Below are 140,234 nucleotides of genomic sequence, written 5' to 3'. Positions count from 1 at the left end.
ATTATGACAGCTTTAACCTCTTCTTATTGCTGTTTACGATGGATTTTTTATGTAATAGAGAATTCAATATACACTTTATGTCATCATTTCCATTTTTCGGAAAGATAATGCGTCTAATTGAAGTCTTAACCAGGGCGGGACATATTCTTCTTGCTCCTATGTACTGGACAGAGACATGGCGCACTCTGTTTTGATCCAAATTGAACATGGCGCACAGAGGCCCAAAATTGAAATATGAAACCACATTTTCTTTTTAGGGCATTCAGAATACATATTTTAGATGATGTATGTTTGGTTTTGGTTGTTCAAACAATACGCAGAAAACATTTAATTAGGTGTCCACATCTTAAATAGAATAATGAAAACGCGCACACACAGTTACTAGCTGTTGAAATTTTTCGCCATCTAGGGAATAATCTAGCTTTAAGTTTGTTTCTCCCATTCAAAGGTATAGTATGTGTTATATTTTTAAAATCAAGTGATTAAAACTAAAATTTAGAAGTAAACTAGGAAGTAGTGTATGTATTTGCTAACACAGAAAAAAAGAACACCCGGAATTTGTATGAAACATGTTCAATCTTAAAGTTGAATTGCATAAAATGTATTTTGTTTCGTATCGATGATATTAGGAATAGATCACACTAATTTGTTTTAAAAACGAAAAAGCCAGAAATCAGGTTGCGAAATCTTAATCGCACTGATTCTCACAAGAAATAACGAGAGGCAATATAGCTCGCTGATACAACAAAGTGGATAAAATGTGACAAATAGACAATAATAGGTATTTATTTCTAATTCACATATTAAAACACGATCACACATCAATTATAACTTTACACTGTGATATAGAATGCAGATGAATGTATCATATACTTAGAGAGAAAGATGGAAACATTAAAAATTGATCATTGAATAAACAATGTTTTTCACTATTTCTGCTGTGTTTTTACTACAAATAGATTCAAGTTACATAACTAGTTGTGTACTTTTGATACTACATGTCATTTTTATAGTCTAACACTTACATTGCTCGTCACATTATTAGTTATATGGGTAGTACAACCAGGGTATCACAATTTCTTCAGCAGTCGCATAACTACTAAGTATGGTTAATATTTCCGACACACGGTATTCGGTTGGTGACAGTAATCCAGAGTTGGATATGTTAATTCGACTCGGTAGTGTCTGCTTTGCTATGTAGATATTATTCATTTATTCACCTTGGAACGACAGAACGAGAAGACAAAGAATCTACGAATTATCTTTTCGCCTCGCGGACGACAAAACTAAGATAAGTGTTACCTCAGAGAGAAATAACGATTAACAGCTGGACAAAATTATCAATAACCCAACGTTAACATTTTTCGTTGATTCGTTTCGTCGCTACGGAAAGATGATGATGATGATGATGATGATGATGATGATAAACTGGTCGGAACATGTAAGCGATATCGTATGGTTGTCCTATCAATATTCAGAAGAAGAAAAAAAAAAAAAAAACCCACACGCATTTGAGATAATTAACCATTTCATTTGTTTTCGATCGTTTCGTGGGTATATCTCCTCGTCAACAACCGATGTCCTACGTTGTTTATTTTTAAGAGGAGTCGGGGGTCGGGGGCGGGGAAAGGGGGAGGAGGGGTGGAGACAGGTTGGAATATTATTTATTTTATTTTAATTTTGTTTCTAGATGATATGTCGAAAGAAGCGACGATGTCGTAACGGACGACTACGTAACAGGGATAGTCTCGACAGGCTGGATAGGCTGGATAGTCTCGACAGGCTGGATAGGCTAGACAGGAGGCTCGGCAGGGATAGGCTCGGCAGGTTATAGACGCACCTTGCAGACGAAAAAACAGGAACCAGAGAATCTTTAGTGTTGTATGATTAAATGATTAAATCAGCTGGAGGTCATTGAGGTGATTGTGTCGACATTAAAAAATATTTATCACACTTGTCTTGTCAACTGAATATCCAATGTACCTCAACGTAGAGAGAGAGAGAGAGAGAGAGAGAGAGAGAGAGAGAGAGAGAGAGAGATGTATTTTAAGCTACGAAGTCATGTCGGATAAAGAAAGAACCAAAGGAAGCAATCAAATTGAGAAGATATTGTAATATTTTGGTTTGATAGATTGATTCAGAAATATATGAAAATTTTAGTTCCCTCAAAAAGTTGAACGATGCGTTACGAAAACAGAAACACGATGGAAAGACGACATGTATTAACATTTCTGAGCATGATATCAATATAAACTTTCATATATTTCCAACTCTGATACATGTATTAACAAACACAACGAACGAATAGAATTGGATTTTGTGATGCAACTATTCGAATATACGTCTCAAGGTATGACATTTCTATTGCTCTATTCAGAAAATACCTAAATCGCTCAACTGGAAACAAACGTAAAACGCATGTTATGACAATAAGATGCGTCTACCCATTTGTACGCGAATTATTTTCCGTATGATATTTCAGTTTACAAATATCTTATTTAGTCCTTTCTCGAGTCTCTATCATTCATACTTAAAAAACAACCCAGCCAGGACAAGGATTGCTCGAGTTAACTCCCTTCAATCGCGTCCTATGATACTGCTTCCGAACACGTGAAGTACGAGTGTTAATTGCACGAAGTAACTAATAACGACTGAAGCACTTTAAACATTTAGATTTCAATTATTGGTGAAAACTCCGTATGTTATTTGTTATTATACATTTGATAATTGGTCTCAATAAGACTGTTCCCAGTGCTTTATAAAATGAAGCAACCCGTCCCCATCATGACTTAAGTTTCATAGAATAACAGAACTATGATACAACCAGAAGACGATATAAGTGTGACGTTTTGATGACTATACAGTCACCTTCATCAGACAAATGACCTGTGTGGAACAACATACTAGCACTTCCGATGTAGTATATAAGATGGTAAGGAATCGACTAATTTATTCGCTATACTATTATCCCATGTACGCTAAGGTAGAAATAGTGTAACTAAAGAGTAGATAGGTTTAGCACCTCTTTCTAAAAATTAAAATAGAACAAAGAATATCGTATGTTGTTAGGTAAAATATTATATGTGTAAACTTTGTTTTTCAAGAAAATTCCAGTTCCCTTTTGTTTGCACTGTCTAGATACTATTAAATACAGAATCCTTTCATAACTTCTGTTTTTGCAGCACATTCCAGTGTTACTAGTACTTTAAAGCTGAGTCTGTCTGTCTTTCCGTTTTTTGTTTTTTGTTTGTTGGGCCAACCGCACTTATACTTTATGCCAAACCTCTATAAAGAAAGTGCTTGCTTGGGTTATGAAGCATTTCATCTCTCAAGGTTAAAGGTCAAGATCCCTGTTGCTATGAATAAAAAAATCAGTTTCCATGTGAAAACCAGATTTTTCTTTGGCCAATTTAACCCAAACTTCATACATTACTTCCTTACTGAAAGTGTTCGCTTAGGATTGCTTTACAATTTTGAAGGTCAAAGATCAAGGTCACTGAAATAGAACAACCAGTTTCCCTGAAATAACTCAAGTTTGCTTCAGCCAATCAAACCTCGTTCAATGCTTCCTTACAAAATGGTTTGCTTTGAATTGCTTTGCAGTTCCCAGGGTCATTGGTCCTGACTACTGTTACTCTAAATAACAAAAATTGGTTTCCATTTCATAACTTGGGTTTCCTTGATCCAATCAAACTCAGACTTGATGCAATGCCTTATTACTGAAAATGCTTGATAGGGATTACTTTTCAGACTCAAAAGTCAAAAGGTTGAGGTTATTGTTGCTATAATGGCCAATCTAACTCAAACTTGATGCAATAATTCTTAACGATTAGTGCTTATTTGAAATAGATTGCCATTCAGGTCCGAAGGCCAAAGGTCACTATATAAGTTAAAATTAGTTTCTGTGTGATACCTTGTATTTGCTTTGCCAAGCCAAAATTCAAACTTCGTACAATTCTTTCTTACCAAAAGCGCTTACTTAGGATATTGCTTTTTATATTCCAAGTTCTAAGGCCAAGGTCACTTATTATATATACTTATGTACTTAAGTTCCTGCCAAAAATCTGTAAGTTAAGGGTGTTTGTCAAAGGATGGGGGCAAAGGGATTTCCAGCCCCATAGCAGGGCCTTTGCTGACATTTCAGTGTTCTAGATATTATGGCTATCCCCTTGGTCAATAGTTTTGCACGTTTGATTTTGGAACTAACCAGAAAAACTAAAATGGCCGACTGGTGGCCATCACTGATTTTGACTGTGAAAGATCTTATTGCTATTTCTTGAGAAGTACTGGATGATTGTTTCTTAAATATCATACATAGGCTAGTCTTAGTTTCTGGTTAGCCGGTTTGATTTTGAGACTGATTAAAAAACAAAAAAATTGACAGACATGCGGCCATCTTGGATTTGACAGTAATAGATTATCGCTATTTCTTAAGAAGATTTTTTTTACATTTCATATAAATCAAGAGGAATTTTGATTAAAGGGGTAAAGATGTCAGACTTTTAAAGACTAAATAAAGATCACACACGATGGTGGGCGCCAAGCTCCCTCTGGCATCTCCTGTTTCTGTAATTTCAACCAGTAGTATGACATGTGATAACGGTATCCACTATGTTCACTAGTACTTGTTTGTTCACCATTAACTAAACTTTCTAATTTATTTTCCTATGAAATATTCTATTTATTACGTCACTACAACCATTGGCTTTACTGACTATTTGAACTGTCAACTTGGCCATTGGTGTTATTAAATAAATACAAACATACATACAATAGGTAATGATAGTACCGAGCAGAATCAGTGTCGCATGAATAATCAGCATAAGTTTCACAATGATGTATTTGATGCCTCTCTTTGGAAGTGATATGAAAAGACATAAAACTGAATATCTAGACTTAATCGTTGTATATGAGGTTAAAATTGCAAACAAATTGTACGTCAAATTGTCAAATGTGTAGCCTTGCTGATTTCACTACGACAACATGGAGATGGAACACGTGCGTTTCCTTTGCATCGATTGGTTAAATGGTTAATGATCCAGAACATCTCCGGTAACCTACATTATACAGAAATGACGTAGTATTAACGGCGAAATAATGTCCTTGACCATCATGAATGCAGCTTGTGCACATTATCAACAAGCTGTACCGATAACAAATAGTGTTCGATCCGTGCTGATTGACAGTGTCGTCACGGTCTGTGACCGGCGTCATCCAGTCGTTACTAATCAGGCGTGGAGACTCATCTCTCTCTCTCTCTCCCTCACCTATCAGTGAAGATAAATTCTAGCAATCGATACATCTCCTTTGTGACGTTGATAGTTTAAGAGTTTTCAATCGCGGAAACAAATTCATTGTTCTATTTATAGCGACAAAGAACAAAATTTCATGTGGTTGGGTCGGTACTTTTAGGATATAGGTTATTTTTTTTTATTCTTGTGACAGAAACATAAGGTAAGACCATGGACATAAAATATATTAAAGTCCTTGGTAAAACACAAGATTTCATTTGTTTGCACAAAAGCCGTTATTTGCGAAGGGGAAATTTCGCCAACAAACAATTTTGACACAGTTCGTGAACCAATTATTATCACTACTAATGAGAGCATTCATAGAGGCAATTAGGACACTGCACTATTTTGAACATAAATATATTTTTAAAAATGCGAAATTGTTCTTTCTATTAGCGATTCGTTGCTAGGAAGTTGCCGCCTTACTTAATGTCCTCTTTAGATCAACGAGTGAATATCCATTTAACTATGTTGTTACATATAACCACGGAACTGTTTGTAAACAAACCCCCAACGTCCAATCATATAGGAATGATTTCCTCATCTACGACACAGAAGTGTGAAGAAAATTATGGCAATATTTTCGCACGCATTATTCTTAAGAGACAAACGCAACGTATTAAAAGATCCCTACTCCACCAAATCTTACATTTAAAATTCATGGTAATGTCTATTCACATTGTACATTTAAGTTAATGTCATACATATTCCATGGTATTCGATGTTTCTCCTGGTGCGTCACGGTGAATAAGTTTAGGCATGCTTATCAATCGTTACCATTACATGTGACGCTACCATGCACATCACCATTCTCAGCAGTTTCCTGCAGTGTCTAATACAGTCTATATTGTTTTACTAATTGGTGATTGTTTAGGGGAAGAACAATGGTTAATCGTTTAATGGTGATGGACGTCAATTATAAACAATATAAGATATACATTTAACACAAGAACAAGTGCACATTGTACATGATTTGGTCAATGTCGACTTTTTGTCTAGATTTTGTTTGGTTTAATTTTCCGATGTAGCGTAGCTTTCATGGTTACTGCGTTCTTGATGGAGAGTAGTGCTGATGGATGTCCGCCAATTGACGTCTATATAAGCCTTTATAAAACACCTAAACGGGATGTCTTTGCTACCTTTCAGTCGTCATGTGGGTTGTTTTAATTCTTGCATTGCTCGGACATGTGTCTGAAGGTGTTGTGATACCTGTACCCGAGCCCCATGGTCTTTCACTACCGACAGTATTGCCCATACACCAAAGTTCTCTGCTAAAGCCACCACCGATTGCGTTGTCCACAAGAAGAACCCTCCCTGCGCCTGTTGGAATCGGAAGTGGTTTGGTTTCAAGTCTATTAGAGGGCATCATAGGTGGTCGCCGGAGAGCTATCCATCATGATCACTTATTGGAGGAACCAATTGACAGGATATTGGGGGACACGGAAGGACTGGACCATGGTCACGTAGGAGACCGTTGTCAACACAGGTATTACTTCAAGCTAAGCTAAAGTGCCTACAATATATGTGAAAATGATGTATATGTAAACCCGAAATATCGCAATCACAATTCAATCAACTAGTCTGAAATCGTCATTGCAAGATAGTTTTATAGCCTTAATTTTTGTTTTTATTTAATTATTTATTTATTAAAATTTCCAACTTTTGAATATTTTGCTTCACGGTATATTTGATTAATTGATTGATTAAAACAATACTAAACACAAATTGGATTCAAGATTTAAATTACATTTAGATGTAGTTATTACCGTTTTTTCCCACAAAAGTAAAAAAAAAAAAAAAAAAACCCGAAAGTGTCGTTAAATACCTAAACAACAAATCGCAAAAGAACTGATCATCGATATTAAACTTGAAATCTTTCCAAAGTGAGAGAAAATGTTTGAGTTATGCTTAGTTCTATTGGAATTCCGTGGCGTTTAGTTAATATGATTGAAATGAACAACTCGAAATATTACACATTACTTGATTCATAATTATGGTAAATCGTCCATGGCCATAACAAACGTCAGTAAAGGAAGGGAGACAATCATTGTTTTACAACGTTTTACTTCTACACATGATTTTTGCCGAAGCCAAGCCAACATTAACTGCAATCCAGACGCGGATTCAGGATTAGGTGTTAAAGGGAGCGAACGTTTTTAAACTGAAAAAATCCCAATTTGTGTCTTCCCCTGGATCCGCCAGTGCAATGGTATAATGTATTCGCTACACCCCCGTTTGTATTTCTGTTTATAGAAAAGTCATACTGTTTAGTCTCTCTATAGGACCAATGGATGCGATGTCCCAGGCTACCACTGCGTATTGACTTCCGTATCTAGTTACATTCCTTGTTTTGAGGGACAGGCGGCTCACTGTCACTGCAAACTAGGTATGTACAAACAGATATATATCTGCTATAATATCATTTAACCAAAAGTGTTTACACGAACGGACATCTTTTTCAAAACAGGATATGTACTTGTATATGCAGTTACCAAAGATAAAGCAAATCTTTTCCCATAGTAAACAAACTCTGATTCAAACGTTCCTAACTTTTATGAAAAGATATATGATCGAATCAAATTAGTGACGTGGTCATCATTCTAATTCATTCTCTCTCCATCAAACACACGGTAACTTTTTATTGTTTCTATGACATTTTTTTTCGTCAGAATTTCATTGACCTTTCATATTGAAGTATTCTTATATGACGTCATTTTAGGACGTTTCGGAGAGGAGTAATTTAGGGTTAATAATATTATTAGTAATATCCTTTCAGGCTCTGTATTTAAATGTATTCAGACATTTTTAGATGACTATATCAGTAATGAAATGGTGTATTTTGTCTCAGCGACCTAGAATCCTAGACATCTCTACATGATTCTTATATTTCAGGCTGTCTTCACCGTGGTCGCTTCTACAGTCCCGAGGAGGGGAAGCATACCGCTTGTAGGAAATGTCGTTGTGTTGAAGGGGAGGTAAGTAGGATACACAACTCCGTCCGTCTATTCGTCAATTCCAGTTCTATTTCTGTACCATATCTCGACTTCTTTGAGATAGACTTCATCCAGTGCTTTCTTGACGGAAGTTTTTGCCAAGGATTGCTTATCAGGTCATGAGTTCTATTAATTGATTAATTCGTTCATTCATTCATTCATATCGCTCAGTCACGCGTAAAGCGTGAAAAAGAGGTCAGTTTATAAAGTAAGAAATGAAACATGGCTGGCAAATTAAGTTTTGGCTAACTACATAGTAATACATGTATGCTTACAAAAATGACCTTTTTCTGAATATCTAATACATGCAAGGACAGTGAAAACCGGAAGCAGATCATGGAGTAAATTAAGTTGTTGTAACCTATAATACGTGTTAACAATATTGATAGATCACTTTATAGTATGTTTAACATTCTAAGAATTTATAACCGTTTGAAATTAAACGCTTATTGAAAATGAAAAACAATCTTTTCATTTAATGAACCTTGGACATCTGCAATGATGATCTGGAATGAATTACCTTCTAGGAATGTATATGTTTCTAAGTTGTTGTATTTGTACATTATAACAGTTATACTGTTAATGCGTTCCATCACAGAGCATAGAGTAAATAAAGTTGTTGTAACTTGCAATACAGGTAAACAATATTCGTGAAATATCATAGATATATTTCAAATGATATACCAATGTTACAAGTACGAATGGATCTACATGTTTAAAGTGAACTGAGGATCAGGATCAGGTATGATTATGACAGCTTTAACCTTTCCTTATTGCTGTTTACGTTGGATTGTTTATGTAGAGAATTCAATATACTCTTTTTGTGATCATTTACATTTTGTGGAAAGATAATGCGGCTAATTGAAGTCTTAACCAGGGCAGGACATTCTTCTTGCTCCTATGTACTGGATCAGAGACATGGCGCATTCTGTTTTGATCCAGTTTGAACATGGCGCATAGAGGATGAAGCTTGAAATATGAAACCACATTTTCTTTTTAGGGCATTCAGAATACATATTTTAGATGATGTATTTTTGGTTTTTGTTGTTCAAATATGCCACGTTAAACAATATGCAGAAAACATTTAATTAGGTGTCCACATCTTAAATAGAACACGCGCACACACAGTTACTAGCTTTTGAAATATTGATTTTCATCTTTCATCATATTGGGAATGATCTAGCTTTAGGTTTGTTTCTCCCATTCAAAGGTATAGTATGTGTAATATTTTAAAATCAAGTGATTAAAACTAAAATTTAGAAGTAAAATAGGAAGTAGTGTATGTATTCGCTAATACAGAAAGAAAGAACACCTGAAATTTGTACCAAACATGTTCAATCTTAAAGATGAATTACATAAAATGTATTTTGTTTCGTATCGTTGATATTAGGAATACACCACACTCATTTGTTTAAACAACGAAAAAACTAGAAACAGGTTGCGAAATCTTAATTAAATTGATTATCACAAGAAATAACGAAAGACAACATAGCTCGCTGATACAACAAAGCGGATAAAATGTGACAAGGAGACAATAATAGGTATTTATTTCTAATTCACATATCAAAACACGATCAATTATAACTTTACATTGTGATATAGAATGCAGGTGACTGTATCATATCCTTAGAGAGAAAGATGGAAACATTAAAAATTGATAATTGAATAAACAATGTTTTTCACTATTTCTGCTGTGTTTTTACTACACATAGATTCAAGTTACATAACTAGTTGTGTACTTTTGATACTACATGTCATTTTTATAGTCTAATACTTACATTGCTCGTCACATTATTAGTTATATGGGTAGTACAACCAGGGTATCACAATTTCTTCAGCAGTCGCATAACTACTAAGTATGGTTAATACTTCCGACACACGGTATTCGGTTGGTGAAAGTAATCCAAAGTTGGACACGTTAATTCCACTCGGTTGTGTCTGCTTTGCTATGTTGATATTATTCATTTATTCACCTTGGAACGACAGAACGAGAAGACAAAGAATCTATGAATTGTCTTTTCACCTCACGGACGACAAAACTAAGATAAGTGTTACCTCAGAGAGAAATAACGATTAACAGCGGAACAAAATGATCAACAACCCAACTCTAACATTTTTCGTTGATTCGTTTCGTCGCTACGGAAAGATGATGATGATGATGATGGTGATGATAAACTGGTTGGAACATGTAAGCGATATCGTATGGTTGTCCTGTCAATATTCGGTCGTTTCGTGGGTGTTATTGATATTATTGTTTTTTTTAAATTTTGTTTCTAGATGATATGTCGCAAGAAGCGACGATGTTGGCGCGGACGACGACGTGACAGGCTGGAAAGGAGGCTCGACAGGAGGGATAGGCTGGATAGTCTCGACAGGCTGGATAGGCTCGACAGGAGGATCGACAGGAGGGATAGGCTGGATAATCTCGACATTCTGGAGAGTCTCGACAGGAGGGATAGGCTCGACAGAAGGCTCGACAGGAGATCCTTTAGTGTTTTATGATTAAATCATTAAATCATTTGGATGTCATTGAAGTGATTGTGTCGACATTAAAAAATCTTTATCACACTTGTCTTGTCAACTGAATATCCAACAGAGAGAGAGAGAGAGAGAGAGAGAGAGAGAGAGAGAGAGAGAGAGAGAGAGAGAGGTATATTAGGCTATGAAGTCATGTCGGATAAAGAAAGAACCAAAGGAAGCAATCAAATTTAGAAGCTATTGCGATATTTTGGTTTGATAGATTGATTCAGAAATATAAGAAAATTTTAGTTCCCTCAAAAAGTTGAACTATATTTACAAAAACAGACACACGATAGAAAGTCGACTTGTATTTACATTTTTGAGCATGATATCTATATAAACTTCTTATAAAATTCTTATACGTGTATTAACAAACACAACGAACGAATAGAATTGGATTTTGTGATGCAACTATTCGAATATACGTCTCCAGGCATGACATTTCCATTGCTCAGTTAAGAAAATACCTAAATCACTCAACTGGAAACAGACGTTAAACGCATGTTATGACAATAAGATGCGTCTACCCATTTGTACGCGAATTATGTTCCGTATAATATTTCAGTTTACAAATATCTTATTTAGTCCTTTCTACGAGTCACTATCATTCATATTAAAAAACAACCTAGCCAGGACAAGGATTGCTCGAGTTAACTCCCTTCAATCGCGTCCCATGACACTGCTTCGGAACACGGGGAAATACGAGTGTTAATTGCAAGAAGTAACTAATAACGACTGAAGCACTTTAAACATTTAGATTTCAATTAATGGTGAAAACTCCGTGTGTTATTCCATGTACCTTCCACATTTGATAATTCATCTTAATAAGACTGTTCCCAGTACTTTATGAAATGAAGCAGTCCGTCCCCATGCTGTTTGTCCTCGTACCCTTCACCCGCTAGCCTTCACAAGGAAGTTGCTTGTTCCTTTCACACGTACCTGATACAAATGAAAGATGGCGTTCATGATGTTCTGCCCTGCATGTGGAGCGGAAGAATAGTGTACCTGCTGCACATATGTATGGTCGCAAGAAGCACGCAAACTTGGAATCATTATATTTTCTCTCTTTTCTAAAGATCTGCGTTCCTGCTGTCTCCCCTGGCACTGTCTCATCTTTGGCCTTTAGGTGAACGTTCATCCCTTTGAGAAAGGCTTTGGGTTCTACACTTAGGCCAAGACATACTAGTGTCTTCACTTATCCAGTGTTCCAAATTTTGGTAGAGTAACAACTACTTTACCCAGTATAATGTAACCGGGTGAGATGTCCTGCTGGGGTCTTCGGCAGTATGCTTCAGTGTGGTATCACTATAAAGTCGTCCTTAGTTCCATTATATTACAATAAGGCTTTCTCGCATTTCGCAGTCTCCTGATAGGCCGACCTCCAATGACTATAGATGTTGATAGAACGTTAAAATAACAATGAAGCCTGTCCATACTGGTGTGTTTCCCGCACCTTTTGAAAAAATTAGCAGCTCGCCCTCATGATGTTGTTTCCCGTACCTCGTTTTGCATGGTGCTCTCTCTCTCTCTCTCTCTCTCTCTCTCTCTCTCTCTCTCTCTCTCTCTCTCTCTCTGAAATATTCTTTTCCATAACTTTTACAAATTCGGCAGCTGATCTTAACAAAATCGTCCCTGTGCCTTTCACATTATCTTGAAGCTAACCTTCAAAATATTGTTACCGAAGCTCTAACATATTTACTACCTCGCCTACACCAAGCATTCTATATGTTACCTACCTTTCACAATTTTGGAAAGCTAGCCTCAATGACATTGTTCCACGTACATTTTACAATTTTGGTAAGCTCGCCTCAGTGACATTGTTCCCCGTTCCCAGTACAAACTCGATAGCTCGCACTCATAATGTTGTTCCTCGTCCCTTGTACAAATTCGAAACCTCGCATTCATAATGTTTTTCCTCGTCCCTTGTATAAACTCGATAGCTCGCATTCATAATGTTTTTCCTCGTTCCTTGTACAAATTCGAAAGCTCGCACTCATAATGTTGTTCCTCGTCTCTTGTACAAACTCGATAACTCGCACTCATAATGTTGTTGACCGGCCCTAGTACAAACTCGATAGCTCGCACTTATAATGTTGTTCCTCGTCCCTTGAACAAACTCGATAACTCGCACTCATAATGTTGCTCCTCGTCCCTTGTACAAACTCAATAAATCGCACTCTTAATGTTGTTCCTCGTCCCTTGTACAAACTCGATAACTCGCACTCACAATGTTGCTCCTTGTCTCTTGTACAACTCGATAGCTCGCACTCTTAATGTTGTTCCTTGTCCCTTGTACAAAATCGATAGCTCGCACTCATAATGTTGTTCCTCGTCCCTTGAACAAACTCGATAACTCACACTCAGAATGTTGTTCCTCGTCTCTTGAACAAACTCGATAGCTCGCACTCATAATGTTGTTCCTCGTCCCTTGAACAAACTCGACAGCTCGATCTCTTGATGATGTTCCTCGTCAATTGAACAAACTCGATAGCTCGCACTCTTAATCTTGTTCCTTGTCCCTTGTACAAAATCGATAACTCGCACTCATAATGTTGCTCCTCGTCCCTTGTACAAACTCAATAAATCGCACTCTTAATGTTGTTCCTCGTCCCTTGTACAAACTCGATAGCTCGCACTTACAATGTTGGTCCTTGTCTCTTGTACATCTCGATAGCTCGCGCTCTTAATGTTGTTCCTTGTCCCTTGTACAAAATCGATAGCTCGCACTCATAATGTTGTTCCTCGTCCCTTGAACAAACTCGATAACTCACACTCAGAATGTTGTTCCTCGTCAATTGAACAAACTCGATAGCTCGCACTCATAATGTTGTTTCCTGTCCCTTGTACAAACTCGATAGCTCGCACTCATAATGTTGTTCCTCGTCCCTTGAACAAACTCGATAGCTCGCACTCATAATGTTGTTCCTCGTCCCTTGAACAAACTCGACAGCTCGATCTCTTGATGATGTTCCTCGTCAATTGAACAAACTCGATAGCTCGCACTCTTAATCTTGTTCCTTGTCCCTTGTACAAAATCGATAGCTCGCACTCATAATGTTGTTCCTCGTCCCTTGTACAAACTCGATAAATCGCGATCTTAATGTTGCTCCTCGGCCCTTGTACAAACTCGATAGATCGCACTCATAATATTGTTCCTCATCCCTTGTACAAACTCGATAGTTCGCACTCATAATGTTTTCCCCGTCCCTTGTACAAACTCGATGTTTCGCACTCATAATGTTGTTTCCTATCCCTTGTGCAAACTCGATAGCTCGCACTCATAATGCTTCCCCGTCCCCTGTACAAACCCGATGGCTCGCACTCAATGTTGTTTTCCGAACCTTTTCTTATGTTATAGCTCTTATTCATAACACTATTAACGTGATTTTACACATTTCCTTACCTGGCTTTCATATTGTCCCCTGGACAGATTTTTTTAGATAATGCTTATCCTACTAGAAACAATTTTGATGTCAATCCTTATAGTCGCTTCTCTGTCCCTGGCTTGTTTTTGCATTATCTTTTCTCCCTTTCTAAGGTCACTTCTCCCTCAGATGTTTATTTTTCTATATTTCAATCCTATCTTCCTTTTAACTCGTTCCTCTATTCCTGACTGGTTTTCCATTATCTCTTCTCCCTTTCCATCATCACACTTCCCTTAAAAGTTTATTTTGTTCATATTTCTCTCCAATCTTCCTTTTAAGTCGCTATTCTTTTCTATTTGTGTTTCCCTGTCCCCTCCCCCTACCCCTCCCTATGCACAGTTATTAGCTGAGGAAGTGAGTTTTTCTGTGTCATACGAGCTGACAAGAACAAAACGATATGAAATTCAGCTGAGGCAAAGGACAATTTTCTGACAATTACTAAGTCAAGCTGATTGTCTTGACGGAGCATTTATATGTGACTTTCACTGACGGTAGAGACAGTAAACATTTCTTGTGAACTACTAGGTCAATTTGTCGTTGGGATTACGATATTTTATTTCCGTTAATGCTTTTTTAACCAGGTCTCCAGACATAATACTCCCGACCGGATACACGATCATTATACCTTCACTAAACAGTGCCATTAATACCAGGAGTTCGGAATGTAAGATTTCAATTAATTGATTGTAGTGAATTTATGTCAATGTAATTCTATTTGTATGTTGTAAACGGTGATTACACGGCGAGTTGGAGAATATTAAAATGGAAATCTCCTGCAGTTTTAAGTACCTTCCTGGCCATCTTGAATTTGCCATCAACGTAATTATTTGTGCCGCACACTTACTTAACATTATATGGCCAAGACTACGTAATGGCGCTTTACTAAGTCTATACTCTTAATATGTTGAAAACATAAAGTACCGTAATAGGATTAGCTAACGAAAGTTTGATAAATAAAGTAGACAGACTGATAACCATTAACAGACACGTAACCATAAACCGTTATCTAAGTCGTGTCCTACTGAGTACATATACGGTATCCATCTTAACGTTTTCCGTAGGAGACAGATTTCAGCCCGGACCGGAAGTTATTAAGATTCCTAACGACAAGGCGACGTCACGAACGTGATAGGTATACGGTATCTCGAACCATCTAAATGGCGATACGGGTAATCAAGCAGACGGTAGGATTAACCAGGATGTACCGTCCATCAGTTTATTATACACAAGCCTGCCAATAAGTAATTTAAACCTTCGACCTTTGTTTAAAAGAAACGCAATCACGACTGTCCGTGTTTTCAATTTACCGAAATGAACGGAGAGACAATTTTCTAGTCTGAACTTCCTGTTGCCACGAAATGCAGTAAAAGAGCGAATGACAAAGTATACCGTCTCATTCAGGAGACACGCGTGAGAAGACTTCGGTATATTGTCAATATAGTTGTATTCGTTGATATTGTAATATATGTATATGTAATTATTGTATAAAAGGTTTATAGATTGAATGAAGATCGGTCAAAACATTAAAAAGATACCAACTGGCAGAAAAAGTTTATGTTAACTAAAACTCCATTAAACGACGGTGATATAGAAGACCTGCCACAAGCAGAACCGTTGAATAAGTATCAAAGGAAAATATGTTTCGTGCAAGCATTTTTTGCTTTGACGACGTTACATGCCGTGTAAGTCTTAGTAAAATATTGATAAATTAATGTAACTTTATCCTACCAAGAATCTGGGATATGGCTATGACGGACTTCGAATCTAATTTCAGTGACATGATGGATGTCGTGATTCTACAAAAGTCACTCACGCTCTTTTTGAACACCTGGTCCTTTCATCTTTGTACTTTACAATGTTATACCTATGTTCATTTTTTCCCTTTTTTCATAGATTTTTATTTTGAAGATTTTCATAAGCAACATTATAATATTTCGCAATAAGAGTGCAATGACAATCATAAAAATTCCGAAACAGTTTTGGTCCACATGCATCTATCCAATCACTGATTCTTTATCAATAGGGAAAATTTGTCATGGAAATCGTAATTCTGGGATACATGTGTATTAGAAAAAGTAGCACATCCTTCGTATAGTGGGAAGTAGGAGTACTACTATTAAGAAATGGACTATTTGCAACAGGGTTATTAAAATCACCTTTCTTATATACTTTAGTGATGACCCGTCCTGATGATTACGTTGTAAGCTAATATCAAGATAAACGGCTATGTCAATTAAGGTCTGAAGTATGCATGATTTTCAAGGCCGATACGTATCTTGTAATTATCAAAGACAGCACATTAGCGATAAATCTGGAAGTGACACTGAAGAACTTGGCAAGCTATTAGTTACCTTTTCTGATAAGTAACTCTGCCATGGAAAGAAAGCTGCTTTAAAACAAGAGTTTAAATGTTTCTGAAGTTTTTGAAAAAAGAAGTGGAGTGGAAAAGTCAAGTGTTTTCATGTATGAGACGTGTTCCGAGCGTTGAATGAGCTCTGCAAAATGCATATACTTCGTTTGTCCTACTTCTTACGTATGAATTCTAATTTATTTTTTTTTAAAATTATGATAATTGTAAAGATAATGTTGTCTCATTTTGATAATGATATAAAAGGAATTTCGATTTTTTTTCTTTGCGTAAGTGTAGGTGAGTGAAAAAACAGCCTGTGGTGACGGTGTGTTGGTAAAGATGTTTGGATGGCTCATAACCCAAAATGATATAGCACTTTGTATCAGATGACGCGGATGATACCAGAATTTAGAGCAACTAGAAATGAAAAAAGGGCTATAAACAATCATTTTAGCGCACCGTCATTACATGGTGGGCTGTTTAAAATTGCACTTCGCCGTGGCCCGTACGTTCATAGCGCATGCTCCATTCTTAAACGATTCTTCTTATCGCTATTTCTGAATGGATCCTTCTCAAATATCACATGAAGGTTCCCCCTTGGTCCCTAATTGTGCTCTCTTAATTTTTGGAACTGATCAGAAACGATAACTGGCTGTCGTGCGACAATCTTGAATTTTAACAATGATATTTGATAGAGATGGTCGGACTGATCTTCCTAAAATTTCATTTGTAGCTTCCACTTGGCCACTAGTTGTGACCTTTTGATTTCCGAAAAAAGAAATCGCCGTAAGGCGGCCATACTAAATTTTGACAATGAAAGTATGTTATCGCTATTTTGTGGGGAGGTCTGGTGGAGTTTTTCTTCAATTTCACAAATAGATTCTCCTTTCTTTAACTGTGCACTGTTGACTTCCGGATCAGAAAAACAAAACTGCAGAGAGCAAATGTGAGAGGAAGAAAGGAGAAAAGAAAGGAAAATGTCTAACTTTTAAAGAATAAATGAAGGTCAAAGAATAGTGAATGCCAATATCCCTCGAGAATCTCTTGTTTGATATGTTGTTGTCCTATTGTCGAAGAATTAGTGTTTAGTTCATTAGATTTGACCTCTGACCTCTGTAATCTTTGACGTAAACATTATGTTTTAGTCGTCCGTTGTAGTTCATACATGTACAAACATCTCACAACAACTGTCTGCACTAATTTCTGTGTGGACATAATGAATGTTACCGAACGCTCAACGCCTGTCTTTGAGAGAAGTACCCAGCATGAGATTACAGCTGAGTAGCCATCGATGTCGTTGTAGTGTAAACAATGACACGTGACGTGCCGGAATCTCGCGAGAGATCACACTTATCAGAGTCAGACTGTCAGACCAGTATCAACAAAGTCGTTAAAGAAATGGAGAACTATTATTATCAAGAATTTCGGAAATTGTACACGAGTTTTATTGAGTCTTGAGCGGCTACACAAGTACAGCTGACTGTTGAGGAAAGTTTCTGTAAAAAGATCGTAACAAAGTTAAGCTGAGCTGCGAGAGAGCTCACATGCACTCCGATTCCGCGGATGATAGAACAGGGAAGTCATAAGTTATATTAGATATTAAAATAGAATGTTCAAAAGTTATTTCCTTACACGCCCATAATAACCAATATCTTGTTGACAACGTAATCAGGAGTGGGTTTTACAGCTAAACATATCGATATCGGTGTATTGTGCATGTCAGTGAATGGTGTATGTTGGTGTATTGTGTATATCAGTGTATGGTGTATATCAGTGTATATCAGTGTATGGTGTATATCAGTGTATATCGGTGGACAGTGGATATCAGTGTATATCAATGTATGGTGTATATCACTGTATGATGTATATCAGTGTTTCATGTATATTAGTGTATGGTGTATATCAGTGTATATCAGTGTATGGTGTATATCAGTGTATGGTGTATATCAGTGTATGGTGTATATCAGTGTATGATGTATATCAGTGTATAGTGTATATCAGTGTATGGTATATATCAGTGTATGGTGTATATCAGTGTATATTAGTGTATGGTGTATATCAGTGTATATCAGTGTATGGTGTATATCAGTGTTTGAAGTATATCTGTGTGTGGTGTATAACGGTGTATAGTGTATATCAGTGTATATCAGTGTGTGATATATATTAATGTATGGTTTATAACAGTGTGTGATGTATACCATTGTGGGGTGTATATCAGTGTGTGGTGAATATCAGTATATGATGTATATCACTGTATAATGTATATCAGTGTATATTAGTGTATGGTGTATATCAGTGTATGGTGTATTTCAGTGTATGGTGTATATCAGTGTATATCAGTGTATATCAGTGTGTGATGTATGTTAATGTATGGTTTATAACAGTGTGTGGTGTATATCATTGTGGGGTCTATATCAGTGTGTTGTGTATATCAGTGTATGGTGTATATCAGTGTGTGGTGTATATCAGTGTATGGTGTATATCAGTGTGTGGTGTATATCAGTGTATGGTGTATATCAGGGTATGGTGTATATCAGTGTATATCAGTATATGGTGTATATCAGTTTCTGATGTATATTAGCCTATGGTGTATATCAGTGTGTGGTGTATATTAGTGTGTGGTGAATATCAGTGTATGTTGTATATCAGTGTGTGGTGTATATCATTGTATGGTGTATATCAGTGTTTATCAGTGTATGATGTATATAAGTGTGGTGTATATCAGTGTATATTAGTGTATGGTGTATATCAGTGTGGGGTGTATATCAGTGTGTGGTGAATATCTGTGTGTGGTGTATATCAGTGTATGGTGTAATCAGTGTGTGGTGTATATCAGTGTGTGATGTATATCAGTGTGTGGTGTATATCTGTGTGTGGTGTATATCAGTGTATATCAGTGTGTGATGTATATCAGTGTGTGGTGTATAGGTGTATATCAGTGTATATCAGTGTGTGTGGTATATCAGTGTGTGGTGTATATCTGTGTGTGGTATATATCAGTGTATATTGTATATCAGTGTGTGATATATATTAGTGTGTGGTGTATATCAGTATGTGGTGTATATCAGTGTATATCTGTGTATGGTGTATATCAGTGTATATCAGTGTATGGTGTATATCAGTGTATGGTGTATATCAGTAAATGATGTATATCAGTGTATATCAGTGTATGGTGTATATCAGTGGATATTAGTATATGGTGTATATCAATGTATGGTGTATATCAGTGTATATTAGTGTATGGTGTATATCAGTAAATGATGTATATCAGTGTATATCAGTGTATGGTGTATATCAGTGTTTGAAGTATATCTGTGTGTGGTGTATAACGGTGTATAGTGTATATCAGTGTATATCAGTAAATGATGTATATCAATGTATATCAGTGTATGATGTATATCAGTGTATATTAGTGTATGGTGTATATCAGTAAATGATGTATATCTGTGTATATCAGTGTATGGTGTATATCAGTGTTTGAAGTATATCTGTGTGTGGTGTATAACGGTGTATAGTGTATATCAGTGTATATCAGTGTGTGATGTATATTAATGTATGGTTTATAACAGTGTGTGGTGTATATCATTGTGGGGTGTATATCAGTGTGTGGTGAATATCTGTGTGTGGTGTATATCAGTGTATGGTGTACATCAGTGCGTGGTGTATATCCGTGTGTGATATATATCATAGTGTGGTGTGTATATGTGTGTGGTGTATATCAGTGTATATCAGTATGTGGTGTATATCAGTGTATATCAGTGTATTGTGTATATCAGTGGGTGGTGTATATCAGTGTATATCAGTGTGTGGTGTATATCAGTGGGTGGTGTATATCAGTATATGATGTATATCAGTGTATATCAGTGTGTGGTGTATATCAGTGTATATCAGTGTGTGGTGTATATCAATGTGTGGTGTATATCAGTGTGTGGTGAATATCTGTGTGTGGTGTATATCAGTGTATATCAAGATATGGTGTACATCAGTGTGTGGTGAATATCAGTGTGTGATGTATATCAGTGTGTGGTGAATATCTGTGTGTGGTGAATATCTGTGTGGTGTATATCAGTGTATAACTGTGTATAACAGTGTGTGGTGTATATCAGTGTATATCAGTGTGTGGTGTATATCAATGTGTGGTGTATATCAGTGTGTGGTGAATATCTGTGTGGTGTATAACAGTGTGTGGTGTATATCAGTGTGGGGTGTATATCAGTGTGTGGTGAATATCTGTGTGGTGTATATCAGTGTATGGTGTACATCAGTGTGTGGTGTATATTAGTGTGTGATGTATATCAGTGTGTGGTGTATATCTGTGTGTGGTGTATATCAGTTTATATCAGTGTGTGGTTTATATCAGCGTGTGGTGTATATCAGTGTATATCAGTGTATAACAGTGTGTGATGTATATTAGGGTATGGTGTATAACAGTGTGTGATGTATATCAGTGTGTGGTGAATATCTGTGTGTGGTGTATATCAGTGTATATCAGTGTATAACAGTGTGTGATGTATATTAGGGTATGGTGTATAACAGTGTGTGGTGTATATCAGTGTGGGGTGTACATCAGTGTGTGGTGAATATCTGTGTGGTGTATATCAGTGTATGGTGTACATCAGTGTGTGGTGTATATCAGTGTGTGATGTATATCAGTGTGTGGTGTATATCTGTGTGTGGTGTATATCAGTTTATATCAGTGTGTGGTTTATATCAGCGTGTGGTGTATATCAGTGTATAGTGTAAATCAGTGTGTGATGTATATAAGTGTATGGTGGATATCAGTGTATGGTGTATATCAGTGTATACCAGTGTATATCAATGTATGGTGTATATCAGTATGTGGTGTATATCAGGGTATGGTGTATATCAGTGTGGTGTATATCAGTGTATATCAGTGTTTGGTGTATATCAGTGTGTGGTGTATATCCCTGTATGGTGTATATCAGTGTATGGTGTATATCAGTGTGTGATATATATTAGTGTATGGTGTATATTAGTGTGTGGTGTATATCAGTGTGTGGTATATATCTGTGTGTGGTGTATAACTGTGTATATCATTGTGTGGTGTATATCAGTGTGTGGTGTATATCAGTGTATGGTGTATATTAGTGTATATCAATGTACAGTGTATATCAGTGTATATCAGTGTATGGTGTATATCAGTGTATAACAGTGTGTGATGTATATAAGGTATGGTGTATAACAGTGTGTAGTGTATATCAGTGTGGGGTGTATATCAGTGTGTGGTGAATATCTGTGTGTGGTGTATATCAGCATATATCAGTGTATGGTGTATATCAGTGTGTGGTGTATATCAGTGTATGGTGTATATCAGTGTGTGGTGTATATCAGTGTAAATCAGTGTATATCAGTGTATGGTGTATATCAGTGTATGGTGTATATCAGTGTATGGATTATATCAGTGTATATCAGTGTATGGTGTATATCAGTGTGTGGTGTATATCAGTGTATGGTGTATATCAGTGTATATCGGAGGACAGTGTATATCAGCATGTGGTGTAGATCAATGTTTGTTGTATATCAGTGTATATCAGTGTATATCAGTTTGTGGTGTATATCAGTGTATATCAGTGTATGGTGTATATCAGTGGATATTAGTGTATGGTGTATATCAATGTGTGGTGTATATCAGTGTATATTAGTGTATGGTGTATATCAGTGTATGGTGTATATCAGTGAATGATGTATATCAGTGTATATCAGTGTATGGTGTATATCAGTGTATATTAGTGTATGGTGTATATCAGTAAATGGTGTATATCAGTGTATATCAGTTTATGGTGTATATCAGTGTTTGAAGTATATCTGTGTGTGGTGTATATTAATGTATGGTTGATAACAGTGTGTGATGTATACCATTGTGGGGTGTATATCAGTGTGTGGTGAATATCTGTGTGTGGTGTATATCAGTGTATGGTGTACATCAGTGTGCGGTGTATATCAGTGTGTGATATATATCATAGTGTGGTGTATATCTGTGTGTGGTGTATATCAGTGTGTGGTGTATATCACTGTATGGTGTATATCAGTGTGTGGTGTATATCATTGTATGGTGTATATCAGTGTATATCAGTGTATGGTGTATATCAGTGTATGGTGTATATCAGTAAATGATGTATATCAGTGTATATCAGTGTATGGTGTATATCAGTGGATATTAGTGTATGGTGTATATCAATGTATGGTGTATATCAGTGTATATTAGTGTATGGTGTATATCAGTAAATGATGTATATCAGTGTATATCAGTGTATGGTGTATATCAGTGTTTGAAGTATATCTGTGTGTGGTGTATAACAGTGTATAGTGTATATCAGTGTATATCAGTGTATATCAGTGTGTGATGTATATTAATGTATGGTTTATAACAGTGTGTGGTGTATATCATTGTGGGGTGTATATCAGTGTGTGGTGTATATCAGTGTATGGTGTATGTCAGTGTGTGGTGTATATCAGGGTATGGTGTATATCAGTGTATATCAGTGTATGGTGTATATCAGGGTATATCAGTGTATGGTGTATATCAGTTTCTGATGTATATTAGCCTATGGTGTATATCAGTGTGTGGTGTATATTAGTGTGTGGTGAATATCAGTGTATGTTGTATATCAGTGTGTGGGGTATATCATTGTATGGTGTATATCAGTGTTTATCAGTGTATGATGTATATAAGTGTGTGTATATCAGTGTATATTAGTGTATGGTGTATATCAGTGTGGGGTGTATATCAGTGTGTGGTGAATATCTGTGTGTGGTGTATATCAGTGTATGGTGTAATCAGTGTGTGGTGTATATCAGTGTGTGATGTATATCAGTGTGTGGTGTATATCTGTGTGTGGTGTATATCAGTGTATATCAGTGTGTGATGTATATCAGTGTGTGGTGTATAGGTGTATATCAGTGTATATCAGTGTACGGTGTATATCAGTGTGTGGTGTATATCTGTGTGTGGTGTATAGGTGTATATCAGTGTACGGTGTATATCAGTGTGTGGTGTATATCAGTATGTGGTGTATATCAGTGTATATCAGTGTATGGTGTATATCAGTAAATGATGTATATCAGTGTATATCAGTGTATGGTGTATATCAGTGTTTGAAGTATATCTGTGTGTGGTGTATAACGGTATATAGTGTATATCAGTGTATATCAGTGTATATCAGTAAATGATGTATATCAGTGTATATCAGTGTATGGTGTATATCAGTGTATATTAGTGTATGGTGTATATCAGTAAATGATGTATATCAGTGTATGGTGTATATCAGTGTTTGAAGTATATCTGTGTGTGGTGTATAACGGTGTATAGTGTATATCAGTGTATATCAGTGTATGGTGTATATCAGTGTTTGAAGTATATCTGTGTGTGGTGTATAACGGTATATAGTGTATATCAGTGTATATCAGTGTATATCAGTAAATGATGTATATCAGTGTATATCAGTGTATGGTGTATATCAGTGTATATTAGTGTATGGTGTATATCAGTAAATGATGTATATCAGTGTATGGTGTATATCAGTGTTTGAAGTATATCTGTGTGTGGTGTATAACGGTGTATAGTGTATATCAGTGTATATCAGTGTGTGATGTATATTAATGTATGGTTTATGACAGTGTGTGGTGTATATCATTGTGGGGTGTATATCAGTGTGTGGTGTATATCAGTGTGTGGTGTATATCAGTGTGTGATGTATATCTGTGTGTGGTGTATATCAGTGTATATCAGTGTATAACAGTGTGTGATGTATATTAGGGTATGGTGTATAGCAGTGTGTGGTGTATATCAGTGTGGGGTGTACATTAGTCTGTGGTGAATATCTTTGTGGTGTATATCAGTGTATATCAGTGTATGGTGTACATCAGTGTGTGGTGTATATCAGTGTGTGATGTATATCAGTGTGTGGTGTATATCTGTGTGTGGTGTATATCAGTGTATGGTGTATATCAGTATATATCAGTGTAGTGTATATGAGTGGGTGGTGTATATCAGTGTATATCAGTTTGTGGTGTATATCAGTGTATATGAGTGTGTGGTGTATATGAGTGTGTGGTGTATATGAGTGTGTGATGTATATCAGTGTGTGATGTATATAAGTGTATGGTGTATATCAGGGTATGGTGTATATCAGTGTGGTGTATATCAGTGTATATCAGTGTTTGGTGTATATCAGTGTGTGGTGTATATCCCTGTATGGTGTATATCAGTGTGTGGTGTATATCAGTGTATGGTGTATATCAGTGTGTGGTGTATATCAGCATGTGGTGTATATCAGTGTGTGGTGTATATCAGTGTATATCAGTGTACGGTGTATTTCAGTGTATGTCATTGTGTGATGTATATCAGTGTGCGGTGTATATCAGTGTGTGGTGTATATCAGTGTGTGGTGTATATCAGTGTATATCAGTGTACGGTGTATATCAGTGTATATCAGTGTGTGGTTTATATCAGTGTATATCAGGATGTGGTGTATACCAATGTTTGGTGTATATCAGTGTATACCAGTGTATATCAGTATGTGATGTATATCAGGGTATGGTGTATATCAGTGTGGTGTATATCAGTGTATATCAGTGTTTGGTGTATATCAGTGTGTGGTGTATATCCCTGTATGGTGTATATCAGTGTATGGTGTATATCAGTGTGTGATGTATATTAGTGTATGGTGTATATTAGTGTGTGGTGTATATCAGTGTGTGGTATATATCTGTGTGTGGTGTATATCAGTGTATATCATTGTGTGGTTTATATCAGTGTGTGGTGTATATCAGTGTATATCAGTGTGTGGTGTATATCAGTGTATAACAGTGTGTGATGTATATCAGTGTATATCAGTGTGTGATGTATATCAGTGTATATCAGTGTGCGGTGTATATCAGTGTGTGGTGTATATCAGTGTGTGTTGTATATCAGTGTATATCAGTGTACGGTGTATATCAGTGTATATCAGTGTGTGGTGTATATCAGTGTATATCAGTGTACATTATATATCAGCATATATCAGTGTATGGTGTATATTAGTGTGTGGTGTATATCAGTGTGTGGTATATATCTGTGTGTGGTGTATAACAGTGTATATCATTGTGTGGTGTATATCAGTGTGTGGTGTATATCAGTGTATATCAGTGGGTGGTGTATATCAGTTTGTGGTGTATATCAGTGTGTGGTATATATCTGTGGGTGGTGTATATCAGTGTATATCATTGTGTGGTTTATATCAGTGTGTGGTGTATATCAGTGTATATCAGTGTGTGGTGTATATCAGTGTATATCATTGTGTGGTGTATATCTGTGTATATCAGTATGTGGTGTATATCAGTGTATATCAGTGTGTGGTGTATATCAGTGTGTGGTGTATATCAGTGTATATCAGTATGTGGTGTATATCAGTGTGTGGTGTATATCAGCATGTGGTGTATATCAGTGTGTGGTGTATATCAGTGTATATCAGTGTACGGTGTATTTCAGTGTATATCAGTATGTGGGGTATATATCTGTGTGTGGTGTATATCAGTGTATATCATTGTGTGGTGCATATCAGTGTGTGGTGTATATCAGTGTATATCAGTGTGTGGTGTATATGAGTGTGTGGTGTATATGAGTGTGTGATGTATATCAGTGTGTGATGTATATAAGTGTATGGTGTATATCAGGGTATGGTGTATATCAGTGTGGTGTATATCAGTGTTTGGTGTATATCAGTGTGTGGTGTATATCCCTGTATGGTGTATATCAGTGTGTGGTGTATATCAGTGTATGGTGTATATCAGTGTGTGGTGTATATCAGCATGTGGTGTATATCAGTGTGTGGTGTATATCAGTGTATATCAGTGTACGGTGTATTTCAGTGTATGTCATTGTGTGATGTATATCAGTGTGCGGTGTATATCAGTGTGTGGTGTATATCAGTGTGTGGTGTATATCAGTGTATATCAGTGTACGGTGTATATCAGTGTATATCAGTGTGTGGTGTATATCAGTGTATATCAGGATGTGGTGTATACCAATGTTTGGTGTATATCAGTGTATACCAGTGTATATCAATGTATGGTGTATATCAGTATGTGATGTATATCAGGGTATGGTGTATATCAGTGTGGTGTATATCAGTGTATATCAGTGTTTGGTGTATATCAGTGTGTGGTGTATATCCCTGTATGGTGTATATCAGTGTATGGTGTATATCAGTGTGTGATGTATATTAGTGTATGGTGTATATAAGTGTGTGGTGTATATCAGTGTGTGGTATATATCTGTGTGTGGTGTATATCAGTGTATATCATTGTGTGGTTTATATCAGTGTGTGGTGTATATCAGTGTATATCAGTGTGTGGTGTATATCAGTGTATAACAGTGTGTGATGTATATCAGTGTATATCAGTGTGTGATGTATATCAGTGTATATCAGTGTGCGGTGTATATCAGTGTGTGGTGTATATCAGTGTGTGTTGTATATCAGTGTATATCAGTGTGTGGTGTATATCAGTGTATATCAGTGTGTGGTGTATATCAGTGTATATCAGTGTACATTATATATCAGCATATATCAGTGTATGGTGTATATTAGTGTGTGGTGTATATCAGTGTGTGGTATATATCTGTGTGTGGTGTATAACAGTGTATATCATTGTGTGGTGTATATCAGTGTGTGGTGTATATCAGTGTATATCAGTGGGTGGTGTATATCAGTTTGTGGTGTATATCAGTGTGTGGTGTATATCAGTGTGTGGTGTATATCAGTGTGTCGTATATATCAGTGTGTGGTGTATATCAGTGTGTGATGTATATCAGTGTATATCAGTGTGTGGTGTATATCAGTGTAAATCAGTGTGTGGTGTATATCTGTGTGTGGTGTATATCAGTCTATATTAGTGTGTGGTATATATCAGTGTGTGGTGTATAGGTGTATATCAGTGTATATCAGTATGTGGTGTATATCAGTTTATAACAGTGTGTGGTGTATATCAGTGTATATCAGTGTACGGTGTATTTCAGTGTATATCAGTATGTGGGGTATATATCTGTGTGTGGTGTATATCAGTGTATATCATTGTGTGGTGCATATCAGTGTGTGGTGTATATCAGTGTATATCAGTGTGTGGTGTATATCAGTGTATATCAGTGTGATGTATATCAGTGTATATCAGTGTGTGATGTATATCAGTGTGCGGTGTATATCAGTGTGTGGTGTATATCAGTGTGTGGTGTATATCAGTGTATATCAGTGTACGGTGTATATCAGTGTATATCAGTGTGTGGTGTATATCAGTGTATATCAGGATGTGGTATATACCAATGTTTGGTGTATATCAGTGTATAGCAGTGTATATCAATGTATGGTGTATATCAGTATGTGATGTATATCAGGGTATATCAGTGTTTGGTGTATACCAGTGTGTGGTGTATATCCCTGTATGGTGTATATCAGTGTATGGTGTATATCAGTGTGTGATGTATATTAGTGTATGGTGTATATTAGTGTGTGGTGTATATCAGTGTGTGGTATATATCTGTGTGTGGTGTATAACAGTGTATATCATTGTGTGGTGTATATCAGTGTGTGGTGTATATCAGTGTATATCAGTGTGTGGTGTATATCAGTGTATATCAGTGTGTGGTGTATATCAGTGTGTGGTATATATCTGTGTGTGGTGTATATCAGTGTATATCAGTGTGTGGTGTATATCAGTGTATAACAGTGTGTGATGTATATCAGTGTATATCAGTGTGTGATGTATATCAGTGTATATCAGTGTGCGGTGTATATCAGTGTGTGGTGTATATCAGTGTATATCAGTGTACGGTGTATATCAGTGTATATCAGTGTGTGGTGTATATCAGTGTATATCAGTGTACATTATATATCAGCATATATCAGTGTGTGGTGTATATCAGTGTGTGGTGTATATCAGTGTATATCAGTGTGTGGTGTATATCAGTTTGTGGTGTATATCAGTGTGTGGTGTATATCAGTGTATATCAGTATGTGGTGTATATCAGTGTATATCATTGTGTGGTGTATATCAGTGTATATCAGTAGGTGGTGTATATCAGTGTATATCAGTGTGTGGTGTATATCAGTATGTGGTGTATATCAGTGTATATCAGTGTGTGGTGTATATCAGTGTATATCAGTGTGTGGTGTATATCAGCATGTGGTGTATATCAGTGTGTGGTGTATATCAGTGTATATCAGTGTACGGTGTATATCAGTGTATATGAGTGTGTGGTGTATATCAGTGTATATCAGTGTACATTATATATCAGCATATATCAGTGTGTGGTGTATATCAGTGTGTGATGTATATTAGTGTATGGTGTATATTAGTGTGTGGTGTATATCAGTGTGTGGTATATATCTGTGTGTGGTGTATAACAGTGTATATCATTGTGTGGTGTATATCAGTGTGTGGTGTATATCAGTGTATATCAGTGTGCGGTGTATATCAGTGTGTGGTGTATATCAGTGTGTGGTGTATATCAGTGTGTGGTGTATATCAGTGTATATCAGTGTACGGTGTATATCAGTGTATATCAGTGTGTGGTGTATATCAGTGTATATCAGTGTACATTATATATCAGCATATATCAGTGTGTGGTGTATATCAGTGTGTGATGTATATTAGTGTATGGTGTATATTAGTGTGTGGTGTATATCAGTGTGTGGTATATATCTGTGTGTGGTGTATAACAGTGTATATCATTGTGTGGTGTATATCAGTGTGTGGTGTATATCAGTGTATATCAGTGTGTGGTGTATATAAGTGTGTGGTGTATATCAGTGTGTGGTGTATATCAGTGTATATCAGTATGTGGTGTATATCAGTGTATATCATTGTGTGGTGTATATCAGTGTATATCAGTATGTGGTGTATATCAGTGTATATCAGTGTGTGTATCAGTGTGTGGTGTATATCAGTGTATATCAGTATGTGGTGTATATCAGTGTATATCAGTGTGTGGTGTATATCAGCATGTGGTGTATATCAGTGTGTGGTGTATATCCGTGTATATCAGTGTACGGTGTATTTCAGTGTATATCAGTATGTGGTGTATATCAGTGTGTGGTGTATATCAGTGTGTGGTATATCTCTGTGTGTGGTGTATATCAGTGTATATCATTGTGTGGTGCATATCAGTGTGTGGTGTACATCAGTGTATATCAGTGTGTGGTGTATATCAGTGTATATCAGGATGTGGTGTATACCAATGTTTGGTGTATATCAGTGTATACCAGTGTATATCAATGTATGGTGTATATCAGTATGTGATGTATATCAGGGTATGGTGTATATCAGTGTGGTGTATATCAGTGTATATCAGTGTTTGGTGTATATCAGTGTGTGGTGTATATCCCTGTATGGTGTATATCAGTGTATGGTGTATATCAGTTTGTGATGTATATTAGTGTATGGTGTATATTAGTGTGTGGTGTATATCAGTGTGTGGTATATATCTGTGTGTGGTGTATAACAGTGTATATCATTGTGTGGTGTATATCAGTGTGTGGTGTATATCAGTGTATATCAGTGTGTGGTGTATATCAGTGTATATCAGTGTGTGGTGTATATCAGTGTGTGGTATATATCTGTGTGTGGTGTATATCAGTGTATATCATTGTGTGTGTGTGTATATCAGTGTATATCAGTGTGTGGTGTATATCAGTGTATAACAGTGTGTGATGTATATCAGTGTATATCAGTGTGTGATGTATATCAGTGTTTATCAGTGTGCGGTGTATATCAGTATGTGGTGTATATCAGTGTGTGGTGTATATCAGTGTATATCAGTGTACGGTGCATATCAGTGTATATCAGTGTGTGGTGTATATCAGTGTATATCAGTGTACATTATATATCAGCATATATCAGTGTGTGGTGTATATCAGTGTGTGATGTATATTAGTGTATGGTGTATATTAGTGTGTGGTGTATATCAGTGTGTGGTATATATCTGTGTGTGGTGTATAACAGTGTATATCATTGTGTGGTGTATATCAGTGTGTGGTGTATATCAGTGTATATCAGTGTGTGGTGTATATCAGTTTGTGGTGTATATCAGTGTGTGGTGTATATCAGTGTATATCAGTATGTGGTGTATATCAGTGTATATCATTGTGTGGTGTATATCAGTGTATATCAGTATGTGGTGTATATCAGTGTATATCAGTGTGTGGTGTATATCAGTGTGTGGTGTATATCAGTGTATATCAGCATGTGGTGTATATGAGTGTGTGGTGTATATCAGTGTATATCAGTGTACGGTGTATATCAGTGTATATCAGTGTACATTATATATCAGCATATATCAGTGTGTGGTGTATATCAGTGTGTGATGTATATTAGTGTATGGTGTATATTAGTGTGTGGTGTATATCAGTGTGTGGTATATATCTGTGTGTGGTGTGTAACAGTGTATATCATTGTGTGGTGTATATCAGTGTGTGGTGTATATCAGTGTATATCAGTGTGTGGTGTATATCAGTTTGTGGTGTATATCAGTGTGTGGTGTATATCAGTGTATATCAGTATGTGGTGTATATCAGTGTATATCATTGTGTGGTGTATATCAGTGTATATCAGTATGTGGTGTATATCATTGTATATCAGTGTGTGGTGTATATCAGTGTGTGGTGTATATCAGTGTATATCAGTATGTGGTGTATATCAGTGTATATCAGTGTGTGGTGTATATCAGCATGTGGTGTATATCAGTGTGTTGTGTATATCAGTGTATATCAGTGTACGGTGTATTTCAGTGTATATCAGTATGTGGTGTATATCAGTGTGTGGTGTATATCAGTGTGTGGTATATATCTGTGTGTGGTGTATATCAGTGTATATCATTGTGTGGTGTATATCAGTGTGTGGTGTATATCAGTGTATATTAGTAGGTGATGTATATCAGTGTATATCAGTGTGTGATGTATATCAGTGTGCGGTGTATATCAGTGTGTGGTGTATATCAGTATGTGGTGTATATCAGTGTATATCAGTGTACGGTGTATATCAGTGTGTGGTGTATATCAGTGTACATTATATATCAGCATATATCAGTGTGTGGTGTATATCAGGGTATATCAGGGTGTGGCCTATATCAGTGTATGGTGTATATCGGTGTATGGTGTATATCAGTGTATATCAGTGTGTGGTGTATATCAGTGGATATCAGTGTGTGGTGTTTATCAGTGTATATCAGTGTATGGTGGATATAATTGTATATCAGTGTATGGTTTATATAATTGTATATCAGTTGTAAAGAAGTTGGTGTAAGAACGTTGTTTGGTGGTGTAAAGATGTGTTTTTGTTTGAAGACATTGTTTGTTGGTTTAAGGACGTTTTTTGGTGGATTAAGGATGTTTGTTGGTGTAAGGACGTTGCTTGTTGGTGTAAGGACATCGGTTGTTGGTGTAAGGACGTTGTTTTTTTGGTATAAGGACGTTGTTTGTTGGTGTAAGGACGTTGTTTGTTGGTCTAAGGATGTTGTTTGTTGGTGTAAGGACGTTATTTGCTGGTGTAAGGAAGTTGTGTGTTGGTGTAAAGATGTTTGTTGGTGTAAGGACGTTGTTTTTTGGTGTAAGGACGTTGGTTGTTGGTTTAAGGACGTTGTTTGTTGGTGTAAGGAACGTTGTTTGTTTGTTCACAGGCGTTGTTTATTAGTTCAAGTACGTTTGTTTGTGTAAGGACTTTGTTTGTTGGTGTAAGGATGTTGGCTGTTGGTGTAAGGACGTTGTATGTTGGTGTAAGGAGGGTGTTTGTTTGGGTAAGGACATTGCTTATTGGTTTTAGGACGTTGTTTGTTGGTGTACGGATCTTTTGCGTTGGTGTACAGACGTTGTTTGTTGGTGTGATGATGTTGTTTGTTGGTGTAAGAACGTTGTTTGTTGGTGTAAGGATATTCCTTGTTGGTATAAAGGAGTTGTTTTTTGGTGTTGTGACGTTGTTTTTTGGTGTAAGGACGTTGTTTAATGTAAGGACGTTTTTTGTCGGTGTTAGAACGTTGTTTGCTTGATGTAAGGATATTGTTTGTTGGTTTAGTGACTTTGTTGGTGTAAGGACGTTCTTTGTTGGTGTAATGATAATCTTTGTAGGTGTAAGGACGTTGGTTGTTGGTGTTAGGACGTTGTTTGATGGTGTAAGGACGTTGTTAATTGGTGTTAGGACGTTGGTTGTTGGTGAAAGGACGTTTGTTGGTATAAGGATGTTTTTTTGTTGGTGTAAGGACGTTATTGTTGGTGTAAGGACGTTGTTTGTTAGTGTACAGGCTTTGTTTGCTGGAGTAAGGACGTTGGTTGTGGGTGTAAGGACGTTGGTTGTGGGTGTAAGGACGTTGTTTGATGGTTTAAGGACGTTGGTTGTTGGTTTAAGGACGTTGTTTGTTGGTGTAAGAACGTTGTTTGTTCACAGGCGTTGTTTATTAGTTCAAGTACGTTGTTTGTTTGTGTAAAGACGTTGTTTGTTGACGTAAGGATGTTGTGTGTTGGTGTAAGGATGTTGTTTGTTGAAATGAGGACGTTGTTTGTTGGTGTAATGACATTGTTGGTTAAAAGACGTTGTTTGATGGTGTAAAGACGTTGTTTCCTGGTGTAAGGACTTTGTTGGTATCAAGACGTTGGTTGTTGGTGTAAGGACGTTTTTTGTTGGAGTAAGGACGTTTTTTGTTGGTGTAAGGACGTTGTTTGTTAGTTTATAGGCGTTGTTTGCTGGTGTAAGGACGTTGTTTGTTAGTGTAATAAAATTGTTTAGCGGTGTACAGGCTTTCTTGGTGTAAGGACGTTGTTTGTGTGTGTAATAACGTTGTTTGTTGGTGCTCGGACGTTGTTTGTTGGTGTAAGGGCGTTGTTTGTTGGTGTATGGTAGTAGTTTGTTGATGTAAGGACGTTTTTTGTCCATGTAGGTACGTTGTTTGTTTAATGTAATGACGTTGTTTGTCGGTGTAAGGACATTGTTTGGTGGTTTAAAGACTTTGTTGGTGTAAAGATGTTGTTTGCATGTGTATAGACGTTCTTTATTTGTGTTAGGACGTTGTTTGTTGGTTTACAACCGTTGTCTGCTGGTGTAAGGACGTTGTTTGTTGGTGTACAGGCTTTGTTTGTTGGTGTGAGAACATTGTTTGTTGCTGTACGGACGTTGGTTGCTGGCGTAAAGATGTTTTATGTTGGTTTAAGGACGTTATTTGTTGTTTTAAGGATGTTGTTTGTTGGTGTGAAGACGTTGTTTGTAAGTTTACAGGCGTTGTTTGTTGGTGTAAGGACATTGTTTGTTGGTGTAAGGACGTTATTTATTGTTTTAAGGATGTTGTTTGTTAGTGTACAGGCGTTGTTTGTTGGTGTAAGGACATTGTTTGTTGGTGTGGTGACTTTGTTGTGTAAAGACGTTGTTTGTTGTGTAAGGACATTGTTTGTTGGTGTAGAGTCAATCTTTGTTGGTTTAATCACGTTGTTTGTTGCTGTAAAGACGTTGTTTGTTGATGTAAAGACGTTATTTGTTTGTGTAAAGAAATTGTTGGTGTTAAGACGTTGTTTGTTGGTGTAAAGACGTTGTTGGTTTTTGTAAAGACGTTGTTTGTTGATGTAGAGACGTTCTTTTATTGGTGTAAAGACATTGTATGTTGGTGTAAAGACGTTGTTTGTTGATGTAAGGACATTCTTTGTTGGTTTAATCACGTTGTTTGTTGCTGTAAAGACGTTGTTTGTTGATGTTAAGACGTTATTTGTTTGTGTAAAGACATTGTATGTTGGTGTAAAGACGTTGTTTGTTGTTGTAGGGAATTTCTTTGCTGGTTTTATCACGTTTGTTGGTGTTAAGACGTTGTTTGTTGGTGTAAAGACATTGTTTGTGTTTGTAAAGACGTTGTTTGTTGATGTATAGACGTTCTTTTATTGGTGTAAAGACATTGTATGTTGGTGTAGAGACGTTGTTTGTTGATGTAAGGACGTTCTTTGTTGGTTCAAGGATGTTGTTTGTTGGTGAAAGGATATTGTTTGTTGGTGTAAGGACATTAGTTGTTGGTGTAAGGACGTTGTTTGTTGGTGTAAGGATGTCCTTTGTTGGTGTAAGGACGTTGTTTTTTGTGTAAAGACGTTGTTTGTTGGCTAAAGGACGTTGTTTGTTGGTGTAAGGATGTTTTGTGTAGGTTTAAGGACTTTTTTGTTGGTTTAAGGTTGTTTTTTGTTGGTGTAAGGACGTTGTTGGTTAGTGTATAGGCGTTGCTTGCTGGTGTAAGGACGTTGTTTGTTGGTGTAATGACATTGTTTGTTGGTGTACAGGCTTTGTTTGTTGGTGTAAAGATGTTGTTTGTTGGTGTAAGTAGGTTATTTGTTGGTGTAAGGACGTTGTTTGTTGGTGTAAGGACGTTCTTTGCTGGTGTAAGGATGTTGTTTGTTGGTGTAAGGACGTTGTTTGTTGGTGTATGGTAGTAGTTTGTTGATGTAAGGACGTTTTTTGTCCATGTAGGTACGTTGTTTGTTTAATGTAATGACGTTGTTTGTCGGTGTAAGGACATTGTTTGGTGGTTTAAAGACTTTGTTGGTGTAAAGATGTTGTTTGCATGTGTATAGACGTTCTTTATTTGTGTTAGGACGTTGTTTGTTGGTTTACAACCGTTGTCTGCTGGTGTAAGGACGTTGTTTGTTGGTGTACAGGCTTTGTTTGTTGGTGTGAGAACATTGTTTGTTGCTGTACGGACGTTGGTTGCTGGCGTAAAGATGTTTTATGTTGGTTTAAGGACGTTATTTGTTGTTTTAAGGATGTTGTTTGTTGGTGTGAAGACGTTGTTTGTAAGTTTACAGGCGTTGTTTGTTGGTGTAAGGACATTGTTTGTTGGTGTAAGGACGTTATTTTTGTTTTAAGGATGTTGTTTGTTAGTGTACAGGCGTTGTTTGTTGGTGTAAGGACATTGTTTGTTGGTGTGGTGACTTTGTTGTGTAAAGACGTTGTTTGTTGTGTAAGGACATTGTTTGTTGGTGTAGAGTCAATCTTTGTTGGTTTAATCACGTTGTTTGTTGCTGTAAAGACGTTGTTTGTTGATGTAAAGACGTTATTTGTTTGTGTAAAGAAATTGTTGGTGTTAAGACGTTGTTTGTTGGTGTAAAGACGTTGTTGGTTTTTGTAAAGACGTTGTTTGTTGATGTAGAGACGTTCTTTTATTGGTGTAAAGACATTGTATGTTGGTGTAAAGACGTTGTTTGTTGATGTAAGGACATTCTTTGTTGGTTTAATCACGTTGTTTGTTGCTGTAAAGACGTTGTTTGTTGATGTAAAGACGTTATTTGTTTGTGTAAAGACATTGTATGTTGGTGTAAAGACGTTGTTTGTTGTTGTAGGGAATTTCTTTGCTGGTTTTATCACGTTTGTTGGTGTTAAGACGTTGTTTGTTGGTGTAAAGACATTGTTTGTGTTTGTAAAGACGTTGTTTGTTGATGTATAGACGTTCTTTTATTGGTGTAAAGACATTGTATGTTGGTGTAGAGACGTTGTTTGTTGATGTAAGGACGTTCTTTGTTGGTTCAAGGATGTTGTTTGTTGGTGAAAGGATATTGTTTGTTGGTGTAAGGACATTAGTTGTTGGTGTAAGGACGTTGTTTGTTGGTGTAAGGATGTCCTTTGTTGGTGTAAGGACGTTGTTTTTTGTGTAAAGACGTTGTTTGTTGGCTAAAGGACGTTGTTTGTTGGTGTAAGGATGTTTTGTGTAGGTTTAAGGACTTTTTTGTTGGTTTAAGGTTGTTTTTTGTTGGTGTAAGGACGTTGTTGGTTAGTGTATAGGCGTTGCTTGCTGGTGTAAGGACGTTGTTTGTTGGTGTAATGACATTGTTTGTTGGTGTACAGGCTTTGTTTGTTGGTGTAAAGATGTTGTTTGTTGGTGTAAGTAGGTTATTTGTTGGTGTAAGGACGTTGTTTGTTGGTGTAAGGACGTTCTTTGCTGGTGTAAGGATGTTGTTTGTTGGTGTAAGGACGTTGTTTGTTGATGTTAGGACGTTGTTTGTTGGTGTAAGGACGTTCTTTGCTGGTGTAAGGATGTTGTGTGTTGGTGTAAGGATGTTGTTTGTTGGTGTAAGGGCGTTGTTTGTTGGTGTACAGGCGTTGTTTGTTTAATGTAAGGACATTGTTTGTTGGTGTAAAGACGTTGTTTGTTGGTGTAAGGACGTTGTTTGTTGGTGTAAGGACGTTGTTTGTTGTTGTAAGGACATTGTTGGTTAAAAGACGTTGTTTGATGGTGTAAAGACGTTGTTTCCTGGTGTAAGGACTTTGTTGGTGTCAAGATGTTGGTTGTTGGTGTAAGGACATTGGTTGTTGGTCTAAGGACGTTGTTTGTTGGAGTAAGGACGTTGTTTGTTAGTGTAAGAACATTTTAAGGATGTTTTCTGTTGGTGTAAGGATATTTTTTGGGTGTAAGGACGTTTGTTGGTGTATTGTTTGTTGGTGTAAAGGACGTTGTTTGTTGGTGTAAGGACGTTGTTGTTGGTGTAAACATTTGTTTGTTGGTGTAAGAGAACATTGTTGGTTGCTGGCGTAAAGATGTTTTATGTTGGTTTAAGGACGTTATTTATTGTTTTAAGGATGTTGTTTGTTGGTGTAAAGACGTTGTTTGTAGGTTTATAGGCGTTGTTTGTTGGTGTAAGGATGTTTTCTGTTGGTGTAAGGATATTTTTTGTTGGTGTAAGGACGTTGATTGTTAGTGTACAGGCGTTGTTTGTTGGTGTAAGGATGTTTTCTGTTGGTGTAAGGATATTTTTTGTTGGTGTAAGGACCTTGATTGTTAGTGTACAGGCGTTGTTTGTTGGTGTAAGTTTGTTGGTGTAAGGTTGTTTGTTGGTGTACACGTTGGTGGTTGTTTGTTGTTGTAAAGACGTTGTTTGTTGGTGTAAGGACGTTGTTTGTTGGTGTAATAAAAATGTTTATCGGTGTACAGGCTTTATTGGTGTAAGGACGTTGTTTTTTGGTGTAGGAACGTTGTGTATTGGTGTAAGGATGTTGTGTGTTGTTGTAAGGATGTTGTTTGTTGGTGTAAGGACGTTGTTTTTTGGTGTAGGAACGTTGTGTATTGGTGTAAGGATGTTGTTTGATGGTGTAAAGACGTTGTTTTTTGGTGTAAGGACGTTGGGTTTTGGTGTAAGGACGTTGTTTGATGGTGTAAGGACGTTGTTTGTTGGTGTAAGGACGTTCTTTGTTGATGTAAGGACATTGTTTGTTGGTGCAAGGACGTTGTTTGTTGGTGTAAGGACATAGTTTGTTGGTTAATAGACTTTGTTTGTTGGTGTAAAGACGTTATTTGGTGGTGTATCGACATTCTTCGTTGGTGTTAGGACGTTGTTTTTTGTTTACTGGCGTTGTTTGATGGTGTCGGGACGGTTGTTTGTTGGTGTAAGCACTTTGTGTTTTGGTGTAAGGACGTTGTTTGTTATGTAAGGACGTTGTTTGTTGTTGTAAGGACATTGTTGGTTAAAAGACGTTGTTTGATGGTGTAAAGACGTTGTTTCCTGATGTAAGGACTTTGTTGGTATCAAGACGTTGGTTGTTGGTGTAAGGACTTTTTTGCTGGAGTAAGGACGTTGTTTGTTGGAGTAAGGACGTTTTTTGTTGGTGTAAAGACGTTGTTTGTTGGTGTAAGGACGTTCTTTGCTGGTGTAAGGATGTTGTGTGTTGGTGTAAGGATGTTGTTTGTTAGTGTACAGGCGTTATTTGTTGGTGTGAGGACATTGTTTGTTGGTGTAAAGACGTTGTTTGTTGGTGTAAGGACGTTCTTTGCTGGTGTAAGGATGTTGTGTGTTGGTGTAAGGATGTTGTTTGTTGGTGTAAGGACGTTGTTTGTTGGTGTAATGATGTTGTTTGTTGGTGTAAGTACGTTATTTGTTGGTGTAAGGACGTTGTTTGTTGGTGTAAGGACGTTGTTTGTTGCTGTTAGGACGTTGATTGTTGGTGTAAGGACGTTGTTTGTTGTTGTAAGGACATTGTTAGTTAAAAGACGTTGTTTGATGGTGTAAAGACGTTGTTTCCTGGTGTAAGGACTTTGTTGGTGTCAAGACGTTGGTTGTTGGTGTAAGGACGTTGGTTGTTGGTGTAAGGACGTTGTTTGTTGGAGTAAGGACGTTTTTTGTTGGTGTAAGGACGTTGTTTGTTAGTGTAATAACATTGTTTATCGGTGTACAGGCTTTGTTGTTGTAAGGACGTTGTTTATCTTTGTAAAGGCGTAGTTTGTTGGTGTAAGGACGTTGTTGGTGTAAAGACGTTGTTTGTTGGTGTAAGGACGTTCTTTGCTGGTGTAAGGATGTTGTGTGTTGGTGTAAGGATGTTGTTTGTTGGTGTAAGGACATTGTTTGTTGGTGTAATGATGTTGTTTGTTGGTGTAAGTACGTTATTTGTTGGTGTAAGGACGTTGTTTGTTGTTGTAAGGACATTGTTGGTTAAAAGACGTTGTTTGATGGTGTAAAGACGTTGTTTCCTGGTGTAAGGACTTTGTTGGTGTCAAGACGTTGGTTGTTGGTGTAAGGACGTTGGTTGTTGGTGTAAGGACGTTGTTTGTTGGAGTAAGGACGTTTTTTGTTGGTGTAAGGACGTTGTTTGTTAGTGTAATAACATTGTTTATCGGTGTACAGGCTTTGTTGTTGTAAGGACGTTGTTTATCTTTGTAAAGGCGTAGTTTGTTGGTGTAAGGACGTTGTTGGTGTAAAGACGTTGTTTGTTGGTGTAAGGACGTTCTTTGCTGGTGTAAGGATGTTGTGTGTTGGTGTAAGGATGTTGTTTGTTGGTGTAAGGACGTTGTTTGTTGGTGTAATGATGTTGTTTGTTGGTGTAAGTACGTTATTTGTTGGTGTAAGGACGTTGTTTGTTGGTGTAATGACGTTGTTTGTTGGTGTGAGAACATTGTTTGTTGCTGTACGGACGTTGGTTGCTGGCGTAAAGATGTTTTATGTTGGTTTAAGGACGTTATTTGTTGTTTTAAGGATGTTGTTTGTTGGTGTAAAGACGTTGTTTGTAGGTTTATAGGCGTTGTTTGTTGGTGTAAGGACATTGTTTGTTGGTGTAAGGATGTTTTCTGTTGGTGTAAGGATATTTTTTGTTGGTGTAAGGACGTTGTTTGTTGGTGTAAGGACGTTCTTTGCTGGTGTAAGGATGTTGTGTGTTGGTGTAAGGATGTTGTTTGTTGGTGTAAGGACGTTGTTTTTTGGTGTAGGAACGTTGTGTATTGGTGTAAGGATGTTGTTTGATGGTGTAAAGACGTTGTTTTTTGGTGTAAGGACGTTGGGTTTTGGTGTAAGGACGTTGTTTGATGGTGTAAGGACGTTGTTTGTTGGTGCAAGGACGTTGTTTGTTGTTGTAAGGACATTGTTGGTTAAAAGACGTTGTTTGAAGGTGTAAAGACGTTGTTTCCTGGTGTAAGGACTTTGTTGGTGTCAAGACGTTGTTTGTTGGTGTAAGGACGTTGGTTGTTGGTGTAAGGACGTTGTTTGTTGGAGTAAGGACGTTTTTTGTTGGTGTAAGGACGTCGTTTGTTAGTGTAATAACATTGTTTATCGGTGTACAGGCTTTGTTGTTGTAAGGACGTTGTTTATCGGTGTAAAGGCGTAGTTTGTTGGTGTAAGGACGTTGTTGGTGTAATGACGTTGTTTGTTGGTGTGAGAACATTGTTGCTGTACGGACGTTGGTTGCTGGCGTAAAGATGTTTTATGTTGGTTTAAGGACGTTATTTGTTGTTTTAAGGATGTTGTTTGTTGGTGTAAAGACGTTGTTTGTAGGTTTATAGGCGTTGTTTGTTGGTGTAAGGACATTGTTTGTTGGTGTAAGGATGTTTTCTGTTGGTGTAAGGATGTTTTCTGTTGGTGTAAGGATATTTTTTGTTGGTGTAAGGATGTTGTTTGTTGGTGTAAGGATGTTGTTTGTTGGTGTAAGGGCATTGTTTGTTGGTGTACAGGCGTTGTTTGTTTAATGTAAGGACATTGTTTGTTGGTGTAAAGACGTTGTTTGTTGGTGTAAGGACGTTGTTTGTTGGTGTAAGGACGTTGTTTGTTGGTGTAAGGACGTTGTTTGTTGTTGTAAGGACATTGTTGGTTTTGTTTGATGGTGTAAAGACGTTGTTTCCTGGTGTAAGGACTTTGTTGTGTAAGATGTTGGTTGTTGGTGTAAGGACATTGGTTGTTGGTCTAAGGACGTTGTTTGTTGGAGTAAGGACGTTGTTTGTTAGTGTAAGAACATTGTTTATCGGTGTAAAGGCGTAGTTTGTTGGTGTAAGGACGTTGTTGGTGTAATGACGTTGTTTGTTGGTGTGAGAACATTGTTTGTTGCTGTACGGACGTTGGTTGCTGGCGTAAAGATGTTTTATGTTGGTTTAAGGACGTTATTTATTGTTTTAAGGATGTTGTTTGTTGGTGTAAAGACGTTGTTTGTTGTTGTAAGGACATTGTTTGTTGGTGTAAGGATGTTTTCTGTTGGTGTAAGGATATTTTTTGTTGGTGTAAGGACGTTGTTTGTTAGTGTACAGGCGTTGTTTGTTGGTGTAAGGACATTGTTTGTTGGTGTAAAGACGTTGTTTGTTGGTGTAAGGACGTTCTTTGCTGGTGTAAGGACGTTGTTTTTTGGTGTAGGAACGTTGTGTATTGGTGTAAGGATGTTGATTGATGGTGTAAAGACGTTGTTTTTTGGTGTAAGGACGTTGGGTTTTGGTATAAGGACGTTGTTTGATGGTGTAAGGACGTTGTTTGTTGGTGTAAAGACGTTATTTGGTGGTGTATCGACATTCTTCGTTGAGGTTAGGACGTTGTTTTTTGTTTACTGGCGTTGTTTGTTGGTGTCGGGACGGTTGTTTGTTGGTGTAAGCACTTTGTGTGTTGGTGTAAGGACGTTGTTTGTTGTGTAAGGACGTTGTTTGTTGGTGCAAAGACGTTGTTTGTAAGTGTATAGGCGTTGTTTGTTGGTTTGAGGACATTGTTTGTTGTTGTAAGGACGTTGTTTGTTGGTGTCGGGACGGTTGTTTGTTAGTGTAAGGACTTTGTGTGTTGGTGTAAGGACGTTGTTTGTTGGTGTAAGGACGTTCTTTGTTGGTTTACAGGCGTTGTTTGTTGTTGCAATGAAGTTGTTTGTTGGGGTTAGGACGTTGTTGGTGTAATGACGTTGTTTGTTGGTGTAAGAACGTTATTGGTGTAATGACGTTCTTTGTTGGTGTAAGGATATTGTTTTTTTTTCTGTTCGGACGTTGTTTGTTGATGTAACGACGTTGTTGGTATAAGGGGCTATGATTGTAAGTGCTTAAACGGTGAATGATATGGTTGGGAGATGATTGGAAGTGCTTCGATAGTGAATGGTATGGTTGGGTGATGTTTATAAGTGCTTGAATGGCGGTTGGTATGGTTAGACGATGATTGTTAGTGTTTGGACGGTGAATTGTATGGATGGGCGATAAATGTAAGTGTTAGAACGGTGAATGGTATGGTTGGGTGATTTTTGTATGTGATTGGACAGTGTAGTTTGATTTTTGTTAGACAGTGAATGGTGGTATTTTTGTATGTGATTGGACAGTGAATGGTATGGTTGGGTGATTTTTGTATGTGATTGGACAGTGAATGGTATGGTTGGGTGATTTTTGTATGTGATTGGACAGTGAATGGTATGGTTGTGTGATGTTTGTAAGTGCTTGGACGGTAGTTTGTTTGGTTAAATGGTTGTATGTGCTTGGATGTGTTATGTTTATAAGTGCTTGGACAGTGAATGGTATGGTTGGGTGATGTTTGTATGTGATTGGACAGTGAATGGTATGGTTGGGTGATTTTTGTATGTGATTGGACAGTGAATGGTATAGTTGTGTGATGTTTGTAAGTGCTTGGACGGTAGTTTGTTTGGTTAGACGATGGTTGTATGTGCTTGGATGGTGGGGTATGGTTGGGCGATGTTTGTAAGTGCTTGGACAGTGAATGGTATGGTTGGGTGATGTTTATAAGTGCTTGGACAGTGAATGGTATGGTTGGGTGATGTTTATAAGTGCTTGAATGGTGGTTGGTATAGTTAGACGATGGTTGTAAGTGCTTGGACAGTGAATGGTATGGTTGGACGATAATTGTAAGTGTTAGGACGGTGAATGGTATGGTTGGACGATGATTGTGAGTGCGTGGACTTTTTGTTTGGGATTTCTATGATAACATGGTATTGTTTTGAATGTTATAGTTAGAAACATAGTTTTTTGACGTTCGCGATACTCGAGTCAGATAGACTCGTATAAGCACATACCGCCAGGACAACTTGTACAACTTCCGTATTCGCATAGATGTACCTTTCATCGACTTCTCGTGCTATCCAACACGGATTGTATTCGCTGGAAACGAAAAACGGTCGTTATCAATCCGGATTACACATTAAAAAGCATTAATCTAAAGGGAGGATCAGGATGGGTACAAGGCAAGCCTCACATCTATATCTGGATGTACGATAATTACGTGATAAATGCGCGATGATTTGCCCGAGATCTGCAACGTTAGATAAAGACAGTTAAATCAATGTACACGTGCGGCGATAGCGATATGTCTGTACGTCTAAAAGTGGGCGTATCATTCGCGCGCACGCTTGAAAGAGAAAAGAGAGCAAAAACACCACAACCTATCGGACTGACAATATACCGCTGAGTAAAGTCGCCAGGAATGGTGGATGAAGCTTTTGGTACCACTGGTCGGGTATCAATACGATTTTTGTTTTCTTTTTTATTTTGTTTGTTTTTTTTTATTGTTTTACAAATATCTGTATCAAGCTGACTTTTTCTTTATAAGTTACGCTACTGAAACCACATTCATTCAACACTTCTCTTTATGGAGGTTGCCTTTTATGAGTTGAAGTCGTCTACAGCTTCATAGCAACAACGTGCCATATATAGCTGTTTTCTACGCACACAAATGAACGGAAGGAAAGACAATAGTTTAATAAAACACATTCCTCAAGATCAAAGGCGGGCAGATGCTTCTTCACGCACTAAATGAGAGAGGAAATGATGTCGGAAGTGAGAGTGTGTATCTAACTTAAAATCAAAGACGGGCTTACTAAAAACCGGAACGATAGGCAGTAAAATTGTAATTATAGAAAGAAATTCCCTCCTGGTAGCATATTGAAAATTAACAGCGTATAAAATGAATAATTGATGGTTGAAAGTAAGCTATGTCAGTATTCCAAACATCCTATCGTGTTTATATTTTGTCTCTTTTTTTACATTGTGATAATAGATCCCTGCGTTAAAATAGATGATCGTGTTTTTAGACAAAACCAAATGACTGGATGGCCCAAGAAACCTTCTTTAATCTTATGTAAGACAAAAAACGTCAATGAAAATATGATATTTCAAAATAAGATACTATTTAACAGTCAAAAATGTCAATCTTCACCATCGGCTATTTTTTTTTTAATCCCAACACTGTATGCACAATTGTAAAAGATGTGTTGATGGTAAGTAATTGCAGTCAATTTCTAAGTACATATACAGAGGTGATGTTGGTCGTGTTACCATGGCGACAAGCTAACAAGACTTCCGGTGACTTGGATTCTGCGTCAGTTGGTCTGTTGATTCTTTCTCAAACCTAGCGTGATGATGTCATCACAATCCTGTTAGGGAATGGGGATAAACTCTCCATACTCTAATACCAATTACGGACCCATTAGTGGCAAGAGATTGGAAATTTGACAGTGTACACAATAATATTATCTCTAACACGGCAGACAGAGTGTGAAATGGCTTTCATCACAATACATGATGGTGGCTCTTTCCACCCAACTCAATAAACGTCTTGATTGAAGTTTCAAGGGTTTGGTCTAGGGGACAGATATACGGACAGTAAAATCACAATGGCGGCCAGTCACGTGATCTTCACAAATCAAAGCGTCAACCACTTGACTACACTTAATATGTTGAGGATTGCCTCCTAACTGTTCCTAATATGAATTTGAAGATGATTAATCCCCATGCTTTTATGGCGACTTAATGTCAAATTCATAAAGCTTTTTAAAAACGTGTGATTGTAGCGAATGGGATGTATTACTGGGCACGTTTTGGTATGGGGAAGTGAACAAAACCCCAATTAGAGAAGATTCTATAGACCTGCTTGCTAACGACCATGGAATCCTCTATATAATTAACATCTGGGATGGAATAGGCTATTCGTGAATATGTGAAACGAGCCATGCAGACGTATATTACATCACGTCTGATTGGTCAGTAATATACTCTATGGCGGAAATGGTCACGTACGATCCACCAGGTGGCCTTACAATACAATATCCATTTAGATACAATATCCCAAACCCTGCCAATTCTCAAGTAGTTTTCACGTAGATGCCTTTTAGTCTTATAAATATGAGAAATATTTCCACCTCAATCTCTTTTGACGAGAACGTATTAATGTCGATTCATAAAAAACAACTACATCGACTTGCAAATGAGGTTCAGTCGATAAGGCACGGTGAGAAATTTTAGATGTACAACAAAAGCGACGCTCGGTGAGAAGGTTTATATATACAACAAAAGCGATGCTCGGTGAGAAGGTTTATATGTATAACTAAGGCGAGTCTCGGTGAGAAGGTTTATAAATACAACTAAGGCAAGGCTCGGTGAGAAGGTTTATAAATACAACAAAGGCTCGGCTCGGTGAGGTTTATATGTATAGCTGAGGCGAGTCTCGGTGAGAAGGTTTATATGTATAGCTCAGGCGAGTCTCGGTGAGAAGGTTTATAAATACAACAAAGGCGAGGCTCGGTGAGAAGGTTTATATATATATAGCTAAGGCAAGGCTCGGTGAGAAGGTTAATAAGTATAGCTTAGGCGAGGCTCGTTGAGAAGGTTTATAAATACAACAAAGGCGAGGCTCGTTGAGAAGGTTTATATGTACAACTAAAGCGAGGCTCGGTGAGAAGGTTTATAAAGACAACAAAGGCGAGGCTCGGTGAGAAGGTTTATAAAGACAACAAAGGCGAGGCTCGGTGAGAAGGTTTATATGTATAACTAAGGCGAGTCTCGGTGAGAAGGTTTATAAATACAACAAAGGCGAGGCTCGGTGAGAAGGTTTATATATACAACTAAGGCAAGGCTCGGTGAGAAGGTTTATAAATACAACAAAGGCTCGGCTCGGTGAGAAGGTTTATATGTATAGCTGAGGCGAGTCTCGGTGAGAAGGTTTATATGTATAGCTCAGGCGAGTCTCGGTGAGAAGGTTTATAAATACAACAAAGGCGAGGCTCGGTGAGAAGGTTTATATGTATAACTAAGGCGAATCTCAGTGAGAAGGTTTATAAATACAACAAAGGCGAGGCTCAGTGAGAAGGTTTATAAATACAACAAAGGCGAGGCTCGGTGAGAAGGTTTATATATACAACTAAGGCAAGGCTCGGTGAGAAGGTTTATAAATACAACAAAGGCGAGGCTCGGTGAGAAGGTTTATATATATAGCTAAGGCGAGACTCGGTGAGAAGGTTTATATGTACAACAAAGGCGAGGCTCGGTGAGAAGGTTTATATGTATAACTAAGGCGAGGCTCGGTGAGAAGGTTTATATGTACAACTATGGCGAGGCTCGGTGAGAAGGTTTATATGTACAACTAAGGCCAGGCTCGGTGAGAAGGTTTATATGTATAGCTAAGGCGAGGCTCGGTGAGAAGGTTTATAAATACAACAAAGGCGAGGCTCGGTGAGAAGGTTTATATGTATAGCTAAGGCGAGACTCGGTGAGAAGGTTTATATGTACAACTATGGCGAGGCTCGGTGAGAAGGTTTATAAATACAACAAAGGCGAGGCTCGGTGAGAAGGTTTATATGTATAGCTAAGGCGAGGCTCGGTGAGAAGGTTTATATGAATAGCTAAGGCGAGGCTCGGTGAGAAGGTTTATATGTATAACTAAGGTGAGTCTCTGTGAGAAGGTTTATAAATACAACTAAGGCAAGGCTCGGTGAGAAGGTTGATATTGATGTATCAGGCGAGAGTGTTGAAAAGATTGATATGTATGTATAAGGCGAGACTCAGTGAGAAGGTTGATGTATATGTAAGGCGATACTCAGTGAGAGGGTTGATGTGCATGTATAAGGCGAGACTCAGTGAGAAGGTTGGTATGTATGTATAAGGCGAGACTCAGTAAGAAGGTTAATGTGTATATGTAAGGCGAAACTTAGTGAGAAGGTTGATGTGTATGTATAAGGCGAGACTCAGTGAGAAGGTTGATATGTATGTATAAGGCGAGACTCAGTGAGAAGGTTGGTATGTATGTATAAGGCGAGACTCAGTGAGAAGGTTGGTATGTATGTATAAGGCGAGACTCAGTGAGAAGGTTGGTATGTATGTATAAGGCGAGTCTCAGTGAGAAGGTTGGTGTGTATGTATAAGGCGAGACTCAGTGAGAAGGTTGATGTGTATGTATAAGGCGAGACTCAGTGAGAAGGTTGATGTGTATGTATAAGGCGAGACTCCGTGAGAAGGTTGGTATGTATGTATAAGGCGAGACGCAGTGAGAAGGTTGGTATGTATGTATAAGGCGAGACTCAGTGAGAAGGTTGGTATGTATGTATAAGGCGAGTCTCAGTGAGAAGGTTGATGTGTATGTATAAGGCGAGACTCAGTGAGAAGGTTGGTATGTATGTATAAGGCGAGACTCAGTGAGAAGGTTGGTGTGTATGTATAAGGCGAGACTCAGTGAGAAGGTTGATGTGTATGTATAAGGCGAGACTCAGTGAGAAGGTTGATGTGTATGTATAAGGCGAGAGAAGGTTGATCAGTGAGAAGGTTGATGTGTATGTATAAGGCGAGACTCAGTGAGAAGGTTGGTATGTATGTATAAGGCGAGACTCAGTGAGAAGGTTGGTATGTATGTATAAGGCGAGACTCAGTGAGAAGGTTGATGTGTATGTATAAGGCGAGTCTCAGTGAGAAGGTTGGTGTGTATGTATAAGGCGAGACTCGGTGAGAAGGTTGATGTGTATGTATAAGGCGAGACTCGGTGAGAAGGTTGATGTGTATGTATAAGGCGAGACTCAGTGAGAAGGTTGGTATGTATGTATAAGGCGAGACTCAGTGAGAAGGTTGGTATGTATGTATAAGGCGAGACTCAGTGGTGAGAAGGTTGATATGTATGTATAAGGCGAGACTCAGTGAGAAGGTTGGTATGTATGTATAAGGCGAGACTCAGTGAGAAGGTTGATGTGTATGTATAAGGCGAGACTCAGTGAGAAGGTTGATGTGTATGTATAAGGCGAGACTCAGTGAGAAGGTTGATGTGTATGTATAAGGCGAGACTCAGTGAGAAGGTTGATATGTATGTATAAGGCGAGACTCAGTGAGAAGGTTGGTATGTATGTATAAGGCGAGACTCAGTGAGAAGGTTGGTATGTATGTATAAGGCGAGACTCAGTGAGAAGGTTGGTGTGTATGTATAAGGCGAGTCTCAGTGAGAAGGTTGGTGTGTATGTATAAGGCGAGACTCAGTGAGAAGGTTGATGTGTATGTATAAGGCGAGACTCAGTGAGAAGGTTGATGTGTATGTATAAGGCGAGACTCAGTGAGAAGGTTGGTATGTATGTATAAGGCGAGACGCAGTGAGAAGGTTGGTATGTATGTATAAGGCGAGACTCAGTGAGAAGGTTGGTATGTATGTATAAGGCGAGACTCAGTGAGAAGGTTGATATGTATGTATAAGGCGAGACTCAGTGAGAAGGTTGGTATGTATGTATAAGGCGAGACTCAGTGAGAAGGTTGGTGTGTATGTATAAGGCGAGACTCAGTGAGAAGGTTGATGTGTATGTATAAGGCGAGACTCAGTGAGAAGGTTGATGTGTATGTATAAGGCGAGACTCAGTGAGAAGGTTGATGTGTATGTATAAGGCGAGACTCAGTGAGAAGGTTGGTATGTATGTATAAGGCGAGACTCAGTGAGAAGGTTGATGTGTATGTATAAGGCGAGACTCAGTGAGAAGGTTGGTATGTATGTATAAGGCGAGACTCAGTGAGAAGGTTGGTATGTATGTATAAGGCGAGACTCAGTGAGAAGGTTGATGTGTATGTATAAGGCGAGACTCAGTGAGAAGGTTGGTATGTATGTATAAGGCGAGACTCAGTGAGAAGGTTGATGTGTATGTATAAGGCGAGACTCAGTGAGAAGGTTGATGTGTATGTATAAGGCGAGACTCAGTGAGAAGGTTGATGTGTATGTATAAGGCGAGACTCAGTGAGAAGGTTGGTATGAATGTATAAGGCGAGACTCAGTGAGAAGGTTGATGTGTATGTATAAGGCGAGACTCAGTGAGAAGGTTGGTATGTATGTATAAGGCGAGACTCAGTGAGAAGGTTGGTATGAATGTATAAGGCGAGACTCAGTGAGAAGGTTGATGTGTATATATGGTGACGACGTTTGATTTGCAGTACGATTGTATCCATAGAGACTGAAATATTAATCAACAAATCTAATGAAAGTGATATGATATCTTGAACTGCATCAGACGTTCAATGGTACTTTAGAATAAACGTTTTCGTAAATCTTGGATGAGAAATAAAATGCACCGATTGATTCCATGACGTCACTTAAAGAAAATGTTTAAACATAAGAAAGGGGGCAAAATGTTTTGTATACTTAGCATAGAATCTTAACAGAAATTGCCAATTAGTCGGACCTTGTGACCGGGTCTGACGGGACTGACAGAGGTGTACACCGCTAAGGAGGGGGAGTGATGGGGGCCTGTGCCAAAAACAGCCTTATTAGCCTAGCGAGAACAATGCCAGCTCTCCTCAATGGCATAGTTTGGCTGGTCCTGGCCAGCTGGGGAAGTGTTCAACAACACATTAGGAGTCCTCTCTGGCATCTGGTGATCCGGAATATACTTCGTTTTCACGTAAAAATGATTGATAATGTTGCCTAAAGCGTGAAGTACACAGGTTTCAGTCAGTGTTTCTCCAAACAGGGCTTTTCAACTAGCGTCCTGTTTTTATAAGTAAAGAAATAACAAAAAACACCTGTTAAAAATACGTGAGCACAACACGATTTCTCTTCAGTGTAGGTAATAACGAATGTCGATGATAGACTTAGATTGCTGACGATAGACGAAGAAATGGCGCATATAAAATTGACATGATAACGTAAGTTCTTGGCTCATGTCTTGCCAAAAAGCATATTTCAATTTCATTAAAGTTTATTTTTACTTTCATTTTCTTGAATCAGAAATTCTTATAAATAGTGTTTCATGACATTTGTGTAAGCAGCATTATCTCCACAGACAATAACAGCAGAGTTAGGATGAGATTAATTTAATGCGTTATTTAAGAACACATATCTTCACGCTCGTAACTTTGTCTATTTGTAATAAGCTTATTGCTTTACCGCAATTGCGCAAGGTAGCAAGCGACGGGCCTTCCACATGGTGATCTGTGAAAAAGTCGCCAACTACTATATGGGACAACTGTGGCTGTTCACTGGACGAAAACCCTAGTATACAAATGATAAAATGATATAAAATATAAAACATTATCAACCTACTGAAATCATCTGTAAGAAGTTGTACTATACAAAGACCTTAAATACACTAACAGGAGTCTGTAATAAGTTGTTTATATTACAAAGACATCGTACTTAATTTACTTATACCAGAACCAATATCTATAACTTGAACCTTATCAACTCGTAGGCAAATACATTGACAGGAGTAGGAGGTAAAACACCTTACGAAGACCTCGTCCTTCCATTCAAACTTGAGGTTGAATGTGTGTGTACCTTATAAAGTCATCGTCCACAAACTTGATATACAAACACAAATATATTATACGTTTCACTTGTGTGTCTTCATACAGTCTTTTATATTGCAGGTTGTAGACACTGTTTGTGCATTGCAAGTCGTCGAGGTTTGCCGTAACAGGCATAATACGTATTAATTCATTCGAACATTGGCACACGTACTTGACGTTCTTCTAAAAAGATTTTATATATGGAATTAAAATTTTTATGAAATAATGTGGCTTGTGTCAATCCCAATCGACATTTTGATTTTAGATATGACGCCGCGAAAAAAAAAGTTGAGACGATGTTGGCGAAGCAAAATATGTATTATATGATCGAAACATTCAATGGAATTTTGAAGATGCCACGTTTATATAAAGAAATCAAATGTATTATGTATTTACTTGATGTACTAAGTACACAGCTAAAGATTGTGATCTTTTCAAACTATATGTTATATACTGACGTAGCTTGATAAACCCCATAACGTCGTTTAAAAACAGTAATGACTAGCCATCAGAACTGTCTCCCACTGACCACCTACAAAACACACATTCCATTTAATTAAGAAACCTTAGCTGATTTCTTATCCATCTTCAATACCTGACACGTCCAATTCTACACAAACATCATACGGGGAATGTGTTACATTTTTCAATTTCCTTCGCTCTGACGTCAGCAGACATGTCTCCTGTTCTCGTGCCGCTTTCTCTTCCAGCTATTGGCCAGTCCTTCATGCCGATGAACCTTCGGAAGACACAGAACACGATACCGGCTGGAAATCTTTATGTTAGCTGTCAGGGCCTCCGTGCCTCTCTTCAATGTGTTTTACACAACCCGTGCTGACATGCCGGGCCCGAGCTTTTCAGCGCCTCTCTAACTGACACGCGAACTGTTCTAAAAACGTGCGCGGTGACACGGGAGACTGGAAATATCGAGAGGGTGTGGCGACACGGGGGCAAGACGAAGGGGTAGGAAGCATTTCAGTTGTCTCAAAATGGGGTGACTTTACGAGGGACAGGGAACGGCAATGGTGTGACGGATCAGGTATCGATGAAAGAATAATAATAAAAGTAAAGTGTTTATTTTTAACCGACATTTAACATGGGGAGGGGGGTGGGGGTGTGCAAGGGAAGCTTGAGTATACATATACACGTTGGTCGGAGTGAAGATGGGCCGGCGGCGTGACGACGTGAAGGAAGGGGAGTTATTCTACTTTACACGAAATGTCGAATTACATGGCTGAAATTTTCTTATCGACACTGCTAAAACCGTACTCGATATCACGACACCAAAAATAACCCTGTCCTTATTATACAATAGTGGTCAGTTCGAACTATTTACACCTGATGATAGAGAGGTCAAGAGGGTCTGAATGTCCGTAATCCACTTTCCTGACCGACGTGTGGTCTGTGTAATGGTGTCAGAGATCGGAATTACTGTTAATCCACACTGGTTTACTGATGGCTACTTGAAATAGCTTATATTACCAAAGAATGGGATGGAGACCCCAGGGTAATATCCATAGAATCCATGTCCGCCCACTGGTCAGTTGATGGTCAGTCCCATTAAAGTCTGACACGACTGAGGGGCAACACACTCTGTGTCCGATATGTACAAGTCATGTATACGGCGTACATAATATGCTTTTTTGCACCTGTTGCAATTTCAACTAACATTTATTTTTTATTTTTCAATCAATCATATTTCAGACAAAACACGCGTTAATCATTCTGACAGGTGGGTGGCAAGTTCATCATCGTCAGCTGTCGGAGGCAACTCTGAAATACAAAGTAACTCTCCAGTTTAATATGTTTGTCTCCTGCGGTCGGACTGTGACAGTGGAGGCAGGTTCTCAACTGATTAATCACACCAGAGTGAATATTACAATTACAAGTCTTTTTATTAGTAACCTGAGGTATTTTAAAATAAAATGCGAAAAAAGATTATAACTTTTTCTTTTTATCCTCTGTTATAGCTGGCGTGTTTGTAGTCACACATTGATGATATTTCCCCAATATAAACTGTTTACCCTTGATCCTACCGGTCTTGTGTAACACTGATTGATAAAGACTTCTACACTTTAGAATGCCACCTGGTGGCGGCCAATATTCGACTTACCTGTAAAATTGGAGTGTGTGTCAATTATTTTGATAACAAAACGTGTTTACAATAAACGGGACCCCTGGTATTGATTGCAAGAAATAAAGACCTTGCTCGAATTAATCAAATTTGGAATTCCTTCACAGAGCCCTTGAAGACTTGTATACTGAGCCCGTAATCATCGCCAGACAATGGGGATCATTGTTGAGAAGGTGTAAGGTCCTGAATAGATTCCCATTGGAGAGCGTTACACAGGTTAAAGTAGAACAAGCAGTCCTCTCACTAAGTCTGACATGGAGAACGACACATTCGCACCTTCCTGTCACACAAATCTTTACTCTCGGACATCTTAATCACGGATTTGTGGGAGGAGGTCCTCGACACTCCCAACCTCGAGCCTTTGTAGCGGCCCCTTGCTGTCCTACAAACAACATGAACCCTTGAACTGGTAATCTGCTTCGATTTGGTGTTTGTTTTGCTGGGTACCTTTATCAAGCATACACCACTCACCTCTACTCAACTCTCACACAAGTCTGTCAAATCTACACAAAACCTTGTCTTAACTGTCACTCTATAGGGAACACATACAATACAGTATATTATTGACGATAAGCATGTGCCGTATTTGAGCAGGAGACGGTTGCCCTGTATGCCAGACTCCCCTAGCTTCTCATTCTAACTTCCGGCTACACATTCATGACACATTTTGGTGTCTAACGGTGATATACGTTATAGTAAATATGTCCTCCAGTACTCTATAATGCCCACGCCCTGGGTTCTCTTCTGGGTTTTGTGAACAATAATTCATATTTTTACTCGCTTTTGTCTGTTACATTTGACAGAAAATGGTGGCAAACGAGAACTTAAACAGTTCAGAAAAGTCCTAATAAACAAGATTTAGCGGTAGAACATTGATGGAGTCACTGAACCTGTTAGTACCTGCTGGAATGTGACCCGGAAACAAGACCTAGGGAGTTAGAAGTAGGAAGCAATAACCTCGTTACCTCAGAGCTTCACGGGTATCCCTTGATGACTACTTTGATTCGAATTAGTAGGACCATATCCCGGTAACAGGAGATATAGACTTTCTATACAGAGATAAGAAAGGAGCACTTAGGGACCTAGAGGATCTCAAGATATTTCACAAGAGATCAAATAAATAAAAATGTGTTTCTTGCTCTCAGAAATGTTGTAGTCAATTTTTCCGTCACTGATCTATATAATTTCAGAACATTAATAAACAGGATTTAAAGCGTTATTATTAGCATGCAAAGAACTTTCAAAATGTCAGACTGATTTACATGTGATATTTTAAGTAGCATATGGAACAAAACAATTCACATTTCACTAAGGTGAAGGATAAAGAATACAAAAAACCAAGATTTGCACATGTGTTAAAAGAGGCATTTTTATTTGCAATAAACGTATTTTTGCTATTTCCAAAACATCATCGCATTATTTTAAACCGCAATTAAGAACTACGCCCCACAATAGCTACTGAGTAGTGTATTTGTTAGATGTTCCTAGTAAAGCTGTCTCCATCAACAGTGCCGACACTCTTCTGAGGAGAGGCAGATCTGCCGGCAGCCATATGGCTATCACTTCGTCTAGAGATCATTACAAAGAAAGAAAATTAGTTGATATTAAATACAACACGTCTGAAAACTGGTAAAAGCATTGACACTTAATCAAGTCCAGTAATTGGAAACAATTTCTGTTGTCTTCGACCTCTGGACAAAGTTCAATTTCAAAAATTAACAAAGGACCATAACTCTGAAAATAAAAGGGAGCAATGCCGTAGTTACGGTGATGGACTACGTATTCATAGTCATCTATTCAAACTTCCTCACAAGAACACTGATAGACGATACAAGTTCTCCATTATTATTACCTCGAGACAACTTGTGATAACAGGTAATGACGTTGTGTTGACATTGTGTTGTGATTGCAATTATTTTTAATGACGTCATCATGCCTTGTTAATGGTAATTAGGGCGGCTGTTACGCACAAGTTGTGAATAATATTTGGCAAGCGTGAAGTTTTTGTTGTTTTCTAAGCAGCACCACATGTTACTGTGGAAGCACAATATGACTTGTTTACGGAAATCAATCTAGTAATAATGAGTTTTTACGGAAATTATTCAGGTGAATAGGGACATTCACGGAAATTACATTCAAGGAAATCAATGAGAGAGACAAAAGTATTCACGGAAATGAATAAATAAGACAGCTATCAGCAAACGAGGTAGTCAGAAGGAAAAGTTTTCTAGGCATTTTTTCACGGGAAATCTTCAACATAAATTGTCTTTGAATATTGCGAGATCCTTCAAGAATCAAAACAGTAAGAGCATGATCTGTGCTTTAATTTTGCTTTTCCTAAAGGACTCCATGATGACTAAGAAGTATTAGAAACATCTGGTTTTTAGTCACTACCTGTGCTTCGAATCTTGTTAATCAGAAGCCCCCGTAATGAGTAAGTAATACTCACATCCGGTTTTTAGTCACTACCTGTGCTTCGATTCTTGTTACTCTGAAACCCCCGTAATGAGTGAGTAATACTCACATCCGGTTTTTAGTCACTACCTGTGCTTCGATTCTTGTTACTCAGAAACCCCCGTAATGAGTGAGTAATACTCACATCCGGTTTTTAGTCACTACCTGTGCTTCGATTCTTGTTACTCAGAAACCCCCGTAATGAGTAGGTAATACCCCATTGTTACCTGGCACCAAACAAGATGAACTCGACCGGTCGTAACAAACAGTACCCTCAATCCGTAATAAGAACATTTGATTCCGTCTCATGGCCACAACCTGCAATTATCTTTGAAGATTATTTTCTAACAACCTGCCTGAGTCTTGTATTCCAGCGTAAGCTGACTCCAGATTAGATTCCTCTTCCTCTGTTTGGTTATCATCATGGCCTAAGACAATACCACTAAGCTCGCTTCAGACATTCATTTCCCATTCGAAAGATCGTGTTGCTAGAAATACACTCGTAAACTATTAATTTCCTGTGTTTCGTCTGTTAAAAACAAATAAGGCTTGCTGAACCTGATCATCGGATTGTCTATCGACAAATGAATGATGTTTCAGATTGGTATCAGGCTGATGCCCGACGTTGAAAAGACCCACAGAAAAAAATAAAGCAAAAATAAACTTTAATTTAGAAAAAGAAAGATGTCAAGGGAAAAAAGAGTTTTTCACGTCTTGCTAAATGAAATCAATGCCTTCTGAAAAGGTGTGAGAAACTATAATACATAATAAATTGGTTTGTTTTAGGGTATAAAATAGATATGTAATACATATTTTGCCTACTAAAATAGCGTACGTGTATGAGCTGTTAAATAGTCTCGTAGTGCTAAATTCACGACGACAACATGGAAGGAAAAGGTTGTGTTAGGCTTTGGGTTATCCCTGTTGAACAGCCAGGACAACATTGAGGCAGAGTCAAGTAAACAAAACATACGATGTATATAACTATATTATCGAAATACACGCAAAAATAACACATACAACAGGCAAAATATTGTAAAACAACACAAAAGCAACACAGACCTTAGGTAAAATGCTGTGGTAATACACAAAAACCAATACATACAATAGGCAAAATATTGTAATAATACTCACAAAAATAGCACATACAACAGGCAAAATATTGTAGTAACACACACAAAAACGGTACATACAATAGGCAAAACATTTTATTAACACACACAAAACAATACATACAATAGGCAAAATATTGTAGTAGTGCACACAGAAAATAACACCTATAGTAAGCATATATAACACAAAAGCAACACATATGTTAGGAAAAACTGTGGTAATACACACAAAAAACACATACAGCAGGTAGAATATGGAAGTAATATACACAAAACAGCAGATACAATAGAACAAATATTGTGGTATTATTCACAAAAAAACAAAAACAAAAACAAAAAAAAACAAAAAAAAACACACACATAGCAAAAATTTTGTTGTAATACTCGCAAAAATAATACATTTGGCATTATATTGTACACACAAATACAACAAATACAGAAGGCAAAATATTGTGGTAATACACACGAAATAACACATATAGTAGACAAATTATTGTAGAAACCCAACTACAATAGACAAAATATTGTAGAAACCCAACTACAATAGACAAAATATTGTAGAAACACTACTACAATAGACAGAAACACTACTACAATAGACAAAATATTGTAGTAATACACACAAAATAATACATATAGTAGACAAAATATTGTAGAAACACTACTACAATAGACAAAATATTGTAGAAACCCAACTACAATAGACAAAATATTGTAGTAATGCACACAAAATAATACATATAGTAGACAAAATATTGTAGAAACCCAACTACAATAGGCAAACTATTGTCCTAATACACATATGTACTAAATAGACAATAGACAAAATATTGTGGTAATACACACATTTAAATTTGATGAAGGTACAAAAAAACATTATCTAAAGTCGGCTCCAGCTTTATAACATTGCACGGTTATTAGATTGTTTCTGGATCGAAGATTGTGACACCCTCTAGTCATATTTCAATCAGCTTTACAATCGGCCAACGGGTTCTTTGTTTCTGTTTATACTGAAAGTAACTGGGCCTACGTAATTTTTACAACTGCCCTAATTAGTGTTTCAACAGAGGTAGGTTGAGGTCTTAAGCACTCTACAGAGGTGTTGGGAATAAGACAGAATGGTTTGGAGATTGGACTGTGGTTTGACACCGCCAGGTCTGAGCTGCTGATGCCGATGGCGTGTCGGTCCGGCACTGTAGACAAGGAGGGAAACGACGGTCACTATCCAACTCTTTAGCTGAAGGCGTCGATTAATTAATCAGAATTTGTCTATGTTACTTACGAGGAAACAAATTAGTCAAAAAAGACAATCAGCTATATATAGCGGGTGCCAATTCGTTTACTCAGCATTGCAATTCATTCTTGACAGTCTTAGACGTTGAGAATCTGGCGAAGTCTCCGCCAGACGTATTAGCTGTATTCTGGTTCTCGTGCAGCCCTTGAGTAGTCCTAGGCAGTTGAGGTGACGACTACACTTGTGCTCGTTGATCAAACAGAGCATCCCCCTCTTCATACAAGTGGACAGTTGATGCCTTCTTGCACAATTTTGCTGCCTCGAGACAGGTGTATTTCAAAGATAGTTTTCATGGAGGTGTTATTCTCATTACATATCTATTACATATATTGCTGTTATTATCGCCTGGCTGCTTTTTAAGCATTTAACAGTTAAATATCCATTTGATATCTCGGATTGTTATAGGGGCAAGTGTGATAAGGGTATGGTAATGACGAGATTCATGATACCACAGATTTGGGTGCATTTGCCCGGGTTGCTGTCGTGGTTTTTGTTTTAGAATTTCCCATCTCTTAATAAATATTTTGAATTTATCTTAATACTTTCTCAAATGCATACACAAAGGTTTATGATCTGTACAAAGAATGTGTCCCTATTTATAAAACACATGTGGACAAAACAGCGACTTTACAATTATAACGTTGATTGGCTGCCATCACAAAAACAGGTATCATTTGTATGTACCATATGCTCTTCAATCAGAAATGATTTACTTGTTTTCAGTTTTTACATCATCAGCGCCACCCGCAAATACATGCAGAATAACAGCTACACCACCACCACAATTAATAACGCCAACAGCACCGTCATCACCACCCTGACCGCCGCCATCACTACGCCGCCATGAAGACCGCCGTCAATACCACAGTGTGACCACCTCCAGCCCGCCTCTGGAGCGCCACCAACTTTATTATAATAATACCTCTAGCACCGCCGTGGCCACATGGCATCACTTTCTGCCACCACCGCCACCACACAAAACACTATCAAAATCACCATCATTACGGCCCTGCCATCGCCATCATCGGAACTACCACCACCGTCTGTGATTATCGTATCGTAACTACCACAGTTCAAGGTAAACATGTGTTGTAGCCAGACGTGACTCATCTATCTTCGTAACGTTAAATTCACTTACGTTAAAAAATAAGAAGAAAACTAAAGCCCATTCACATCACACATATTTACAATGATAGTAATATGTAGATTTATTCTCTACCAGTACTGTCTCTAATGATCTTGACTTACGGTCAATTTCAGCATCCCCCTTTCGCCTTCAAAACAATAGATTAATGTTATACACAACTACCGTTCCATATATAATCATAAAAAATGTACTAAAACGGAATAATATATGCATATTTCAAGGCACTTTGAATGCCACAATGTAACAAATCGCCAGCTCGATTTTCTCGTGCCTCTAACATCAAAGAAGGCTCAGAGGACGGCGGTGAAGATAAAGCAAGGCCTTAAGTATTGGAGGAGCGACAGGTGTTGTTTTACTGCACCTTCAATAGTGTTGACAAGTACCAATACCGGGTCGGTATTTCACATAGACACCATTTACTCTACCAGATGTATCCAGTATGAAAAAATATCGAGTCCAAATTGTAGGTATGTGAGATTAGCTATCGCGATCTATATAGATAGGGGTATATTTAGAACTCGAGATAGTTTACTGCGCAATGTCAAGTGGAAAAAAAATGCCTTTAATCAAGACGTGATGAGTTCCAGAATTCGATATTAATGTAGCAAAATATTCTCCAAATTATTCATTAGGATACAAACAATTATATTCATTTCAAAGTAAAAATTATCCAGAGAGTTTCTTATTTTGATCGTTGGTTTAACAAAAAGTCAAATCGAAAATTGGTATTTTAGAATAAATATTATCATGGTTATTATCCTGAAATTCACATAAAATGGAATCGACATTGGGAAAAAAAAACACAAAGTTATGGACTCAAATTATTATAACGTAATATAAGAATTGTGAAAGTTTCTCCCTATAGGGACGATCGCTATACTAGAGGCAAAAAAATGAGGCAGTATCATGAGAAATAATATGATAAAAGCACAGAAGACACATTAACAGTAGGTATAGTATACCCCAATATCGATCGCCAGCTGTTTCGTCCTTCTAGAACTCGTCAGTGATTTTAAGGACCTATGTTGTTGAAATCTAGCAGGCGACTGATGAAAACCAAACTTGGTGAAAATCAATGGAAAAAGATGGGGATATTGAAAGTGTTGAGCTCGGAAATTTGATAAGTACATGTAGTCGTATTTCTTTTCCTTTATGTATTAGCAATATATTCATATATGTCTTACCTTTATCATAAAAAACTTGAAATGTTGAACGATACATAAAAATATTGACATAACTAGAGGCCCTGTTAGTTATTTGTCAATGATATTTCTAGCTTAAGTCAACCCTTAGTTAAACGAACCCTGGATCTATAGTAGATTAAACCAACTAATGTATGATCGAGAAGATCTATCGGTAGTTTGTTACTTTCTTTATGACAATCTTACATCCGGTGGTATTTTGTTTTTTCTTAGTTTTACATAAAAGATGATGAACTTATTCGCCTCAAATGTCCTTAAACATCTCAGGTGCTCATTAATACTGCGATTTAAGAACAACAAGAAACAATATTTTAGTTCCAATGCCATGTTTGTTATTCACATCATGGAGTTTAAAAGGAATTAAGATAAGTTTGGCAATGGTGCAGGTAAGGGTAGAGGGGCACAATGGCACGTCGTTTGACGTCGTTAAGACAATGTGTTCACTAGTAAGATCCGTCGTGTATGTGGAACAATGACAGAGATCACCAGTAACACCCTGTGTGTGATAGAGACAATGACAGAGATAACCAGTAACAACCTGTGTGTGATAGAGACAATGACAGACATCACCAGTAACATCCTGTGTGTGATATAGGCAATGACAGAGATCACTAGTAACACCCTGTGTGTGATAGAGACAATGACAGACATCACCAGTAACATCCTGTGTGTGATAGAGACAATGACAGAGATCCCCAGTAACACCCTGTGTGTGATATAGACAATGACAGACATCACCAGTAACACCCTGTGTGTGATATAGACAATGACAGACATCACCAGTAACATCCTGTGTGTGATATAGACAATGACAGACATCACCAGTAACACCCTGTGTGTGATATAGACAATGACAGACATCACCAGTAACATCCTGTGTGTGATATAGACAATGACAGACATCACCAGTAACACCCTGTGTGTGATATAGACAATGACAGAGATCACTAGTAACAACCTGTGTGTGATATAGACAATGACAGAGATCACCAGTAACACCCTGTGTGTGATATAGACAATGACAGACATCACCAGTAACATCCTGTGTGTGATATAGGCAATGACAGAGATCACTAGTAACACCCTGTGTGTGATATAGACAATGACAGACATCACCAGTAACATCCTGTGTGTGATATAGGCAATGACAGACATCACCAGTAACATCCTGTGTGTGATAGAGACAATGACAGACATCACCAGTAACATCCTGTGTGTGATAGAGACAATGACAGAGATAACCAGTAACACCCTGTGTGTGATATAGACAATGACAGACATCACCAGTAACACCCTGTGTGTGATATAGACAATGACAGACATCACCAGTAACATCCTGTGTGTGATATAGGCAATGACAGAGATCACTAGTAACACCCTGTGTGTGATATAGACAATGACAGACATCACCAGTAACACCATGTGTGTGATAGAGACAATGACAGACATCACCAGTAACACCATGTGTGTGATAGAGACAATGACAGAGATTACCAGTAACACCCTGTGTGTGATAGAGACAATGACAGACATCACCAGTAACACCCTGTGTGTGATAGAGACTATGACAGACATCACCAGTAACACCCTGTGTGTGATATAGACAATGACAGACATCACCAGTAACACCCTGTGTGTGATATAGAAAATGACAGACATCACCAGTAACATCCTGTGTGTGATAGAGACAATGACAGAGATTACCAGTAACACCATGTGTGTGATAGAGACAATGACAGACATCACCAGTAACATCCTGTGTGTGATAGAGCCAATGACAGACATCACCAGTAACATCCTGTGTGTGATATAGACAATGCCAGACATCACCAGTAACACCCTGTGTGTGATAGAGACAATGACAGACATCACCAGTAACACCCTGTGTGTGATAGAGACAATGACAGACATCACCAGTAACACCCTGTGTGTGATAGAGACAATGACAGACATCACCAGTAACACCCTGTGTGTGATAGAGACTATGACAGACATCACCAGTAACACCCTGTGTGTGATATAGACAATGACAGACATCACCAGATGTGTGTGATAGAGACACAGAGATAGTAACACCCTGTGTGTGATATAGACAATGACAGACATCACCAGTAACACCATGTGTGTGATAGAGACAATGACAGACATCACCAGTAACACCCTGTGTGTGATATAGACAATGACAGACATCACCAGTAACACCCTGTGTGTGATATAGACAATGACAGAGATCACTAGTAACAACCTGTGTGTGATATAGACAATGACAGACATCACCAGTAACACCCTGTGTGTGATATAGACAATGACAGACATCACCAGTAACACCCTGTGTGTGATATAGACAATGACAGAGATCACCAGTAACACCCTGTGTGTGATATAGACAATGACAGAGATCACTAGTAACAACCTGTGTGTGATATAGACAATGACAGACATCACCAGTAACACCATGTGTGTGATAGAGACAATGACAGAGATTACCAGTAACACCCTGTGTGTGATATAGACAATGACAGAGATCACCAGTAACACCCTGTGTGTGATAGAGACTATGACAGACATCACCAGTAACACCATGTGTGTGATATAGACAATGACAGACATCACCAGTAACACCCTGTGTGTGATATAGACAATGACAGAGATCACCAGTAACACCCTGTGTGTGATAGAGACTATGACAGAGATCACCAGTAACACCCTGTGTGTAGGTGAGACAATGATGGAGTTTACTACTACAATAAACTCTCTAGTGCCACCTACAGTCTAATAAGCTCAACGCATTCTCCTTACCGTGATAATGAGTACTGACATTAGCTAGGTTAAAGTTTAGCGATCTGTCACCTTGTACCGACAGTACCCTCTAGAACAGTAGGGTGTATTTTTGAAGAACACATCTCCGGTCTGCACACCTCATCTACCTCCTCAGCTTTCACATTGGCGGTTTACACTGATGACTCTGCCATTCCCTCGTCTGCCCACAGCCACAGCAAGTCTTTTAACATTCAACATGATGGGTGTAGCACTATAGTCTCCCTGTTAGAGTACACGGATATAGCTGTTGTCATTCTGACTAATAACCGAATGGAACTAATATACCATGTTTACTATTTTGGAATTGATACTGTCTAGTTAATTGGTATTGATTTATCTACTCAGCATTTCTTTAATATATTCATCAGAAAATGCTCATCAATCATACACAACTTCATAATAACATATAATAGTGATTAGTGAAACAGACATGGTAGAACTTCTTTTTTTGTGACGTGATAATGTTCACGTGAGTGGTTTTCTACAACAGTGTGATGTAAGCGTAACACCAATACTTTTGATATGTTCATCACTATTTATGACCATTTTCAATCGCACCATTACTTGTAGAGAGGTCCGCTTTGATCCATTTCATATACAGATATTCTTGCCAATGAATGGTTTTCTTTTTCGGAGCATTTTTTCGCACCTAAAATACATTTAGTGGTTGTATTTATATGAACCTAGTTGTAACAAAGTCACATTATAAATGGTTGGGATGTCATAAATTGACTGTACCTAAACATACATGTCCATTGCTACAATGTCATGAATTGACTGTACCCAAAAGTTCATGTCCATTGCTACAACGGTATGAATTGACTGTACCCAAAAGTTCATGTCCATTGCTACAACGTCATGGATTGACTGTACCCAAAAGTTCATGTCCATTGCTACAACGTCATGGATTGACTGTACCCAAAAGTTCATGTCCATTGCTACAACGTTATGAATTGACTGTACCCAAAAGTTCATGTCCATTGCTACAACGTCATGGATTGACTGTAACTATCTCTACTAAGAGTTTAACGTCATTTCCAAGTGTTCTTTTTACCCGGATCTCGTGAACATGCATTACTTTACCAGTTTTTCTTAACGTTGTTACTTAATAGCCGTGATAATCAATTTGCTTTTCTAAAATGGTCTTTCTTCTGACCTCTCTGTCAATGAATATTTGGTTCCCAGTTCCTCTTCATTCTTCCTTGATGCAAATTTGGCATAAATTTAAAAATACTGACCCCGTGTAATCTAATTAAAACAATGTAGTACTGGTTTACCCAGACAAAACAAAAAACAAATAAAATTTCAATAAAACTAGGACAAAATATAAACAAGAGAAAGTTTTATACAGAGACTCCTTAAAAAGCATAAGGAGAACAAGGCCATTATATTACAACATCTTAAAGATATATTAAAAACATCACTAAAATGTATCTGGTAAGTGATACAATATACTTGACAACAACACCAGGCAACTACCGAACAAGGTTGTACAATAGATACGCAAGTTGATATCACCTTTTAATACAAATTTAGAATTGGATATAGTACAGCGTAGATCTAGATGAGGAAATGCATTACTAGGTAATTCGATTATTTTGTAACTTTCGTTTTTCTAATTATTTCATAAGAATGTCAAGCACATGTGTATATTCTGAACCCTGTCACTATTCGAGTGAATTAAAACATGGCATACAGGTTACGCCAAACCTCCTGGACTTAAAAGTCCTCCAGCAGTGTCTAACACCTGCAGTACATTTAACTTAAACATGAAAATATTTCCCAATGTTTCACAAGGAGATCGTAATGTCGATTATAAAACTTCTCCATAATCTCCCGCAACCTCGAAACACAGCGTTGTAAGTTAATGTGTCAGCTGTCGACATGTTTCTCGGGAACCATGATATTGATAACAAGTCCTAGAATGTCGGAACAACTGCGACATGTATACATTACAGGTTGGGGAAATATGACTATTACTATCTAGAAATGGAAATTCACAATATTGAAGTCATACTCATCACGCACATCGTACAGTGTGGTGTAGTAAGGACGATTTAAACATGGTTTATTTTATGTTAGTCTCCCTCGTTTGTCTTCTCCCCAAACGAAGCAAATGAACAGTTCATTCAGTTGAAGAAATTATATACTGTAGTGTGCAGAGCCGGATGATCTGGCCTCAGACTACAGTTAATTTCTCTATATGTTCTACCAAAAGAAAACAAAAATGCAGATGTTTTGGTTCTTAAATTGTAGAACTATTCAAGACAAACCTTCATTTAGCTGGAAAGTACATCATGATATGCATTTAAGAAGATATGCTACTACACTAAAATTCCTCCACTACAATAGATATTGTACAACAGTTCTGAGTAATAAATATGTACATACCTGTTATAGCTAAGTCTAGAGAAAATACTTACTAAGTGACCTGTAATTTCATTTTGCACTGCATTCGCGTACAATGACCCGGAAGTGAAACAGTGGTTTGTGGCCTTCTGGAGGTACACGAACAAAATTCAGTGGAACTGATGTTCAATGTTGATCATAGCATCAATGGAGTTATTTGAAATCAAAATGCCATCAGCCTTAAAATTCTGGAGAGTAGTTTACTCGAATAAAAGAACGATATAAGAACAATATAACATTGTTTATCTGGATTCTTGTGAAGTTTAGTAATCAATTTAGGTAAAAAATTTATAGGGTTTGATGACATGAATGGACAAAAACTCGGTTGCGTTATCTGTAGTTACAGTTTTAATCCACTCAGAACGAGAATCCGATGCAGCATGTTGTTATTTTGCCAAGTCTCCCGGAGCAGTCTTTCATGGAACTATCATACTGAGCGAGATATTCCTTTTAATCAGAGATTTCTTACACATGCACTCTTCAGAAAAGTTAAGGTACGTACTGATGACACACAAAAGATGTATGTCGAAGAAAATTTGTCAGACGAAATAAATCAATCCGATCGCGATAATGAGCTCGATATCCAAAATACATCACAAAAACTACGTTTTGTTTCTATTCAGCTCGAAAGGTTGGGGTTGAGATGGAGCGATGAGGCCGATAAATTTCGATTGAGTTGGACTTGAATATGTCTACTGATTTGGGTGGGACGTTAATGTATCTAGTTATTTGTAATTAAAGAATACAGAATTTTTTATGAGATTTCGGAAGAACTGGTCATCTACTGTTTTGTCCATCACCATTCGCGGTGACACCAGGTCAGTATTATCTTAAACCCTCTTATACATCATGCAATCGTTCAAAAGACGAAATACTACCTAATCATTCTTCGATATTACAATAATTTAGGTTGTCTACTAATGATAGGAATACGGACCTCCCCCGTGTATACTGGATCCAAAAACTTCACATGAATCCATATAAACAACCTTTTATAACTGACTCGTCTAATTGTGCAACAAAGCCTTTGTCTAAACTACTGCGCCACTCTGTTGGTTGACATGTTTTGGCTTTCATGCGAGGCTGAATTATTGAAGAGTTTATCAAAACAAGGTCAAAAAGACCTAGCATAGTCATTTATTTTCACCGTAAGGTATATTGCAGAGGCCTTATCTTCAATTAACAAGAATTTGACTACGTCCATCATATATATCCACCAGAACTGGAAATCAAAGATACAACATACTGTTTTACATCTGCTGCTTATCTTGATCCATATCGTGAATTTTCCATTTCTGGATAGCAATATCCCTGCATCTCCAACCTGAAGTATTTACATGTCACAGTTGATTCGATATTCAAGGGTCTGTTCAATATTATCACGATTTTCGTGCAAGAAGTCGTCAGCTGACTGACAAACTCGTAACACAAAGGTTCAAAACATGCAGGTTGATGAAAATTATGGTGAAGATTTATGGTCACCATTATGACCTCATATTCTATTTCTTTGTGCGACATGAAGCTGAACGTATTTAATGCTCGTTAGTTTGAATGTTTGTTCCGTTGTTGTGTACGTTGTTCTCGTTTGAGATTTTACATTACTTACTTGGATTAACCAAGGTTTACATGACGGGTGTCGTCGATGAAACAGAAGATGCTTACTCTTTCGGACCACCTTTTTTCAGGTGTAATTTTTGTTCCTATTTTGCCCTAGTTTTATGGAATTTGAGTTTAAATTATGATTATGTTGCCAGTTTAATACTCTTGTAATTCAGTTTAGAATATTTATTTTGTTATTCTAATTTACACAATATAAGCATGCATTCACTAAATTGCTTTATTACTGAGTGGCTTAAAAAATAAACCGTATTTTGGCAATGGTGAAGTGAAGAGCAATTGGCAAGTTACTTTTGTCTTCCCGAGCCAGATCTTAATTTTAAGACATCGACCCTGCATTCTATTGATCCTGCAACACCTATTGAAAATTCAGACTATCGGAACTTCTACACTTTTTAGACCTGTTCATTCTTTGTTTACTTGACGTTGACATTACGCTGAATTGTGCCAGATTACACACACCAAAATAATTACTCCGCGCGGAAATAAAGTTCCACATTTCAATTAAATAAATTTGTTTTTTTTTACAGCAAATAACATTTCTTGTTTAAGCAGTTATTTAAATCTTTGAATACAATATTGAAGTATAACAGGAAGTAAATCTGTGGAATCATTTGCACGCACTAAAGTACAGCTGTTTTCCGTCTCTGTTGAATACAGCAAAAGTGTAAGTGGTAGCTGTTTTTCGTGTAAATTCATGTATGGTACTTGTGTTGTTCATATAAATAATATATTCAGTGCTTTTTAAAGTATTTTCAGCCATTTATTGTAGTACGATGCATGCAATTATGATAATATTATTATCTATTTATCGGTTTGTGTGTGTCCTACTATTGGCGCCAAATAATTGCATTGAACATTTCATAAACGGATTAGATCTTTTGAATAGTTTGAATAAGAAATCGTGCATCTCATTGGGAAATGTTTTATTTTCTGGTGAAGTTGTACGTGTTTAATTGTCGTTAGTACGTGTTTTCGTCTTATTCTCATTATTTACGTGGACTGACCAAAACATACATGGCGGGGTTGTCGATGAAGTAGAAGACGCTTACCCTTCCAGAACAACCGGTCTTATTTGCCTCGTATTTTTGTTCATAGTTTGCCCTAGTTTCGTCACATTTGATATAATCAGCATAATCTATTGGCATTTCTTGATCTCATTGGTTGTTTTTGTTAAAAGTGACATTAATGTCACTTTGACGTTTAATTTTCTCTTGTAACCTTGACTTCTTGACCTTCGTAAACATCTTTATGACGTTACTAAGCTGTTCTAGAGCTAATTTTTGCAATGCCGGTATAGGCGCTACAACAGACAAATATTAGGGAGTTCTTATCTAAACACTTACTATTTAGCATTATGAATTTCCAATTCATTCATATTTTTTTCAATGTTCATTCTGTTTCAAATACATGTGTATTACCAGTGGGTTTGAGTAACATGTATGTAAACATCAGATGACAAACTTTCCATATATACCCTATCTAATAGGTTCATATTGAAAAATCTGTGTCGTGTTAAGAAATGTACTAACATTATGCTACACAATAGAACCATAACCCAAAAGGTCGTAGTGTGCTCTTATTAATTTGAAAATTGTCACCATAACGCCAAACACAATTGAAGTTGATGTTTAATGTGTAATGTATCATGATATGGCATGAAATTTTCGACTTTCCTCGACGGATTTCTTTTCTTAAGAGAAGTTATTGTGCAGCTCATCAAGCCAATATAAAAGCGACGCTACAAATAACGACCCCTTTCTGTGTTATTGGATGTTAAAATCAATGATCTTGCTAACAGACTTGAATGTGTCGGCAGTTAATGGTAAAAGAGTGGTTTCATTTACCGATATGGAAATAATAGTAACACATATATAAAAAGCCAATTAAAACCATGGTAGCAGATTATTTCAATTTATTTTAGATGAAGATTTACATAAATTGTTTGTTAAAGATTGACAATGGGCACGACCAACATATCAAACTGCCATATGATAAAACTCTAGTGTAAAAACTCATTCATCGAAAGTTCATTACATAATCTCCGGACGGGTCGAATAATCCGGACGTGTCAAGTGCCCTGTAGATATACTCCAGACGGGTAGAATAGTCCGGATGTGTCAGGAGCCCGGTAGATATACCCCGGACGGGTCTAGTGCTGACACATTAGCTACAGACAAGTCGACAATTCAGTACACGTACTCCGGACGGTTTTTGCCCTATACGTACATCAACGAATAGTAAAGACATATCGAATACCGGATACACACAATCCGGACGTTCTTAATGTCTGACACACATAATCCAGACAAATTAACAGTCGGGTATGTATGGCCCGAACAGATGAATACCGGGCACACATAATCCGAACAGAGTAAGTGCCAGGTAGTCATAGTCCGGACATATTAGATGTCAGATTCACAAACTCAGGACAAATTAAATACCGGATACATATAGTCCTGATAGACGAAATGTCAATTCTATAATCATACAGTAGTGTTTTCAGATTATCAATAGATCTGATGAACATTAGAATGTGGTATAAAGGAACAGCATAGTGTTTATGTACATCATCGGAACATCTAAATAAAAACCAAGTCAATGAAAAGTATCTATCATTCTACTGTATTGTATTGGTTCAAAAGCAAGACATCTCAATCTGAATTTAATATCGTGAAATCATTACCACACAAGTTACTGACATCCTATTAGCAATCTGATATCAACAAGTTACAACTAAATTAAGGACGTCCAGTGACATTTTGAGAACCCAGCCTAATCAATAAGTTATCTATAACAGTTTTATCTTTAATGATTTCATTGAACCTGACAAAACTTTGTATTCTCCCGAACACGGCCATATAATTTCCAAAACTTGGTTTCTTGTCGTGTGTTCCAATGGTGATTCGAAACATCTTTCTGCTGTATGAAATGTTTCAATAATAAAACATTTACGTCATACTGGCAAATATACTAGACCGATAATATCAAAGGCTTGTCCCAGGGACATGATAGTTGGTAATGTTATGATATGGTGATTCCTTACACACAAATGTAGGTAATCTACTGACACAGCGTCAATATTAGATCGTTATTATAACAGAAACATTTAAACAGATTTCATGAACAGTAAAATATAACGCTTAAATTATCTATATACATATATCAAATACTATACAAATATTAACGTGTATACTGGAACGAAGAACGGGTATCAAGACGGTTACAACACAAACATATGTCCGATTGAATGACATTAAGTGTCACAATGTTTATACAAATGTCAAACACGATAAAATTCATATTATAATCGACACTTTTCCATTTTATAAATAAAAATGGGATCGATTCGACATCGCAGGAGCTATTGCCCTTGTAAACACATGTATGAAAATATACTATATGTTTTCAAACTGTTATACATATATATTCACACATTAAAAAAATCTTCATTTCCGCTTGACCTAACTGACAGCGTTCTAGATTCACTAAAGGCATTCTGCCAGACGTGCCTTCCCGAACCCTTTGTTTAAATGTGCTGAGTACAGATAAAGTAACGACTGCATTTTCCAGAGACACAGCGAAAATCTGACGTCACAAAAACACTTCGGTTTTAGTAAACAACACACATTGGCTCATTATCATTTTCCGCCAGGTACTTTGTAAATGGCAATTCTATTGAACACCATTGAAGTTTGTGTAATGCGTTACCCGTTACACTTGGTTGATTTCAAATCCGTTCATCAACACATGATAGCATTGTCTTTATGGAATAGCATGTCATGATTCAATACTGAATAACATTTACTGACATATCCTCCTTTTCCAAATGCGTCCATATATATTTTTTTCTATAATCCAATTGAAACGAAATACATTTCACATATCGTTTCATCAACTTAATTTCTCTTTTTCCTCAGAGAACTTTTAGACCTACATTTGCCTTTCCGTTGGTGTTTCGTGAATCTTCGGAGACGTCGTTGCCACCTATCCTTCCAGCGGATGACAATAGTCTTCCGGTCGACATCATATCCGGTACGATTGTTCCGCCTCCGGTGTTTACCAATAAGAAGATATTGACGATTGAGCCGCAGTTTCGGACATTTGCACTTGACGTCTCTTTTAGGAATCCACAGGTATGTTTCACCTCGCCTGTTCTGTTTCGGGTCTGGTTTGTATATGCTGATGACGTGAACTGTAAATCTGACCATATCTCCAACAGTCTCTCTCGACAGGATGTTGGCATGGATTGCTGTAATTAAATCACAAATACAACTGTTAAAAACAACGCATCTAAAACGCTACACGTCTAGAAATGCTTCATATTGTTGCCAATAACAAAATTACTTGGTTGCGTAAAACAATCAGTACAAGTTATCCTATTGCTAAGTGATGCATGTAAATGGCTCTATTTTAAGATTACAGTAAAACTGTATAATACTATTTAACTGTATGGACATTTATTTATATTTTGTTTACAAAACATTGTTATGTGATTGAAGGCAAATGGGACTAACCAAAATCTCGGCGGCAATACTTGCGAATGTTGACTCTCTTGTTCTTCGATTTACATTTTCCACAAACGGCTGAAATGAAATAATCACCCTTAAAATATGAAGCAACATGAAACAGAAAAACATCAAAAGTGTATCATTTTAAACAGTTGAAAACTCAATTGGTGCACACAGAGTTGTTAATATCTACGTCAATATGTTGGTATATATGCCAATGTGTTTATATCAATGTAAATAGGTCAATATAATTATTTAGGTTAATAAAGTAATAACTAGGTCAATAGGTTGATATCTAGGTCATTGCGACCATATATATTGCCAATGTACTTACTAATATAAATGTAAATTCAAATATTACATTTTTACACTTATTGATAGACTGATCCCAGATAATTAATAACGTAACGTTAATTCTCTGTAGTTATGGGAATGGAGCAGTGATTGCGCGGCCACCTTGATCGACACTGTGTAGAATTATGGGGTATAAAATTTAATATTTCCCAATCCAAACCACACCTTTGCCGATAATTGGTATAATTATAAAACGTTTGAAATTATATATTAGTTATCAAAATGAAGGATATTAATAACGACCAGTAGTGTTGGGTGATAAGGTATGAGGACAGGGCGTTAAGACATTACCAGTGTTTTACGGTTTGTCTAGACAGTTAAATTGTAGAATGTATGTAAGTCTAATTCAATCTACGGTCATAATTACCTACACTACGACGTTATTGCTATAAACATTATGTAAACAATGCTGCAGTGCACATCATTGTCATTTTTGGAGTTTGCACTTCATCTATGATGTATTAACAGTGCTGTACAACATGAAAATACCAATATAATTTATCACAATGCCTCCTGTGTTTTCTGGTGTTTGGAAAATGTTAGATAAATGACTATACCGAAAAAAAATGTTTATGGTCATGCACTATTGAGGGAACCAAACTTAACAGTTGTTACAAGGTAATTATATCTGCCGCCTGTTTTAGGGAAACAACAACAAAAGTTAGTTGTAAGGTAACTAACTACACATACTGCCTGTTTTAGGGAAACAACACCTAAAGCTTGTTGTAAGGTAACTAACTACAAATACTGCCTGTTTTAGGGAAACAACACCTAAAGCCTGTTTTAGGGAAACAACACCTAAAGCTTGTTGTAAGGTAACTAACTACACCTACTGCCTGTTTTAGGGAAACAACACCTAAAGCTTGTTGTAAGGTAACTAACTACACCTACTGCCTGTTTTAGGGAAACAACACCTAAAGCTTGTTGTAAGGTAACTAACTACACATACTGCCTGTTTTAGGGAAACAACACCTAAAGCTTGTTGTAAGGTAACTAACTACAAATACTGCCTGTTTTAGGGAAACAACACCTAAAGCTTGTTGTAAGGTAACTAACTACACATACCGCCTGTTTTAGGGAAACAATACCTAAAGCTTGTTGTAAGGTAACTAACTACACATACCGCCTGTTTTAGGGAAACAACACCTAAAGCTTGTTGTAAGGTAACTAACTACAAATACTGCCTGTTTTAGGGAAACAACACCTAAAGCTTGTTGTAAGGTAACTAACTACACATACCGCCTGTTTTAGGGAAACAACACCTAAAGCTTGTTGTAAGGTAACTAAGTACACCTACTGCCTGTTTTAGGGAAACAACACCTAAAGTTTGTTGTAAGGTAACTAACTACACCTACTGCCTGTTTTAGGGAAACAACACCTATCGTCTGTTGTAAGGTAACTAACTACACCTACCGCCTGTTTTAGGGAAACAACACCTAAAGCTTGTTGTAAGGTAACTAACTACACATACCGCCTGTTTTAGGGAAACAATACCTAAAGCTTGTTGTAAGGTAACTAACTACACCTACTGCCTGTTTTAGGGAAACAACACCTATCGCCTGTTGTAAGGTAATTAACTACAAATACTGCCTGTTTTAGGGAAACAATACCTAAAGCTTGTTGTAAGGTAACTAACTACACCTACTGCCTGTTTTAGGGAAACAACACCTAAAGCTTGTTGTAAGGTAACTAACTACACCTACTGCCTGTTTTAGGGAAACAATACCTATCGCCTGTTGTAAGATAACTATAACAACTGTGTGAGTAACTCCACATACAGTCGAAAGCAGGGTAACTAAACATATTATCTGTTTTAAGGCAACTACACCCACTGTCTGATGTAAAGTAACTACCTTGCTGTTTGTTTTAAAGCAACTACACCTACTGTCTGTTGTAAGGTAACTACAGGAGGTTAACTAAACGTATCATCTGTTTTAAGGCAACTACACCTACCGTCTGTTGTAAGATAACTACCTTGCTGTTTGTTTTAAGGTAGCTACACCTACTTTCTGTTGTAAGGTAACTACAGCAGGTTAACATAACGTATCATCTGTTTTAAGGTAGCTACACCTACTGTCTGTTGTTCAGTAACTCGTTCACTATCTCTTCAGAGGTAACTTTGCCTACAGTCTGTTTAGGTAACTCTATATACCATCTGTTTTAACGTAATTTCACCTACGTTTGGCATCGGGATAACTAGAACTACTTCTTACTGTCAATTTAGAAATCGTCCGATAACATTTAAATGATTAACTATAATATGTTAATGAAAGCATGTTTTCAAAATTATTTTTAACTTGAATCCGGAAAATTGAGTTACTTCTCATGTGTTGTTTAATATAGAGCAGCTTTGAAGCGTTTAAATTACATATTACGATGGTAAGTCAGTGTGCAATAAAAACAGCATTCAATTTGAAATTCGATACCAGAAGGCTAAGTGCAGTTGCAGTAAATGTGATCTTAGTGTAAACATTGCTATAAAAACTGGACTGTGTTAATGTAACACTAGTTAATTGTATATTAATAACTTTCCGCGGCACACTTTTATGTTCGGCGTTCATTCTACGATTTCATTTTGGTAATACCTCCTATTAATATATGTTTTCACCATGTTGTATAAGACTCATTTTCTCGACAATTCTGAGAAGTAATTTTTACGCGCATGCTTTTCCCGTACCTAATGGACCCTAGCTGGTGCGGCCAGGTGTACGGGCCACACACAATACATACACATGCGCATCGCATATACAAGCGGAATGATTTCAATGGAACTCGTGATTTCGTATGAAAAACATTCCACAATAAGAAATAGTGCGAACTGTGTACACTAAGTCTAGGCATGGTTGTTTTCTTTCAGGACTTGCCATTGAAGTCATAACAAATGTTGGAATTGGAATGGTATCAAACTGGACGCGCACCAACCAAAATAATTTCTGATTTCAAATAGGAAGGCGGGTATTAGTAGTGAATGGAGACACAAACAGTATGCTAGGTGCTGTGGTCTCTCATCAATCCACAGCTCTTCTTCCGTCTTGTAACAGAGTGTTAGCGCTCAATCCGGCCCATTAAACGAAAAGCTTTCCCAAACTCCACAATCAATCATAGCATTGGTCATAGCTTTCACACGAGTAAACGAAGCGATAGGCCTTTCGTCTGATATTGCATTTTCTACTGAAGTGTGATCTGGGATAGCTCTTGGGAAGTCTTCAACCGTAAGAGAGTTTGATATTTTGGATTAATCGTGACACTAGGCGTTATATTAGCAACAAATCAAATGTTTGATTCAAAAACTTATGTCAAATTTATTGAATACAGGTTACTCTCTTGCCGTATGTGGCTTTGTGTGACTTTATGTGATCCTGTAATTTAGTTAGATCCAGGTTTGTAGAGGATTAAGTTCTATTCTTTTCTCCTAGAGGACACATTTCTCCATCAAAGAAAATGAATAAAGAATCATAGGTTTGATTTAAATTTTAGTAACGTCTCATAAGTCATGTATTTGCACATTTGATGCGGAATTAGCCTCATACCGGGAAGATAGGTGTTACCACCGTTAAAGTCCACCTGTAGTGTTAGCCCCGTCCTGGATACTATCATACAGGCCCTATCATTAAGTATTCAAACAAACTCGCTCATCTGTGTTAATCCATGTTTGCCTGTGTATTTCTTGCTCTATTCATTAAATCTGTGTAACTCGATTTCAAAATAACATGATATTACGACCATTCTTAACCCTTGAGAAATAAAGACAGAATATTTGATGGTTTTGGAGAAATATTCTTGAAGACCTACCTGGTCGGGGCCTTGGAGTGGGCGAAACAGGGATCTCTGAAAAAGCCAAAACAAAGCAATATGAGCAAAGAAAATGTCACTAGGACCTTGTCTTACGTAAATTTACCTAAAAGAGGTAACAGAACAAAGTTTATGGATGGGATCGAACTAAAACAACTAAATACATACATAATGTAACAAACAGACAAATATATATATAAAAGAACACAAATATATATATATATCACGGCTACCGCTGTGCGCCGCGCCTGCACTATTGCGACACCTATCTGCGTAATCGCTCTTTCATTTGCTAGATCATATTCAATTTTGTCTGGTTTACTAGAACTTTGGAGCAATTTCGAACATTTAATGCAATAATTCTTATGAGTTTGGCAAAACTGAAAAATGATAACATCTAAAATTTTCTTTGGAATCTTATGTCCAATGCAAGAAAATTAGTTACAGCATCGCTTTGTGATCAGACAACTGAGGTATACACATCCGGTGTTAGACAGGGATGCACGAGATTTCCCCGACATGCACGTGCCAAGAAACCTAGAACGCTACCTTCTACAGGTATTTACAAGCTAGGACATTTCGTGTCACAAGCTAGACCTGCTGTCTGACTACACCAAACCCTTAAACAACATAAAATGTAACTAAAGCTTAAGACGAATGACTTCATGACTGAATATATTTATTCAAACCAAGAAACAAAAAGCATACGAACAGCTTACACTTATCGCTTGCCGTGCCATATTGATATAAAAAATGTTAATTGAAATCCCTCTTAATAAGCTCATGTGTGTTTCACCCCTGTTACGAAAGTGTTTGTCGTTCACGACCTAAATACATATGCAAATACAGGAACATGATAATTAATACAGACTTTTTCCTACACAAGCATGCACTGAGATAAAATTGAGCTTGACTGATGGTAAACATGCCAATCGCATAGTAAGACCGATCCATGCGTGCCTGGTTAAATGCATCAACAAGTTTAATTCTATTTGACATGATATATGTTGTTGGAGGGGGGTCAAAACAAACACCATTCCATAACTACAAGTCAATGGGCGATATTAGCGTCAAAAGATGTGATGAAACTTGGATAAACTTTTATAAATTGGTGTTTAAAATTGACAGCAAAAGGTAAATAAAACCAAAATAGAAAAAAAAACCAAAAACCATGAACAAGGTCCATTAATTATCTCCAATTCATCTGTATTTACCAAAATCAGTACCAGAGTTTACATGTATGTGTTAAGATCACGATATCAGATTATCCCAAAGTGAAAATACATTACATTTACTGTTCCTTATTCACATAAGCTCGACAGTTCTAGATCTACCTATCTCGCCTCCAAGTTTCCATACTCTACATCAATATCAACACAGTTGAGTCCAATCCTAGGATGCATCCTGTACTGTAAAATCATAAATTCTCGTGGGGGTCAATTTTCCTGGGAATTTTTTTGTGGGCTCTTCATTTCGTTGGTAGATACGGTTCAATACTTGTACTTATACATATGAATTCGTGTAAGAGTACCGAGTAATAAACGAAAATTAATGCTCCATGAAAATTAATGATTTAAAAGAATTTTCATTCATCTTCATGGTAGCTATTACCAAAATAGTATTAAACTATGGTATTGCTATCCACATGGGCGATGCATGGTGTAACCGCCACAATGGTAATTGTTGGTATGTATATGGTTAACGCCTACGTGTTTTAAACGTAAATCTATATGTATGACTGTACGAACGAACTCCTACACGAAGGAAGTTTTTTGGTGGTTTAAAGTTTTGAATTGTCTATGGTATGATTGAAATCTGGACTGTAATATGACACCTGCCGGATCCACTTTACAACCTTCATGTAATAGCTGTCAAAGTTTTATGCCCTTAATTCTCTTACGTAATGATAATTTTACGAGCACCGTTTGGGCCAATTTCATAGCATATATATAAAACTAAACGCACAACTCGAGAACAGATAACACATTTTCTAGTTTAAAACCACTTCACAAGAAAAGTCACTTGCAGAGTTTCAGCTGTTTCGGTATTCGAAATCTTCATCTATTCGCAACTAGGCAATTTGTAGAACAAAGTGTTAGGATCTAGGCACACGCCACCTCGATCCCGGTTACCCAACGAGGAAGTCATTTAAGATAACCCGTCAATCAGAAATCTATCGGTTACACGTTCAAGAACATCAGTAATTTATTTTTTGTAGATTGTTTAATGTATGGATATTTTTACCAAGTTGTAGATACGGAAAAACAGTTTGATATATATTTTATTGAAGCTTACTGCAAGGTGGACTCCTTCCAATTGTATAATAAATGCGTTACTTGCACTGGGGTTAATAGAAATGTGGAAGAAAACGAAAACGTAATGTAAGGAAAGCGATTTCCAGTGGAAATACCCCAACAAAAAACTTCTGTTATCTTTAATCACCAAAATATCCATCATATATTGTAGGACAACTCGGCAGGATTCATTACAAGCAATAGTCAACATATTTTCACGTATCATAAAGCCACGTTTTGATGTCATTAGGAGAGTTAAGTTACAGGCAGCTGTTTTATGTGCATTTAGTATCCCCTCCTTTACTGACCGCACTCGGAGTAAATTGAGATGTAGGGCGAGGAGGTAGAGTAAAATAGACTCGTTATATAGATACATATTTTCTCTCTTTCTATTGAAAACGAGCAGTCTACGACAACTGATTCAGTCACGCACAAACATTTGTCATGCAATAATGAAATAGCTTTATCTTACAAAGTATTTATGTCCTGTATTTTAATATATGTTTGGAACTAAGTTGAAGTATTAAGTGTAGACGATTTAGGTTATGAAATACAAGAACATTATCTATACTTTATATACTCCCGTAACAGAGAAAGCCGAGTGAACAGATGTTCCCGCACTGGGCTCACGGTAGCTGCACACGGTACAATAATAAACAGATAAAATGTCAAACCCACAGCTTCCTTCACTGCCGTCATAGATTATTTGTTAGGAGCCGAATTCACGTATACGTTTATATATTCAATTCGCCAAAACATAATATTCCTCTTTTAGAGTTCTGATGACAATACAGTATGTTATACATCTACTGTTGGACCAAACATCCTAAAGCTGGCGATCATTTGAGAATGTAGTTTCGTAGTCAGGTTAGAAGTAGTTCCGTAGTTAGGTTATGGAAAATTTAGGAAAGCTCTGAAGTACGAGTTGAAGACTTTTTTCGTAATTTGTAATAGTTTTTAACAAGGGTAGAAGTAGTTTTATAATTTGCCTCAGCTTTATATTTCGGTTAGAGGATTTTTGTAGAAAAGAAAATTTATATGGTACATGTATTTTTGTAGTAAATGAGGTTTTTGTGGTTAGGTTATTTTTATACTAAGATTAGGGCTAAAAAATAGAAATTGCGCGTGCCATCTGCTTAATATTTTTTATACGATAAAACACTGATAATTGAGGTCTTCAACGTGTTTGTTTTACATATGCATTATACTATCGAGACCACACTGTTAGTGAGGCAAATGTTAGTACAAAGTGGACACATAAAGTGCTAAAACAATGGTCACTGATTGACCAGTAATATCTACATAAGTATTAAATCTAACCATGCCATATCGTTTTCGAAAACATTAAAAACACAGAAAAGTAACTTTAAAACATCACAGATGCCAGTCATGAACTCCGTTTTCCTTTCTCTAAGCTATTCAAAATGTATCTCATCTACGCATGCGCTAGACGTAATAATAACACAAACTATTTTTGTTGTAATCGTTCGATGTCGAGTTGGCAGTTCCTGAAATAGAGGAATGTCATTTTCCAAAAATAATACAATATTTGTTCCGCAAATACAAAGTAGTGCCAAGTAACAATGATGCGACAAACTGTTTCTCTATTTCTAACTGCATCTGCGCATTAAAACACGTGTAAAACAGAAAAAAAACTTAAAGGACACGACGGAAACATTAACGCGCATATACATAGTGGTGATGTATGGAACTTAACCAAGGTGGGACGCTCTCTACCCATGCATATCATAGCAACCTGAGTGGGTTTTAAAATGTAAATCATCCTGACATGTGTAAGAACATGCAAAACATATTACTTATAAAAGAATTTCTTTTTTGTACCAATGCCACCATATTTATTGCCATGGTATCCTAATAATCGTTTAAACTTTTTATGCAGAAATACTTAATAAATTGCAATGGCCATTCGAGACATCATAAAGGAATTTTGATGTAAATGATGGTGTTGATTTGTGGTGCGAAGTAGCGTTAGCTAGTTATGCCTCAGCGTCGGCTCATTTTAGCGTTTAATCAACAAAACTCAAAACATTGTAATGAAGTTAAAAGTCAAGAATAACCGAAAGGCAAAATTAAAGTTAAAAAAAAGAAGAAATAAAAGAAAGAATATAGGGAGGACACTACATTTCGTTATACTCTTAAAACAAGGTATAATTTACAAATACTGGAACAAAGGCGAAACATTAGAAAACACATTTCAATTACATTAACTACGTGATAAAAATATTGTTTTTTTTATGTACGATATCATCTTCACAATTCAATGTGTGAGGGGATCGAGTGTAAAATGGAATAACTTACTTATACACGGGGCGATGGGCGAGTTGCTCTGCTGGTATCCCTTTGCACATCTATTGCACGTGAGACCAGTTACCCCATCCTTGCATGGACACTGTCCAGTTGATTGATTACAGGTACGGCCAAGGGCGCCGACGGGATGACAGTCACAGCCTGATAAAACAATGACAGGGTATTAAGATTTACGCATAAGAATTTCTCAATTAGTTTGGGTAAGATAAATCATTTTCTAAGGTAAGCATGGACTTAAATAACATTTATTTCGTTAGTTAAGCAATATGGTTGTTAAAATCTACAATGGATAACATCTTTCATAAACTGAACAGAAGGAACTAGACATGTTTTGAAACAAAAAGAAAAATAGTATTACTTATAAAGATGAGACAGCAGAACCAACTTCCTTGTCGAAAGAAAAGGAGGTTTTTGTCATATATTTCCATGCATGTAATTTCTGTCACTTATACACCATCTCAGTAAATATACACTTATCATTCATGTCTGGCCAATATTATACATCTCTATCATGTTTTATCAAACTTCTGAATTACGATATGCTATATCTTCCTATTATTTTAAAACACATTAAAATGGAAATTACTTTCTGTTTCTGACAGATTTATAACTAACAACAGTTTTTTTCTTTAATTTGTTTCATACAACTCAGGAAAACCACAATAAAGTGGGAGAATTCATAAAAAACAAACTTCTACAATAAGGATATATATCAACGATGAATTGAAGCAGCACAAATAGATATATTGAAAAAAAATATAGTCTTAAGATTTTAAAATAAAAGTTTTTTTTCACAATTTTATATTCTTCATATTCATGTACACATAATCTTATAATTTTTTTCTTACATTCAAGTTAGTGATTTGCATGACGTGTAATAATGATAAAAAGAAAATGGGTAAACAAGCAAACAAACAAACCAGACAAAAAGTCATTATCTGCATCGTATTCGCGCAAATAAATCACACATTTACGTAACTAACTTAATATAGCAGTTAATTCTCTTGTAAGGAAACGTTATAATGATGAAAACAAGGATCTTTTTGGTGTCATAATACAAATTTCTTTACAAAATTCTGAAGTTATTTTTACTAAAGTAATTAACATGTCTATCAAATATATTTAGCACACAAACACATACTCACACACACACATATATATATACGCATATCCTAATATAAAAACAAGATCCAACACAGCGTTTTAACATGCAGCATGTTTTATTTTCATACAGAGAAGTTATATTTACAAATACACGGATTATATCGCGATTAAAATAGCACTGTGTTGAAAAGAGATGTCGCTGATAACAGTTGCCTTCTGCAACCCGTTGAAAGAGGCTGTTATTGAACTGCTCCATCCATGTTAAAGTAGAACTGACACAATTTCTGACTGATAAGTCAGATCAGGGGAAGATTGTCTGCACCTTTAGCATAGAATATCAAAGCAACCAAAACAAAACACTTCAAAATTATCTGCATCGTTCATGTACTTGCAGTTAATTTGGCGATCCACACAAAACACTTATACAATAAATACATATTTTATCTATAATAATGTTCAGTTGTTGTATTGATAATCGTATTTCTGAACAGTATATTATTATTTCCATCCTGATAGCTGTAAGTCACCTGGCAACTAATTACAAAAACTTCTTTCACAGGAAATGCTTCCTCCTTGCAATCCTCTTTACTTTCTTATCAATACCGAAGGTGTCAAAGTTTGAAGCATCGCCCAGACGAGAAAACATTCACGTCAGTTCTATATACAATGCTCTGTGTCTACACCATTCAGCAAAACAAACAAAATGTAATTGGAAAAGACACCTGAATAAATTATATCAGGAGTGTGGTAGGAAACAAGATGGTAGACATAATGTTTATGTATTTTAACGTATAAGATACCAATTTCAACAATATTACAAAAAACTTTTTTTTTCAATATATATGGTAAACAGGTCAACACCAGTAGTCAAACCAATATATATCACAGCAATCTATATTTACAAACATTTCTCACCTATTTGTTAAAAAATAATTTGCTTTGGTTCAGTGAGCGAAAAATTCTTCGGAAAAAAGTTTGCATAATAGAAAATACTCATGTGATATATAGATATATGAGTAGTACCTTCTTATGTGAGACACTACAGGTCTGGGGTAAATGCAATTTTGGTGCTTTCCACTTACGAGAACGTTGGTGACGTCACCATGACCGAAAGAAAACATATTAGAAGCCAAGGTGTTAATTGCCTGGGGCGTTGGTGCGTCCAACCCCTTGAATACTACCACTTCGTGGAGGTCTACTTGAGAGCTTATCTGGAGTATAGCTATTAGTACTAATGAAATAGGTGTTACTACTAGTGACATGGACCGCTTTTGATAGTCCTTGGGTAGATTTCAATGAACGTTTTGTCACAGCCTCTTAATAACTCAAGTGTTAATCGGAAGCTTGTATCGAATTCCAGAAGACATTTACACCGATAAATAAGGACTGGAATATAGAATACTGCCGGCAAAATCCTTTTATCTTATAAGTGTCACACATAAACACCGTTGTCATTAAAAGCAAAATGGATGATTAGAACAGGTGACACAAAAGAAGGGAGTTCAATGTCTGAAATCGGGTTTTCAAGAAGGAGCGGGACGATTGCTAAGAAAGACCTAGTAATGTTACTGTTAAGAGAGAGATTAGAAGCGACGCCTGCTTTATTGAATGATTAGTGTCATGTTGTCAAATGACCTAACAATAACGAAATAAATAAAAGATTGGATTAATTACCTACTATTACTAAATATATATGTTCTTAAAGTTCAACCATGAGTTCTGTATATTACAAGCTGTAGTTACTAGTATATCAATAACATTGCGAGAAATTACTATTTCATTTTCGCACTGAAATTGCCTGCAAATTAAGCAGTTATCGAAGTTTAATCAAACCGGAAACATTATAAATTACTTTCAAACTATCCTCGTCGTCAATTTACATATGACAAGATAAATTTGTTTCAACATTTTTTTTAAAAAAAGTTTTATTATTAGTAGTTATGTTATAATCTGCTTCCTCGTGTAAAAATATTAGTGTCTTGATTGAAATTCTAGAAAAACATATAAATAGAGTCATGTTAGATTTAATTTAAGGGGACAAATACTGCTTTCCCTACGGATAACATATTTCGTGTCTTCTTACATGTTATCGTTGATTAAGGAATATTTTTCGCGTAAAATTAAATCTTATACTGAATAACAGAGTATGTGTGGGCACTATAAGACACGTGTTTTTTTTACTAAGTTTACAAATAGTTATAATAAACTATAAGAATATCATATCTAAAAAAGTACGGTTAATTGGAGAATTCCACTTTAAGCTTGTTTCCGAGATGTTGGGCGGGATAAAAAATGTTGTGTTAACGCGGTCTTTTCACACCTCTTGCAATCGACTTATATGCCTGCTAGCGCAAAGATTGCATCGACCTAAGTGGAAACACACCAATAAACAGAATTAATTTAGTTTTCAAAAACATGCCAATGTGGTTATGATCGTTGGGTAATGTTAATTTTCACGTTCTAACCAGCTGGATTCAGTTAGACATTTAAAGCTTGGTTTCGTTATTAACCATCTTTTTCTTTAGCATTAAGCCCCACCAGCCGGAGTCTGGTCCACACCTGTGCTAGGTAAGCCATAAAGACTTCTTTTCAAGGACCACTGCATCGCTTACACGTGTCCATGTTAAACTCTGGGTCTGTGAACCCCCTCCCCATCACATCACTCTAGTAAGATCCGCCTACATATGTTACCACTATCCCCCTTCCCTTATAGAACCAGAAGAACATCTCCAGCCCTACCCTCCCTGTGTCAGGCGGATCCTGCGATGGATTGTATCACAGCCTCTCCCCTTAACCGCTTTGGCAACGTCTTTCACGGATGTTCCCCATGTGTACGACTGTGATACCTCCATTTTTCAAGTAATGCAAACCCACCATCAATCATTTCCCCATGTTCTATTGTTGTCCTTTTTCGAGCCATTGCAAATAAATTTCGCTTTCGAGTTTCCTTCAATTATCAAAAAGTATGTGCCAGCAAAGAGACATGATGACGCCCGTTTCTTACCAATTACATAAAAATACTCATTGTTATTACTATAGTTTGATGATGTGTGATGTTACTGATGTAATCATGAAGTTAACTGTATAATACTGTTTCCGATGTGGCGACAATTCCAGAATTAGGTACGTTATCATATGTGATATTTTAGTAAGGTCAGCGTAAGACAGATTGGCCATTAGCGAGGTAAGCCGGTATCAGTGCGCTGGTAGCTCTACGATATATAAAGGAGAGTGCAGCAGGTGATGAGGAGAACTAGAGGCAGTAGCAGCCTACCTTTACATGCCCTGCGGTGGGTAACGTGCTTGGTAGGGTCTCTGTAATAACCCTGTTTACAATAGTGGCAAAACCTTCCCGCAGTGTTGTGCTTACAGCGCAGGCAAACTCCACCGCTCTTTTGGCCGGAAAGCTCAAACAGCTCTCGGTTAAAGCGGCAGCGCCGAGCATGCAAATTGCAATTGCAGGCTGTAAAAAAGAAAGTATGATGTTAAAGAAGTACTCTAAATTTCCTACCTTTGCAAGCCTTTCTGTGTGTAATAAGCTTGCTCGAGTCCCTATAGAAGCCCTCTTTGCAATAATGACAATTTCTGCCAGCTGTGTTGTGGCGACACTTGATGCAAACCCCTCCGCTCTTTTGACCCGATAAGATATACAGTTCCTTATTGAACCGACATTGTCTGGCGTGGAGGTTGCAGTTGCATGCTGAAATAGACAATGTACATCATGAAGATCTATATTGTGAATTGATCGGAATAAACCACCAATGGAATGTAGCGTATCTAAGCTAGAAACAAATCAACAATTAAGACTTAATGATATACGTATCGAAAACAAAATTTCTAAATATAACTACTTGAATTATATCATAAACAGAGAGTGTCCCTTATAACGTCATCATTGTAACCATCAAATGACGACACTTCACCATCATTTGAAGGATCATATTAATCAAGTTTACACTGAGAACGAATCTGTAAAAGACAATAAAATAGTAGGATAAGTGTATATAAGTATTGAACTTACTTGCTTTTACATACCATGCTTATTCATTTAATCCGACCATAGATATAAAAGTATATGATAAATATATGATGACACTATGCTACCCCAGAATATATGTTCTATATCACAATGGTGTGACAACAGCATATACAGTCAATTGTTTTAATTAAATTAGTGGATAATATCGTTTTTACACACGGTATATATGTAACTACTCACTGTCATTGAATTTCTTAATCACCTTAATAACTCATTACGGATATTATTCACGGAAAACAAAATACACCACTTACTGAATTGTAACGGATGGTAGTTGTCCTAATTACGTTTAAATGATATAACATCGGTAATTTTGTAGTATTGGTGAAAGGATGTTCTTTTCTTCAAATATTTTAAATAAAACGTTTTGTATAAACAATCTGCATCTTTTTAAATGAACACAACTTTTTGTTACCTTTTTAATATATTTCCATTTCCAATTATCAGATAACTGGACGTATAGAGGAACAGCAGGTGATAACCAAGCGATTTCGTTAGCGTTCTCATCATCCATTATATGCGATTTCATCGCTGAAACGTATATAGAGGTTACAATGTGTTGCTTACGTTTCGCAGTGAACCTTGAATATTGTTTTTTATGTATGTATTTCATTCTTCGGTTGTCTAGTCAATCTTTTTTGCTTGTTTCAAATCATGTCTTGGAAGATCCTTCCGAGAAGGTATGTGATGTCGGTAAACTATTCTCTACAATTCTTGGTTTGATTGGACAGCTTCCCGCTGATCATCCTATTACAATCATTGAGAATGTCCCACAGCTTCACACACTATCTTTTCCATTACCCGAGCGTGAAGCTTTTGAACTATTTAGTATTTAACACTTTAAAGTGTTACAGGGAATTCTATTAACCCATATCCCTATCTTTAATGTTCTCAAAAATGAGCTAACCTTCTTCTACGTAGTCCATCCTTTAATTATTCCAAGTGTGGTCGGGGGACTTAATTTCAAAAAATTTAACATTTTGTCGATCTTTCCGATGCACGGGAATATTTTCCAGGCTTACTTCCTTGAACAGCGGGAGTCACTTCCGCAGGGAAATATTGTAAGTAGCATGGCATAACCCCGAGGGAACGATTAATATATATCACCCAACGTAATCATTTTATTTTATTACATCCATTCCAAAGACGAAAATAGCCGTTTAAATTTATTTAGAAATTTAAAAAATAAAATAAAAAATGAAATTTGGAAGACATCAATGTGATATTGTTTACCATAAATACAAAATATGATCCTTGTCTCAAATCTAAATTTGAGACGTAGCACGTGCTTGCTAACATGTATTAATTTGAATGAATACGAGGTATCTATATCCAATGTCAATGAGTTGTGCTGAGGAAAAGTTTATGGTTTATACTTCAGAAGTTAATGGATTCAAACGTATAAATTATTGGATGAATGCCTATACACTCCCATTCTCTCACTGGCCCTTGTTTTTATATAGATACATCAGGAACACTCGACAGGTTTAGTTTGTAGCTCTTTCCCATGTTTCATCAAGGTACTGCGTCGCTTATTCTTTGCTTCACCGTCGATTAGCCTAGATGTGAACTATCCGAACATTAGGGGTAAACGTCGCGTGTTGTAGACGAATAAGGGTCTTATTTGATCCCGTCGAGGCAATTAAATCACATCCTCTGACATGCAACAGGGATGGTAGGAATACGTAAATAGCAGACAACGTTAAACCACTATCATACGATATGATCCTCGTGGCGGTATGAGAATGGTTGAAAGTCCACCTGGTGATCGGGTACAGAATTGCACCTGATATGTGATATGTTACCCTAGGACACCACGCACATCACATTCTCCTTCCCAATGACACCCTATCGTCCGTATACTCGGCATTCCATCTCCCACAACAGTTTTTGTTTCCATCAGCAAATGTAAATATCTTATATAAAAAACGATATCCTAACAGAATGTTTACAAAATGATACTTCCACTAACCCAAAGTAAGGTAAATAAGCGCTTTATTAAAGTATTATAGCATTCATAACAAACAACCACCCAAACATACACATCCAATTGCCAACGCAAACGATCCAAACAAGCATTCGTACTAAACATGAAAAGAAAAAAAACTAGCATACATGATATATAATATATAAATATTCAAATCCAACAAAAAAACAGATTTACCCAAACCAGTAAACATCCGGAATGACTAAAAAATAGTAATTATAGCGAATAAAGAAAATGCATACATCATGAATACCCAAACCAGCCAACGCACCAACTAGAAAAAACTGTGTATCACACAGAGAAAAGCTGTATATACATATTCGCAAAATAATAATAAAAATTAGTCAAAAAACAGCATATAAGCCTTTTTTTCACCAATTACCCAAAACTGGTAAACACAAATTTACTAAAGCGGAATTACACACCAAATAACATAAACTGGCCCACACCGAATAACCAAAAATGTTACATTGGATTTAACAAACACCGTCTCACTCAGCCCTGAAAAGGTTTATCAACAGATTTGAAAAGAATCTTTAAAAAGAAAAGAATATTGCATAAGATAATTTAAAATCAACACGTAAACCGCACTTATAAGCATTAACATATTACTGACTCCTCCCACGTGTTATCATTGCGTCGTAAACCTTGACACCGTCGATATTATCTTAACAAAGTCTATAAAACCGTTCAACAAACTTCCGGAATTATCATCATTTTATTTGGCACTGAAAAGTTTGAAATCTCGTTTTAAAATGGTAATAAACACGTGTTTTACACGAGTTTAATCAGAGAGGAATATCGCTGCAAGCTGTACTTACATCTCAAGTGTATGTAATCGATACATGTTGTACATACAACTAAATCAGACCCGCCTAAAGGAACAAACTGGGTAATTTTCAACGCATTTCGACAACACACAAACCCGTGTACAACATCCGCAGCGATACTTCAACACATTCACCTTACGTAAACTCATTCACAGAATCCCATACAATTCTACAGCACAACTATCACATACAAACTCTTAAACGATAGTCCCACCAATACTTACAAAACACGGCTACAACACTCAAACTCGCACACAGCATCCTATTCAATACTACAACAAGGCTACAACATACAAACTCGCCCACAACATCCCATCCAATACTACAACACGGCTACAACACTCAAACTCGCCCACAACATCCTATCCAATACTACAACACGGCTACAACATACAAACTCACCCACAACATCCCATCCAATACTACAACACGGCTGCCACATACAAACTCGCCCACAACATCCTATTCAATACTACAACACGGCTACAACATACAAACTCGCCCACAACATCCTTTGCAATACTACAACACGGCTACAACATACAAACTCACCCACAACATCCTATCCAATACTACAACACGGCTGCCACATACAAACTCGCCCACAACATCCTATCCAATACTACAACACGACTGCCACATACAAACTCGCCCACAACATCATATACAATACTACAACACGGCTACAACATACAAACTCACCCACAACATCCCATCCAATACTACAACACGGCTACAACACTCAAACTCGCCCACAACATCCTATCCAATACTACAACACGGCTACAACATACAAACTCGCCCACAACATCCCATCCAATACTACAACACGGCTACCACATACAAACTCGCCCACAACATCCCATCCAATACTACAACACAGCTACCACATACAAAATCGCCCACAACATCCTATCCAATACTACAACACGGCTACCACATACAAACTCGCCCACAACATCCTTTCCAATGCTACAACACGGCTACAACACTCAAACTCGCCCACAACATCCCATCCAATACTACAACACAGCTACCGAATACAAACTCGCCCACAACATCCTATACAATACTACAACACGGCTACAACATACAAACTCACCCATAACATCCCATCCAATACTACAACACGGCTGCCACATACAAACTCGCCCACAACATCCTATCCAATACTACAACACGACTGCCACATACAAACTCGCCCACAACATCCTATACAATACTACAACACGGCTACAACATACAAACTCACCCACAACATCCCATCCAATACTACAACACGGCTGCCACATACAAAATCGCCCACAACATCCTATTCAATACTACAACACGGCTGCCACATACAAACTCGCCCACAACATCCCATCCAATACTACAACACAGCTACCACATACAAACTCGCCCACATCATCCTATACAATACTACAACACGGCTATAACATACAAACTCGCCCACAACATCCTTTACAATACTACAACACGGCTACAACATACAAACTCACCCACAACATCGCATCCAATACTACAACACGGCTGCCACATACAAACTCGCCCACAACATCCTATCCAATACTACAACACGACTGCCACATACAAACTCGCCCACAACATCATATACAATACTACAACACGGCTACAACATACAAACTCACCCACAACATCCCATCCAATACTACAACACGACTGCCACATACAAACTCGCCCACAACATCATATACAATACTACAACACGGCTACAACATACAAACTCACCCACAACATCCCATCCAATACTACAACACGGCTGCCATATACAAACTCGCCCACAACGTCCTATCCAATACTACAACACAGCTACCGAATACAAACTCGCCCACAACATCATATACAATACTACAACACGGCTACAACATACAAACTCACCCATAACATCCCATCCAATACTACAACACGGCTGCCACATACAAACTCGCCCACAACATCCCATCCAATACTACAACACAGCTACCACATACAAACTCGCCCACAATATCCTATCTGTTACTACAACACGGCTACCACACTCAAACTCGCACACAACATCCCATCGAATTCTACCAGACGGCTACCGCATACAAACTCGGTATTAACTTCCTGCTTCATATACAAAACATTGTAGGCAGATGGCAGATTCCTAATACCAATAGAGTAGAGTCCGTTTTGCCCACCGACACTAGAGCTGTCGGGTTTACATGAGATGCCCCATTAACCTCGGACATCCCTACCGATTTTGCACGATTTTAGCTATTGCACTGACGTTAAACACTACATAAAAAGGCACAAAGTTACTTTATTTTAGTAACAGTTGGCACGACCGCTCAAAAACACTGAATACTTTGATAAACCTCTTACTTGCGTAAAATAATCAAACTTTGTGTAAATAAGAGACGTTCCCTTACATATACGCTTCGATATACGAAAGCTGGTTATTCTTGATAACTCTATCAGTAAATCTAAACATTGGTCATCAGGAAAAAAATCACAAATACGTAAAGGAGCAAATACGAGTACATTTCATATACGCATGGAGTGTTGTAGTGTGTAAACGTTTCACTTACGTACCTTCGCTAATAAAAATGTCGAGTTGAAGAGTTATAATAGATAGGCGACCGCTGACGTGCACCTTTGCAATGAAAACAGACGGATACAGGTGTGAGATACTAATGACTTACATAACTGTTACGTAAACTATCGTATAACATCGCAACCGCACGTGCTACCGGTAAGTCATAGCGACACAGACTGTTACACTGGGGCATTAACGTAATATACAACAAGTAAATAGACTTTGAAATACACATCCTAGGAACGACAATGATTAGTGCTATCAACCTGATGTGGGCTAGGTAATACCAATATCATATAAATCACATAGCACAATTCCGACTCTGGACCAGAGCATTAATTCACATAAGCAAATATACATCATCACACATCGGTGTATTTCATCCACGTGTTTCATGCTCGTTAGTTTCCTGTTGGTTCCATGTTGCAGACCATGTTCTCATTGAAAACGTGACATTCTTACTTGCATCGATCAAAATTTACATGGTGTTGTCAATAAAGCAGAAGGCGCTTACTCTACTGAAACACCTGTATTAATTTTCCTTGCACTTTATTTCTATGTTCATCTTTCTTTTGGTCATAGTTTGCCCTAATTTTCTTGAATTTGAATTTGGATTATAACTAAGTTATTTCTGGTATTTTTTTGTTTCGATTACTTTAACTAAAGTTTCATTGCTCCTCGTTATGTAGCGTTCCTTGATCAAAATGTGACATTAATGCTGCGTAATGAAAGAGAATTAGACATATTGAAAATTCAGCGAAAACCTCATTCTTTTATATGATTAATCTATATTGTACACAGGTGCAAATGTTTCCTCGTTGTAGGAATAACAAAAACATGAACCCCTGGTACCATCGTGGTTAATTTTCTTATCCCAGCCCAAGGAAATAGAAAACCGACAAAGTTTGGGGGGAATGCAATCTTCTTTTCAACAATATTGTATTCATATATCGAATTAATTAAAGTCAACAGAAAATCAAAATGCTCTATTCTATCAATTTAAAGTTAAATATATAGAATGCGGTCGTGTTAAAACACATACAATTACCGCCGATGTGTGTTTTTCAACAACAATGTATGAAATGACCCTGAGTTATCGGCAAGTAAAGTGTTTGCACCGTTGAGCAGGTCTATCGCAAACAAGTTTAACATTGAGATGAGGAGAAATTCTTTGCTAACACTCCCTTGGTCTGTCGTGTTTGCTTCTCACAAGGTATTGCGAATTGAATAATTGCATTTAAGGGATATATGAAGTTTTTTTCAACTCCTTACTATTCAGAATTACCCGTATACAACGAACATAATCCCTTTCGATTCAAACTGTATTGGAAAAGAAAATCGGAGAAAAAATTACATCAGAAATGTACTTCCATTCATCGACGTGCAAATAGAATGAAAGCTAGCTAACGAGGGTTTTTACCTCTGTAGAATGTTATCACAACGGAGCTGCTTTATCGATAGATAATGTATAATATAAGGCAAATGATATACTTTATTATGATTAGTTTTTAAATCCTTCGCTAGTAGTTATGTGTAAGATAATCGTTTACAAACAGATTAGTGTAAGACAACTTATTATTTAAAGATAACCTTAGTTAATAGACACTATTACAGAAGTATCACAACAATCCTTCTTCAGACTTTACACAAATAACATAATCATATTTTTTTATTAAGGGTTCTATGTCTATGATGACTTTGTTAATGGAATATATTCATTTATCATCCAGACTTGCTCTTATCATATTACATTTTCAATATGGAATACATCTGTCAAAGAATACTAACAGAGAATTTATTTTTTTCTTCATGTCACATATTAAAGGTTTTGTCCTGGGGTTGGAGGTCATGTCATCCACCGTTGGACACCTTCTGGTCAAACACTCCGTTTACGAGCGAAGAAGCGGCGATCCACACATTGTATGTATAATCATGGGCTCCCCATCAAGTCATTACAGCCGTGTGATGAATCCATTACGGGGCTTTGTGAGAGCGGGAGGGTCCCGCTGCTGACTCGCCGTGCGGATAACTAGACAATTTAAAGCTCGGATGCCTCTATCAACCTACCTGCTGCTTCTGATTTTCAGAGATGATTTGATAAAAATTGAATGGAAAATTGGCGACAATTGGGCATGAAATGTTATACTGGTAGGTGTTAGATACGTTTTGGAGAGCTGACAACATATCTGGGCAAATTTTTTATGAGAGCCTAGCACTTCTACTGGTATTTCACAGCACGACATTTCAAAACGGAAAACAATATAATACGAACAACATGTTTTGAAGTACAAGCTCGCATAAAAGCGGCTTTCATGGTAGAACACACGAGTCACATACCTTTCCGCTAACATTGCCCTGTAAAACATCTTGAACAGCGCATTTATTGATATATTGACATGTTAAGAACGTAAGGATATTTGTAACGGCTATATATCATGTAAGTGATAGCAGCCGCAACCAGAAGGAACAAAAAGTATTGAGGATACAAGCACATGTAGATAACAAGGCGAGTAGCACCGACAACAACCAGAGATAAGCTATTCTGAGAACAAACAAGAGGCATGCTTTCCTGAAAGGACCAAAGATCAGTGGGTCCCGCTCTGGGTATACCATATATAACAGATAGGAAATGACCCCTCCTACGTACTGTTAGACCTATCTAGATTGGCAGTGCAAACACATCTCCTAAAATCAGATTTACAACTGTGGAGAAACAGAAATACCCGCATCGGACTGGGCAAGACACAAGTGTTCACGCTACTGTGTAGCTGGAGACCTGCAGGTGTGCTGGTCTTTTTGCAAAAGATAAACTGCATGATTGCAAAGGATATGGCTAAACAAAGTAGAATAGACCCTCATCCACTTATACAATCGGAAGGCCAACAACATCAGTATGTAGAGATATATGTTATTTCCTGAAGATGTATCGAAAAATAGTTCTGAACCAAATTTCACCACGGGGAACTTGTCTACGTGGATATATCCGCAAAACAACTAGAGATATAATCGTAACCTGAATCGGTAGTCCCACTTGAAGTTCCGGATCCGTCAAGATGTCGGTAAGAATTAGAGATACTGGGCACAGCATTGACTTATCCCAACAAAAATCATCCAACGAGGAGAATAAAATTCATCTTTGATAAATAACATCAGATGATGGATTCAATTTTTTTCATTGTCAAAAGGAACACGGGAACGCCAAGAAGGTCTTCTTACGACGCAAATTGTATCTCCTACAAACTCATCCTTAATGTTAGAGTGGTTGTAAGACCTCTGGGTTGATCAGAAAACTTGAATCTTCTCCAGTCTGCCTATCATTCTACCATCCATTCATGCTAGTTAGTGAGTGAGTGTAATGATAAAAAGTTTTATCTCCTTCTAGACGTTACGCCTTCGGATTTTTCCTAACTACAGTTGTAAATCTTGTCTTTATTGGGTAAGAGACATATTGAGTACGAAGTGTAAAGAACAATCCCATGCAATACCACACAACTGTAGGGGTATTCCTACCGCGAATCCTGCTGTGGAAGCGGCAGGAAACACACATGGTAAGTCTCCCAGAGACTTTTCATTACGGTTGCAGTATTATTATATCTCGGTCCACACCATTGCTATCACTTCTCCTGTACGTTCTGATGCCAATAAGTACGGCGTATACGCGAGAACTCGAGTCTGATGCTGAAATTCCTGGCAGAGAACTAGTGTTTTATCTTGAACTTTAGGATGTGATACTGAAGGCGACTGTAGATAGCGCATGGCGGGAGCGAAGCCTGACGTAGCTAGGTATGAATTCACAATAAAGATTTGTTGGATCTCCTCCACCGATCTTCCAAAAGGCATGTAAATAATTTGATTGTTATCATAAGTGTGAAATATACTTTATTGATAAAATTACGGGCTCAAAGGATTTATGTGATATAAAGCTACATATATAATGGATAGATAGGCTGTCTGACCGTCGGACTGTCATGTAAATCAGCTAAGGAAACGATCGGACACAGCGATAATGAGTAATAGGCAGCAGAGGACAGGGGCAAGAACAGCCTTGCTGCGCCTAAATACAGAACGTATGCGGACGCATTCTGCGCGACGTATAGAAGAGTACGCGGTCTCTCAGACTTACAGACAATTAGACCAAGCATATCTCATAAAACATAATCTGTCAAATATGTTGGAGGAATAAAGCCCAGTACAACTCACGGCGAGCAGCCTTAGAAGGTCGAGGGGAGGCATAATACAAACACAATGTTGATTTGACGGGCGGACACGTGCTCCTGGTTTATCAGACCACACAAGAAACAATCGTGAACGAAATTAAAGTGAGCTCACACTATATGTAACGCTATGCCGTCCCTAACAGTCACCAAACAGTCACGAAACTCTAAAACGGACTTATCTTAGTCGAATACAATCAATGGTCATTGGGATAGTGGGGGAAATAGCCGGGAAAACTTAAGAAACATAACGCACCATTTACCATGTGGAAAGAACCTAGTGATATATCAAATAACGGTATGAATCGCGACAGAATCCCTTAAATCTCGTCTGGAGCTCCTGGCTAGATGTAATCTCGTGCAATCTCGCCGTGTTTCATTGCTAATGAGGTGTGTGTATCACACATCATGTTCAAGCGAATGCTAAATGCACGTGTACGGCGAGGTTGAAATTGCTTCCGATTGCCGACCTATTCCCCGATAGGAGCCGAACAATCTTTGAGAGCCTCGAGACTTTAGTTAAGTGACGGGGAATTTAGTAACAAGTGTTGGGCTATTTAGATGATTGAGATACACCTTTGACTTAATTAGCCATGTTATGATCTAATTAACACTGTGGTACGTCGATAACCTGCGTTATATCCAAGCCCAGCTGACATGTAGTAGTAATCACAGTTATCCCGTAGAAACAAGGAGACGATAGAAAAACTGTTGGCCGACATAAAGGTAATTCTTACCACACGACCAAAACCGAGTTGATGACAAAACTAGTGTTCATTTGAGACACAGTAACCAAACTTAAAGTCACAGAAACTGCGTTCACGTACCGTACAGCAACCAGTTTAAACGTCACAGAAATTATGATGAATGCCGTACATCCAATCAATTTTAACGAAAACTGCTTTTACATGCTGCACATGAGATTATTCTTTTCTCAAAAATCTCATCCAAACAAATAGTTAAGGCCTTATACATATTGTGGTATATTTCACCAAACGTGTACTTTAGGATTAGTCATGGTATGAAATGCCCCATTTCATCAAGTAGCATAATTTGTTGAATTACAATTCCAATCCCTTTCTTACTGCTATAATTGAAAACTATCTTTCTGTATATATATATTTTTATTCTGTCCTAATTGATTCTCACTATAATATCAGTGCAGTTTTTTAAAAGTACAATGAGGCGAACCACCTCATCCTCAAATGTCAATCATAACAGCAGGTCGACGATGTGGTCACGCCCCCTCGCAACTAATAACAGTTACACAACATCAGAAAATACAACAAAGAGAGACATGGGCTTATGTACCTTGAACAAGAAACGGGTTGATTTATTCAATAAGTTGTTTTATTACGGCTTGGAGGTGATACAGTGCTGAGGATCAGCCCAACGTCTAAGGCATCAAGGCAACTGACAAAAAGGGGCGAGAAATTCTACTTCCCCCGTGACATGATCTGTGGCATTTCAATGTGAAACATGCTTAATCTTCTTATACAACGAGATAAACATACCAATTATACACAAAATATTTCTATACAAACCCACCAATGTATATGTATTTCACACACGAATGGAACACCTTTATAGATGCGAACGTGGTAAAGATGAGCAAACTTATTAGTATAAGATATTAATGTGACTGTAAAGTATATTTCAAAAATATATACGTATATAATGAAGTTCCAAAACGGTTACCAATGAAATATACATAGCTTTACCACGAACAGAGATGGTGAAAATGAAAAATACGTATCTATCACCAAGTGTTGGGAAAAAATGTATCATTACATACAGAGAAAAGTATCAATGTGAGATACGTTTCTATCAGCACATACAGGGGATACTACCAATGTAAGACATATATCTATCATCACGTACAGGCAAAATAAAAAACCTGAAAATGTTTTGAATATAATATTTAAAGATAAGTTCTGTAGGTTTAAATAAAACATTTCAAGACAGAAGTTTTTTGAGTCAAGATATTATCATACACATTGAATATATTTCAGTACCTGTCTACACGGTAAAAAAATAGGGTTCAAACAAAGTGGAAATAACACGAAGAAAAAAAATGTTACCTATAATATGGACAGACAAGCTCCAACCAGAGTGTTAATTAGGTTTTCGGTTGGTTCCAAATCTGATCTAAAACACATTAATTTTAAATGTAATGAAGACGGTGGACCCCATGCACCAAAATGAGAAAGCTCGTGCAGGATCGGGATTCTTTAGCAGATTCCTCTACATTAAAAACACTAACCATAAAAAACGCCAGTTGAAAAGGAGAATTGATGAGAGGCAAATGAAAAGGGGAGATAATGATATAGTGAGGACACGTCTAATAAAGGAACCCAGTAAAGATAGCGGATTGTAATTCCGGAAGAAAACTTGTAAACATTGTAAGGAATCATGTGATAAAACATACACAGAGCTGATCGGCTTACAGAAGATGGATGTCCTAGGTATTGGGAGGGTATAGGCAAAATAGATTTATCCAAAGAAAAGCAATACGTGTTTGCAAGGTATATATTCGGGTAGGGCCGGGCTCCATGCCCTACCAGTTGACCGCTATGCCGCTTGTCATGTTAATTACAACCCAGCCTTGTCTATGAGAGTCCACATCTACTTGCTTGACTTGATTTCGTTTGATACCAACTGTAATAAAATCTTCAAAAGAATCGGCACTGTATTGTGTGTAGGTCAATACGAAATTACGTTTCTATACCCAGTGAATCAGAGAACACATATGACACTCCATACTCTCTAGTTGTAATGAAGTCAGTCGAGCAGGAGGCGGTATCACCTGGGTACGTTTGCCGACCTTTATAAATGTAGAAATAGCTGTTGTGTATATTGTCAGTCATCGCACGCGTGTTCTCGCATAAGACATTGTCCCACAAATATGCTTAACGTACTGGATTTTTAAGTTTCAAAATAAATGACAAAAAGAAAATGTCTTTTCAACTACAATCTAATGAGCCCAACCTTTATATTTCCCTGGTTTGAAATCTAACATAAAAGCAGAAAGAGTGATCCGACTATAGGCCAAATTTTACATTAAATCATTTACAAACTTGAAAAATTCTTCCTAATTTTAGTGAGAAAATGACACCTATCACAATGCGAGGTACGGAACTGTGAATCATGTCTGATTATCTATCACTAGACTCCTCCCTATACCACATGAAAGATGTCCACAGCAGGACGCCAAAGCTTGTCACACCTACATACATAGCCTCTGGTAAACCCCTCTAAAGAGACAGTGACACTAAAGTTATACCTTAATCATATTAAATCCCAGCAGTAACTAAACCCCAGCTGTAACTAAAACTCAACAGTGACTAAATCCCAGCTGTAACTAAAACTCACCAGTAACTAAACCCCAGCTGTAACTAAAACTCACCAGTAACTAAACCCCAGCTGTAACTAAAACACAACAGTAACTAAAGTCCAGCTGTAACTAAAACTCACCAGTAACTAAACCCCAGCTGTAACTAAAACTCAACAGTGACTAAATCCCAGCTGTAACTAAAACTAAACAGTAACTAAACCCCAGCTGTAACTAAAACTAAACAGTAACTAAAGTCCAGCTGTAACTAAAACTCCCCAGTGACTAAACCCCAGCTGTAACTAAAACTCAACAGTAACTAAAGTCCAGCTGTAACTAAAACTCCCCAGTGACTAAATCCCAGCTGTAACTAAAACACAACAGTAACTTAAGTCCAGCTGTAACTAAAACACAACAGTAACTAAACCCCAGTAGTATCTAAATTCTGGCTTGTCGAACATATAACAAGTTGCTATTAAATGATAGCATCTCAAGATAAATCCCTTCTGTAATTGACACAAACGTTGAATAATTCAGACTTTGATACGATAAAAACAAATAATAAATTAAGCTGTATCACACAGCACATTCGTCCACATTTGTTTTACACAAGCTTAACCCAACAGTAATTATACCAAGGGTATAACTAAATCAGTACAAAGAAGTACTTTAATTGTAAATAAATCACAGCATCTCATGCTGAAGGAGGTAAATAATTCAGATAAACAAACAAAAAACTGAATGACAAGGTTGAAAATCATCTGCTTTGATTCCGAGATAACTTTTGAATTTATGAAGACTTTAAAAGTGTGACGAATATGATTGACAGGTCAGGTATATATCGCGCGTGAGAACACCTGATTACGGCGGCACTAACATCGCTGACCAGCTTATCAAGAAGAGATAAGGCACGCTCCCTAACATGTCTAAATCAAACAGCACTCCACACCTCTGTAGTGTTGTTATCATAGCAAGCCTAGTAAAACCAGTCGGATTATTCTCTATATTGGCTTTCGTGTAATAAACGATTGATATCGCCCTGTTGATGTGACGGGTTTGCTACCATCAAAATCGCTCTCATGGCCACTGGTTTTAAAAAAATCTAAAATTGAAATCGTCCTACATTTTGGAAACCTTTAAACTTATTTACAACTTCTGTGTAAAAACTTGCAACTAAATGGAATATTGACGTCTTTATCAAATTCCTCGTTAGTTTTATATAAAACCAAATGTTCTCCAACATAGGAACAATACTTTTTTCTGATATCTGCGGAAATCTAAATGGGCTTATAGAACATTAAACAATCAAACAAAGCTTGTAGTCCAGTGATTATTGTTCACAACAAAATACAACAACACATTTTGAACATTGTCATTGTCGGTAATTGTAGAAATTACGAATATTTCTCATTATTTTTGTCAAATTCAAATTTGAATCTACAATATTGAAAAAAACCCACCTAATTCTACCCTACTCGAAACTGTAATTGGTAAGTATAAGAATACTCCATCTTGCTGGAATTCTACGTTTGCAGTATAGAACGGTTTGTGTCACAGAACGTTAATTACCTAACACACAACGGCTGGCCTATTCCTCCAGCACCTCACGCGCTGCAATGTCGGCACGAGATGCGAAAGCTGATTAGGAAATTTAAGAAAGAATATCTCGCGCAGCAAAGAATATTTTGCCAGGAAGGTTTGAGGTTATCGGGAAGGTATTCCATACAGTTTTTAAATGGATAAGGAAACCAGATTAAATTCTTCTGTGATTTTTTTTAATCTTAGAAAAAATGACGGCAAGACAACTATTACTTACGCACTGGAATACACCAATGACTACATTACCAGAAAATGTTGTGCTGTCTTCCCCCGACCCCAGTTTTTTGTATTGAATTAAGTACTACAAACATTTTCACAGACTTAGAGCCCAGTCTAAAAACAGACGTACCTCAGGTGTTTTGCGTAGTACAACATCTTCTGATTAACCTTTACCCGTTTTGAAAAAAAAATGTTTGAATGTTTTGTATAACGGTGTATAACAGTTTCAATGATTTAAAAAACGTAGAATACTATCTACATTTACCTTAAAAAGTTGTATGAATTATACATTTGAATACATTGCATAACATCTACATTTACTATGAATTCATTGATTAGAACCTACAATTACTATTAGTACATTTAAAAGTCCCTACATTCACTATGGATACATTGAAAAGCACATACACATACTTTGAATACATTGAATAGGACCTACATTTATTATAAATACACTAAAAAGTCCCTACATTTACTATGAATACGTAGAATAGGACCTACATTTATTATAAATACACTAAAAAGTCCCTACATTTACTATGAATACGTTGAATAGGACCTACATTTATTATAAATACACTAAAAAGTCCCTACATTTACTATGAATATGTTGAATAGGACCTACATTTTCTATGAATATATTCAATAGGACCTACATTTACTATGGATACGTTGAATAGGACATACATTTACTATGAATACGTTGAATAGGACCTACATTTACTATGAATACGTTGAATAGGACCTACATTTACTATGAATACGTTGAATAGGACCTACATTTTCTATGGATACGTTGAATAGGACCTACATTTACTATGAATACGTTGAATAGGACCTACATTTTCTATGGATACGTTGAATAGGACCTACATTTTCTATGGATACGTTGAATAGGACCTACATTTACTATGGATACGTTGAATAGGACCTACATTTTCTATGGATACGTTGAATAGGACCTACATTTACTATGAATACGTTGAATAGGACCTACATTTTCTATGAATACGTTGAATAGGACCTACATTTTCTATGGATACGTTGACTAGGACCTACATTTTCTAAGGATACGTTGAATAGGACCTACATTTTCTATGGATACGTTGAATGGGACCTATATTTTCTATGTATACGTTGAATAGGACCTACATTTTCTATGGATACGTTGAATAGGACATAATTTTCTATGGATACGTTGAATAGGACCTACATTTTCTATGTATACGTTTAATAGGACCTACATTGCCGATCAAAACGATGTAAAACACATACTATCCACACATCTGAAAGGGATTGAAGCTGAAAATATTTAATTGTAAAGCTGTATCTCATCTACCACGCGTACAACGTCGGCAGAAAGTCGTCATATAAAACCTGAGAAAAAAGATGAAAGGCAACACCTACATACAATGTGCATAATCTTATACTTTTTCCATATTTTCTTCTCACATAACTCACTTGATTTCAATGCCTTCCAATCAACGTATTATCAGAGCTCTGCCACTTCACACTTCACATTACACCGGGCAACTAATATGTATAAACCTTTTATCATAATTGTATGTTACATTTTGTTTGTTATCCATGGTTTCTTCAAGTACTGGCCAATTAAAAACTGTAAAATTACATGGATATTTTCAAAATCAGTTCTCTCTTTCACAGTGTAACGTTTCACTAACCTGGCACTTGTACAGAGTTTGAGAATATGACATTGCTTGTTCGATGTTATGTACTCGAAACCGAAGAGTTGGCCACGGGATGAAGTGGGGTGTGCATTTCCGTTTTAATTGCATCGTCTTAAACATAAGCTGTTTTATCTGTTTTCTATGAACTACAATGATTGAGGCCCGGAAGCGTGTATGATTTACATTGATGTCACGTAGTATTACGGGAATGATGCTAGGCGAATTCCTTAACATTCAACAGATGTTTTAGAGTGTTGAAAATGGTGTTCAATTGTTAGTTTTGACACTTTAACATTCCCTAGATGATCGGAAGTTAAAGTGCACACATACCATAAGATATAATACTGGCACAGCACTTCATCTTTAGTGGTGAGACTCGGAGACATAAAACGTTTAATAGTCAATATATCATTCATAACGGAAAAGTAAACTATATATACACTGAATTAAAGCTTGAAGGTTTATAATGATCTGCTGTTATAATCTAACTACAGCTTTTGGTGTATTGCCCACTGTTCCCTGTGGTATCAGATACTGTGTTGTGTGTCCAATAATTCGTATATCATGTTCACTGATTAGTCTATATCTTCTTGGGATATATTCTCATGGCATGGAAATGGTAGAAGAGGAAAACCGATCATAGATTTACTTTTTTGTAACATTGCACATGGTTGAGATGAAATTCCCTATGATATGTGTACTTGTATATTAGTGTTGTGACGAGACGGTTGATCTCTTTGGTGAAGGGATAACACACAATCAGTCCCTGAGTACTGTAAGGTTAGACCATTCATTTCGCTGGAAGAACACTTCATTGAGTACAAAGAGGAATGAGGTAATAAATCTGATAAATTTCCTCATTACGTAGACCTTCATAACAGCAAACCTTCGCGTTATTATACCAAATATTTAGTACATTCACGTCTTGCACGTGTTCGAGATATAAGCTACCTTTTTAAAAATAGGCTTTGGTCGTATTATGAATGAGTTTTACCAAAACAGCGGTAGTTTTACAAACAACTGCAAGAACGCACTAGTATTTTCCATAACACACTAGGTCTTCCAAAGCGCACGGGTTCTTTCCCATGATGTACTAGTTCTTCTAAAATCGGAGGTAGTTCTAAAAACAATAGCTGAACCCATAACAGAATTAGCTTTGTGTCCGTCATCAGTGCTTTTACCAAACAGTTATTAGTTCTGTTCTAAACAACATCTGTTTTGCCAAAACTAACAGTTCTTTCAGTAAGCTGTATTCGTCAATTGTTCTATACCATACAGCTTTCTGGCATTAACAATCTTCAATCAGTTATATTGAAGTTCTCTCTAACATGGATTGGTGTATGGCTAGCTACAAGTCGTCCTCGTGATCAACGTCACAATGTATAACTAGTAACAAATGTGTGAAAACGTGTTTCCGGTTTTGTGCATATCTTTTCTCACAAGAGGTTTATAGCATCTAAATGTTTTCAGTTTATTTTCTATATATATCAATACGCCAATTATGAAATGTAACTTTTTTTCTGGTTCGAATTCAGAGTCAATATTGTCGTTATTACTAATGGAATACGTTGGCATGCGTCTGTGTAATGAAAATTCTTAATCTACCAAATAATTAGCAATTTGTCATATTAAGAATTATTTATTTAGATTAAGTTTTTAATTCTAGTGTGTAGGTTATTTATTACACGATTGAAGTGTGTGTCTATTTCTATTCTATAACAAATTTAAATTACTCCTGTGACAGAATTTATATTGATTAAAAAAAAAATACTGTTCACATCCCAATAAAATACGCGTAGTTTTATCAAAATTCCTACCCTCAGCTAACTAATACCATAATTATTATGATTTGCTGGAGGGAATCACCGAAATCAGATAAACGGCTATCATATGACTATTACAAAATATTGCTAGATAAATACTGAACTTTCCAAAAAATGCAGACTCTAGACTTGTATCCATCTGCCAGATCGTGGTTACAGTGGCTGCATCGCGATGCCTTTAGGTGAGCCAATTTATGTAGCAGGCCCAAGTTCTGTTTTAAATACCGGACATAAGAAATATATGTTTTTCAACGGACTATAACATCTAGGTCAAATTTCAGAGGTCAAGGCTACATAATATTTAGAGTTTGATACAAACATTATGATACCGACAGCAAAAAATTGTTTAAAAAAAATAAAGCGTTTAAGGCTGGTAGTTGCAGTACAGAAGCAAAATATGTTTGAGTATTACATAAACAGTTCAATCACATTTTTAGCATGATTTTGGTTACGAAATAAGACAATACAGGTCATGAAAATTTCATAAACAAACTAATATGAATGAAAACTTGATGTACCTTTGACGTAAGAATAACAAAAATGGGTGAATCTTAATTGAGAAAGAGTTCTTTTTGCGTTAAATTCTTGGTCGTCCATGGCTTCACTCAGGCTTTTAGATTCGCTATGAAATGGCGAAATATTTTACGATATTTCAAATTAGATACGACATGACAACCTGTATTAACATTAGTGAAAAAGAATAAAACATCACAAAGAAGTAGGCAAGCATTGTGCTCCGATATTGAACGACATAACGTCACCATTTGTCGAGCTGTTCAGAATTTGTCGAATTCAAACCGAAATAGTGTGACAGCAAGAAATGAGATCAGGTGATTCGATTTCAAATTATACATTGTTGTTGCAAATATTCCTCCTTTATATAGAAAGATTTTACATTCAGTTTTTCCTCACTTTATGGCGAAAATAATTTGAGGTCAATGAACTGTTTTTAAATACGTTTTCATTTTATTCGCAGATTTTGCATTTTAAAACATGTCTCATATTTACTTTGTAGTTAGTAAAATTCAAATAACTGCTTATCTCTTTATTGAATCAGAATCATTTTAGGATTGTGTGATATTAAAATGATAAAACACAATAGTAAATTTTATGACATAAAATTGAATCAAGGTTTTGGCAACACCACGAAAACATAAAGTACAAAAAAATGCTAAAATCTTCTAGCTTGAAAGTAAATACAGGTGATTATGTTTCCTATGCAATCCTAACTTTCTAAAATATGCTGTACACAAATAGAAATGATTTAATGATTTTACAAAAGACACACGACAAAGTAGACTCTCGAATACAAATTAAGAATTAGATATAGTCATGTCAAATTATGAATTAAACTACAAAATACAGCTGCTATTTCGTCTTTCTAGGTCTCGTCAGTGTTGTGTTTTGTCCTTTCATTTCATATTGTTATCTTCTAATCTTCAATCAAGGGTAAATAAGCAAAATCTTGACGTAGCACTTTTTTTGTTCTTACGAACACTTCGTTTAGTGACATATGGAAGGAGATAATTTGGGCCAAATCTAATGGTGCTGTAATTTGACAATAAATATAACTAAATTGATAAAACATGCATTTTCTAAATCTCCTTCTTGAGATTATTATATAGTATTTTTTCTATAATATTATGTAAAAAAACATCACTTATATTACAACACATATTTATAGTATTAGTAATGATCTGTCACGTAAACATATCCATGAATATTACAAAATAATGAAAACATGAATTTTACAACCATGACATTATTGTAATTACATACTTGATAATGCCGACCAATTTTAATCTTTATTGTGGCATTAATTTTCTTTAAAAGTCCTGCAGACCTTACTCCAAGCAATGGATACTTTATGTTACCCTAGTACATTTGTAGTACAAGAAGACGCCAATCACATAGGACGTCAACATTCTTTAAAAAGGCCAGAAACATTAAATACATAATTCTAAAATCAGTTTGCCGATTTGATTAATGGAAACAACTAATTGTATCGTTAACCAAATCAACGTTCAGTATTAGAACTTCCAATGTCTGATAAAGGACCAGTTAACTACTTGTATCATTTCCGAATCACAAGTGAATTTTTTGTAGATATAATGCCATGCAGTTTGGAAGTTGGCTGAGCTGGCATTCTCCTGTCAAACAATATAGGGGGAAACATATAGTGTTTGGTTTTCATATGCATGAAACTCTTTCATCAATATTGTAATATGAATTTCAAAATAGATTTATTGTCTGCAAAAGGGTGATGAGGTTTGAGTAACAAACTGTGACAATACGGTATTTGTGTTTCTAGCAGCAAAAAGCGTAAAGACTATTCGCATATTTGTGCCTGTTGAAATTCAACACGCAACCACGCTGTTTATAAATTGCATATTATGTTGGTAGTATGCATCAACACCTGGTAATTAAGCTTTAACATCTACCTCCTACCTCGTTATACGGTATCTTGTTTCCATGTTTTGTATCTAAGATATCACCTCAAAAATGTAACAAAGCGGTAACACACATGGACACAGTGTTCAGTTGTACAACAAAGCCAGGAACTATTGCAAACAACAAAACAATAAACCAACTTGTAGTAAAAATATTAAATTGAACCACATCACTTAATTATCAAACATATGGCTTCCAAAACATTTGTTAAAGTTTTAGATTGATGCACTTCTCTTATATCATCCGTAGAAGGTCTTTGGACATTTTTGAAATTCAACACCTAACCATAAGCATCAATTTAATAGCTTCCGTGTGTAACATCTTCTAAGGAAGTTAGAAATGACTCAATCTCCAGAACTGATAGGATGAACGTTTAGTGTAATACCGAGCCTATCCCAAATCTTACTATCACAGTCATGTCATTAAAATATCGACAAAAATATTAATAAATAAAATTCTTACTCATAACATCTTAGGAATGCCATAAATTTATAACATTACTATCAGATGTATATCTTATTCATAAATCATTAACATTGTGTACATTTTTTGTTCGCCAATGATTATGTAGGCATCTGACTAAAATACTACCAATTAACAAAACCTTACTGAGAGTTAGAATGTAATTAATAGCCCTACTTAAGTGAATCTTGTAAATAAATATCCTTTATAAGAGCCTGTTTGAAATTACATAGGGTAAAACAATACCTGCTATCGTTATATTTTTACAGATAACATTTTTCAATATTATTGCATTCACTTTGCTTCACAAAGTTATACATAAAAAGACAGTACAGAAAGTAATGATAAAAAACGATCATCACAAAGCTAAACTAAACGTACGTGATTTTCATTGATACGTAGTCATCGGTTCAATTCCCGTCTGTTTACTTAACAGTAGTCAAATGCTGACTATGACTATTTAATGCTATGGTTGGTTTAGAGATAGTAGTCGTTGTTTATTGTAAAAGTACAAAAAAACAAATGGTATATCCTATTTAAAAGGACGTGTTATTTTCCGTATCCTGACTGAAGTTGATCAGCACCTAGGGTGGTCCTCGGGAGTGTTAGCCAGTAGTGCGATAAAGGAACTCAGTATATTGATGATATTTAGTTTAATGACCGATTAATATTAATTGATTATAAAGTTTGAATACATAAGTAAATAGAGAAAGTGAAGAGAAGTATGGATGAGTGACGAGAGGCTCGTTAGTGACTATGCAGGGGTCAATACTCTCAGCTTCCGTGACTGTTGATTTACTTTAAACCTACCGCAATCACATTATACATGTGACAAATTGGTTAGAAATGCTGACGGAAACCAGTGACGAATTGTAAAAGAATCAATCTTCAATCCTCAAATTTAATTTAAACATCACTTCTGATGAAAAGAGTATCTGTCTTGACAGTAGGCTTGTTATCAACATATCGACAAAAGTTCAATATTTGCCTAAGCCCCACTTCTCTCTTCGTCTGTCCAGGCTAGTTGGTTCCGACAGATACCAAGTGCTATAATTTTCAATAGTCATTTTTTCACACCCGACGGTATTGCTGTCCCTTTCCATATGTCACGTACGAGTACTACCTAGGTACACCCCCTAGCACCTGCTTATCAAACTCACAACCAGGACCGTGTACTTGGAATCCTATGTTTCTGTGAGCATAGTCCATAGACATATTACGATGACATGGGTCATAGATATTGACACTTTCTCATACATTCCTAAAAGAATTTTCTCATGAGTCATTTCAATGGTAAATTTATGTCAAATATTTTGTTTAATTAAAAACGCTCGGTAACTTTCGAGTGCAAAGGACTGATTAGCAATTTGGATCACGTTCAAATATGACATGACAATGTCTAGTTGTAACGTGTTACCGGCATTGCATTAGAATTATTTACATTGTACATTTTGATAAATTATAACGGTTACACATATAGGCTGACGAGATCTGTGGATTTCAGCATGCAAGCAGGGAAGCAATAATCGAATATTGACAAACGATAATGCGCCCTAACACACATTAAGCCGATGAGACTTATACAAGCGGGTCAGGTTATTTTTGTAAATCCTTGTCATCTGGTATGATACTCCTAAGGGATCTGAACAAACAGCGAAAGTTAGATCAGACTGGTATTGCTAGTAGGCCTCCTGATAATGGCGGTCAGGCTCGGCTCTTTACCTAACGTCAGTATTTAACTCATGTAACTTTGCGGATTTTATAAATGATTTATGGACACGTCCGAAGTCCTGGATACTTAGACCACGGGATGTGGTTCATTCGTCAGCAGTGTCTTATCGCAGACATCACCTCGGGAAAAACTGGAGGGGGCCATCAGACAAGGACCATCAACCTGGAGAGGGTATTACTTGGTATACATGCTAACAGGGCAGGTCATGATAGGGGCCAAAGTGAGAAACATCACAATATCTTATACTCGACACTCCAGTGCTAACACCTACCAATAACAGATATAATGGAACGAGACTCTAGGATCAGAACGGAAGCATTGAAATGCATCCTAATATTATTCCATCCACAGCCATACTGATACCGAAGTATGGACAGAGTGGTGTGGCAACACAATCGTCGGTGTTGTAGATACCAGCTTTTGAAACGAAAAGGCAAAGGGGATATCAATTTATCACTGTAAGTTAGGAGAGCGAAAAATAAAATAGAACTGTGAATATTTATATCACGAGAAACAAAGGAATTCTAAAACACTCGTAATTTATACAAAAGTAAGGAAAAGAATGCCAGGAAAAAATAACAGGTACAAAATAAAACAATCTAGTGAACACAAAAGGTAAAAAGCATTATCAATGTAAAAGGAGGTTCTAAAATTAAGACAACAGAGAACATGTCAAAATATGAGGGAATATTCCTCACCAACGTGAAGCAGCTAAAATAGAAGAAAACTGTAACAAAAAATGCAAAAGGAGAAAAAATGTCATGCAGATACAAAGTCCTTGCTATCCTTGGAGACAGCTGAACAGACGACAAACCCTCAGCAGTAACAGGGGGACATCCAAAACAAATGTGAGGCAAACACAAAGTCCTTGCTATCCTTGGAGACAGCTGAACGGAAGACAAACCCCCAGCAGTAACAGGGGGACATCCAAAACAAATGTGAGGCAAACACAAAGTCCTTGCTATCCTTGGAGACAGCTGAACAGACGACAAACCCCCAGCAGTAACAGGGGGACATCCAAAACAAATGCGAGGCAGACACAATGTCCTTGCTACCCTAAGAGACAGCTGAAAGGAAGACTAACCCCAGCAGTAACAGAGGGTCATCCAAAACAAATGCGAGGCAGACACAATGTCCTTCCTATCCTAAGAGGCAGCTGAACGGAAGACAAACCCCCAGCAGTAACAGGGGAGACATCCAAAACAAGCGGATTGGCGCAGAGAACTTTTAAAAACGAAAACGAAGTTGATGCCAGGTGTCAATACTTCCTTGTTCAACTGATGCTCTAGATGTATCCCTTATTAAAACTAACTCAGTGTAATTAATAAATATATCTAGATTGTTGATAATTCTTTTTAATCATAACTTGATACCTTTATCAATGTGATATTGTTGAATATTTCTTGTTAAAGCGTTTACTTTTATTTTGAAAGGAAATCTGCTTTTAATTCTAGAGGGAATTTCCATTTTCATAACTAATTCGGCAATGATATTTTAAGGCGTAATAAAAAAATTGTGTAAACAGAGCAACATGATGAAATGAGACCTACCTAAATAATAGAAAAAATGTTAGCTTGATCAGAAATGAACTAAGCAGTCACAGACAACAAAAAACGATTTAGAAAATCTAACCTAAAGAAACATATATTGTATTTAGTTGAAGCTGCTGCCAACTCAAAAGCCTTCCATCGATTTACATTGGGTTTATCTTAAATATGTATTTTTGTTTAAAGAAGTTGACCAGACATACAAAGATATTATCGAGTAGATATGTCCAAAGAGTTTAGAAATTACTGATTATAATTAAACAGATCAAAATGTTTACAGCAACATTATGTCGAACAAAAAAAATCGTTTCACATAACAAATCTCTAAAACAAATATGTAACAATTAATTTGATTTACCAATAAATTAAACTAAATGTAGTTAACAAGTTTAGATAAGTCGTTTGAATGTAGCCACAATTAACAGATTAGTAGCATTCTAGATAGCCAAATATTGGCTGAGAGGCATTGTTATGTGGACAACTTAGTGAAGATATACATCTTAGGTGATTGACGTTATTCAAACAACTTTATAAAGACAGACAACTTTATGTAAACAGATAATTCTATATAAACACACAACTTTATTTAGACACACGATTTTATATAGATAGACAACCTTTTATAGAAAGGCAACATTTTGTAGACAGACATCGTTCGGCAGAAAGGTAGCTTTATGACAGACAACTTTATACACTGATATGGACTAACAGAAGAATAACTTTTTTAAAGGTGAATAACTTGATAAATTTATAGATGAACAACTTTATATAAACAACTTTTTATTTGCAAATAACATTTTTCAGGATAAAGATTTTTGTATTGGTAAACAACTTGATACAATTTACAGGTGAACATTTTATAGATGAACAACTTTTTAGGGGTAAACAACTTGACACAATTCATAGATGAACATTTTATACATGAACAACTTGACACAATTTATAGATGAAAAACTTCAGGTAAACATTTTTATCAACAAATAACAGTTTTGTGGAATTGAAACATATGTAGAAGGAAATCTTCGGGAAGAATAAAAGTTTTATACAGATTGCATATATATATGGATTTTGTAATACTTCACAACACTTTTACGACTAATATTAATATACATATAACAAGGAAGATTTTGCCATTATCAACCAACTCTACTTTGCCTTTGTAACACGAGATCGTGTCAAATCATAAAACTAGAAAACTGAATATAAAACTGAATATATATATATTTATGTGTGTGTGTAAATTTAGCTATATGTAGAGTATTATCAGGCGATGACATACATACGTCAGACAAATACAGAACATAATTTAATAATTTGTTGATGAAAGAAATTCTGTATTCCTAGAAACGGAACGTATATTTACTGCCCAAAATATTCCGAGTAAGACAGCAATTTTTAATACCGGTTTTTAAAGTTTATCTTTGCCATATCATTTTGAATCTAAATTTCGTTGAAATTCTGGGTTAGATAAATCAATATTTTTTTAAGAAGCGGCTTCACAAAAGTTAATATCAAATAGTTTTACTTTCATAAAAAAATATTTTCTCAATACGTAGTCTCGAGCTTTAACAGTGACATCGTCTTAAATTTTCGTTGTTGTAGTTGCATTCAAATTGATAACTTTTAAACTTAAATACATAATAATAAATAGACTGAATTCCCAACATTGCATAGCTTCATATATCTGTTGTTTCCCCTTCACTACAAATATGTATGTACTTTTTTAATGGACGTCTACATTACATCATAATAGATATGCTGTATCCCCGTATCCCCTGCATGGTGTAATATTTTAATAGCCCTGTTGTATTTCCTAGAGCGTGTAATATTTTAATCAATTGTAATATCGATTTCTATATATAAGTGCATTCCTTCAATAAATATATCTAATAAATTGCAGTTCATTCAAAAAGATACAAATGGTATTCCAATAGATAGCTGATTACGTCTAAGCATGTAATCAGTATTTTGATTGATAAGTTGTATCTCAGTGTCTATTTCATAAGTGTATTCCATCGTTAGGAATTTTAAAAAAACTGCTTGTACCCCTAGATAACATTGATGGGTTGTTTTTCATATGTTTTGATATTTTTAAAGAATATTTCAATATACTTCTTGTACATGTAAAATATGTAATGAGCTGCTTGTATCCTATTCAATACTTAATGCATTGCTCGTATCCTATTCAATATTTAATGCATTGCTTGTATCCTATTCAATACTTAATGCATTGCTCGTATCCTATTCAATATTTAATGCATTGCTTGTATCCTATACAATAGTTGATACATTTTGTTATACATTGCAAGTATCATGTTAGATATCTTATATTTTGTGTGTAACTTATACAATATTTAATATAATGTTTACATTCCATACAATGTTTCATACATTTCGTCTGTATCCTTTTATGATATTGATTATCTGATACATTGCTTTTACATAGATCATTATAGAAAAGTCAATACATTGTTAACTCCCCATTAAACTATCATTGCAATAAAATATTTAATACATTGTTATTACACTTTACAACATATACAATACAGTGCTTTTATAATATTCGTTATAGAACATTCTAAAAAATAGATTTTAAAAATAATTTCTTGTATCCCTTACAATGCAGAATGTCAAATGTCGGGTGTATCTCTCCACGACAGACATGAATACAACTTGACTCAAGTTCATTTATCACTGAGCTCGGCTTTTTACATTTCAACTTGTGACAATTAGGTTCCAGCACGATCAAATGGATGTGTGTCGATCTTCAATGTCATTATATTTTAAGTAGGGTTTTTACAGGTGGTGAGAAAATCTTTATACTATTATTATAAACCGGCTTCACATTGAAAATAGCGTCTCATTTGTTTGGCATCAAAGCATGTTTCTCACTACGAAATAACAGATTGCAACTGGAAATACAAACATTCTTATCTGATGTCAGGGCGAGAATAAATCGAGAAGAAATGTTCACGAGTACAAGATGGTGGCTCGTGAAGCTACAGAGAGGAGGGGAGTGGGGAGGGAAGATGTTGTGTTACCCAGGGTTATCACGTTCAGATATTCTGTTTCCGTGTCGATAGCCTTTCCAAAACACACAAACATATAGCAACAACGCCTACACCTATAGATATTATTAAGCTTCTCTCGCCAGCATAAACGATATTTCATCTCATTTTCACATTATGGCAATTTAACAATATCACACAAAGTGGGAAACAGTCTTATATCCATGATATATTCTTACTATATGCTATAACGTTGAAATTTATGTAGAGGCAAGTATGGTAGATAATTAATAAAATAGAATACATAGCGATAACAATGCATGAGAATATATTGAAGTATATTGGCTGTTGTTCTGGGGTACAGTACTTAAAATTGTCCCTCACCATACTCCTTCTTATTCCAGACTCCAATCATGGGAAATTATATTCAAATTTTATTCCCAGTTTATATTTAATATATTAAAATGGAAATTTAAAAGATTTATTGGGTGGTGAAATATGACTATCATAGTGATACAATTAACTTCAAAGGAACGGGCCCTTTGTCATTCATTCATTACGTATCAGTGATTCTATCTGTCAGCGTTTCAGCCACTTCAAGTGTGTTGGACGGGGTTCAAATCGTGTCATCTCTGATTTTAATTCTGATAAGCCGTCACAATATCCCGTCACACAATAAAAAATGTATATATAGAAGTGAGAATTTGTCAGTGGCTTCATTTTGAAGTAAATAACGGTTGGTTTCCCCTGAAATATACCAGAATTCTTTTTGTGAGATAAATCTTTATAAAAAAAAATGTCATTTTTTATTTGAATTGTTGGGGGAAAACATGTGCTAGCATTAGAATGAGAGGCGTGTAAGAAGGAAAGGTGTGTAGGTACGGAATGTGATGAGAGACTTTGTCCAGGCCAGTCATTACCATTCTACAAAGGTGTACACATCTCCGAATGTCCTGATCCGTAATCTAGGATTATTGAACGCGCTGACACCTTGGAAATAACCCTATTACCGGAAACACATTTGGTGTGAAAACCTGTTAAGGGATACTGCTTAAAGACATCTAACAATAGAGGATTACTCGCTCTAAGTCGTGTTTATTTCCATCGTGCGACGTCTTACGAAACAATACTAAGTAAACAAACTTCTGTTACTTATAGACGGGATTAGTGACAATTAAGATAAATGCTTAATCATGTGTGTTTCTTCTTATGTACACCAATATTAAAATTCAAATATATTATATATCTTTAAATTGTAATCGATTGTTACATATATCTAAGTTATTTTTTTAAATAGTAATTGTTTACGTTTTGGAAACAATGATATGTTTTGTATATCATACTAATTAGCGTGATGGTGTAATGGGGAAGTGTACTGTGAATTTTTAGGTATCGGGGACACGGTCGGGTATCAAGCGGTGTGAGTCAGCGAAACGGTTAAATGGCTGTAAGTCAGGCAACGAAAATTCTTATAGTTAATTGGGATCCTTCATCAGTGACCGGAGTTAACATTCGTAGACATTTATCAGGCTAACAGTGCACACACCAGTTCAGTACTTCTCAACACTCCGCTAACAGTACACAAACATTTGTCATTTCACAAAGCGCTCTTGTATTATCTCTTGTATATTATTAAACACCAAAACGACGCTTTTTATGGACATATTTGAACAAGTTCTCTGTCATGTATATTTTTTGTAAACTATAATAAATTAATATAAATTGGTTAAAGGAATATATGTTAAAATCCTTCAATGCTTGGCGTATCTACTGGGTCAGAACCTAGCGATACCATCAGACTGGGCTTCAAGTTCGGACATAAAAAACATAAATTATATATAGTAGAACTGAAATCAACATTTATTTCTACATTAATACCAGGTAAGGCTAGTATACGACAGTGTTAGTACCGTTCCGGCCTATCAGCAAGGATCAAAGTAAAATAAAAACATGTTTTGTAGGATTATGAAATTATCTTTTAAATACTCTATGTTTAATTTCACTTGATAAAATCTGATGGAGGATTTTAAACATGTATAATATGCAGCAAGCGTTCATCATAACAGCCGACACATGCTGATAAGGCTATTGTACAATGCATCTGACACAGTTTTTACTTGCCTCTAATCTCGAAACGATATTTATCAAACACTTATTCTGCTATATTTTTGTCCCTTCCTGTAGTTCAGAGTACCTAAACCCTACAGTGAAGATTACGACAGAAGATGCGGCAACACAATTTGAATCAACTCAAAAAACATTACAACTAAAAACTCTATCTGTTTTCATTAAGATTTAAATCGGTTCGGTGCAGGAGTTCTAAGGCGGAATGGAACTGCGATTCGAATTCCATCGCAAGTCAGATTGACACGTGCCGAGGCTATTTCCGCATGAAATTGATCACCATTAAAAAATTAAGAAATTAGTTCTCTAAAGTAGGATTTCCACTAACCTCCATACAATTAACACTTTACCAAATTGAATTTAGACTAAATCAAAGGTGACATGTTTGCATCTTCAGTTTGAACTTCAGAAGGAATGGAATTTAAAATTTATTAACAAACACAAACTACATATCGTAATTCATTTAGAATGTATAATAGCTTCCAATTTACTTTTTTCTCTCTGTAAAAGAACTTAACATTAAAAAAATACTAACATAACACCAGAAGTGAATTTATTGAAATAATATGACTTATGTATATTTGGTTTCATATCTTTTCATAAAATGATTACATAGAATCTACTCATATCAGAATACTTCCGAAATACGAATCTAAGATTTGATTAAAATTATATCACCTATATTTTTTTTATATTATTTTTCTTAATAAAGGGTTTCATGACAATGTCAAAAATAACAAAAAAAATTGTAATGTGTTTTGATAATTTTGTATCTGACAAAGTGCACTTACCCACACATTCGTTAGCATCCTTGTTATTGGCCCGAGCCCACGGGCGGTCGGAGTGGAAGGCCTTACATTTCTCACAATCGTACCCTGCCGTGTTGTGTTTGCAGTCACACTCCAGACGACCCTCTCGGTTCTCGATACACTTGGAGGCATGTCCGTTGCACTTGCACCTTCCGCCGACCGCGAAGTCCGACAAGGCGTAATAGTAGCTCTTCCTAGCAGCTTCATCATTAGAACTCTCATCCCCGAAGGTATTCAGTTTACTGAAAACAACCATGATGTCGGTAGCTGTCACCCAATCTTGTAGGATGGGGCTGTTGTCGAAATCGTAGGCCGATGGTCGGCCCTCCAGTGTGCTGAAGGCTACTCTAGCTCCGGACAGAGGTTCGATGTCGCTGTATGCTTCCGTACAAAGGGCGTCCTGCTCATTAGCTTTAGTTATGACCGCTCGTGGCGACTTGGAATACATCTTTTTACATGCGTTTGAATAATATTGGAATGGTACCCATGTATTTCCGTAATCCACACTTTTATATATGGCCATTGATGCAGGTCTGGCAGAACAAAACTGTAAACTTATATACGTCATTTCATATTTTTTGTTTAAAGATAATTTGAGAGTAACATTTTGAGGGTACTGGACATATGTGTCGGACATCCAGCACGTTACATTGTTGGGGTTATTCAAATCGGTTAGATAAGATGGAGGATGCTGCCTCTTGGGATGATTAGCATCACAAATAAAACAATTCCGAATAATGCCACTGTCCTTCCCTAGTGTTGATTTACAGTACTGACTCGCGGGAGCCCCGCACGTGCTTGACGCGTAAACCTCCTTCGCGAACGCTGCATTGACGAAATCGGGTACGCACCGGGTAGGTTCTCCGCGATCGTCGTAACAGGGGTCCGGGTTTGTGGGTTGTTGGAACATGTTCAGGTAGGATGGGGAGGCCATTATAAAATGGGAACTTAGAAAACTCAGTAGCAAAGTTAATCTATACATGTTTACCGAATGATTAGTTTTTTCGTTTCTCATTCCAAACTAGACTCCATGTACAATAGGAACTACATACAAAAAAAATTCATAAATAATCACAATCACTCATAACTATCTCAATAAGATCACCCTGATGGAGAACTGGTGATAACGCGATATTCATAGATGAGCTACCCCCAGTTACACATGTCGAGAGATGGCTGTCCACAATACCTCAGCCTGACACTGGATACCTCTTTACATCCCAATACGACAACACTGTTGACCATTCGCCACCTTCTCATACTCCCGCCACGTGCGGGGGAGAGCCCGCGATACCCTGTGTCATGATTCCGTGTCCGAGAATTCCACAATTATATGATCCACGTGTTATCAATACAATATCTGTTGGTTCCACGAGTTTGTTTTGATAAATCACAGTGATGTAATTAGTAAAATACCATGTAAGTTTTGAAGAGATAACTGCACTCCGTGACAGAGATAGGGTCTATTCCCTGGCTACGATGACTGAGAGGTACCAATAGTAACGGTCTAAAACCGGGCTGCTACATACGATTCCATGTCAGATTCCCAACACCGTGGATGTGAAAGTCATGAAACACTCTATCAAGCGGCACTGTGCTGGGCAATTACACCACGAATTGGATTATACGGCATATAGCTTTGGTGGCTTTCTAGACCTGTGAACGTAAACCCTTTCTTGTTATCTGGCCCCGCCCAGCCCTGCCAATCAAAGGGGTTCGCAACCTCAAAGCTGTGCTCACAGGCAGTGTACCCGCTAGGCCCGGCCCACACTCAACTAGCTAGCAGTATTATCGTCATTGTTACAATTAAAATCATTCTAAACGGTTATTCTTTATAGAACAATGGTGTCAGGGCGGACAGTGTACTGTTACGTCATACACCCGACAACATTGTCGTAATACCATAGCCTTATGTATTTACATAGCTTCTCAAACCATAAATGTAAGATATTCGTTTTATTTAATTTTTCAGCCTTCTAAAAATAATGATATACACTACCTGTAGTATGAGGTACACATGTATATATCTCCCGCGTGTGACGAAGTGCAGACTTATAAGCCACCTGAATCAATACCACAAGATCCATATCAAATATCGGCAAAAATGTGGGGTCATTTACCCTGCTAGCTACCCTACAGGGCAATATGCGTGTTTGGGACTCCTACCCTGACAAGTCTACATATCCCCCTCCGGTCCCAATGTGTGGAGATCAAATTAGTGATCCCCTTTCCACTAGCCCATGGGGTCGCGAAACCACTACTACCCCCTCCCCCCCCCCTCAAAAAAAGAAAAGAAAAAAGTAAAAAAAAAAAAAAAAACAAAACACACACACACAAGTGATATCCTCCCTTCCTATCTGGTCTGGGTACCAACGTAAGTAGATGATTCTACTTTCTCACTCTCCTCACCCTTTCAGTCTGGGTACAACGTGTACAGGTGTCTTTTGATCCCACTCTCTCCTCCCCTCCACTCATATCATGGTAGATAAACGCAGTATCAATTACATCACCCGTTCTGAAATATCCATATTACATGTTTGGTGACTTTTACAATTTGTTAAATGTTAAAACGTATCAAAATTCGATTAAAAATATTTTTATTGAAATGTATACGTTTAATTCAAAATAGTTAACAAATACTCTTTATTTGGTGTTTACAAGCATCATGTATTACACACACGGAAATATAAAGTTTGTTTCAGTTTATGAAATCAACCCTTTTGGAAATATTTCATGAAATTATTTAAACATAGTGAATGGTGTACAGTAACATGTAAAGTCTCGTGATATTACGGTTTACGGTATGCTCTTATAAAAACCCTATATTACTAGACAGTTCAAGGGAGAATTATAAACCACTCGCACGAAGAAAGGATGATTTCGGGGGATGTGTGTGTGGGGAGGGGGGCGGAGGGAGGGTTGGGGGGTTTTAAGAGATGTTTATATCTATATAGGACTCCTAGGGGGTAAAATTAGGTGTAGGGGCAGCATGTGCGACTAGGGATTTTATTTTGTTGACAGATACGTCAGTACCCGTATAAAGGGGTCATTGAGCGGAAAGAATTGATCTGTATTGAGCAGAAAGTGTCAACAGGGCCCAGTTTTTCTAACTGTCATGGTAGCACATGTACGCGCTTGGGAATTTCAATTTAGTGAGGAAGAATGTATATCACATCTTGTATTCAGAAAATTGTAAATTTATATTCATATGTGGGGTGTATGATGACAAAGCAAGTCCTTTACAGTGATAATGATATTCTAAAAGAAACGAAACATTCAAAGTTAATGGAACGGAAAGCGAGCACGGACGCTGTCAGTGAATTGTCTTATATATTCTTCACATCGTTATATTTGTCTATAATGATAAAGTTAGGGTTTATTTCAATAGTTTTCACACCGGGATAAGTATTTGGGTGATAAATTTGTTCAGGTAAACAAATATTAGCACCTCCTCAAGTGGATACATGTTTAAACTGCCGTAGACATCGATATAGGCACTACAGCGAATCTCGTCTCTCGGATAACTCTCGATAACGATGAAAAATCGATAAATTGATCATTGTAAAGGTTAACCCTGGGGTGTTTCTTCGCGTCCGTAGAGCCGTCCCAGGTGTTAGCACAGGGGTTTATGTTGCGCAATTAACTTACCGGCCGGATTCCGGAACATGGATAGGTGTCGAATTCATTTACCTTTCCATTCATGTACATAATTAGCTAGCAGGCTAATTCCCGCCTCTTATTGGCAGTGATTACGCCGCGGAATATATGCCCATTGATACTTGTAATCTAGATCAAACATGTCTCGGTCAAAAGAGGTGTGTATCCAGATCTCACACCTGTGCCCACTTCTGGCCGAAGATTAAACAAGAGTCCATTAAAATAAATGTGAGAGGGAAGAAAACAACTTTCCTGGGGCGATTAAGGGATATAATCCAGATGGACCAAATTTAGTATAAACTGTATTTGCGTACTGTCGAACGACGCATTTAGTTAAACCAAAATCACTTACACTAAATCACATTCCATTGGATAAACTACAAATAGAATGGATAGTGAAAACATAATTAAAATATTTCAATAGGTGTCCGGTTATATCATAACGGACCGTTAGCTATGTGTAGACAACAATTTATCCTAATTAGCATTAGAGCATTACTTTAAATGGAGGATTATAACTCTTTTAAAAAGAAGGCGTGATAGTTACTTCCGCAAATACGCCATAAATGTTTACACAATTTACGATGAAGTCCCAAGAAATCACCACTGATAAAACCTTACCAATGAAACGTAGAGATTTTCTTGTTTTAAGTATGACAGGTGTTTGCCAGCACGTTCGACTACCTTATGTATAAAATATAGCCGGTCGATTTGAAATCAAAATATTTAATTAATGTGAATAGAAAATAAAATAAGGTCTTAATATCTGTTGAGATTTAAAAAGTCGAATTTATCTGAAAAAATAATTGGCAATATATATAGAATTATTTAAGATATATGAGATAGATATGTTCCGAGGAAGGCCTTGTTTTACACTTATACAATTGTGTGGCAATTATACGTAGACATGTCCCAGTCTCCATTGGGTCCAGTTCGGGCTTTGATGGGGTGAAAGGGCATTTGTAATGCGTGCCGGAAAATAACTTTACGTCCATTCTCTGTCACCTACAACAGAACTGGGGGTACTTCAGTGTCCAGGGTGTATACGGGTATTACACACTCAATGCATAATATATCTGACTCGTGTCATGGAAAGTCACGAATTTACACACGACATGACGTTAAATATTGGCGTAATGCATGTCACTACCATACCGTGTCCATATCGGTAGCCGTGTATATCACAACGAGCAGTTTCCTGATGTCTATAGATGTAAATGCATTGTAAACACCGACTTATTCAAAGGCAAATGCGTCTTTTTTTGTGTGATAAATAACCTTCTTATGCTGCCTACCTTAAAGTTTATGTATGAACATTCTTCAGTACATTTTTTCTTGTCAAATACCAACATATAGGAAATTTAGGTTTGAGATATACAGAATTTAAAACTAGCACGTCCAAAGATTCCATCACGCTCTTAATCTACTACGGAGATACTTCCATAGGACTACTGACAGTCTTGCTGTAGTTAATCTGCTTCACGTTCAGTTTCGGATTATGTTTTCCCTTGGTTTTTACACAACGTTTCATGATTGATAAAGCTTTGTCATAAACTTCTAATTCTATTACCAATTACCCTCATGTTTTATTTCAAAAAGCCCGCCTTTGCCAGTCAATAACCGATGTCTTCGATTACCTAAAATCTAATCTTTCTTTGTTCATATGTGTACGTGACTTTCCATGTAAATCTTTATTTTATACATATTCCCTCCTCGTTTCTTCGATTTTGTCTTTGACCTACGAATTTTGTTACACCGTCTTTTACCTCATCTATGCCATAATAAATTGTAAATCCTCCGCCTGTATTTGGACTTTTAACAAACAATATCTCTGACAGCAATTGTCTGAAAGAATTCATCTCCAAAACTGTCATTCAAACACTGTCAACAATGCTTTGTGTTTAAACACTTCTATTTCAATTAATTATGTTAAGAACACTTCAATTAGGTCGTTGATACAAAATTTCCACATCTTTGTTTTTACTTCTACCTCCATAAAGTCTTTGGTACAAGCATTCTACAGTCATCAAGTCTTGTACAAATATTCTACAGCTATCAAATTAGAACAAATATTCTACAGCCATCAAGTTTGTACAAACATTCTACAGCTATCAAGTCTTTAGTACAAGCATTCTACAGCCATCAAGTTTGTACAAATATTCTACAGCTATCAAATTAGAACAAATATTCTACAGCCATCAAGTTTGTACAAATATTCTACAGCTATCAAATTAGAACAAACATTCTACAGCTATCAATTCTTTGGTACATATATTATACAGCCATCAAGTCTTTGGTACAAATATTCTTTAGTCATCATGTGTTTGGTACAATCATTGTACAGTCATCAGGTCGTGTAAAACATTCTACAGATATCAAATCTTTTGTACAAACATTTTCTATTATCAAATGTTTGGTAAAGCATTCTACAGCAATCAATTTTGTACAAACATTCTACAGCAATCAAGTTTGTACAAATATTCTACAGCCATCAAGAAAATGTTGTCACTAACGTGAAGTGCTTGGTACAATATCCCTTTCCCGCCTACAAGTTTTTAGTACAAACATCTTCCACGCCTCCAAGTCTTTGGTACAAACATTCTACAGCCATCAAGTCTTTGGTGCAAGCATTCTACAGTCATCAAGTCTTTGGTACAAACATTCTACAGTCATCAAGTCTTTGGTACAAACACCACGACCTTCACCAAATCTATGTTTCAAATATTTACACCTCGTCCATGTCATTGTTACATGGACTTGCACCTCTTCAAAGACCGTTTAAAAAACTTCCAGAACTCGTTGATCTTTTACGAAACTCCATTATGATCTTGATTTTTAAACAACAAAGAAAATGCTGATATATCAACAGAATCTTAATTCCAAACTCAAAGTCGATACAGCTAAGACAAGATATGAACAGCAGTAAATATTTACAAAGAGATATTTGAAATGTACAAGGATATCATTTACGACAACCGCCATGTGGCCAATCCAAATAAGCAATGTCATGTTCCCAAATGAGAACAAGGTTAACAATCATGGAGTCACAAGGCAAATTAACGAGCATCAAACACGTCCAACTTAATAAGGAAATAGACTATTTTCTAATGAGATCCTTGTGATTGAGAAAGTTCATCACTACCAGGTTTTGTTTCAGTCTTTCACCTCTGCTCTGTACCTGTTAAACTGTTGTAGTCTTTGTTAGAAAGTATACAGTCTTTCATCTAAACGGCTAATAAGATTCATTTTTGTACTCACCAGATCGTCTTTAAACAAACACTTTTTATCTTTCTAATTAACTTACATGTATCCTCACCAACAGATATTTTTAGTATTATCCTGAACATGCGCTTTTGCGAACCTTCCACATGCTCAAGTCCAATGTTTTTACAAACGATTTCTCTGAAATTTTGTTTATATTTTCACCTAAGTAAAATCTTATTGGCAATCCCCCCTCCCCACTCCGCATAATTTATTTTACATCCACTAATTATATTACATTTCTCTAATGTTATTTGCTCTACCTTCCACAAATCTTGTTCACACAACGTTTTTCCAATGTCATTTACGTTATCTCCGGCAACTCATATTTCTATCCTGCCTGAGAAATGCTATTTACATAATCCATATCTAATCTAATTTACGTCAGGCTTGACCAATTATATTTACATTGTCATTTTATTTCATTTTTGACTCATATTTCCATTTCTCCAGCAATTTCTGTCCCCACCATCTCCGTTAAATCCTTTATATATTCTTTTTTATTTATATAATTTCCATAGTATTTTTACATTATCTTCATCACATATTCACATCACATTTCATTCACATAATCTTTGTCAAATCATCGTCAAATCCCCATATTAACTTCATAATATTTCCCCTGAAGAAATGTATATGACTATTTTTGCAATGAAATTAAATACTACATAGTGATGTTAGCTGAAAGATTTTCAGGTTGATGTCAATGCTGGCGCTGTTTCCAGAAGTGTACGAGTTTGAGTGATCAATTAAGCGCAATTTCTAAAGAACAGTAAAATACATCAATCGCACATATTTCATCCATATAATGACAACTTGTGTTGTAATCTATTACTACTTTATTTGTATCATCATCTGCAAATCTATATTGCGGAATGACTTCAGAAATGAGAAGTAAACGAAAAATGCCGTGTTATGACGAAAACTCACAAACCGGATATAGTGTGGTCGCGGCCAGTTCTAAAGCAATACATGAAAGGAACGGGTAAACATATATCTAGTAACGTTACCGCAATCGAATAGCGGACTGTCAGAAAGTTTCTATTGTGAGGTAAATTGAAATTGAGGTGAGTGTCACAATATACATGCAATGACTATCACATATAACTTTAATTCAATTACTCTATCTCGTTATTATGTGTGTGAAATGACTCGTCACCCTAGGGCCTGGGGCGGTGTCAGATGGACAAACCCACAGTGTCATCAGCAATGGTTACGCAGACAACGAAAAACAAGACCCTAGTCATTGTTGACAAACACAGTATGTCGTATATCTTTGTCCCCAGTCTTCACACCACAGAACATGTCATCTGGCCCTAAGTTACCTCCTCATGTCAACCCCGTGTGTCATATACTTGTACAAATATATTCTTATTCTCGGAAGCGTTCACCCGGACACGTCCTCTGCTACGGGGAACAGAGGAAGTTCAACATCTTTGTGTTAAAACGAAACATATCTGAATGAGTAACTAACATCACGCAATAACTCTGGGAAAGGAGGTTATCGGTTCCACACGGAAAGTGGACAAAGATCTCCTTTAAGCAGTTCGGGTTTGGTTTCTGCAACAGTCAAGATTAGCAATGGATGTGTCCTAACAAGATACAAAAGTAACGATAACCAATTCGGTACCAAACGTTATGCAATTATATCAGAACTGACACATATCTGCTAGAATCCATAAACAAATCATGAAGATACTGATAGCTGGAGGTTCAGAGACAAGAGTAAAACCCTACTCTATCAAAGGAGGGTATTTCTTGAGTAACAAATCTTATGAAATCAATATATAATAAGAATCATTATTTGAACTTCTCTAATGTTACACATCCAACAGAAAAAGATATTGCTTCAACTAACACGTCACTCACTTCATATAAAGGGTTCGGTTGTGATTTTGAGTAATTATTAAAATTGCCAATAACACTGGTATTGATGAAAGGGATGTTTGTACGTATGTGTTGTGCTTAATACATGTGCTGTAAGCATCAACTGAATTCTTATTAGGAAACAATTTCTAAACTAGTGTTAGAAAATGATACAATGTAAATTGTCGAGTTCGTTCATGTGCCAAAATAATTTTACATCGTACGCACATGTTTGTGCTCACTGCACGTAAACCTGTCCGACCCAACAATGGTGCGCTTCTAATGTCCCATATTTTGTTTGTACGTGACGCTAATGCTGATGCAGGAAGCTGGGATATTGTACATGTTTGAATTAGATAATGAAACGTCTCAATGAAATATCTACGGTTGTGGGATCAAAACATCAACTTAAATGGATATTGTTTATTGTTTACATACAATTATATTGTATATCTGACGACTAATTATCTTTATTTATGTAGAACAGTATGAATCCGATATGTGTTTGGTGACAGTCTGGTGAATACTCTTCCTTAGGTTACTATTTACAAAGCTAAATACACAACATATCTCCATATGATTATGGAAATGTGCCCACACACGCTCAATGACCATGCGCTTCGGATGCAGCCTCGCACAGGATGTGTTTGCTATACCAGCTAGTTTGAACTGTTCCACGTAACTTTATATGTGCAGTAAAATTTGTACTAGTATTCATGTTACACGTCTCTGACATACAAAGATATAAAATACTGTTATATAATGTTTAAAATGATTGATATAAAACAAAGCACTGATGTATAGTTTATACAATAAAATACCATTATAATGCATAGTATTCCTCAATAAATCAATATTTAGATAAATGTCTTAGCAATGTATAGTACATCTGTCACAAAAACAGATATCGGTGATGTTAATTTGAATGAATACAATTATGACTAAAACATGAAATATTATATAATTGATAATATCTTTCAGAAACACAATATAAATCGCCATCATACAATGCAGAAAACGGTCATTCAGTATACTAAATCCATTGAACATAACTTATGTTATACAAAATATAAATACGGTTATACCATATATATTTACAATTCCATACAATATATATATAAGGTCATACCATGTAAAATACCAAAGTTATACAAATTATCAATACGACCAAACATTGTATCGTATCAGTGTTATACAAACTATATATGCAGACATGAAACGTAAAATACCCAAGTTATACGTACGAAACTATGATTTATTATATCAATATTATAAAACATGCCAATACGGTTTTACAAAGTATAGTATCAATATAATAAAAGATGAAATGTGAAATACGATAATTAGGACTGGTTTTAGGTAACCTGTGCATAGTGATTTTTTTTCAAACAAAATTTGAAACATTACTCATCATTTGATAACTGTTGATTTTTTTTTTGTTGACATGAGTCAAAAAACTTAATCACCTTTGTGCAAAAAAACACAAAAAACCAACAAATGAATAAATAAAATTGAACACTGTATGATATGGCTACAGAAAATGTATATACATGTGTATATAAAATACGGTAATACATTGTGTATACATTACTTTCTGAAAATATACAATCGTGCACTACCTAGCAGAATTGTATCTGCATACATCCAGGTATGGCTAACAGGTCGACCCTTTTAGTATTTGTTCCAGGTGTTATATATATAGTTGTTTGTCATCTTGTTATAACAACTCGATTTTGTATGGTGCATGTAATGTGAACAACACGAGCTGATGCATTAATTTTTTCGCAGAAATAATTTACATGGTTTTTATGATGCTTCACCTGGGTCTTTTAAATGTCCAACATCGTCCGCCTAATGTGCATTCTCTGCTTTTCACTTTTCTTCCCATTTTCAAAATCTGGCCTTCGATATTGCATTCGTTCACATAACTTAATCATAATGTCTGCGGTCAGAATCTGACATTGTATATCTTATGAATAATTAACAACAGTCTCACAACTATACACCACAGATGGTCGGTTCAGCAGTGGTGTATCACACACATTCATCAACTACTTACTGAGCCGTGACGAGGTGATATAGGTATAAGACATCATGTCCAAGAGCGGGTACCTGCAGTAGTCGTGTCCGATAACGCTCTCTATAGATTACACATAAATCATGATAAAACGATTCCAAATTTGATTATCTCTAGGGATTTCGTCATTTACCTAAAATTGATTTTGATGTCATGTCTGTATCCACCTACCCATCCTGTGAATTTGTTCACCATTTTGGAACACCTTCCTAGTCATTGTAGATATTTGTAAAATTATCAAAATGTAAGATTGAATGACATAGAACAAATTAAAGGACATTACTTTAATGACAAACTACAGAAAAATATATCGGTCGATTCTATTGCACACTTGAAGTAATATGTGATTACTTTTACATAAGAAATCTAGTTAATTAGAATGGATTGAAAGAAACACAACATTGAAGATAATGGGAAATTTACTTGCTGTGAGAATACAGAATTAATAGTTTAACAGAATAAGAATTAAACTAAAAATATTTCCAGAAACTACATTCTAATATTTTGCAGTGAAAGTCTATAGATACTTGAGAAACTGCACTATTTCCAAGGCCTTTGACAGTTCGGCGAAGAAAGGGTCCAAGACACAGGAGGTATGTAGCTTCATCAATGAAAGGTTTTGATATATAGAACTTACTCTGTACTGAATATTTACTTTGAGTATTTTAGAGAGATCGTTTAAAATTCAGCTGTTTCGAGGATTTAATGAATGTGATGGAACAATAAAGAGTTATTCACTGAGAAACACTAGAAGCACCATAGTGTTACAACATGGGTCAGTAACTAGAAACACTTTGTTTTACACATGGAATGATATGTAAGAAAATATATCATCTTGACACAATGGCTTTACACAGACAACTGATCAGGTCTATGTATGGCCCTTCTATCATTGTCTGGAGTCTAGTAACAGAATTCATGGGAGCAATAAGATCGAAAGTGTTAATACAAACGAGAAGAGACTACTGAGAGTAATCAACGTGAGCAGTGTTATAGAGAGAAAAAAGTCATTTCATAGAAAAAATTACTGTTGACCATTACTAAGGAGACTGAAGAGCTAAGATGTGTTTATATTCCACTCATTGTCATACTGGTGCAGTTACAAGAACAGTTTTTTGGGTAAAGCCGTGTTCAATCAAATATCTTGGAACGGTAGACAACAATATATGAATATTTTTGGCGATTGTAGAAACAAAAGAAACATCATTGCGTTGACATATAGTGAGACGACTTAACAAGTAGTGATAGGTTAACTGAGAATATGACAGTCAACTTTCTTAAACCTAGCACACTCATTTTCTGAAATTCATTAGGGAAAGGACACTAGTGAAAGAAGCGACTATGATTGCAATGTAAACTTCAACATACAGTAACCAATTTCAATGTAGATTTCAACATACAGTGACCGATTTTACAATCTGATCCAACAGCTTTTAGTGTTGTACATATTTTATCAAGTTTATGGTCTATTTCAGGAAATCTACTATTGCTAAAAAAAGCTCGGGTTAGCGATTCACAAAGCTGGAGCTCAACTTTCGAATTCCTTTTCTACAACATTCGCACATGCTTGATATCATGCAGTCCTTGACATTTTAATTCTAATCTATTGTTATTATATTCATATCAGTATTTTTGTGAAGAAATAATGCGAAGTTCTATTAACAAAAAAGCTGTTTATCTACATGGTGGTTACATTTCAGTCATAATTGATAAAATATCTGTTGAGAATTATTTCATCGCCAAATTACTTAGATAAATCTGTGATAGCAGTCTGAATTACCAGAAAAAATAGAATATGAAAATAATATTTTGTTTGACTCGTCGAAGGGGATAAGTCCTCGGTGTCTGCCCTTGTACCTTTCAAAACCATGTGTCAAGTTATTGCGGAAAAATAATGTCAAGGACAGGATAAACTTTAATTCATTTTCTAATATAATGAGATTTAGTTCCATAAAAGAATTCTCCTATAGCGAAAGCGTTATGATAAAGCTGTGGGTGTTTATTAGATAATTATTAAACATAATACACATCGCCTGTATCAAAATATCTGTGCTGGGAAAAGTCTTTGTTGTCAGCTTATCTACCGGTTCTTGATGGACTTCTGTTTTAGGAGACTTCTACAAGTAAGATTCGCGAAGGTTGTGACGCAGCATGTCTCCATACAGTCGGAAATGTAAATTATTCAAGTGTTGTTCAAGACTGGTTAACAGATAATGCTTGGGCCCAATTTTCTTTCATCTTGGAATTTAACAATTTCTTTGCAGATATAAATAAATGATTTTTTAATTGAGTGTCAAGAAATGTAAAGATTGTAGAAAGGACACACACGTGAATTGCATGTATACATCACTTTTCATTTTGTTGTACCTTCAGAAGAAAGATTTTTTTGACAAAAATCACGTTTCGCGGGGTCAAGTGAACTTTTTAGCCCATCGTTCCGTCCTTCCGATTTGTCACAAAGCTTTTGTGTCGTTTTGAAAGTTTTATTTCTTGAGAATAGCTATAAAAGGCTACCGCCGTATACATCTTTCACATTTATCTTTCTACTGAAATGACGAGATGGGATTGTCCTGTTGAAATATCTGGTGCATGATAGTGATTTAATTTGTTCGTTTCGATTAAGATTGAGAATTAATGATATACCGATGCCGTAAAGGATGTGTTTATGAGGGGCCTGTTTCCGGTCCAGTAGTCCCACTAGTTCGACCTTCATATCGCGTTGTGGGGTATGCTGATAGGAGAACTCATAACCATATAATTTACCATACAACATCATCGAGGCATAGGTAAAAGAGAAGACTTGGTTTTAGGTAGCAGTAGTGTGGTGTTACCAGGGGGAGGGACACATACACAATTCACAGATCCTGATAGTGTCGTTATTGTCATAAGTCGTCCCCATCTGCGCTGTTCCACCATCTTTGCCTTACGCTAGAGTCCCTATCAAGTGACGCTAAACATGAGGTTTATGGGTATCGCGTTGTCCGTCAATACCCCTACTTTGTCCAACTGTATCGTCCTTCTTACAGAATGCTCGCTGATGCGGTTGCATTCTAAATAGTTACTGGAACACGATGTAAGAGTAACACCTGATATTATGAAATTCGATCATACTCTTACAGAAATTTTGAAATAAATAAATAAAGATATAAATTGGAATAACCGTTCGTAAACACGAATTCCCTATAGAATAACTTTTCTACTGCAAACGTCTCGAAACACTGCTTATCTCAAGGACACAAAGTACTTTCCCTTAAACACTGTACTTATATCCACGGATTGTCTCTTCAACTATTATCAATTTCAGATATCAATGTTCACATGAAAATTACTAATCTAAGTAAACAAACTACTTTCTGCCAAAGAACGACCATCTTCTTCATAAAACAAACGTTACTAGATACCAATTGTTGTGCAGAAGTGTACTTCATGTGTTGTCGTAAGGTACTATATCAAACGCCTCTACTGCAGTAAGGTACCACCTGTAGTGTAGTAAGGTACCACCTGTAGTGTAGTAAGGTACCTAGTGTAGTAATGTACCACCTGTAGTGTAGTAAGGTACCACCTGTAGTGTATTAAGGTACCACCTGTAGTGTAGTAAGGTACCTAGTGTAGTGAGGTACCCCTGTAGTGTAGTGAGGTACCACCTGTAGTGTAGTAAGGTAACACCTGTAGTGTAGTAAGGTACCACCTGTAGTGTATTAATGTACCACCTGTAGTGTAGTAAGGTACCTAGTGTAGTGAGGTACCCCTGTAGTGTAGTAACGTACCACCTGTAGTGTAGTAAGGCACCTCCTGTAGTGTAGTAAGATACTTAGTGTAGTAAGGTACCACCTGTAGTGTAGTGAGGTACCACCTGTAGTGTAGTAAGGTACCACCTGTAGTGAAGTAAGGTACCGCCTGTAGTGTAGTAACGTACCACCTGTAGTGTAGTAAGGTACCACCTGTAGTGTAGTAATGTATCACCTGTATTGTAGTAAGGTACCTAGTGTAGTAAGGTACCACCTGTTGTGTAGTAAGGTACCACCTGTAGTGTAGTAAGGTACCTAGTGTAATAAGATACCATCTGTAGTGTAGTAACGTACCACCTGTAGTGTAGTAAGGTACCTAGTGTAGTCAGAGGTAAGTGTAGTGAGGTACCACCTGTAGTGTAGTAAGGTACCACCTGTAGTGTAGTAGTAGTAAGTAGTGTACCACCTGTAGTGTAGTAAGGTACCACCTGTAGTGAAGTAAGGTACCGCATCTGTAGTGTAGTAACGTACCACCTGTAGTGTAGTAAGGTACCACCTGTAGTGTAGTAAGGTACCACCTGTGGTAGTAAGTTAAGACCTGTCGTGTCGTTAGGTACCTAGTGTAGTATGGTACCATCCTGTAGTGTAGTAAGGTACCACCTGTCGTGTAGTAAGGTACCACCTGTAGTGTAGTAAGGTACCACCTGTAGTGTAAGGTACCTAGTGTACCTAAGGTACCACCTGTAAGTAAGGTACCACCTGTAGTGTAGTAAGGTACCTAGTGTAATAAGGTACCATCTGTAGTGTAGTAAGGTACCACCTGTAGTGTAGTAAGGTACCACCTGTAGTGTAGTAAGGTACCACCTGTAGTGTAGTAAGGTACCACCTGTAGTGTAGTGTAGTAAGGTACCACATGTAGTAAGGTACCACCTGTAGTGTAGTAAGGTACCACCTGTTGTGTAGTTAGGTACCTATTGTAGTTTTGTAAGTTATGTAGTGTAGTAAGGTACCACCTGTAGTGTAGTAAGGTACCACATGTAGTGTAGTCAGGTACCTAGTGCAGTAAGTGTAGTGTAGTAAGGTACCTAGTGTAAGGTACCATCTGTAGTAAGGTACCATCTGTAGTGTAGTAAGGTACCACCTGTAGTGTAGTAAGGTACCACCTGTAGTGTAGTAAGGTACCACCTGTCGTGTAGTAAGGTACCACCTGTAGTGTAGTAAGGTACCACCTGTAGTGTAGTAAGGTACCTAGTGTAATAGGATACCATCTGTAGTGTAGTAAGGTACCACCTGTAGTGTAGTAAGGTACCACCTGTAGAGTAGTAAGGTACCACCTGTAGTGTAGTAAGGTACCACATGTAGTGTATTCAGGTACCTAGTGCAGTAAGGTACCACCTGTAGTGTAGTAAGGTACCTAGTGTAATAAGGTACCATCTGTAGTGTAGTAAGGTACCACCTGTTGTGTAGTAAGGTACCACCTGTAGTGTAGTAAGGTACCTAGTGTAATAAGATACCATCTGTAGTGTAGTAAGGTACCACCTGTAGTGTAGTAAGGTACCACCTGTAGAGTAGTAAGGTACCACCTGTAGTGTAGTAAGGTACCACATGTAGTGTAGTCAGGTACCTAGTGCAGTAAGGTACCACCTGTAGTGTAGTAAGGTACCTAGTGTAATAAGGTACCATCTGTAGTGTAGTAAAGTACCACCTGTAGTGTAGTAAGGTACCACCTGTGGAGAAGTGAGGTACCTAGTGTAGTAAGGTACCACCTGTAGTGTAGTAAGGTACCACCTGTAGTGTAGTAAGGTACCACCTGTAGTGTAGTAAGGTACCACCTTTAGTGTTGTAAGATACCTAGTGTAGTGTAGTAAGGTACCACCTTTAGTGTTGTAAGGTACCACCTTTAGTGTCGTACGGTACCACCTTTAGTGTTGTAAGGTACCACCTATAGTGTTGTAAGGTACCACCTTTAGTGTAGTAAGGTACCACCTGTAGTGTTGTAAGGTACCACCTGTAGTGTAGTAAGGTACCACCTGTAGTGTAGTAAGGTACCACCTTTAGTGTTGTGAGGTACCACCTGTAGTGTAGTAAGGTACCACCTTTAGTGTTGTAAAGTACCATCTTTAGTGTAGTAAGTTACCACCTTTAGTGTAGTATGTTACCACCTTTAGTGTTGTAAGGTACCACCTTTAGTGTTGTAAGGTACCACCTGTAGTGTAGTAAGGTACCACCTGTAGTGTAGTAAGGTACCACCTTTAGTGTAGTAAGTTACCACCTTTAGTGTAGTAAGGTACCACCTGTAGTGTAGTAGTAAGGCACCACCTTTAGTGTAGTAAGGTACCACCTTTAGTGTTGTAAGATACCACCTTTAGTGTAGTAAGTTACCACCTTTAGTGTTGTAAGGTACCACATTTAGTGTTGTAAGGTACCACCTTTAGTGAAATTAGGTACCACTTACGGTGTATACTTTTTTTTTATAAACTTAAGTGTAACAATTTGTTTCAAAATCTATTTTTAAAAAGCGTGAGAATAATAAGTGGTGACTGTATTGCCCTTCCCTCCATGAAGGTCGTGAAGTGCTCTGGTATTGCTTTGTCGTTTCTATGACTGATGCGATCCTCCGCTGGGTGGATGTCCTATAAGGAGTTTCCATGAATAGAGAAATGTACAAATTTAGCCTAATATGAACGTTTGCATGTGATTTGACGTCTGTGAATGCACTGACCCGGTATGGTGGTGTTGAGGTGAGCATGGGGTAACCCAGTAGCATTGTCTAGCATTTCACTTTCTATCACGGAACGACACAAAGAACAAAACATTGGATCAGTTACAATTCGCCGGTACATATCGTGTGATAGACATATGTCAGCGATCAGACATCCGAGAAAAGATTATAAAGAATTCAAATCACACAGGAATTAGATGTGGTTTATATTCTACATTATTCCTAGTCATTGCTCGTTTTTCTAAAGTATGTAAAAATGTCTCTGTTAGCAAGGTTGTAGAGATGCCCTGCCGGGTTTTCGTCGTTTTTCATGAGAAGTATTGACTAATGAGTGATGTTTTAATATCCCAGTGACAGTGGTGGTGGAGACATGCGACACCTGGCGAACATCCAACGAGTGTAAACGACCCATCATCATTTTCCTGCGGAGCTGTGATCTGTCGAGTTAGACAGGGATCTGGGTATCAAATCGTGGACGATCGTCGGTGTCTAATCCGTGGCTAATTACACATTATACTGTGACAGATTCAACCTGGCCTAGGACTTCACCTCTCCGTCGTGGACAAAACCTCACAGAAAAGTCGTATTTTATACACTGTATCACAAACCTGTAATTACCGTGTTCAGTTTCTCTAGTCGTGACACTAAATGTATACCACCGCCACGATATCAAAAAGTTCCCTATTTTATGTCCTCTTTCGATTAATAAAATTAGATAGTATTTTTGGTGTTTGCATTGATAGTAAACCTGGCTTTTTCATCTGATCGGCATTTACATTCCACTGAGAACAAAACGTGGAATAGGCGAGTATAAAACCTGGTACGGAGGTCGGTTGCAGGTCGCCGGATTCTCAGTCGTATCTCCTCCGAGATATACCTCTCCATAAACATTTTGTTATGCAATTACATCGAAATGTCGCACAGATAATCCCCAGCCATTAACAAGAAATAAAAAATGTGTTCGTGTTGTTCATCAGTCAGTTACATCGGGGCTAATAAGTTCCACTCCGGTTCATATGGAACCTTGGATTTCTACATATGGCGCAAACATAATAATGTACAAACAAACCTATTCCGGTTGAACTCTGAGAAATCTAATACATCGGATGAGAAAATGTGTTTTCCTTCTCAATGTCTATACCTTAATTAATGATGAAGAACGTACACACAAACACGCTGTACATTGGAGGTTTCAGGGTTTCACCAGAAGTCGTAATATCATTTTGATTTTGTGTAACCCAATGGCCTACTTATGTCTGGCTACCTGTTCATTTGGGAAGAATACACTTTTTTTAGCTGGTATCCTTGAAATGTCTTATCCAATTAAATTACTGGATGGAAAAAAATCTTCTATACTTGATGATTTTATGATATTTTGGTCATCATGGTATTCTGATTATGATGATCAACATGAATTGAGATACATTTCTATTGAACTTTTTCAGTTCGGAAATTATGTATAAGTTGCACAATATTGAATTATCGTACACGAGTGTGTGTTCTTAGATTACGAAGAGCATTGTTAGTATAATGTGTTTATCGTACAGAGAAGTACACAGTGACCTACAGTGTTAGAAATGTGCCATTTCGTTGTGGTGTATGGCATATTTTACGATGTACTGATACCTTATTTCATCTTTGTAAAATAGAACAATCATGCTTTTTTTCATTCCTGGACATCCTTAGTTATCACACACTGTCCAAAAGGTGTTAAAGGCCATACGATAAAATATTTCCCCAAAAATTACGTCTGTACTTTGTAGAACACCTACATGTTGATCATCATAATCAGAATACCAGAACAAAATTCTTCTATCGCCGCATTGGAGTAAAAACAGAAATAAAGAATATGCTCTACTGTTTCTTCTTCTCTGTTACAAAAACTACACAGATTACTCTCTGTAAGTTTTATTTTCAAAAGTTTTGAATTTGTCCTAAGTATACGATGATTAATCTTATACTGAAAGACTTGTAACTTAGTCTCTTGTGTACAACGAAACGCAACATTATAAATATTTTCAAAATCAAATTCATCATCATTAATTTCTTCCATCTCATCCAGATTCAAGGAGAATGTGATTCCTAGAAGTCTGAAATTTTCAGTTGACCATGTTAGGTTTAGGTCTGGACAAATGATTTCATCTGAGAATTTTTATTGCCTATCCAATAAAGTTGGGACTTGCTTTTAAACCGGATATCGTAGAAAAATCTTCAAGTATGTGTACAGCTTCGTGTAGTGATTCACTTTTACCATCTAACAGGAGATATGCATCATCTGTGTATTGTCCTAGTAACATCTTTTTGTCAACAATTGTAAGAGCCCCAATCCTCTGGTTAGACTTTATCATTAAAGAAAGTAGCTCAACCCCAATAACAAAGATGTACGGGGATATTTTAAAAAGATCTGTTACCTGTAACTGAGCGAGATCGGGGTATCTCAGTCTTGGGCTAAGATCCTGTAACAACCTAAACTCGGCGTTATGTTAAGATGTTACAGGATCCTAGGCCGAGATTGAGATACCCCGATCACCCTCAGTTACAGGTAACAAATCTTTTTCTAGCACCTACTATTCTAAAAATTATTCAATATCTCATCAGAGTTTGGCGTATCCCGTAGGAGCCTCAAACTACCCACACAGCCTCTTCACTTTTAAACAACATTTGGATAGTGCCGCGTAAACAATGTAGGCCGCACTTACAAAAAATATTTTAAGAGTGCGCGGTCTTATTTTCTAATGTTTTATTCTGTCTCTCTGCAATCAGACATTTTGTCGCACGGTATCTATTTAGTTGTCACATACATTGCGAAATAGATGTTTGATTGTCACACTGTTAAAAAAGATATTTTGTTGACACATCGTAAAATAGATATTCAAATGTCACTAGGTAAAATATATATTTAGTTGTCACACTAACAGATATTAAGTGTCACACTGTTAAATAATGTTTGGCTGTCACATTGTAAAATAATTTTCACACTGTTAGACATACATTTAATAGTCACATTGTAAAATATGTATTATTTGTCACTGCACAATTGTGAGCTACCTGCGCCAATATATATTTACTTGTCACACTATAGAATAAAAATGTTTAATTGTTAAAGATATGTTTGTTACACTGTGAAATTGATATCAAACTGTTTCCCTGTACAATAAAATATTTACTTTTCACACTGCAAATGGTTAGTTGTCACTTTGAAAATTAACTATTTTGTTGTCACTCTGTAAAATATATTTAGTTATAACACTGTGAAATCAATTCTTGGATGTCACACTGGAAAATAGATAGTTGTCCCATTGTAAAGATATATATATATTTATCTCTCTACAATAAGAAACATTTGCTTGTTTATTCTTCACATTGTAAAATATATTGTTGTCAAACTTAAAAAAATATAAAGTTGTAACATTGTAAAATAGTTGTAAAATTTAAAAACAGATATTTAATTACTAATTGATGTTTTAGAAATTGGAAAACACTCATCTTTTAAAAAGTAATGCTGAAATATACATACGTATATATGTCAATCCGTCCTCTCACGTATTGACAGTTTTCAGAGCATATTATGATGTTAGTTAGTTTAGAATTAAGCAATTGAATGAGCCGACAGGGAGTTATGTGTGGTGTAACTTACTACATATATAGGCGTGATACGCATTAATGACACGTGACGCCGATACAGTGACATACACGTGGCGCGTATTACACGTTCTGGGACGATAAGATTAGGAGACAACAATGAAACGCCGATTTTTATAGCAATGCGATATAGGCCTCACTTGTGAGGTTACTTAATTTAATTTGTTTATTAAATTAAAAATAACCAGAGCAAGCTTGTTAGCACAAACACATACGCAAACATCACATATAAACTGCTATATACATATTAAGTGTACACAAATACCAACTTTATTACTGTGGTTTCGAGGTGTATTGTTTGTATATGACAATCATAAACTATAGAAACCTGGTTTTGTCATATGTCGTACAGGACTGTCTGTGTTCATTGATCCTGATGTGTTATATTGCACTTCACAGACTGCGTGATTGATATGTTATTGTACCTACATATAAATTAGTCTGTAGTTTGATCCTTATCTGTAGATATTACTACATTTATTGCAGAAGTACTAGGCTTACTCGGTAACGGAGGAAACCTTACCTACACATTATACAATCTTTCCAGAGAAGAAATATTGGTCAAACGTCTTTTAGTATCAAAATTACTAAAATTAGTAATTGTGGTAAGGCCCTGCCTCGTTTATATTGGATTCCTAAACTTTACAAGTATTTATTTACGATGTGTTTTATTGCTTTCTTGATTGGTTATTCATACAAACCCTTACTAATGTTTCTTATTATCATTCATATTACTATTAATTCAGAGTATTATAGTGATACTGTTTATAATATTTTGACCAATTTTGAATACCCTCTAAAATGTTTTTATATCTTCTTCTATTTTCTTTTCATTTTCCGACGTATTTATGTCCTTCCAACAGCTATATGATAAGTGTGATGATTTCGATTTCACTGTTTTTATTTTTTCATTTTAGATAGCAACATCAACCTTTAGTTTTTACTTGTCACAAATTATTTCATTTTGAGAGCTTGGTAAACTTAACTGAAACAAGCTTTATTGATGATAAAATTATCCAGCTATGAGTATAATAAACCTCGAATATAATCAGTCAATCGGGCATTGTGCATTCGTATACCGTTAAGTTAAAGACAAAACAAATTATGCCACTGTTAACATAAAGTGTTAGAGGTGTATAAAATATTTTAATATATACTAAAGTTGGTAAAGAAAGTACCAAATGTAGCCTGTTATATCATTTACAGATTTTGTAACAGGCAAGACCCTTACACGTGTTTCATGCTAAACTATAAATAAAAGTGATCAAATTTGCTTCAGATTTGCAGAACATAAATTGATACAGATATATTATATACGTATATTTTTTCATCAGTTATCAAATAAAAATATAGAACACAAACCGTCCTGAGTGAAACATAAGCATTTAATCTTGTTTTTGTCGATTTCATTGGATGATAAATTGAGTTGCTCTTGAGACGAATCCTACAATCAAAATTGTCTCAAGAACAACTCAATATATAACCCATGTAATCTACAAAAGCAAGATTCAATGTTTAATAACATTACGGAAAAATTATATATGTAATTATAACCATTGAACATTTCTCTTGACCTGAAATGTATTGTTTGGTCAAATGTTTCAGTCTGATCTGACAGTCGACTGGCAAAGTCAGATACCGATTCATTGACTTCAACAGAAACATTAATTCAGCAGTTTAATTGTGACGGCAGTATCACTTCGTCCTCGGCGTTATCGGACTAAAGTAAAAAAAAAAACCAAGTGATTTTCGGAGATAATCTTTGAAATATCAATATATGTTTAGAAGTGGTAAATTTATGTTAAGTATGCTTAAAAGTTTGTAGATATAGTTGAAAATATGAAGCGTTGAATAGCGTAATTATCTTGTATCTGATAATTTCTGATGAATTTCAGGTAGATACGTATGTACTGAACCGTGCCACCATTTGAATGAATTTACTCGTGGCGTGCAGGTTACAGCAAACCTCGCGAACTTGTAGTCCATCAGCAAGGTCTTCCAACCGCAACCTCGAACATTGTACAAAAGACGCAAAAATGAACAGCATTTTTTCAATACAAATTAGAATAAGATACAGTAGAAACAACAGCTCGCCATTGATGTTAAGTGCCAAAAATTGGAAACCTATGACGTGACTGCGACAAATCCAAAGTGATCGAAAGAAAATGTCACAATTCAAGGAAGTTAAGTGTGTTACTGTGCGAATGAATTAAAACGTGAGATGCACGGCAAACCTCGGAGAAGGAATTAAAGTCCAACGGCAGTGTCTTCCACTTAAACCTCGGAGATTGTACTCTACTACACAAACGTTACACAAGTGAATAGCACCTTTCGATACTTTAGAGTAAGAAGAGAAGGCTGGCCCAAAAATGAAAAAAGAAAAAAAAAATGTATGAATTCGTAATTTGCTTATTGTTATACTTATGTTAAAATCAATGGTAGGGTAGCAAAAGAAAAACTTCGTCTAGAAAAAAAAGGAATATTGTAATCATGACCATCATATTTACTATATCTTCTGTCGAGGACTGAGATCTAGGCTGTCACACACTGCGATAACAATGTTACATCAGCGATTCAACGAGTAAGGTTTAAAAGTTGACCCCGCTGTTTGCAACTATCAACGAAAACTTAAAATATTGTAAAAGAGATACTAAATTTACCACAAAAATGGAGTTTTATGATGATGTTATTCAAGAGAGACGAGCGTTTCGGTCTGTGAGTTTTGGGGTGTACGTCAGTTGGCCTACCTTGGGACAGGTGTGACGGGAAGGACAGATACGAAGCACACACAATAAGCATGCGTTTTATGTATTATTGTCAGTGATATTTCATCAGTGTATAAAAGCAGGCCTACCGCAGACTTATCTTTATCTTACATCGTGGACAAACAGAAATTTACATCTAACAGTGTGTCAGGTGCATGCATACTTCGTGTTAATGAGAGTAGTTAGTCAGCTGAAAAATCTAAAAATCAGCCAGGCCGACAGAATCAGTTATTGATAATGAGATATCTTGTAACTGCTGTCCACTGTAGCCAATTTATTTCTCGAGGAGGCCAGTTATAATTTTCACCGCGTTCAAATATGGACATACAGAGTCAATCATGACAAACACCCCAATTTAGATTTATCTTTTATGTCGTTCATTTTTTTGTTTTATTTTTTTTCACATTTCTTTCCTTTCTATTGTGAACAAGTACAGACATCAATCGGCTTTCTTCACATCTAAAAGTATTGAAATATGTTCAAAAGACTATCAAAAGCAGTTATAAGAAACTGTAGTAAAATTACGTTTGGAGAGAGGGCAGCACAAACCGGAAAGATACAATTGATACAAAGACAAAAACATGTGGCAATATTTGTTTAAATAAAACAATTATTTTAAAAAAGTATCTGTTATATGTAATGAATCTTTGATTGACCTAAAGAATTGCATCAACTCTGTAGAAGCCTTTCAGTGGTGTTTGAGATGAGTATAAATCTATTTCATTCAGAATCACATACATATACGATTTATATATCATTAAGAATCACATTTGATTCAGAAACAAGTATAACTTATATAACAAATCTGTCTCCGTTTATAACACCAATTTGTAGGACGGCATCAAATGGGAAAATGAAATAATACAATGCTTTTAGTAAAAAATAACAAAACAGGAGCTAGATGGAAAGGATGTGAAATGTATGAAGGGAAAAGAAGTGAAAAATTAAGAGGTAAAGAAGCCTATACCACAGGATAATCTAAACGGGAAAAGTGCCTGATATAACATTTATACATCAGACTTAAACGATCATTCGAATCTCTTAGAACAGGGAATAAAGTTTTGAACGCAGAATACAATCAGGAGTTTTCATCATTTGTAAGCTAGCTATTATCGAAAAGTCGAATTTCTTTGGAGACATAATGATTTATACTATCAAAATATGGGTGATTAAAGAAAT

General features: G+C 36.6%; 2 protein-coding genes across 3 annotated transcripts; one reads left to right on the top strand and one right to left on the bottom strand.

Moving 5' to 3' along the window:
• The first annotated feature begins 6,442 nt into the window (after positions 1–6,442).
• Positions 6,443–10,786, top strand: LOC132551742 (uncharacterized). Its single transcript, XM_060215877.1, has 4 exons — positions 6,443–6,777; positions 7,574–7,677; positions 8,184–8,266; positions 10,562–10,786. The coding sequence occupies exons 1-4, from the start codon at positions 6,443–6,445 to the stop codon at positions 10,784–10,786; spliced, it is 747 nt and encodes a 248-aa protein (XP_060071860.1).
• Positions 10,787–68,405: 57,619 nt separating this feature from the next.
• Positions 68,406–116,876, bottom strand: LOC132551753 (netrin-1-like). 2 transcript variants are annotated; one of them, XM_060215887.1, is made up of 7 exons: positions 115,320–116,876; positions 84,402–84,590; positions 79,778–79,927; positions 78,928–78,966; positions 75,165–75,200; positions 71,025–71,093; positions 68,406–70,759 (listed from the first exon to the last, which is right to left on the bottom strand). In XM_060215887.1, the coding sequence occupies exons 1-7, from the start codon at positions 116,350–116,352 to the stop codon at positions 70,407–70,409; spliced, it is 1,869 nt and encodes a 622-aa protein (XP_060071870.1). In that variant the 5' UTR covers positions 116,353–116,876; the 3' UTR covers positions 68,406–70,406. The 2 variants fall into 2 exon arrangements, with proteins under 2 accessions (XP_060071870.1, XP_060071871.1); XM_060215888.1 differs by lacking the exon at positions 78,928–78,966.
• Between the last annotated feature and the right edge of the window lie 23,358 nt (positions 116,877–140,234).

Source organism: Ylistrum balloti, unplaced genomic scaffold, assembly GCF_031769215.1.
Source record: "Ylistrum balloti isolate Yb309-2 unplaced genomic scaffold, AGI_CSIRO_Ybal_v1 Utg370212, whole genome shotgun sequence".
Lineage (NCBI taxonomy): Eukaryota > Metazoa > Mollusca > Bivalvia > Pectinida > Pectinidae > Ylistrum > Ylistrum balloti.
The sequence above is the reverse complement of the archived record's forward strand: the minus strand, read 5'-3'. Positions and strand labels throughout refer to the sequence as shown.

What these genes read in the sequence shown, in the direction of transcription:
- LOC132551742 (XM_060215877.1), top strand. Translation starts at nt 6,443, where the DNA reads ATGTGGGTTGTTTTAATTCTTGCATTGCTCGGACATGTGTCTGAAGGT. An exon ending in GGAGACCGTTGTCAACACAG is followed by an intron (nt 6,778 to 7,573) that starts GTATTACTTCAA and finishes GTCTCTCTATAG; the next exon opens with GACCAATGGATGCGATGTCC. An exon ending in TCACTGTCACTGCAAACTAG is followed by an intron (nt 7,678 to 8,183) that starts GTATGTACAAAC and finishes CTTATATTTCAG; the next exon opens with GCTGTCTTCACCGTGGTCGC.
- LOC132551753 (XM_060215887.1), bottom strand. Translation starts at nt 116,352, where the DNA reads ATGAGAAACGAAAAAACTAATCATTCGGTAAACATGTATAGATTAACT. An exon ending in GAACGATTACAACAAAAATA is followed by an intron (nt 75,201 to 78,927) that starts GTTTGTGTTATT and finishes TGGCTTTTTCAG; the next exon opens with AGATCCCTGTTTCGCCCACT. An exon ending in CACTCCAAGGCCCCGACCAG is followed by an intron (nt 71,094 to 75,164) that starts GTAGGTCTTCAA and finishes ATTTCATTTCAG; the next exon opens with CCGTTTGTGGAAAATGTAAA.